Source organism: Strix uralensis, chromosome 2, assembly GCF_047716275.1.
Source record: "Strix uralensis isolate ZFMK-TIS-50842 chromosome 2, bStrUra1, whole genome shotgun sequence".
In the NCBI taxonomy this organism is placed as follows: domain Eukaryota; kingdom Metazoa; phylum Chordata; class Aves; order Strigiformes; family Strigidae; genus Strix; species Strix uralensis.
In genome coordinates this window covers 105176336-105320514 of record NC_133973.1, presented here as the reverse complement: position 1 = coordinate 105320514, position 144179 = coordinate 105176336, and the positions used below count along the sequence as shown (strand labels likewise).

Here is a 144179-nt window from a genome sequence, read left to right as displayed (position 1 = left end):
TTGCTGGTCATAATGCTCACCCTCAGCTAATTCATATCTTTTAATTGTCTTTTCAAATGTGCTACCAAAAATCAGGAGGAAAATGGAAAAGCACAGAATACGCAGATTGCAAGCTGAAATGAGATGCTCTAAAAGTTGAGTCTTTCCTTCTTTGAAATATAATAGCCAATATAAGTTAAAAAAAACCCAACAGTAACTTTTATTAGAAACACCATAATTTAAAAACTGTGAGCCTGAGATTTAATTTCATCCATAAACTGCAATGTAATACTTTATTGACCTCAAGTTGGTTTATACTGTATTTTTCTTCTACCTCTTAATGCTAAGAGGCACATCCTTGTAAGTCACTGGATTATTTGCTAATGCAACTCTTCCGTTGTATTTGAAGTGGGAAGAAAATCTATTTGTTGTGGGATTTTATTTTTCATAGTGTTTTTTCCATGGATGTTGCATCTTTGTGGGTACCCTTCATCTAATAACATTCACGATGGGGCTGGCTGCTTCCTTGATATTCACTTGAAGATGGGTAACAAAGTAGGAAAGAGTAAGAGAAAGACAATAGAAATACAAAAGTCTTGCATATATGTGACAGTTACTTGTCTAGCAGCAGTTTCTCTGAGATTTCACTCTCATTTTGATGTTTTGTGGCTCAATGGACACTTAAAATAATCATTGTTATTTTTTCCTTTTGCTTGTACAGCAGAAATGTACTGGCACTCTCACAGATTCAGTGGTTTCATTCACTTATAGTTTCAGAAGTGGAATTAACCAGAAAATATTTTTTAGGTTATTGTGCAGTGACCCAAATAGCACACACAGAAGGGATGCAAGTAAAACTAAATTATTTTCTATATTTATTTTGGCATCCAGAAAAATATACATCATCATCCTGTTACTATAAGTTGTCATTATGAAGAAATTGAGAGTTTCTTGATGGCATAATTGATAAATTCTTAAAAATAAGGACATTAAAACAGTGTGACAGTGTTAACAAATTGTAATGGATTGATTTTCAAGAAATATTCTGTCTATGTCAGGTATTACCATACATTCACATTATGGAAGACTTCCTAGACAATGAATAACTAATAATAGCCTATACACAAGGAATCACAATAAAAGCACTTGCATTTAGTTTCAAAATGCACTACAGAGATAAAATTAAACACGTGCTTCCCCTCCCTCAGCCAATCTCATTCTTCAATGGGGAGGCAGAAGCACATCTGTACATGACACAATAAAATACAGAAATTGAGACTATTGATGATAGAAAATTATTTTAGGGTAATTGCTGTTTGTATTTAGGCTGCTCCTTGAAGATGAACAAGTTGTTATTAGCCAAATGTTCAAAAGTGTGACAAGTAAATCTGCCTTCCTTGCGTGGCTCGAGAGATGAGTCTCAGAGAACATGAAGGGTTACTAGGAGGAAAGAGACATTTTAACATGAAACTTGCAGCAATGTGCTGTAGTCCTTAAACAAAAGAGACAACTTCCTTTGTGGCAGGGAAGGATTTCATGCAGGAGTTCTGAAATTTTAAGAGTGGGCAATTAGGGTTTAATTCACACAATGAAACAGCACAGCAGAAGGTGGGCTTTTCAGCAGAGCCCCATTTTCCACCAAGAGGGTTGGGGAGAACTTGGCTTGTCCAGTGAAGCCTCAGTACAAATGAAAATATAAGAAAATGTTTGATATTTTCCCCACCAACATTTGGGTGTTAGAGAGCACAGGGCAAAAAGCTGAAATGTCTTGTGAGCAGCTGCCCGTCGTTTGGGACCCTGCCAGACACAGAGTGGCAGGGAGATGGGCAGCTCCGACAAGCTCTTCATTAAGGGCCAGAAAACAGGCATGCCAGGTAGCAGGGCACCACTCCTTGGCAGGCTGGCGATTCGGACAACAGGAAGGATTATCAAGACCATACACTGTTTCTTCCTCCATTTAAACTCCTTTGAGCTCCTGTTAACGAGCAAAAGCAGCTCGTTTCCAGCTTCCAGAGTGCTCCTAGTGTCAGTCTCTGAAGCAATTTCTTTTGCAGAGGTCATGACTGAACCTCAGAGAGGTTAAGTGCCTTTCCCAGGACTGGAGGGCGACAGCAATCAGGGCTATGGGGAGCGATGACGAAGATAGGTCACACAGCAAAACAATTGCAAGTCAGGAAAGGAATCTGGGCCATGGGATGTTCAGACCCCCGCACAGCCAGACACACATTACCATGGTGGGAATTAGAAAGAGGACATTGTTTCTTCAAATGTCTTGGGCTTGAATGTTTATCAACATGGAGCCATCTTCAGATCTTTCAAAATACGGTCAACCCCAGGGCTTTCCTGGACATCAGGAGACTGCTTCGAAGGAGTTAATAAAAAGTGAAGACTAACAAGCCTTTGGTAGGCTTGAACACTTTATTTTAGCATCACAGGATAGATGTCTGCAAATCAAAATAATTTGAAAAAATCACGGATCCCACCTTTATTCGGAAAATAAAATCATGTAACAAAATAAAAATAACAGAAAATATCCACCAGAAAGACATCATTATCCAGACTCCTCTAGGAAAGTATGAAAAAAGGTGCGATCAAAGGTAGCTACACCAACTGCCTTAAACCATGTTTATACATCACATTTTCCATGTGTTCTGCTTTTAAAAGTAAATTAGGATTGGAAATTATTCAAAAACTTCTTCAAAATGAGCAAGAGCCCTCTGAACAGGGATGCAGCTTTAGGAATACCAACTCCAGGATGAGGAAATGCACAGAAAGAGGTTCAGATGTAGATGAAGAGTTGTTAAGGGAAGCTGTTGTAAAGCCCTTGCAAGTTAAAGATGTTAGGGAAGACATCCAGACATCTGGACACAGGGAGTTGCTTGTGTCACATGAGAACCTCAGCCATGAATAGAGGGAACCAGCAAGGGCAGACCAAGGAGAAGGACACTTATGCTGAATTTCTGACAAAGAGAAATGAAAAGAATCTCAGTGTAAAATCTCCTATTCCTTTTATATTACATTTTGGGTTCAAGAGAGAGACAGAGTATGCATTTGACTTAGTTTTTAGTACCGCTTTTCCTTTTTTTTTCTATCATGTCACAAAATGCTCTTATTTAATGAACTAAGCTAAGCCTGGGAAATGAGGGTCCTTACCCTCTGCATGGAGCCTAGTTGCATGGAAGGAATTAACCTTCCAGACAGCAGCTCCTTGAGATTAGGACTCACTGGAGTTTTCTAACTTGTACAGCTGTCACAGAGGTTCATCAGTGGCCTGATTTTACTAGAAGATTCAGGTGTGTTACTTTATCCACAGGGAGTGTGTAATTGCTTCTCTGCAGACCTTGTGCACACAGTTTGGATTTCTTTGCTGGGTAGGAGAAAGAGGAGGCAACAAAGGAAGATGTCTGCTTGCATTTTTGACCAGTGAAGTTCTCTTTGCGCCATTTGAAAAGGATGAAGGGAATGTGTTCCAGTGCAGAACAGATCATAAGGAATAGTAAGTGTGTTTGCACGCAAAATACACTTGAAATACAACATCCCACACCTATTGTTCAAAGAAGATATTACAAGTCCTGCCTCAGCTCACCTCCTGAGCACATGCTTTGCTTTGAGTCCCACCGAAATCAATGCCCCTTTGAAGTGTACTTTCCTACGTTTCCAAGAAGCACAAGGAAGATACTCAAAGGTTAGCCCTAGGGTAATGGAACTATAAGCTATAAATTTTTTAACTTTGATCTATGGTCTTTCCATCAGCAGCTGTATAGATGGGCAAGTTCCTTTTGATGCCTACAACCGTGTTGCAGCACACCAACATTTAGAAATTGCACCTCCTGATTTATTGCTCGAGTCAATTTCTCTTGTTTCAACACAAGGCATAAAGGAGCTTCTGCAGAGCTGGCGTGTTCAAGGACTGGTCTGGTCAAAGCACTTCTGCTGCTGTTGGTGTCAGTCCCTGTGTGGCACAGCAGTGATGGGCAGGGGTCTTCACCTGGGTGAAGACAGGATTACTCAGACTGCTGGAGTGTAGGTGTATAATGTCAAAAATCTTCAGGGAAAAGCAAACTGCAGCCTGGCTCCAGCACAGGGATGCCTCACCCTGCTGTGCCTTCAGCTTTATGGTCTGGCACCATGCACGAGCGAGTGGTCAGCGGGCTCCAGCATTTACCACTGACATCGCCCTGTCTGCCCACGGGGTCATGTAACATCAGGTCAAAATCACTCTGAGCATTTCCTTTCACGTTGCCCTGCAAAGCACATCCTTTGTTTTCTGTCACCCCCAGCTCTCTTCCAGAGCTCTGACTTTCTAGGTTTCTCATCTCCTTGAACATCTGCCTTTCAGCTGCTTTTTCCCTAGATGTATTATGTTTCATTTTCTGAGTGAATGTCACTTTGTTATTTTTGAGCTGGTATGTGCAGACTCTTTCTATCCCCACTGGTGTTTGCCACAGTATTGTCTGTGAATCTTAATAAACCAGAGTGCAGACTATCAAAGACAAGCACTTGGTTTTTTTAGGAACCTCTGAGCTAACAAAAGGGGAAGGCAGACACCCTGCCCGCAGCCCCGGAGGTGGGTTCAGACTCTGGTGGCGCAGAGAACATTTGAGATTATGCCTGATCTGAAAGGATAAAGTTTTCATCTGTTTGAAAAGAAAACAGCAGCAACAGTAACCCCACCCCCAATCCCAACATTTTGTATAAATGTATGGCAGTAAAGATGAAAAACAATATGGATGGAAGAGGAAAAAAAATCCCTTTTAAAAGTGCAGTTGGCATTTCAGAGGCTACTTTTGCTTTTAATTTGTGGGTTTTGGAAATGAATGCGTGTTAGCTGGAGTAACAAAAAATGAGTGGTGCTGAGTGGGCAAGATTGGTGGTGTGCAGAGGAGGTGAGTGAGGAACAAACACTGCCTGAAGGAGGTAGACACTCAGCCTGGCATTGCTCCGGGCACCCAGAGTTGACCTTTAAATGAGACATGAGCCCTGCGCTCTCCCTGAGGCCACCAGGATTCTTCTAGCATGTGTTGGGATTTGGGGGGATGCTTGGAGGTTCAGACTGCCCCTCAGTTACCTTGTCTGTCCATACTTCAGGGTGTTGAGCACTGAGACAGCCTGTTTCTGGTATTCTCTCCACATGGGAATCCTCTTTTCCCCTTGGAGAGGACTGTTTTACCCAATCCCATGTCAATGTGCAGCTGCATGTCCTGACTATCCCTTAGCCATTATAACAGTGAGTGAAGGGTAGTTTTTAAAACATCACTGGTGTATCTCTTTAAAAAATACTCCTCCTTCCCTTCTCTCCTCACCTTTGCCATCTATTTCTTTGCTGGCTTCAGGGTGAACGGTCAAGGGCAAACTTGATTTCACAGGCTTGGTATTACATATGGTAGGCTGGAGAGCAACAGCTTTCTGAAGCAAGTATAAATATAGAAGGTCTCATGGGAAAAGAAAGGAGAGTGCACATATAGCAAAAGGAAAGCTAGGATGAATGAAAAATAAAACAGGGTGATTTCCTTATGGCTGGTGAGTACTTGTTGGTTTAGGACAAAAGGTATTATTGTAAAATCCATTAGCTAGCATGTTCTAACTGCTACCTCTTAACATTCATATTAAAGAATATCTTTAATTTTAATATATTATCATATATTTAAAGGTACAGCTCAGACTGAAGTGAAGGCTAATGAGGAGCTAACTTTGCTCTAGTTGGCTAATCTGTGCTAAAATAGTTTTCCCTGTCTTGATTAAGGGCACAAGTCCATGACCACAAGCAGTTGTAGTAGCTGATCAAGTTGGCACTCATCAGCTGATCTGCAGTACTGGTTAGTGCCTACTCTTAGCTCATCAAGACATTCAACTCAGTAATTTCCCAAAGGGGACCCTCATGAAAAATCCAAGCCACACTTCATGTTAAGATGTATAAGACAAGTAGTTGCTGTGGCCCTAGTAGGCACTTCCAGCAGAAGATCTGCCTAATTTTTGTGCCACAAGTATGTCTCTTCATGCCATGAGGTCTGGCATCTGGATCACTCATCAGTCCTTTGATCCTTTAAGAATCACAGCATCTACGTGAGGCACTGCTGATAGGCAGTCTGAATAAAGCCCCTTTCTCTATCTAATCTGACCAGGCTGATGTAATGCACGATACGAGCCAGCATCTTCATGAGATAGGAATCTAGGAGCTGCTTATGTGGCTAAGCCTTATACCAGACACTGCCCTGTAATGTTGATTGGATGGGGGAATTAACTAGAGGAACAGTCAAGGCTCTTTGATTAAGGGATTGAATCAATTGTCATAAGATATGTTTGCAATAAAGATCTGTGGTTCCTGCTAGTAGGTCAGTATCAGTTGTGGCTAAGAAACTATCTTGCCATCTGTTCTTGGCAGGAATTGTACAATCCTTTCTTTCAAGTCGCAGATATTATTACACTTACTCAGCCTTTGTCAGCTCAGGACTTGACCATTATAATGCTCCCTGCAGGATGCTGCTTGCTGCGACCATCTGGAAAAAGAAGCTAGATCACTATACAGCTGCTTGCTTATTCAGTAGCATTTAATATCACAAATGTCTTACACATCTGCCTCAGCGGCTGTCCCAGCTATTCGTTTGTGGGTGTGGTAGGAGGTGTTGCTTTGAATGTGTACAATGCTGTGCATGCACACAGATCTATGCTAAAGGAACATTAGGCTGCAAAGTGAGGTACACCTGAGAAACATTGGTATGAAAGTGGACTGTGAAATTTCTAGTTTAGAGGCTTTGCAAGAAGCCTCTGGGCTTTGCTAACTGTATGATAAAAGAACATTCATACCTCTCATCTTAGGCTACATGGACACAACCTCTCCCTACCAACTGAATTTCTAATTTCTTCCTCTGAATTTCCCTCAAGCCAGATTGCTGTGATATCCTCCAGACACTGTGAATACACTGTCCTCCCACCAGCCACAAGCCCTTGCCTCTTTCCTTGCACAGACAGGATGGTGCCCACCAAGTGAGCAGCTGTTCAGTTCAGTGTTTTGTTTTTCATCATTATTCAAGGCACAGCCCAATGCACCATTGACCACACATTATCTAAGCCTTTCTTAGATGCAGATTTGTTCCTCTTCTTATGGTCCTTTCTGTGTTCATCACTCATCACTGCTACGGGGTTATTAATCAATTTATTCTCATAGCCTTGTTTGTGGGGGAGACGGTGGTTTTATCTTCAACTCGCCTGAACGTGGTTGCTAAATTCTCCTAGGGTCTCACCTGCTTTAAGGATCCTTCACCCTTTCACAAGCCCTCACATAACAAACACATGGTAGAGCCATCATCCCTGCAGGATGGGTCTGGCTCGGGGCCACAGGTCTTCTCTCACTGTCACCATGTCTTGCTGCTGGTGGCTGGGGTGGCTCTCAGTGCACGAATGGAGGATATGGCACCCGTCTCTCCTGGCCTTTCAACATTCTCCTGACTGGTGCCCAGGTTGCACAGGGAAGGAGGTGCCCACCTCAAAGGCAGAGGAAACAAGCACTGCCACAAAGATGAGAGGTCGTGGGGAAAGTATCTGAGGACCAGAAGCCTCACAAAGAGAGGGACTAAGACTATGACTGAGGTAAGGCCACTGGCTCTGTGGGCTGGGGTGCTGCTAAGACTGTAACAGGGACTGGGAGGAGAGGCCAGGTGAAGGATAAATAGCTCACAGGTTGGAAAACAGGAAAGGCTGGAAAGGTTAGGAGACCAGGTCAAGAAACCAGGGATGAGAAAAGAAACAGAGCAGAGACTGGGAGAGGCTGGAGCATGTTCTCCACCATGGTCTTGGACAAAACCCATCCCGGCACTCCTCTGTTGGCAAGAAACAGCCATGACTCACCCACAAACTGTGCTATCATCCTCATCTTCTTGCTGGTCCAAGGATTGGATGGCAACCTATCGCTGCTATCAATTTCTCCCTCAGATCAAGTGTCTGAGTCACTTCAAGTCTTGGATGATCAATCTACCACAGACCACATCTAACCTACTGGCTTTTCAAGGCAGATCTTACCTGTGGAGACAAGGTAGAAGCTAAAATTCAATTCACATCTTTGGAGCTACTGCCATACTAAGTGTCATATTTTCCTGGGTAGTGTTCATGTAAGTTGTAGCAGCAATGAATGTGTAGCTCTTCTGTACGCAGTTACAACTGCATGAGGAAATCACACAGTCTATTTGCACAGCCTGTTAGCTGCATAACTGGTCTTTTGTACACAAAATCTCTGATTCAGCAAGTTCCTTAATCATGTGTCCCACTTTAAGCATGTCTCTGAAAATCAGGCTTTATGTCACGTACTTCTGAAAAATCAATTTTTGTAGCAATTTGCAGCTTTTTCTGTCATTTTAGCTCTCTTGTTCGATTTGTCTGAAATTCTGTGCCTGAAGCAGAACATCAAGCAAACATAAAAGTCATATAAATGACTTATATTTGTCAAACAGTTATCTAAAGTGATGCTATCATCATTTTCCATTTTTCTGCATTATTACCCCACAAGAAAGGAACTACCACTGTAAAAAAAAAATCTGCTGCTAAAATGACCCATGGTTTTTTACCTCCTTTTGGTTAATGGGAATAAAACTAGACACCAGAAAAAGCCACATTTTATGGGATCTATCTACCTCTGTGTCTTCCCGTAAGCTACATAAACTGTATGGGCATACCATATAGCTTCACAAATTTGTTTGCACTTCTCAAACATGCTAAATTGTCGTGATCCCACACAGTCTATCATGCATTACATCTAATCACATAGTAAGAAATTTGCCCAACTAACAGTTTTATATCTAGTTCATGGGCACAGTACGAGGATAGTGATTCAATGCTGTCTACTGAGAAATGGGAAAAAATATCTGTATTATTAAAATCTAGCAGTCTTCCCATGCATTTAATGATAATATTTTTGACTGGAGTTATCTAAAATGCATCTTGCCCTCCTACTCCTTGTTATGTGCATGGCAGCCTTCATCACTGTCTTCCCCAGAGATGATTGATTGTACTTGGGTATCAGAGAGCACGTTCCCAGGTCTCAGGAGGTTTTTGAAGTCAGACAGTGTGTGGCTCCCCTGGTGACTCTCAGAGGATGTATATGCCAGTTGTGATGGAAAGAAATGATGACCTCTCCTTTTGTCTTCAGAAACTTTACAGATCTGTCCATAGAAAGCCAATTTGGGAATCAAATAACCTTTGTGTTTTCTAGGCTGCAGCCTGAATAGACAGAGAAGGAGGAAACCACTGTCAATAAATGCAAAGCTAAAAATAGGCAGACCAAAAGCCTCAGCAGCGCTCTGGAAAAATTCTGAAGGTGGAAGTAAGAGTTATTTATAAGGTTGGGAATTGAGAGGGGAGAAAGAGGTCAGTAGAAGACTATTTACATAGTTTGGGTTCCAGAAATTACTTTCCAGTGCACACAACATCATTAGGAAGTGTTTCTGTCCGAGTCCTGAGTCTTAGCTACTTTTTGTGCCCACACAATATGCTGTGCCATGCTAGGAAGCAGGTTTCTGGGCATTCCTGGGATGCAAGAGGGACAGGACTCAGGAGCCGCAACTCCACTTTTCAGAGTAGAGATTCTTACTTGCAGATACATGTTTTGTGAAAGCACTTTTCAGAGTCTGAGAGCAGGTTAAGCTGCCTCCATAGGCATGGTCCTAATTGGTAGGTAGGTAGGTAGATAGAATTATAGATAGATGCATACCTGGGGTGGAGTCATCTTCTCTAACCTGAACTGCAAAGAAGTGAGTTTTCTAAGTTAGTTAGCTAGGGTGTATCCAGACATCTCCACAATGGCAGGTGAACTGTGATGATTAGCATTGACTTAGGCCATTAACTTAAGCAAGCAGTGCAGTGTAATAGGAGCAGATAAGAGATGGAGAAACAGTGCTGAAAACTTGACGTTTGCACTATACACAATGGTCTCGCTCCAGTCTCATCCCATTAGCACACCGGAGGTGTCCCTAGGGCACATCTTTTTGTTTAGTTTCATCAGCAAGAGATCATCAGCTGGTGCCTCTGAGACCACTCTGAGATGTGAACCACAACATGGAAAGTGGGGATGCCTAGGGGATGCATGTCAGAAGCACTCACCCAGTGCAAACAAAAACTCTGTTGTAGACACATCCTTAGATTAATAATTTTTATACACCTAAAATAGCTACCATGATGCCTATCCCTCAGTCTGAGTAGTCCAGTGCAATGTGAGGTCTGAGACAAAACCAAGATTGATCTCATTTACGCTTCTAAAATTTCAAAAATGCATAGGTTTTCACCTCACATTTTCAAAGGAAATAAAGGGAAAGTTTATTTCACAAGAGGTCATGTATATTTTTTCTATCTTTACTTATAGGTAACTAAAATATTTGGCTATTTTGCTTGAGGCAGATAACCAGCATGAACAAATTCTGCATTATAACAACTGTTACAATTTTATTTAATGAGAAGTCTTGGGCAGATGGATCTTCCAGCCTAATGTAATGTAATAGAATATAAATGGCCAGTAAGCATATATTCAAATATCTCCTCTTGGGTGTATTTTAAATCGGCTATTTACATTAATTATAGGTTTAATTGCTAGTGAATTTCATGGAGAATTTAATCTAGTTTGCCATATATGAGAAAGGAGGACAACAGTTATGCAGGTGCAGTGCCCTGCCTGGTGATTTGAGTGGCCCTCCTTACCAGTGGAAGGACACCTCTGAGAAGTTGCCTGTGCAGAGGATCATCAGAAGGAAATGCTGGGACAACCAGCTTCTTGCCCAGCTGCTGGATGAAATCATCGGCAGCATCCCGTGGAGGAGCACTAACATTTCAGTGACCTGATTTACTGCTTGCCCTCACAAAATGCTTGCACTGGCACAAGTGCAGGACCGTGAATTGCAGTGTGGAGGTGGGAAGGAGCAGCCAGGACAGAAATCACTTAAATCAGCTTTGCTGCATGAGGAAATGAGTGAGATAAGGACTGATGAGGTGGGAATGTCTCTTGCTGAGGCTGGAGCTTGAAAAGCCCCAGTAGTCCTTCAGCAGCTAATTTAACAGTTGTCTTGCATATCAAAAGGACCCACTGACTTTTGGAGTGCACAGAATAAATAATTGATACCTCATGAAGGGAACTATCAGGTCTCAGCCGTGAAGCTGGTGAGAATTAGACTCGTTCATTGCAGGGGATGTTTGCAAGGCCAGCCCATATACAATACTGATGCTAAGTGATTTGGCTATGACATAATGCAGAAGTTAATGACATGTCAATATTTTGTTATACCATTCTACTCTCTGCTCTTCATTAAACCCTTTCAGTGTCTGAAAATTGTCATTTCTTCCCAGTCACCACTGCACCTGTTAGAGCCCTCTGTCCCTGACAGCCTGGTGACAAGGCTCGTTCGCTGAGAGGGTCTCCCAGTTTTCCTGCTGGAAAAAAGCAGCTCTCTGGAAAGTGTGCAGGCAAGTGGGACCCAGCAAAGGCCATTTCCACTGTGAAGCTTCTTGGATGTTACAGTGTTTGGAAGTGAAAAGACTGAGATTCTTTTTTTAAAATAAAGGCTAAGGCTTTTAAGGGGTAGGATCCTGCAAATGGCACCTCAGAAACAGGATGGGTTCAGTGGCACCAACTGGTTTGTAAGTAAGGTCACGTCTTTGGAGGGGCTGTACAGTCTTGGCTGTACAGCCATTGTGCAGGAAAGCCTATATCATAGAGGCTTCATTTGTGTTAGTCTGGGGACAAACGTTTCACCAAGAGAAAATCCCACTGTGGACTGTTTGGTCAGAGTCAGTGCCTTGCCGCCCGACTTAGAGCCTAGATGAGGTATGTGAAAATAATCTGTGAATCTAACACAAACTGCGGGGAACAGCTGTGAACCAGTAAGGTGTGAGTGAGGCTGGTGTACAAAATGGCTGCATATCTTGCTCCGAGTCTTCACTCCTGTGCTCTGGATCTATCTGCATGAACCTAAAATTTAGATGAGAGATTTTGCTGGACACCTGAGACAGCAGAAAAGTAGAGTCCAGTGGAAGTAAATCCACAGCCCCCTATCTTTATCAGCTACTTCTGTATCAGAAAAAGGAGACAAACCCAAGTTTTAATTGCTTGGGGACAGACTATTAGACTTGGGAACTCCTAAGTATCACAGGATTACTGCTGAGACCAAAACTTTTAGGGATACAGGGCCAAATTTCCCTCCATTACCAGGTCAGGGGGCTGAAAGCTCATAGCACCTCTTGCTCACATCTCAGCAGTGCAAGCCCAGCTATGGCCCCAGCCTGCAGCTGTTCCCAAAAAAAAACAGTCCAGGTCACAGGCTCCAGGTCACCAGCTCCACCTGGGACTGGCTGGAAACATGCCCCAAAGCCTGTCCCTGCATGCCATGCATGCCTCAAGCCCCCTGCAATCAACGGGAGAGGCAGCTGCAGGGGGAAATGAGGGTCAAGCCTGTCCCATTAACTGCTAATGAACAAGCTGGCAAGGGAGAGGGTTGTTTTTTGGCTTCCTCCTGAGAGGGAGCCTAACGTAACTAGATACGAAGACAAAGGTGACAAGGTCATTCCTGCTTTCGGCGGCCCCGGGTTGCAGCTCTTCTGCACTTGCCCAATGTCAATCAGGGATGGGGCAGGGAAAGGCCAGGTGCACTTGTTCATGCCATGCCCCGAAGACAGGCCATGCTGCACATCACCTTCAGTAACACTTGGGTAGTGTCTGAAGCTTCAGGAAGAGTTTGAAGAAGCTGATGTTTTGGAAATAGGGAGGGCTACTTAAAAATGGTACCATAGCTGGAACCTGGATGTGCTCCACAAGACTTAAACCTGTGGAAATTGCCACTTTGCAGTTTGAACCGCTTTCAAAATCCTGGAGCTAAGGTCATAGGTGGTGTTAGCGTTGATGTAGATTAGCTGATATTTCGCTGAGATAAACAAATGATTGGGAAATTGCCACCTTATTAATGAGCAAGACCATTTTACCCACGTTTCTGGGAACCTAAATATGGTCAGTGAATATATCCTCCCAAAACATGTCTGTATTGTTCCCTGTACAGGTGAAGAACTAAAAGAAAGGACACTGGGAGATAAAGTGACTTACCAAAAGTCATACAAAAGACCCACTGCCTTGCTTTTGGCATTCAAGCCAGTCAGGCATGTTGGGAGCAGTCTCACCCCACGTTCTTTCTGTCTTCTGAGATGAACATCCTCAAAAGGCTAAGGTCTCTGGAGGTGCTTGTCTCTCCTCTTTTATTGCAGAGGGAGCTTTATCTCCTGGGAGGAACTGGAGACAACTGAGCCTCTCCTGAGACACTGTCCAATACCCTTATAATGACATTAATCACCATTCCCAACTGTGCTATTCTGTCTTGGATCAGGATTTAGCTTGTGATGGAGGATGTTTGCATTTTGTAATCTGCCTCTGAATTCTAACAATAATCCACCAAAACCACTGTAATAGACTCTTCAAATTAAAATGCTGTTTAACAGGAAAATGAAGTTCTAGAAATGTATTGCAAAATTAGAATTACCCACAAAATAAAATAATTTTGACATGACATATCTGGCTGTAAATTTGCCTTGCAACAGAAATATTCATAATTACAGTAATTTGCAGCTCAGCCTCTTACTGTAGTTATATGATCCCGTAATTGCTGAGTTGTCTGCAAAGTGCTGGTTGTGCTAGCTAAACCAGTTTGCTGCTTTAAAGGAACAGACTGTGAGCCAGCTCCAGTGCATCCTGAAGCCATGGAAAACTTCCCAGAGACTGCAGTGAGCAGCAGGCTGGACCTGGAGCTGGAAGGGGGCCTCCTGCAGAACAGTGTTTCTGTAACATTTGTTCAGAAGTGTGGAATACTGTGAGGGAGACAGATATTGGTTAAAACTGTGTAAATCAGAGTCTACTATGAATCACTGCATCTTAACTGAGTAGTTCTGAGTTTATACCAATGCAAATGGAAAATACTCTGGTCAACATCATGGGTGAAACTCTGGCCTGTAGTTAGGATACAAAGGTGTTGATTTCCTCAAATTCAGAATTGAATGTTCACTTCCTTGGAGCCAGAATTAGAAGAGGTATAATTCAATAAATACTACTTCTAGCTTAAATGAACATACCCTCACAAAAACGTTGAATATTTGGGCTCTACTGCAACTAATGACCTTGAGAAGATAGACTGTTTCCGCTGATCACATACGAAATGGCACAACCCATGGAGGCATGTTCTTAATAACACCACTGAGCAAAGAACTCGCATAGGAAAGGAGAACCAGGTTCAGATCCTTGATCCCAGGACAGCATCTGCATTTAATGTTGGGTAAATCACAAAATGAGCCCTAAGATCCTCTGTTCCTAAACCCTGAGCCTTCAAAGCTGAGCCTCTACCTGTCCTATCATCTTTCTTGCTTCCATGAACCTGTATTGCAGAGTGATTTATATTCAGCAAGAACAGAGACTGCACCATCTATGGAGCTATGTTTGTCTCTGGTATGTGGACATTGTGGGTCTGAACTCCTCTAGGTTGAGGTGCAAAGAAGGTCCTCTTACAACCAAGCTGTCAGAGACAAGCTGTGCTGTATGGCCAGACAGTACATAATGCTGGTGGGACCATAAATAACAGATAGTTTGGGGTGTTTTTATAAAGAATGAAAACCAGGGGGTTTTTAAATAATGAATAATACTATTATTTAAGCTATTTTTTTTTCTGGTATGTAAAATAAATGTTACACACAATCTCATATTTTATGACATTAGATAGAAAAAGAGAAACTTGGAAAGATTGGGGTTTATATTTATGCCAACGTTACCCATGCTTGTTCAGTTATCTTTATTGAGTATAGTGTTTGAACGATAACTCCTCTATTATCTAATGCATGTTGGTAATGATCACCCACTTATGAAGTACTTATTGCAGCCAACAGCATAAGATTTCTTCAATAAAATTCTGTGACCAAGGTTGGCCAAGTACCAACCTAATTCAGCTAAGAGACTTATGCAGTAAGAACTTTCTGCTGTGCCTGGGGAAAAAGCAATAACAAGCTATTTTATCTAAGAGCTTAGGAGAGCAAAAAGGCCCAGTGTCATAACGCCTGTTAGCAGCCTGAATCCTGCTGCTGATGGGATGTCTACTTGGAAACGTCCCATCTGTCCAGGCTCATAAGTTACAGCATTTCATTATGTTCACTGTAACTTAATACCTCCTACAGTGAGCAGGCTCCTAACACATAAAAACGTAACCAGCTTGCATGGACTCATCGCTATGATGAATCCTGAGTAGTGTGCCACCGTATTTTATACTACAGGTTTTATGGCAGTTGGTTACAAATACTAGTATCATTAGAGAAATAAAATATGGCTATTCAGTTTGTGTAAATCCTTTCAAAATACTATTTCAGTATGCAACCTCTGGAAAAAGAGTTCAGATGCACATACTGCACATTTTCGCTTGCAGTGGGCCAAGCAGGGAAGCTGCCAGTCAGGCTTTGCCCAACAAGTTTTAGAAGTTTGTTCCTCCTTCTAACCTCATCCCACCAGGCTTTTCTCATCACTTGTGTTTAACTAGGTTTTCTGTCACCGTAGTTTGAACAATGCTGTACATCACTGACCTTCCCGTCCAGGAAAGAATACAACTTCAGAAGCCAACACAGCTGGACCTGGGGTTTGTGGTTGTTCATCCCCACTCTGCAATGCACCCTCTTCCTCCCTGCACCCTCTGCACCCAGAGCTGTTTGCCGTTCTCTCCCCTCATCCCTAGCAAGCCCTCACCTCAACCTCTCCAGCCCCAGGGGTCAGGTCTAGGATGCTGCAGGTGGGGAGGCCACTTTCCTTTTAAGAAACAGACCAGGGGGAAGGGATCTGCAAGCTCTCTTCAGCCTGCAACCCACCTTCAACCTGCAAGCCCACAGGCAAATGCCTGTGAATAAGCCCAATGTTTCTTCTGGAAGTAATGGATTGCAGTACAGGAATATGGGGACCTCGAGTGTTCCCGCAAAATGCACCAAGCAAAATCGCCCCTCCCTCCACCCTGCATACACACCATCCCAAACTAGGAGTTCAGGACAACTAAGTGATCAGAGCAGCGTGCAAGCTCATGGACCAGCAGCAAGAGATGCATCACTACCACCTCAACAGAGAGACCTTTTGGAGTTGGACTCGATTCAGCTCTGTCTTTATTCCCAATTTTTTTTTGTTTCAGGTAGGTCTTTGGGGTGGCAGGAATCCAAGTGCTTCTTACATCATGGTTCCTCCATCCTCTCCCTCATCTCTTTTTTATTTGGTAACACCCACCATGCTTGCACTTTTTAATTGCAAGTACCTTTCTCCCACCTGAAGAGCTGTCAGTACTGATACCTGGTGTCTAACACTGTGTTTCCTATACAGGGAGACATGGGTGCCTGCAGATATATGGAGCCAGAGCCCACAGACAGGCTCTGCAATGGGTCCCACGGTGACCTGCAGCATGTGATATCAAGGATTCGTCTTCTCAGCAGTTTTCTTGGCTATATTCCAAATCCTGGGTCAAGTTTATGCTTCTTCATGGACAACCAACAATCACTGCATTAAGTTATCATCTTGTATCATCTATTTTTTCTCCCTCTCTTTAAAAAAAAAAGGGGGAAGAAAAGAAAATCTACATGACAAGAGGGTTGTTACATCAATAAGAAAAGCAATAACAACATTGACTTTATGGAGTCTCCTGCCCTGGGCTGTATGTTTTGTAAAGCACTTTTTCAGTCAGTGCCAGGCTGGGATTACTAAATGTGATAACCAGATGCAGATAATCTGCATGTACAACAAGCTGAATAGCTGGACAGTGCAAATGGCATTGATTTTTGTCATACTTACTTAACAAAAGTTATTATTCTGACCTTAACGCTTCCTTAACTTTCAAAGCAGTGCGTAGTGTTTTAGCTCGATGGCTTCCTGGCCCCACACTGATCCTGTTCAGGACTTTTATCGTTGATTTCAACGGGAACAAGCTCAGACCAATGGTGTCAATAGCAATTGTACCATAAGGTTATTCTATTGAAAAAATGAGTTACCTTAACAGGTTACTTCTCACCACGAAGTACCACGGTACGTGTGATGGCACCAAATATTTGCCATGTGACATCATATGGCTTTGCATGTTTTCTCAGAGTTTTCACAGTTACTGTGGCAGTGAGTAGATGCACAGCTGGGCTCATTTTCAGGTGTTCGTTTCCTCTAGATTGAAGCCAAAGTCCAGATCTGTTGGCAGTGACTCTGTAAAATGTCAGTGGCCAAAGGTAAATTGAGTCATTCTTTTTAATGAAATATTCCTTAATTGCCTTTATTCCTTTGAATAGCACAGTAAATAGAATATACATTTCATAAAGAGATTATAGAAAAGGAGAGTTGCCAATACAATCATATAATCTTGCAAACCCTAAATCTGAAATCGCCTTCTGTTTGCTGTTTTACAGTGCATCTTTTCTTTGTGCCCTCTATAGCTGACAGAATAGTGTTTGTTTAAAAAAATATGTGACAGAAAATACCATGGGAAAAAATGTATTGTTAAATCTCAGCCAACCCGCAGGAAGGCTCAAGCCGGGACTGTCAACACATACAATCCCAATTCAATGTCTGCTCTTTGCAGCAAAAGAAGGCAGTGTGGAACTAAGCAGAAATTAATTAGAGGACTGAAAGAAAAGAAGAGAGCAAATTTTATTTCTTTCTAATCCCAGCCCAAACCCAGTTGGCAAATACCTGTCTACTGTACAGGGATATAGTTTCACTTTGTAGTCCCTACCTAGTGAAAGCTATAAACTAGTTTATGGTGAAATTATCATTTTTTTTTTAATCCCACACAAAACTCTTACTGATTTCAGCGGAGCTAGGCTTTCACTCAATAAGCTTATCTTGTGCTATTTCAGCACTTCAAGAAACTAATATTAGTATTTTTTTCCAAATCACGCATTTCTTGGTCTGTGTATTTCAAGTAACTCAGCATAAACACTGTGAACATACAGTGTGATGATATATATTTTTCAGAGCTGTGGAACGTCATTTTACTGCTTGCCCCTCACCAGAGACACACTACATAAATCAGGCAAAAGACTTCTGTGCACCTCTCCCAGCATAAAGCAAGACCAGCTCTCAAACTGACCTTTCTGCTAGGAGATTGCCTTGGGATTGCCGAACTGCTCAGGGCTTGAAGGCACCCACAGGCCCTGCCTGCAAATGCCTCTTTGTTTGGCTCAGTTCCACTAGAGAAAAAAAAATTGTGCCACACCCCATCAGATCCACTCAAATCCATTTCGGATGCTTTGGACACTCTCCAAATGAAAGCAGTTAGTTTTGCTATTGCTAAGCAAAGGTTTGCACCTTTGATTATGAGTTGGAAACATTGCTATGGAAGCAAAGTATTGAAAAAAACCACCCAGGAACTTAAACCATGTTTGACAGCTGCCTATGCCCAAGCTGTCACTTAAACTTTCTCTGAAGCATGACGTTAACCACAGGAGTCTAAGCCAGAACTGATGAGCAGCTGGTTTCTGCGGTGCTGTTCTGCTTGGTACCCCAATCTTCCCAGATTGCCATTGCACCCAACAGTATGAGGGTTTCACTGTGTGCCAATGAACCTTAGAGTTTATAGGATCCTTTCTTCTACTAAGCTACTAAGGAACCCTGCACTAATTTTGCAAGTCTTTACGTATGCTTTAAAAGTGGTCTGGACATGGCATGTACATGGTTAGTATGCAGAATGTAAGTGCCAGCCTTACTCTCCTGCTGCAGAATGAGCCTGCCCTTCCCAGATGGCATGACTTGCACAGAGAACTTCTGATAGCGTCATAGCAATGTACACATTGCTTATCACACAGAGAATTACATACAGAGACTTTTGACAGCCTCTGGATTTGTGGGAGGCTAGCGCTGGCTTTCCATATAGACATTACGATGTTACGGTAGGTGTGGGACTTGGCGTGTCACCTCCCCACCTACCTTACGTCAGTATTATAAAGTCATCATCACATACTCTATTGTATTAGTAATGGCTGTACAACCACCCTCCACAGCTGCTGCGGCGCAGGGTTGCAAGCTGGTCTGCAGCAGGACTAGGACAGCCTGGTTCCCTGCGGCTGTGTGTCTGTGAAATTTGGGAGAGCTATGACTATAGGGGTTTTATGCAGTATCTTTAGCTTCTCTCTCTTTCTCTTACACTCTTCTCTCCAGCCTCATGTCATATCAGAGGCGAAAGTTGCATTATAACCTTTCTCCTCTACTTGCACTATGCTTGTACTAACTAAAGGTGTTTGGGACCTCTGTCTTTTTGTCAAATATGCTAAAAATCACTTATTGTTCAGAAATATATAAAATTCCTGGGGTTTGGAGAAAGAGATGGGAAAAATATGCACTCACAGAAGTTTCGAATCTTCCGGAAACTAGGTTAAAAAAGTAATACATTAGATGTGGGGCTTTCACTTTCTACCATGCTGCTGAACAAAAGGAGTAAAATGGTCACAGCACTTTATTTATAGACACAGCACTAGGACAGTGCTGCTGGGCACCTTGCTGGCAGGGGCACTTCTGCTCTGTAGAAAAAGCCTTTCATCAGTAGGAAGCTGATCTTCATCGCTTCCCTACAGTAACATTTCCAGCTACCGGGCTCACTGGAAACAAGAGGCACAAGATTAAATGCTGTCTGTGGTACACTGCCACCAAAATTTGGGTAGAGTTATAGCCACCTTACTAACTCCCTGAAGGTATTCAAGTGCCTTTCTGAACGATGGGGTTTTGCACAAGACAGAATGGAGTACTGCTGGGATGTGATTTCTTTAGATCAGCCGAAGCAGAGGCTCTAAGATGTCTAGTAGTCACACAAAACTGAATATCCTGGGATTTGTTGCCCACACCCTTTGTTTATGCTGTCTTTTCTACTAACTTCTCAGGTGAGCAGGTAGTCTGCATATAGTCTGCTGCCTTTGAATAAGCGAAATTCCTTTCAGCAGAGAATAGGGACTGGTGTTGGTTGGGATTTTTTTGCTAAATATGCACTTTTTTTGTCCACCAGCAATTTAACAACTGATTATGTGGCTTTCTAACAAATCACTGGCTTAAAGAATATAGAAATAACAACAGAGCAGAGAGACTGTAAGTCCTCTAACTCTTGTGGAGATCTCTGCCGAAGTAGGTCAATGCATTTGCACATCAGTTTTAGCAGAACTGCTGGAAGATTCCTGAGAGAGGTAAAAATCTGAAATTGCTTTATTTGTTGCTGCCTTTGCAACCTGCTTAGACTTATTTAAAGAAGTGGTTAAAAATATACTGAATTATTATGGCAACTGAGACAATAGCAGTCATGTTGAGAAGAGAAGCAACATGTTCATATCATTATGCAAGGCTCTAAATGATTCCTTCAGCAGGCTGCAAACATTTCTGATTTAATACCAGACGTTTCTCATACTTACTATAATTTTTAGCGTTAAGAATTAACAAATTATGAGAACTTTCAGAAGCCCACAGCAACATTAATAATCTTAGAAAAAATTAGTTTACCTGGGATTTCCTCAAACAGCAGGAGAACAAATAGAAAATTTCTGGGAAATTCAGTGCAAGATGTGCCAATCCAAATCCTGGTCTGTAGCTAGGAGCCATAGCATTTTCCGCATCCTAAATATGCATATGACTGGATGTACAGGTTTGGATAAAATATTATTATACTTATACTAACATACCATGCATCTTTGGTGCCCTAATATCCTTCTCTCAAACCAGTACGCTTTCTACAAAGATTCCCAAATTTACTTCTCCTTTCCCAGTCTCCTGTAGCTAAATTTAATTCCTGTTTTTTCAGCTTTGCTAAACAGCTACAACTGACAGCCAATTATAATTTTTGATCTGTGTTTTCAGCCAAAGAGCTGGATTTAGGACTTTGGAATGTAAAAACTCAACCAGGGCATTTGTATCACATGCAATTGCAAGTCTTTCCTATAAATAGCTGGGGCAGGAGAGCACCTGTGCTTTTTCCTCCCAGCATTTTGATGGATAGCTTTGTTGGCATCTCTGCAATAGACACTACACTAAATTCAAAAAAGAGGCTGAGTCAGTCCTAAGTAATGGAAAGCATCCAAATTCTCCTTGGCTTTGATTCTAACAGAGAAAGACATCATTTTCTTGTCTCCTTCCAGATTAAACTCCATTCCATTTTCTGCTGCCCTCAATGCGCACTCCTGAAAATCCCACAGATGCATTAACATTCAGTCAATGAGATATTTCTAGCAGCTAGACTACTATAATGTTTAGGTTCTTCTGTAGTTGCAAGGCCTTGATTTTAGCCTGCCCTTACAATGCATAAATTGTCTTTAATTTTGACAGCCCTGAACAATACCATCTTGACAGGCTGTAATGTCTTCTACCCTTGCTAGCTGCACCGTCCTATCTTGAAGGCTGCCACTTTCATCTTCTGTTGTTTCCTGATAGAGAGAAGAAATTCATAATCACCACCCAGATCATGAAGAACCTGGATTTTCATGAGTCCTCATGGAAATTCATGAGGAATATTTTCCTTTTCAGCACATACTGTTTGGAAATTGCTCAGAATGTGGGTGAAAAACCAACGTTCACATGTTCTTTCTTCCCCTTGTGCAGGATAAATAAACCACCTCCAGCTGGTAGTGTATCAACAATTCCATGTTCAGGCATTGGGGAGCAGGATGAAGGGAGGGATAGTATATCAAGGGAAGCATGAGAAACAGGTTCAGACTGTGAACATAAACTATATCTACTGAAGAGACCAGATGTGAACCAGCTAACGTTGTTGACCTCTTAAACCCTCCTCTTGAAGATTTCATGCTACAAGCTATTTTCTTGCCACTTGCAACCTTCGATTCAGTTGCTTCAGACTCAGGAAGATTTGCTGCCCAAGTTTATAGTGGATCATATTTTCAAGGTTTTCTTCGCAACTTCAAAAGGCAGGAGGGTACTTCAGACTGGAAATGGACAGCAATAACAGCACAAGCTTTAGGCTGTGCAGAGTGCTGGGACTGTTTGGGTGCAGGCATTCTGACATACCGTGATATCCTTGACCTAACCCTGTATGAGCCACCCTGCATACGCTAACACATGCATTAGCTCAGAACAAGCTCACCAACCCAAGAATTTACCCCATCACTCAAGTGATCGCTGCAGTCTGTGTCGAGCTTCAGATTTCTACGCTGCTCAGAGTCCCCAGGCTGGTTTAATGGTAGCTCATGTACATCTGTGCACACCCACAGCCATAGATTGCTTGCTACACAATGTAGTCAAATGTGTCCAAAAAGCATGTGTTAGTTCTCAGTGGCCTTTCTTCTGCTTAAAATTCAATTCAACTGAAGTAATTCAAGGGGCCTGAGCAAACGTAAAGCTCCAAAGGGCTCAGGTTCCCTGAGAAATTACAGCTCATCTTACTTAAACCTCATCAAAACAGCCAAGATGATTGGTTACAGAGCACGCTCCACCAGATTTGACCAGTCTGTGTTTGTCCCACCATATTTCTAGCCTGATTTCCTTAGGAAAGGTTTGTGATTGCAGATATTATGCAAGCACATGCACATGCACAAATGTGTGTGTACATTTGCATGTGTTTGAATTCTCCTTCCCATCACTGTGTATCACCTACTAATAACTTTGAAGTTCTCTGTGACTTCCAGCCAAATCTGACAGTAGAGCAGAGATTTCTAACATGTTTTTTTCCTATGGGTCTGTATAAATAGGCAGTTAGTTAATGGATAAAAGCTCTATTAGTGTATCAGTAGTCCTGAGGAAAAGGTTTAACTTCTATTAGATACCAGAGACTATGTCTACACTCCTACATTAAATTTTCCAGGACCATTTTCTGCCATTAAGGGCAGCAGGCAGTGAATAGCCCAAGCCATGTACTACTAAATGCTCTTGCCCTCCAAAACAGGGTGGCCAAATGAAAACCACCTGCTGAAAACAGCCTTGGCCAAAGCTCGCTCCCAAACTGTGTTCAGGAGCCTTTTGGGAGACTGCTATGGGCACAGGCCAGCACCGTGCCAAGAACCATTTGGACAATTTGACAGTACCGAGGATCAAATTCTCTGCCACTGGCAGAGAAACTCCACAGGAGAGGGATTAGGAGTGCCCCATCCACAAGAAAAGCTTGGATCAAGATCCCTACCATATTAGACAATGGAGAATCCAAGTATGAAATGCAAACCCCCAGGAAATAGGCCTCATTAAATCTGTTGTTGACAGAACAACTTGTTTAGCTGATGGCACCTTATTCAGAATCCACTCCCACCAGCAACCCATTTCAGATATGATATAGCAACTCTCAGCCCTGGGTACCAGATGCATGAGTTGGTTTTTTTAGCATTCATTTAGCCGTTCATATTTTGTTCTGTAGTTTGTATTAGCTGCCACCATGATCAGTTTTTTGAGGCACTGTAATTATGTGCACCTTTATCACTTACGTGAATCAGATTACTTACCTTATTTGCTATTAGTGGTCATGACTGAGAATTCAGACCATGATCTCCAGAGCTAAAGCACAAAGACGTTAAAATCTTAGAGTATGAAGTATGTTAACCAGCAGCTGCAAAGTCTCACCTTCCACAGCACAAAGAGAGATAGAGGACAAATATTAAGTATCTGGATACCAGATATCTGGAGACCAGCCTCTTGCAAGAATAAACAGCTGAAAATTGTAGCAATGCTGAGAAGAAGATTAAGACTGAGGAGCTGGAAACTTGAATGCCCAGGAGGACCCTGAAAACTGCAAGCTGTGGGCTCCATCTCTTGGGTACCAAAGAACAAAGTCTAACATTCCTGCTGCAATATTATTAACATCTCCTGTTTATATCTCTGTGGCACCTAGTGACCCAAATCTAAGACTGAGCCACCCAACTGAAAAATGAATACACATGCACTGTGAGCCTATGACGTGCATACACTCTTTCCAAGAAGAGAAAGACTCCTGTGGAGGACACTTTTTTTTAATGCTTTCTTCTTCGTCATACACTTGTTCCATGAACAACAGCAATAACGAAACTCAGTTGCCTACAGACTTTTGTCCCCCATACAGAGCAGGCCTCCTTCCTTCCCACTTTATTGACGCTCTTCTCCTCTCCAGAGCATCCCCCCTCCTCAAGCTCTTTGCCCCTGGGGAGGGATGCACAGTGACTGGCCAGAGCCCACAGGCTGGACTGTGATGCGGAGGCCCCTGCCATTCCAAATGGCCATGGGGTCACCTGCTATCCCATGAGAGTGGTGCATTAGGACTTTGCCCTCTCCCATGCTGCAGAAATGCATTAACTTCAGGGCCAGCATACCTTTGTGATCTCTATCCCAGCCTGAAATCAACCAACAGGTTCAAAGTTATTAAAGAGAGGCTGACAGACAAGCAGACGGACAGCCAGGCAGAACAGTTGTGTAAGTTTTGTTTCCTTAGGAAAACAGGCTAAAAAAAGAAACAAAATGCAGTATTCACTCATCATTGTCTACAAAAACACTGAAATCAGCTATTTAACACTTTGTAACAAGCGTAATGGCTCAGCAGAGTTATTTATTCTGCTTGAAAAACCTGTTTCTAGGCCTCAGAGGATTAACTAAGAAGCAGAATAACCTCTCTGTGACCCTACCCAAGGAGAAGCTGGTCTAACTGGAAGTCTGAAAGCAGTCTTTTGAAAGTGGTGGCAGCTATGCATAGATGTGCTAGAGCTGATCTAAACTAAGGAGAAGTTTTATGAGAAAGAAAATAATCTAAGCATCAGAAAGGAGAAAGAGTTAAAGGAGAAGTGAAAAGTAGGATGGAAGAAAAATGAAGAAAAAACCCCAGAATCAGCACAGCAACGAATGCATTTCAGTGTGCTGAGGAACACGGTGTATATAATTTAAATGACAGGTTAAAGGTATGTTAGGAAGGTCGATAGAAGCTGAACAATGAAGAAGTTTGTAAAATACAGACTTGGTCCTCTTAAACACTTTTTAAATCAAGACGAAGTATCACTGCCTCCAAATGCAGCAGATGCAAGAGCCAAGAAGAGAAAGCAATGTCTGCAACATGAAGCCAGGGCTGAACTCACAAATCTGTTTTCATCTACCTGCCAGTTTGGTTTGGGAGGTCATGTTTATGTGGACCATAGTGAGATGTCCAGTTTTGTGAGAATGAAGACAAGAAACATGTGAAAGAGCTCTTGGCTGCCCAGACTAGGCCAAATCTGGCTCAGAGCACCCTCAGCTAATGGTATCTGACAGCAGGGGGATGCAGAAGTGTCAATTAGCGGACACTGAAAGCACCACCAAGCTTCAGTTAGGAAAAAAAAAAATTAAGATTACATATATAAGTAATACAATATGTATATATTCACATATAAAACCACTCATAAATATTTTATATATATGTATATGTTTATATACTTACATATATTTAGCTATATGAAGAATGTGATTTTATTTCCCAGCATAATGTTGAGGAATAAAATCACATTCTTTCCTGCACTAGATAATCACCTGTCACTTTAATCCTGGTATCAGGTAAGAGCCTTAAATTATAGATTATTGTCCTTTGCCAGATTGATAAAGGTATTGTATATATTAATGGTAGGAATAATTTTACACTTTATATGAGCCCTCTCTTGATCAGCATAGGATTACTCTCTACAGGCAATTCTTCAGTATTTTATCCTGGCTAAATTTGAGTGTCCCTGTAATTGATTTTCTATCACTTTCTCATGGACTGTATTTCTGTTAGTGTTCAATGTATCTTTAAAACTGTTTGTTCTGATGTTCAGTCTAAATATTTTTCTTCTTATGACATTGGCTCACATACCTCCCACCTTAATCTAGGTCCCTACTGAGAGACACGCACTAGACATCTAATTACCCTGGGCTCTCCTAGCAGTCAATGGAGAGAAATGAGCAGCTCCAGAGGATGCAGAGGTTGTAGATAAAGGTTCCTGTTCTCTACAAGAAATTTTACAGCAACACTTCTAATTCAGGTACCTCACTGAGGGTGAGCTGAATCTGGGTCTGAAATATCACAGCCCTCCTTTAAATAGTCAGAGATTATTATCTTGTGATTTAATGCCTCAACCTGCAGACACTTGCAAAACAAACACACATTATGACTGAAACTCCAGCTTTTTCCAACACCATTTTTGTTGCATTTCTCTGGACTATTTCCAGTTCTCCAATATACTTCTAGTACCACAGTGTCCTTAAATTATTACAATTCCTAGGGTATACCAGCAACATTTACAAATGTCACCAAACATTAAAAATGTTGTTTTGCATCCATTTTACATTCCAAAATCATATCTAATTTAGTCTTTACTAAGTGTGTGAACTAAGCAAATGTACTTTTTCTGGAAATATTAAGTCCATATGTTATTTCCTGGACCTGTCTGGTCTCCACACCATCTTTGTGTCTGTGAATTTCATTTGTATCCTATTAATGTCTTTCTCTGTGCATGAAGTAAAAAAGTACCATCTCCTGCAGCCCACACCAACAGGGAGTTGTTAGAAGTCCTCTCTTCAAGGATTCCCCTTTGCCCATCCTTGCTAGCTGATGAGAAGACACCTATCAATTTGAGAGCAAGTGCTCTGGATGTTTCTGAGCTAGATTTTGCATGCGTGTTGACCATGATTTGTCTCTTGCTTCCTACAGATGGTTTAAAAGAGACAACTGAGTCACTAGGGAGACACCGGACAAGGGGTGTTAGCTGCAGGAAGCAATCCCTTCGCTTACGGTGTCACTGAATTTTGTCTCACAGGACAGGCACACTGACATACTGCCCCTTATACAAGTAGGAGGGGCTACTTGATCAGCACAGTCTGAGGAGTGTTTTGACATAATTTCTGCCCTTCCTCATTTATTATCTAAGAGTTCACTCAGCAGTGAGATGTGGCAAGTAACCCCAATGGGTATTCGACTCTCATCAGTGCTTCCATGCTGAACTACGGCGAAAGATATTAAGACTGAACAGAAATATAGCAGTTTCTAATCAATAGAAACATGCTTTTTTATTTGGTGCTCTATTTAAAATAGGCAACAGTCTCTTACAACAGTTAAAATGCCTTAATGAGTGGTAAAACTGGAAATGAAGTAATGATGTGGCTTGATCATAAAGCAGTGAAATATTGCAGGGTTTGCTTTTAAGCTAAGACACAAAGCTCCTGTCAGACAAAAAGTTAGCGTCTTTCAAAAAATATTGGAGAATACCTGGTCTGGCAGCACATGGAGCAACTTTCTTCTTGATAAGGACTCAACACTGTTACCAACTAAAGGTCAACATAATCCTAAGGCTCCGTAAGACCACACCTTAGCACATACCTCATCTTTTTGCCTTCTGAGCCTACAAATATTTACACATTTAATGTTAAGTTTTTAGAGGTTTAGAGACCAAAAGTTACTAGTCAAAAGGACTGTTCACATGACTGCCTCTGACAATGTGTTTGAGCTGTCAGGACTTTGCTCATCTTTTGTTCTACTGAAATTGATAAAAGTAATTTTTTTCTGGTGCTTGAGTTGCAAATCCTAAACCTGTTTCCCACTGAATTTTGTCACAAGGACATTTATTTGACTTTTCAGGGTTTGTCAGTGTATATGTGCAGAAACAAAAGTGTCACATACAGTAATTTAAAATGCAGAGATTATCAAAGAGAAGATGCCTGAAAAATAATAAAGTAGGGAAACAAACCAAAGACCTCACAGAAGTGGAGGAATTACATTTACTGTTACTGTGAATAAATTTGTATGTCCTTTAGCAGAGAAATAATATACTACAGATGATTTTTATTATTTGAGTTATGGAAAACCGTACCAAGTGACTACTCATAACATTGTGTTTACTTCTGCTGTACTCATGACCGGTCTGTGCTTGCTTCAGTAAGCAGTTCAGTTATACTACGACTAATGCATATAAAAAACAAAGTTTAAGTTTGCTCAAGTACTGTCAAACAGAAAATTCTGGATTTGTGCAAACAAATATTTGCTTCCACAGAATATGTTTTAGATGGGAAGAAATACTGTTGACAAAGCTAAAAGGGAGATGAAAATTAGATACACAAGGTTCAGACAATTAAATGAGTTCAAGAAGGGTTCCTCTGTACTCTTCACAACTAGGACAGCCTATCTGATTCCAGTTACTATGTGATAATACAATGACAAAAATTGTGTGCTACACATTCTGCATTGATGAGCCTGGTGCTTCAGGGGAAAAAAAATGTATCCAAAAATCTATTTATTTATTCCTAGCCTGAGATTTTAAAGATTTGTGCCTCATCACAACAGACAGATGCACCCCTGATCATTCAAGAAAATCACACATACATTGCAGAACTTCTAGACATCACAGAAATCCCAGGGTAGTCAGGGGACACCAAGTTCGTTCTTAAACAAAGCATTTTCCAAAGTGCTTTCCTCTATCAGTGTTAGGATCAGTCAAAAGAAAACAATTGCACACAATCTTTGCGACTGAGAACTGCAAACTAAGAGCTCACATTTCCAATGCTATTAAATAGTCCTGTGCAAATGTTTATGATCATTCCTAAAAACTAAAACCAATCTAAAAACCTGGTTGACTGGCTACTTTGCTCATAGATTTTCCAGAGGTAAAACAGGGAGTGTCTATTTAACAACTGGACCATTTCTCAATGATTTGATCTATTTTATTTGATCTCCAGCTTAATTATATATACCACTTGGCTGACTAATCAAAGATCAAACAGTTAAGAATCTAAGACCTGTACTCTACAAACACTTAATTAAATGAATGATCTCAGACTAGAATGGAACTGCATCCATTACAGTTATAGGTTGAGATATCCAAGAAATACTTTCTAGAACTTGGCGCTTCTATAATATGCAGTTTCATCAGTTGACCACAAACACAAGTGGAAATGGAGAAGTAAAGGAGAGCAAGATGGTAACAGTGATAAAATCATGGTGGTCTTTTGGCTGGTAATGCATCAGTCACGGCCTGGTGGAGGATTTAGTTTTAACCCTCGCTCCTACAATACAGTGCACACAGTCTATATACCTATAGTCTATACAGTTTAAAGTGATGATAAAGCTTCTAGAAGTCTTTCATAAAATCTGAATTTGAATGCAATCCCCATAAAAAAAAAAAAGACCACCTACTTGGCCACATTCCCCAATTGCAGCTATAATGAATATTTTAAAACAACTTTTCCAGATGATCTAGAAAGATATGATTTTGAGTATATTGGCATTGGAGTAGACCTGACTAGTCTAAAGTAAGCTGATTTTTTTAAAGATTGATGGAATTGTCGATTTCTGCAAGCATTTATTTAATAAAAACTTGTGAGAAAACCTCCCTTTCCAAAAAGTTCAACATTATTTCATAAGAATTAAAATAAGGACTGAAAAATGTCTCAGTAGGCGTTTTGGAATCAGTCAGTAAACCCAATCAACCAATTAACCAGCCAACTAAAAACAAAACAAGAAAGGAAGATCAAGACTTGACTTGAACTTTCTAAGAAAATGCAGAAGCAGAACTACAACTTTTTCAGAGCTGAAAGGTGAGAATTTTCTTATGAGTACTTCTCTAAGGAAGAAAAAAATTGCATACACCTTTGCAAATTAACTTAGAGACTACAGTCAGCAATATTAATGAACACAGAAAAGCCTTCTGTCTAAACTAACAATAAATGCAGCTTCATATCATAAAAAATTCTTTTCATTAAAGTTTTTAAAAAATTATTTATGAAGCAGTCACATGGGAACACACATCAGACTGATTTGCCATGATTCTGACTGTCTTGAGTAAAAAACCCATAATATTCTGGTTTGCTGGCTTTATAATTACTCTGTACAAAGACATAAACTACTGCATATACTATGATGAACGCATACAGCTGTGTCACATAGTAAAGGAGCCAAAGAAAGAAAATATTAAAATACTGCTTCTGGAGAAGATCGATCCTTGGAGAATCTGTGGTGGCAACAAGAAGCCTTGTTGCCTGTCTGAAGAAATGTTACATATATGGGAGACAGATCTCTAAATATTTACACTGTGAAGATCTTGCTCTCTTGCACTAACCTGAATGTTAAGATTTTAAGGTTGAAATAAGAGTTCTTGCAGACATTCACTCTCCCTACCTGGCAGCAAGGCCTGCATCAAGTCCATTTGTACGTGCTCATACGGGAAGTATGTATGTAGGAGGTGCAATCCAAGGGGATTCCTTCTATACTGGCAACCCTCCAGCAGTCTTCAGTCTCCAGCTGAGCTAATGACAGGACTGTAGGATCATCTGCCCTGTAGTCATGAGCAGTGACCACGGTGAACAAGGTGCTGGATCCATCCAGTGATGACTCAAGCACCTCTGGTTCCAGCTAGTTGATTGAAACAGTTCATTAAAAAACAGCAGGTGAACTTGTTTGAAATAACTATTGGGTAATTCCAGTTACTGTCCATACATGAAGGTGGTCAATTGTGTTGCTGAATTTTGAAATACTTGGTGTTTTGTAAATGAGGTATATGATGAAATTTCTCCTCTCACTTTGAACGACAACTAAATAGCACAACTCATAACAATTAAATTATCAATTACAATGGTTTAACTTTCATTTCATAAACCTTAATGGATATGAAAAGTAATTAAAATCTTTGAGAAACCCATTTTCATGCTTAGACTAAGGCTTACAAAAAATGAAAGAAAGAGATGTGTAGGCATATACCTGATGAAAATGGATAAAAAAAGAAAAAAAAGGTGTAACATGAAAAAGCTCATATTTACGAACAGCACTAAAAAATTAATTTCAACCATGCCATTTCAGATGTTCTTTGTCTAGTCTAGGCCATCATTTGGATTGTTAACTGACTAGTGACAACATTATAATTTAACACTTATCTAAATTTCATTTTTTCTTCAGTTTCTCTTGTATAATAGAACTATATGGACCAAATTTAAAGAACTGTTTCACATGCTGTACTAAGAAGTTTATAACGCAAAAGACTACCAACTCTTCAAAATTAATAAAAGTTAGTGTGGGCAAAAGCAAACATTTAACCAATGACAAAACTACTGCTTTAATGCTTTTTCAGGCTTGTTGATATCTATTAGGTGCATACAAACTTTAGAGCTCAATCCTTTTTGAGTTACTTTTGCACATATTTTTAATGTTAGAAACAGATTCATCTGTATTCATAGCCTATGTACTTTAAAAGTAGTTGGACTTTATTCAAACATTCAAAAAATCATCTTTGAGCTGCGACTAATCATAGAAGGCTTAATTCCTCAAGGAAATCGTTCTGGGAAAGTTATAAGCAGACAGAACAGGAATTTATAATGGAGTTGGCTTGCAACCTCGGGCTCTCATCGCAAAAATGTTTACACATGTGAGTATCTCATTAAAGACAAATAGAAGGCCTCAGTGTTACATCAGGCATCAAGATGTAGCCAGATTGTGGGCACCTTTGTGATGCTTTCCTGAAATCTGTGAAGGTTACACAAAGGCTTCTTCCTGGCAGGAGCTCACGTTCAGGTAGTATGGTCTTCAAGCCTTTCTATGTGATTATCAGTTTTAAAACCCATTGTCTTTCTCTCAGAAAAAGCATAATGTTATTTAATTACGTGTCAATTGTTTCACAGTGTCTGTATACAGGCAGTGCCCTGGAGTCACAGAAGGAGCAAAGGGTTGCAAGTCTACCTTTCAGGTATCTGGAGACCTGAGCTGAATGGCTGCATTCCAGACATAAAAGGAATTATGCTGCAAAAGGCAGATTTTCTCAAAGCCACCCCTGTCCCCACACTGAGTGAGAGCTAGATAAGCTAGGTTAACAGGGAGACACAAAGATGGAAGGTTGAAATTCAGGCACAGGCAGCAAAAGCTCTCACTGTGTGTGTGACCTTGAATCCTCACCCTTTTCACAAAATGGAGCTTTTTTAGTACCTTGGTGATTAAATGCCACACACTGAACATTGGAGACTCAAATCTCCTCTCTGCCTGAAGGAACTAGCATTTACATCTCCCACAAGAACTCTCTAATGACTCAGCTATATGATATAATACCTTGGACTCTCACAACTTTTCTCCCATTAAAGCTCTGCTACTGTTCATAATGTGCTTAAACACTCACTGCAGCAAACACCAAGCCCTGTTTTTTCCCCCATGCTCTGTTGACTGCCCTAGCCTACGGACTTCACAGTCAGGTTACAGAATTAGCCTGAGCCAGTCAAGTCCTAGGAACATTTTATTATTCTATGCAAACTGGACCAATTTCAAAGCAGTGATTTGAGACACCTCTACCAGCTCATGGATGCCTGTGTCTGGAGACAACGATGTGGTGGCAGGAGGTGGGACCATGAGCAGCTTTCTGGGCACTGGTGCACACCCTACCACCACACTGCCGGAGAAATGGGGGAGAAGGTGCGAACCTGTCCCCCTCTCTGTAGGAAAGGAGGACGCCCAATTTATTGCACTCTGAAAGCGCTCCTGGAGAGGGTCCTGCTGAGGGAGGTGGAGCAATGGTGACGGCACAAATCTGTTGGGCTTGTGTGGCCATGAAGTACCCGCCTACCTGCTGGGCAGCTCTGTGCACGCTAACAGCCACAAGGACATGAAGGAAAATGTCCTGGTGGACACATATCCACTGAGAATCTTCAGAGAATAGATGGTTGTTGCTCCATGACAAGGAGAAGCTCAGTTTGGGACAGGGGAGAGCTGCAGCAGCCCCACCATGACGGGCGCATCGAGCTTTGCCGCCTGGCTTCCAGGAGGGCCACACGGCCTTTCTTCCCCGGTGGGATGCTGGCACTGAAACAGCGAGAGGAGGTTGGCAGATTTCACCTCAGTTCCGTTCAATAACTTAAAAACACCTTTGATCGGCATCAATTTTGGAGCAGCACTTCAGTGCATTCCTTCTCGAGCTCTCCTCAGAAGCTCCTTCACACACACATGTCGTTTGTGAATGCAGATCAACGATCCACCTGACCCGGCCGCCGTTCCCCCTCGACACCGGCGGGTCCCCCGCCCCGCCGCAGCCCCGACACCGTCTCGCCGGGCTCGCACCTCCCGCCCTGCCAACGGCGGGTGCCGCGGTGGCAGCTCCCGGGGCCTCCAGTCACCGCCCGGTGACACCGTCCGCTCGCCCCGGCCGGCTGAGCGGGGAGAGCGCCTGGGAGGGAGGGCGGCCATTTCGGGGCGTGAGGGGAGTCACCCGCCGCGACCCCCGCCCCGGGGTGAGGGGGGGGCTGAGGGGCGAGCCAACGGTGGCACAAAGGGGAAAGACGGCCCCGAGCGAGGCGCCTCCGCTTTGCCCGTGCGCGGGGGGAAGGAAGGGTCAGGAATATTCTGGACCGAGGGAGGGGGAAGGAAAAGGTGATGAACAACTTGAATAAATCTGCAACGGAGCTGAGGAGCGGGGGAGGGAGGCGGCGGCGGGTCATGTGAGGCACAGTCATGCTGCGGGCCCGAAGAAGAGGCAGAGAGGGGGCACCTGGGGGGACGAGGCGGCCGCGGAGGGGGGCGGCTGCCCACCCCCCCCGCCCGCGGCCCTGCCCTCGCCCGGCGCCCCCTCCCCACCCCGGAGCGCCGCCACGCGGGGACACCCCCCGCCCTTCCCCCTCCGCGGGCTCGGCGCCGCTCGGCAATTTCCGCCACGCGAGCCGAGCCTATTTCCGTCGGCCTCGGCCGCGGCCAGACGGGCTTTATGTCTGCCGGCGGCGCGCGCATGCGCGGCGGCCGCCATCTTACGTTGTCTCTCGCCTGCCCTCCCCTTTGGCGAGCTTTCCCCTCCCCCCTGCAGCCCCGCGCAGCGCCCTCCTCCAGCGCTCCGTGAGGAGACGGGGCCGGGAGGGGGAGAGACCTGCGGCGGCGGCGGGGAAGCCGGGAGAGACCCGGAGGGAAGAAAGGACGGGGTAGACGCGCACGCGGGAGGAGGACCGGTCCCAGGCGCGGTTCTGCGGAGGGAGAGCGGGTGCTGCCTGTTATAAAGGGGGAGGAGGCGGAGGGGGAAGGAAGAGCGTGCGGAGCGGAGCCTCCTCCAGAGACAGCCAGACACAGAGGGAGGAGAGAGAGGCTGCCTGGCTGGCTCCCCCTTCCTCCCTCCCTCCTTTTCATGGACTCTCTTGTCGGGCTGCTGCTGCTTTTCTTCCCTCCTTATTCCGTCTTTTTAATACCCAAAATGATTCAGCTCCATGGCTGCCACTGACGGGGATGTCCCTGCCCGGCTCAGCCTGCCGCTGCCGCCCTGCTGTGCGCCAGTCCTGTACGTATCTGCGCTCTCCTACTACTACTACTACAGCGGCGATGGCGAGGGGCGCCGTCCGCCTCGCCGGGCTACCCTGAGGGCCCGCCGGCTGCCCTCGCCCCGCCGAGGAGGCGGCGGCCCGGCGGCGGCGCCCGCCGTGGGGAGGGCGGTTCTGCCGGCTGCCGGCGAGCCGCGGCGCCCGGGCGAGCCGCGGGGAGGAAGGGGCTCGCCCCCGGGGCCGGCCGGCTACCGCGGGCATTTCCTCCGCCCGCTGCCCACCCCCCCGGGAGAGGCGCAGTCGGGGGGCGGGGAGGGAGAGGGAGGGCGGCCGAGGAGGGGGGTGGTGGTGGTGGAAATCAAGAAGGGGGGGGGGGAGAGGGAGAAAGAAAGTGAATGGCGGAGGATTGAAAGTGTCACATTCAGAGGCGCTAATCTAGAGGCGGCGGAGGACCGGTGCTCGCCCCCTCCCTGTCTCGGAGGGGAGGGGGAGGAGGAGGGGAGGGGAGGGGAGGGGGGTGGTGGTTAGCGGCGGTGCCGAGGCGCTCAGCCCGTGCTCTGCGGGAGCCGGGGGGGTTGTGCGTGGTGTCTCTGCCCTGCCGTGAGCGCAAAGCTAACTGTGTGTGTGTGTGTCTGTCTCTCTCCATACCGGGGGATTGCACTCTTAAAATACACCCGATACAATGCACCAGCCTGACTCAGCCGCAGACATTAGTGCTAGGAAGATGGCGCACCCGGCAATGTTTCCTAGAAGGGGCAGCAGCAGTAGCAGCGGCAGCAGCTGCGTTACTGCTCCCACTGCACCAGGTACCGGCGTTGGGAGCGCTGCCCTCTCCGCCGAGGATTATCAGCCGCCTTTGCTGGTCCAGCCGCCGCCTCCATCTCCTGCAGCATCTTCATCAGCGGGTCCACAGCCGACACCCCCTCCTCCACAAAGCCTGAACCTCCTCTCGCAGTCTCAGCTCCAGCCACAGCCTCTTGCACAGACTGGAGCTCAAATGAAGAAGAAAAGTGGCTTCCAAATTACCAGTGTGACCCCTGCTCAGATATCAGCTAGTATGAGCTCTAACAACAGCATAGCTGAGGATACAGAAAGCTACGATGACCTGGATGAGTCCCACACGGAAGACCTGTCGTCTTCAGAAATCTTGGATGTATCTTTATCCAGGGCCACCGACTTGGGAGAACCTGAGAGGAGCTCCTCTGAAGAGACTTTAAATAACTTCCAAGAGGCAGAGACTCCTGGGGCTGTTTCTCCAAACCAACCTCATCTTCCCCAGCAGCATGCTCCTCTGCCTCATCACCCACAGCAGAGTGTTGTGATCAATGGAAGTGTTCACCCCCATCATGTTCATCACCACCACCATCTTCACCACCATCATCACGGACACCATCATCCATCGCATCCTGGGGTGGGCAGTGCCCCAATTTCTGGAGGACCACCGCCCAGTCCATCATTTAGAAAACTATCAACAACTGGAAGCTCTGACAATGTTATATCAACTGCACCAGTTTCTGCTGCATCATCCACTGGTTCCCCAGCATCTGTTGTGTCTAATATCCGCACTACAAGTACTCCTGGCAATTTAGGTGTAAGTCCTGCTACTGGAACTAGTACCTTAAATAATATGGGTGGTGGTAGTTCTAGTGTGGCAAGCAACGTGCTTGGTACTATAAATTTAAGCAACATCACGAGTACTGGTAATGTAAATGCTTTGTCTGGAACTAGCAGCAATGTTAATGTGAATATCTTGAGTGGTGTTGGCAATGGTACGAGTGCTTCCTCTAGTGTCATTAACAATGTTACTAATCCAACTGCAGGAATGGCAGTGGGATCAAGCCAGCAGCAGCCTGCATCTGGCACGTCAAGGTTTAGGGTTGTAAAATTAGATTCTAGTTCTGAACCTTTCAAAAAAGGTAGATGGACATGCACTGAATTCTATGATAAAGAAAACACTGTTGCAGTTTCAGAAGGAGTAGCAGTAAACAAAGCAGTAGAGACGATAAAACAAAGCCCGCTTGAAGTGACTTCTGAAAGGGAGAGCACCAGTGGGAGTTCTGTTAGCAGCAATGTAAGCACACTGAGTCACTATACAGAAAGTGTGGGAAGTGGAGAAATGGGAGCACCTACTGTGGTACAGCAGCAAGCGTTTCAAGGTGTGGGTCCGCAGCAGATGGATTTTAGCAGTGCTGCTCCTCCGGCAATTCCAGCGTCTAGTATACCACAGAGTGTTTCTCAATCACAGCTTGCACAAGTCCAGCTGCATTCTCAAGAAGTAAACTATCCACAGCAGAAGCCAGGGGTCCAACCTCCTGCACAGGCCAGTCTAACCACTGTTACTGGGGTTCAGCCAGCCTCAGTTAATATACTAGGTGTATCCCCATCTCTGGGCCACCAGCAACCTGCCATTCAAAGTATGGCTCAACAGCAGCTGCCGTATTCTCAGCCAGCGCAGCCTGTGCAGACTTTGCCAGTTGTACAGCAGCAGCAGTTGCAGTATGGACAACAGCAACAACAGCAGCAACAGACAGTTCCTACGCAGATGGCCGCAGGTCACGTTAAGCCGGTGAACCAAAACTCAGTTACGGGGGCTATGCCAGACTACATTCAACATCAGCAGATCCTTCAGACTCCAGCCCCTGCCATGCAGCCTAGTTCTACAGGAGTAGGAGCAGGGCAGCCGGTTCCCGTTGCCCAGGCACAGGGCTTGCAGCCTTCAGTACAAGCACACCCAGCCGCTGCCCCCGCTCCGCCTGTTGCACATGCTCCAGCAGCGATACCAGGTGTAGGTACCAGTGGTCAAATGCTGAATGTTGGGCAGCAGGGAAGCGTAGCCACTGTGGTGCAACCACCATCTGCTGCAAACCAAATTCCACCTCCAGTTATGCCGTCAACGGCTGCTCCTCCATCTTCACAAGTAGTGCAGCCTGTGCAGACAGGAATAATGCAGCAGGGATTACAGGCTAGCGCTTCAGGCCTTCCTCAGCAAATGGTCATTGCTCAGCAAAACACCTTGTTACCTGTACAGCCGCAGGCACAAGGAGTGGAATCTGTAGTCCAAGGGATGACTGGCCAGCAGCTGCCTGCAGTTAGCCCTATACCTTCTGCTAGTGCTGTTCCTCCACCAAGTCAAGCTGGTTCAGCTGTGCCTCCTGGCATACCTTCTGCTTCTATAGGTTTGGGACAGCCACAGAATATAGCACAAGCTTCGGCTGTGCAGAACGGGAATCTGGCTCAAAGTGTTAGTCAGCCTCCCTTGATATCAACAAGTATAGGTATGCCAGTGGCGCAGAGTGTGCCACAGCAGATACCGCTAAGCTCTACCCAGTTCCCTGCACAATCACTAGCTCAGTCAATTGTAAGCCAAACTGAAGATGGCAGACGCCCTACAGAACCTTCCTTAGTGGGTTTACCTCAAGCTGCCAGTGGCGAGAGTGGTGTTGGAGCATCAGCTGTTTCAGATGGCGGTAGCAGCAACATGCCATCCTCTGCTTCCCTCTTTCCGCTGAAGGTGCTGCCATTGACGACGCCTCTCGTAGATGGTGAGGATGAGAGGTAAGACTGCCTGTAACTTCATCAAAAGATACTGTCTGATAGTTTGATTTGCACTAACTTGTAAGTTGTCTTACAGCCATTCTGTGAAATGGTGTAATGTTTTTGTCTAATTAGAAATATCGTTTCTTAAGTCCTAGTGCATGTAGGTATTATATTAAAATACTTGTTTCTTTTTCTTGAGGGGGTGGGTTGTATTGATTATGCTCTGAAACTGCTGCGTGGGTAAATTGTGTTTAACAATCTGTGACAGTGTGTATGTTCCCATTGTATAGAGGAAGACAAAGGAATACTGTGGAATGTGGGTATGGTAGTGGTGATTGTAGTTTAGATTATTTATTATACTGAAATAATTAATATTTATTCTTAGGTAGATTTTTTTTTTCCACAAGCCTAGACTTCATCCTGCCTCAGCTTCTCTTTTTCAAGTATTGACTTTACTCAGGTTGAACCAGTTGTGAGTCTGTGGTGTATGTAGAAGCCTTCTCTTTGACAGCCAAGAGACGCTTTAGGCAAATGAGTATGGTGGGAAAAGAGAGGTTCAGCAACACCATTGTGGCTCTTTAAATTGAACTTGGGGCGCTTTTGGTCTTGGTGGTTTTGCTTCAAAGCATTAATCCATTGTGAGAGCCGCTCAGGCCTGCAGAGGGGTGGTGAGCCTTTGATTCTGGTGCACTGATTCTGTGCAGTCAGAGTAAGAAACTGCACATGTTCTCCCACCTTTACCTTTTCAAATAAATGACCACTGACTGGTCTTAATAGTGTGTGCGTGTGAATATTCTAATTTCTTTGACAGTGTCTGCAGAGAAGCTGTGTCAGTTGTGAAAGGCCCTTGCGTGGGCAGGCTGAAGTAATCTGAACAGCAGTTTTAAAGTGCAATTGTTTGATATTAATTATGGGTGGAAATTCCTCACTGTATTGAGGACCTTTTGTGATGTGCATTTACAAATGGACAGGGAGACTGGTGGTTCTCCCAAAGAATAACTTGTCTAAGAAGAAGCTACATTAATGGGAGAAGTAACATTAAGATAAATAACCTGCCTTGAGAATGTGGGAGCAGACAGAAAAGGACACTAGAAAAGAAAAAGACTCAAGTGAAGAGACAAAATAAAGCGCTAAACACTTACAAGGTGGGAAAAACGTCATGGCAATGGGAGGTGAAGTACTTCTTAAATATCTTTTTGGTGCCATAACAAATCAGGAGTAGTATCAGTGCCAAACTTTAATAAAAAAAAAAAAATTAATAAAATGGGTTGCTGGGAGAGGCTAGATTCTTTTCTTAATATTGAAAATACTAACTCTATCAGCAGTCTCTGATTATGTTCATCGTGAGGTGTTGACTGCCTTAGTGGCTTTCATCATGTCTTTCTAAGATGCCAGAGAGCTATAATGAGTAGCAGCTTGTCTTCCAGGAGTGCTGGAAGACAAGTTCCAACACTGTTTCATTCTGATTATGTTTTTTAGTCAATAAGTATGTGAAGGTGGTAGAAGACAGATTGAGGTGTTAAAGCTCACAGTGTCACCATTTATGCTACTAGCAGTCAATTTTCTCAAATGTTCTTTGGTTATCATTCCTTCAATCTTTCTAAACCAGGATACCAATATACTAATCCTTCTCTTCATGGGTCCCATTTGTGTTTGGTGCTATGGTGGTTTTGGTTCTTTACCCAACAAAAAAAGCCCCCTAAGCTTTCAGGGGATCCTACCTGAGTAAGAGAATTACAAATTCAGTGATACTCAGTGTTTTGGAAAATGACATCTAGCATGTGACTGTACCCTGATTTTAAGAGCATATGTTAGCTGTTTGTCATGATTGGTAGTCTTTCCAGAGTGTTTAAATCCCTCAGGGTAACAATAGCCAGAAATACCTTCTTCCTCTCATATTTGGCTAGCCAAAGATCATATCCTTTCTTCTCCCATGCACGTTGCGTCTTTGTTCAATCTGTCATCTCCAGGTAGACTACACTTTTGTTTAGCTGCAGTTGGAAAATCATTTAGATTCTTTACGCAGAGCAGGATATGACTCTATTAAATGGAGACCAAAAATAATTGTGTTTTTTTGCAAGACAGTAGTGGTCAGGTCTCTTTTGTGTATAATTAGATAATTTAGAGCAGCACTTCTCCCTGTATATCTGTCTGTAACATTAAGAATTTAGTGAGATTGCTTGTTTCCACTTTCAGAGGATCTCAGGGCAAGGCACTATTTGTCATCTTGACTGGAATTTGGTCGGGAGCTTAGACTTCATCACAGGTAGTGCAAGATAGGCTGTTATTCTGCTCGGCTCCTCACTTCTCTGGCCGTAGGATGTCTCCAGCTAGCGCTCTCTTGAGAGGTTTTTGTATGTATGTTGGATTATTCCCTCTTCTACAGGAGATAAAGGGTAAACTTTTAAGCAGCGGATATGCTGTAAATATATGTGTATAAAATCCCCATTTCTCTGTTTCATGTGCGCACACACTTATATCACTGAAGATTTGTATCAATACATTTCAAGTGATTCTAAACCTGGCAAGGGAAAAGGTAGGAGAAAGAAGTAAGTGATGACATAATTGGGCCAGTGAAGAAGCTGTAAAATTCCATTTGGTGTGCCTTTGAAAAAACATCTGACCCATGTAATACCTCGTTTAGATTAACTCCCAGCTTTCCTTAAACCTGTATATAATTGCATTTAAAGATGTGCCAGTATCTTTAAGTCTTTAGCCCTGTTTAGTTTTTAGAGCACCATTTGCAGCTCTTTCTATACCTGTTATCAGGGCATGGCCTTTTAAATATAGACTGTGGAGTGCTTCGCTTTGAAAACTGTAATCTTTGTTTCCCCAGTATGAATAATTTTTTTTAAAAAATCTTCACTATGACTGGAAATAAGAGATACTAAAAATGAACTACTTGACAGAATGCTGTATGGAAAATTATTTGCAAACTTTATTAAAGAGAGGGTACAAATAATACTGTTACAGTTTCTGTATTTAACAAAAGCATCACACCAACAAAAACCAAAAAAATCCCACCACCCCTAGTTCTTTGACTTGTCTCTCTTCAGCCTGTTGGATATGCCATAGATGTTTCTATGTCACCTCTTCTAATATTTCAGTCTACATAAATGCAGGTCAGTTTTTTTGGATGTTAAGTATTTTTTTTCTTATCTTGAATCATGATATGGACTCGTTTTAGTGCATGATTCTCATAGTTCTTGGATTTGGAGCAGTTACCTTGATTTATTCAGTTCAGTTATTAAATCCTGTCAGTTTCAGACATAGTTTTTTGGCTTAGTATTTCATCTCTAGAACTGTAGAAGAGGATTTCTTTTATGTTTTTGAAACTTAAGTATGGAAAAATACACATTTACATTGCAGTGAATTCTTTTGTATATTTATACTTAGTGTTGCAAAATCAGTTTTACATCTTCCTAGACAATGCTTTTTTATGCTATGTATGCCCGCAGTGAGATTTTGTGTACAGTCTTGTATAATTCTTAAATTATCTGTAAAATGAAAACTTAAAAAAAAATCAATGTATTTTACAGTATTTATAAAGGCTGCTGTAAGTGAATTTAAAAACAACTTAATCTGAAACATTGTTTACCATTACTCAAAAGCAGATTTTGTGAATGAAGGATAAGAGAACTAATAACTGTCTCCCTGTCCTTGACAGCATTTCCTGTAGAGTTGCTTTCATTCTTTAGTCTGATGCAAGTTGTTTTCACCTGTTTGTGTATTTCATCCAACAGTGAAGCAAAAGAGAAAGGAGGAAAATGTGATAAACACATAAAATTGACATAGAGATTTGAAGTATTCTTTATTATCTGACAATCTATCATAATTTTCTTTTTGAAGATAAATTTTTATTAAAAGATCCCTTTACAGCTGGACAGAGGGAAAAAAAAAGTGGAGGAAATGTTTTCTGTATAGGATGTATGTTTTGGCTAGTTATTAAGTCTGTGAAGAAACTGGAAGATTAAAGCTGAACGTGGGAATTGAAAGACTTGTGAACAGCCTTTGAGAATCTCCAGTAGTAGTAACTAGTACTAGCTTGTAAAGTAAGAGTACAGTCAGTAAATTGGATGAATTTTCATCATGTATGCAAGTATGTAGTAGGAAGGTTGATCAGGTACAAATGAGATTTTTAGAGATGTAATTGAATACTTGTTGAAGATGTTAGTAAGCAGTAGTGAATGAACATACTGAAGTAGAACTGGAAGTTTCAGTTAAACATTATTTTTGATGTGGTAACTATTTTGCATACTTATTTTTATTTTGTAAGCTGTTTTAGAGTTTATGTGGGCTTTTTTTATTTGATGTGAGTTACTTCTGTGAATTTGATGAAAAAGGGAGAAGTTACTTTTAGAAGATACTTCACAACAAAGGATTTATTGTGGTTTAGCATAGATGTATGGTGGTATATTTTTTTAGTTGCATCCTAGGGGCAGTGTTATTTTCTGTTTTTCAGTTTTTAAACTTGCTTCAGAGTCTTGCCACCAATTTGAAAATAACTTGCATAACTTGAGTTCTAGGAGATTGGCTTTTAAAAAAGTCTCTTCATATTTTCAATTTGGCTATTTATGGAACTTGAAAAAATAGTTACCCTCAGTAATGGCAGGTCACATGAGGAAAAAGAGCACTTTGGCAAAGAAAATGTGGCTGCTGTTGTGTCATGCTGACCAGTCCAGCTTCTCATTTCATCTGATGAAATAAAATACCTACTGTTGGCTGAATTGACTTTGTTAGCTCACTAAGAACAAAGAAGAATTTAGGGTCTGTACTTTGTATGTCTGCTGGCCAGCTGTAGGTGGCAATACCTGTTTGGATGGACCTTTTTCTGGTGTTTTATAGATGCATTTTCTGCATGCCATGATATGCTTTGAACTAAGGATTGCTACAGTGCTTGGTATTGCATTGTCTTTAAAGACAGGAAGAACCAACAGATTTCAGGGCGTTGTAAAAGCAGTAATTTAGCACTTAAGATAAGGCGGATTGTTGGAGATGCTGAGAAATGTATCTCCAACTGATAACGAACATTTCGAACATTTCGTAGCACTACAGTTTTGGCTGATCTTTGGAAATTGTCAGTGTTTAAGGAGACTAAATTGTCTATGTATGTGTATGTAAAACCAAACAAACAGAAGGTTTTAAAATACTTAATGCTGAAAAGCAATCTTTGTTACTGTCTCAGGATTTGTGTTCTTTGTTACAGGCTAATCTGGAAATTAGAATTACCCATTTGTCTGTCTGTGTATTGGTAGTGAAGTGTTTCAGCCTTTACAAGTTACTGTGATCTAGATAATGCCACAATAGAGTAATGACTCTAACAGTCAGTGGTAAGCTAGCAAAGTTAGGAGGATGGTAGGGGAAAATAATTAACCCCCTCCACAACAAACCACTCCACAACAACAACAAAAAACAAACCCAAAAAAATGTGAATGTATCTTTATTAAGTGTAAGTAAAAAGACATATGGATAGCACACCTGTGCTACAAAAAAACCCCTGTAATGATGCTGCTCACTTTACAGAAGGTAATAAAATAAATAAGCCTTTTCAGACGTGTTTAACAGCTTAGGAGGTAGATCAAGTTGTAAACAGTAGTGTTGCTAGTACAGTTTTTTAGAAGAAGAAACTACGCACACTTGAATATGTGTAATAATACCGAATGTAGTCTTGGTATGGCCTTCTGGGGGATAATTTGTGATCTGGGTTTGCAGGTTGGTGTAGGTGAAACATAACAGAAAAGAAGAGTGTGTCTTTGTTCTCATTGATTTAATGCACTGGTTCTTTTCTTGATTAATTAATGAAACTAAAATGTGCTGTGTGTTATATGTGTTATACTTTAACAAATGACCGAAAACTTCTAAAAAGTGGACCTATGCCTTTCATTTACTACATTTAGGCCACCAAAGGCAATGCTATTAAGCAAAAGCATGCTTTAACAGCATACTAAGCAGGGACTAAGGGTAAGATTATTCAGTAAACTATTTCATGGTAATGATCACCGTAAATAAGGAACTAGTTTATTCTCAATGTGATTGTACAAGAAACCATAGCCCAAAGCTAAGATGGAAAGAGCTCTTGAGTGACTGGAGATACCACTTTATTTTAACCTGTTTTAAAGCATTCACAGAGTTATGAATTGCATGATGGAAGTGCAGCATAATTATGGTATCAAATTGGAGCACCTGATCATCCTTCTGGTTTTAATGTCTTGTGACACTTTAACTCTTGGTCTGCCTTTGGAATTTGTGAACAAAGATAGTAATTGTGCTACAGTCAGTTGCATTGTAGAATCCCTTACCAGCTCATTTTGTGCAAGCCTCCAAACACTTACTGCACGTTATCAGCGTTTGAAGCAGGATTTGGTTTGTGGTTGCAGTTACATGCAAAAGTCTCCATCTTCCACTGAAGCTGGATAGACTTTCCTGAGAGACATTTAGAGGTTATGAATATTTGGCAGGTGGGGATTGTAATGCTCGCATACATGCAAATGCTAGAGTATTGCCTGTGATAGTAGGTATTTTATCACTGTTGGTTACCTTATGGGCTAAAAGACTTTCTAGTACCTACTAAATGAGGACTTCTGTCTTTAGTGCTGTGCAGAGTTATAGTTCAAATAGAACATTATGTTTTAATAACTGTACATGTTCAACTTGATGAAATTTTTTACAGTTGCGAAGTAAAATCTTGGACACTCGTTTTGATAGAGTAGAAAAGACACAGTAAACTTGTTCACCGTTTTTCTTTGAGCAAGCAGTTAATTTGGTATTACATTAGCATTATTTTTTGTACATCAGAAATGACTCGTGAATTTTTTTCTACTCCACAGTCTTAACTTAAACTTGTGGGTCTTGACTTCATCTAAGTTGCTTTAACCGTTTTTAATTCAGTTAGTAATTTTCCAGAATTTTGCTAATCTTTTTATCATATTTAAAATCAGAGAAAGTGTACATTAAGCCTAACATTACTACTGTAAGTTTAAAATAATGCTACATGAATTATTCAAAAACATTTAAACTGGGCTGTATAAACATAGGAATCTGTTTCTGTCAAAGCGTTGCTCCGTATGTGCTTCATATTTGAATTCAAGCTTTCACCGCTGTGCTAGGTGTGAAAAATTCATGTCTGTATTTGCACACTTACGCCAATGTGTCATGTGTTTTTTAAATGTTTTTTGTTCATTCAGGTGTTTATTATACTGCTTGCGAGGTGCTTAGTGTTGGTGGAGCTTCATATATTGAGTACCTTTGACAATTAGGATGTATATTTAAGTATTGTAGGCATTTAGGCTTGAAGTTCTTGTCCCAGTTTCCATTTCTTCTTGCAGTGCAGTGCAGACTGGTCCAGAACAGTGAAAGTAACTTTTCTTTGTTCAACGGAGAATGGCTACCTAAACTACTCTTTATCATTAGCCTTCCTTGCTGAGGGTTGTAGGTATCGTACCTTCAAAATTCTCTAAATTAGAAGAACAGAATAGGAAGTAAAGGGTTTGAGGTTTTGTTTATCATTAAGGATTAGAAATTTAACATATTTTTGAAGCTGACTGTAATCCTTGAAGAGCAATAAATGCAGGTACCACTGATGTTTGTTTTTTCTCAAGGAAACTTTCAGAAAATGGTGCTTCATATTTATTTTAATAAAACTTAAGGGGTACCTTGATCATCTGTTTATATACTTTTGAATAACCCATTCTTTTGAGTATAGTGGATGAATACAGTTTTATAAATCGCTAAAACAGGCAGCAGAAGATCTTAAGTTTAGACTTAACAGAAAGATACGGATGGACCTGCATTAACCCCTGTTAAAAAAAATGTAGACAGTATTTCTAGTAAGGTATAGATTTGATAGCAACTGGAAGGTGGTTGTAGAGTGTTTTATAACCTGCTGCTGAAGTGTGCTAAACTGCTTGGCCAGACAAATTGTTTGAGCTTGTGTGAGACTTAAGTACTTGTCCAACCTTCTGTTTGTATGTCTGGTGTTTGGGGTTTTTTTGTTTTAATTAGCATGGATATCCAGCAGAAACTTTTCAGGGCTCTGATTTCTTCATGTGTAATCAAGATTTGAACATCTCCAGCAGTTGTTTAAGCAACAGTATCAAAGTACTGTGCTAAGTATTAGGGACAGTACTGAAAGCTGCTGAAAATGTGGATACGTATTCCAACAATAGTCTTAGTGTCTTAAGGCATTAATAATAGTTTTTTTTTTTACTACTATACTGCAGTGTAGCTCTTGAAGATGGGTTATTCAGATAAGGTAACTTCAGTACACAGTGCTATTAGTGTATGCTTATTTCTGTATCCTCAGTGTTACACTTGGTTCATTCCTGTAAGATCAGAAGGTGCAAATCAAATGTAAGTTACACCTTTTTTTTTTTGCATTGTTGATCTTTTATTTGTAATCCATTGTCTCAGTAAGAGAGTCCTAGTTATTGGTAACCAAGTGTTAATCTTCTTCAGTGCTTACATATCTAGTCAGCAGTCCTTTTAATTGCATAAAGTGTTAAGTTTCTGAAATTATTATCTGTTGCGAGTTGTTTGTGCTTGGTTTAGAAGTGGTATTTTCCTTTAAATCGTTGTAAACAAATGTATGGTATAGAAGTAACTTTGTATGTTTTTCCAGGAACTTTGAACTCTCTATGCAATGTAGAGGGATAAAATCCCTGTCAAGATGAGAGTAAACTTAAATGCCTTTTAAGCTTCCTCTGACCTTCACTTCACCCAACTCTGTCACGGTTGTGTGATGAGAGAAATGATGAGTGGCAGTCATAACTTACATATAAGAAACTGTAGAAATCAAAGAATTCAAAACATAGCTATACTAAAAATGTGTTTCTATATATTTAGTGCTGTTATAGCTAGTAAGGAAGACTGTGATTAAAAATTAACCCAATAACTCATGTATGATTACTTCGACTTTTGTTGTGACTGCAGTTTTGAATTATTTCCCTTTTTAAAGAAGAGCAAGCAAACATTTCTCAGGTGGAATCTGAATAGTGAGTGACTTGTTTGGCATATATTACTACTGAGTTGGGATAAGCATAGTCAAAAAAATAATTTATGTAGATTTCCTGGAAGATTATTTTCAGTTTGGTAATTTTACTGGATGTATGTATATGTGTTAAAGTATCATAATGTGTTTTTGTACCATGTGAAAAGATTCTGTATTTCTCTGAGGAAGTCTGTAGACTGTAAACAGAATTTTAATTCTTTCAGGTTGAGCCTGACAGAAGGGGAATGCTTTCGTTTCCTCTGGGATTTTGTGAGGGTTCATGCAGCAATGCTTGCCCTATAGAAAGGCATGTAAGGGGAAGCAGAACAACTCAGAATGTTTCATGATTGTCGTGTGTGTGGAAACTTGTGCGTGGTATTAATAGTCATTGTCCCTTGATGTCACTTGCAGTACAGGATTCTCAAACTCTGAGCATCTTTGAAAGCTGTCAAGGAAGGATTTTGTTGTAATAATTAGTTTATATTCAGCATTACGGTTTGTTTATGTTATAAGCTGATTAGTGAAAATCTTGACCTGGCTTCAGCTTGAAATGTCTACTGAACATGTTGATTTTTTTTTTGGAAATTCTTTGGTCTAAAATTCTGAATGCTGCATATCTGTATACATGTATATGAGAACATACAAAGCTTAATTCTTTTTTAAAAGAAAGAAACAACCCTAAACAAACCTGCAAGTGAGAAAAGGAGCAATTGCTGCTCTTACAGTTTCATTTCTTGCATTCTTACAAAATAAGACCAAGTGAAAATAAAATAAAAAGAACCATGAGTTAATGACTACCTATTTTAAGTACTTGTTAAATAATTTACTGTAGCACTGAAATGAATTCAAAGTATAAATGTACCTCTTTAATCTGTTGAATGAGGTTATGTTAAGAATGGATCAGCATATTGCACTGCCAAGTGTTTCTTTAGCAGGCCTAATATCCTAAATTGGGTGAAATGGCAAATTACGCATAAATGCTTAGGGATTGGTGCAGGATGTGCATGTGCCTCCATGTTCTTCTTTTTCTTTCCAAGTTTGAGAGACTCTTTCCAATTCTATAATTGCTTGTGAGAGAGGCGTTCCCGAGCACGTATTTGATTGGAGAGAGAGGAGGGAGGAAAGACGGTGCGAAATGTTTATGATGGTGGTTTTAGTTTTCTTCCTTCTTTTTCTGGTGGGGAAAGGGATTTTAATTTTTGAAATGGTATTGGGCATGCGTGTGTTAGAGCCAAGTATGTGCAGTTGTGAGTTGGGGCACCGCTTTGCTGGCTGGTTTAACAGAAAGAGCAGAGATGATGATCCTAAAGAACTTGCTGTCTGAAGTCCGTATTATTTCTGAATTGATTTTAAGACAGGATGCTTTAAAGCAGGCAGCTCTTAAATGTTTTTAGTGGTTTATTTAAAAATAGAGCAGCAAAGCAAGATAGTAATTTCTGTATTCCTGTAGAGATGTACCCTGTTAATAACAAAGTACAGCATCACTGGAATACTGCTGCATTGAAAATTGAGTCACCATTTTGTCATGAAAGCATGGTTTAGCCTGTTTTGTAAGGTTTCACTGACTCTGCTGTTAGGATTCTTAGTGCTGCTTGCTTATGTGAGAGCATGGTGAAGTAATTGAGCAATCTTTTTATTTCATAAACATGTAAGTGGAAGATAATGATTTGCATGAAGATATTTTCAGCTTCTAGAGAGTACTGTGATCTGTGGAAGGGGAAAAACAAATATTAACACATTATAGCAGACAGTTGTGGCTAGCAGTAGTTATCTTCACTTTTTGCATTTGCCAGACAATCAAAATCCTATCTCTGGGAATCTTTAATGTGTATATTTAGTGTCCAGATATTTAGCATGTGCTTTTTTGGTGCCTGTGAAGTTACTTCCAGGAGAAAACACTTTTATCCAGTATCACAAACAGTCCTCCAAAAAATTCTGTAGAGGATATTGAAATTGTGTGAAGTGTTCATAGGTATTTACAAATAGAGGATGGTCTTGATATTAACTGACCTAAAAAGTGTTCAAACAAGCCATGCAACCCTCCCTCTTAATTTGTTTTTTTTTAATTGGAGAGATGTTTAAGGAAGCTTGCTTTTTTAAAAAGTTTTATTTTCAAAGAATTCCTTCTACTCCAACCTCCAAACATGATAGTCTAAACCATTCTTAATGTTTCAGGAACATGACTATTTTTAAATATCTAAAATGTTTTATTAATTTTTGTGTTGCAAGAACAAAACAAACAAATCCAAAACATTGGGATCTCTTTTTTTGTTAAATGATGGAGTTTTCATGTTATGTTAGATGGAACATTAAGTCAGATCAATGTAAGATCCATGCAGTTATCCAAAATCCCAAACACCCTTCCTTTCTTTCTTTCTTTGTTTCTTTGGCTTTTAAAAATCCTGTAATTCGGTGAATTTACAGGTAGTCTTTGGAATTACTTTACCAAAGTTGCTGTCAGATAGCTCTGGAACAGAAGTACTTTATAATAGGCACTAGTGTCTGTGATTTAAGAGGAAAGTTGGTATTGTCTGGCTTAAATCTATAGCCTTTGTGTATGCAGACAAACCTTCTCAAGACTGTGAGGTCTGTGTTCAGAAATGTTCAAGTGTAAATTTTAGTTTTCTCCAAGTGTAGTATGTATATGTAGAACTTCTGTAAACTGTATGATAGAACTTCTTAAACAATGTCTCTTCTAAAAAATTCAACTTTCTTGGACACCATTCTTAAAAATGTAACTATAATATGAAAGATCATATAATATAAAACTATGATCTTCTGTAGCATTTTATATACTGAATATATATACTCTACCCTAAGGTATACATTTCTAATGAAGTTATTAAAATAATTTGTCCCTGTGCAAAATGCTTTGACCATGATGGGTGAACACTAGCCATTTTAATTTTTGCTTGTCAGTTGCATGTTTTCAGCCACTGATTTATGTTGTCTGCTTCTAAGGAAGAGGTAAAATTTAAAAACAAAGACCTTTCAGAAAGCAGGAGGTTGCTGGAAAGATCAGCATTTTGCTTCAGAAATAAGAGTTAAAAGAAGTGACTACCAGTAGTAGTCTCATCTGCCTCCAGTGACCACAAAAGAAATGTACTAAACATAATTGCTGGGAAAAGTAGTCTTTTTTTCTTTATGAAAGAAGATCCATCCATGTCTGAATACTGTTTAATTATAGTGTCTGTCAGTGAATGTGACTAGTTTCTGTGAGATTATCCTTAAGTGGTAAACAAAAGTTGTTTGTAATCTTGAACTGGTAAGAAATGGTTTCAAATGCAGTATCTGAAATACTTGCAATTTTTTCTGAAGTTAGCAGTTTTTCTCTAAGTATATGGATGTTAGTGGGTTGAATGAAGATTACACAGACATAAACCATGAAAAATTAAGACTCTTTTCAGTTCTGACTTTTCTGAAAACTAAAACTAAATAAAAATTGTTTCAAATGTGCCAGTGAACACCTAAAATGCCAGGATGGCTGCTGTTGACTTGAGAGCTTAATCTTCTTGAAGGACATACTTGTGTTAATTCATCTAATCAATTAATTGATAACAATAATAGAAGAAGGAGCTGCTGAAGAAGGAATCTGACTAGAACCCTGTGGAGAACTTGCAAATCCTGAATTGAGGTTTGCATTTTGGAACAGTTTGCAATGGAGATTCTAAACCTTTAGCCTTCTACAAGAAATGTACCTAGAAATAATATGTGCTTCTCTTACCTTCAATGTAACTCCTTCGGAAGGGATGAAAGAGTTCCTTTCTACTCCCTCTTGATGGCTTATGGCCACAGGCCCACTGCCATAGGAAGAAGTGACTAGTTGAGAAGCTTTTTGGCCAGCTGGAGTGGGTTTTGTAGAGCCTGGCTAGTATGACCAAGAGTTGTGGGGGTGCCATATATCCTTGGAAGTGACTGTTTTAATTGATGCTTAACTGTAGAGAAGCAATTGGTTGATGTTAATTGTAGATTTACCAGGTTAGCACGTTTTATGTGCATGCCAGTTGCATTTTAAGATTTCCTAGTGTATTTGCTTTTCTTGACGTGAACTGTTTGTATTGTAGCTTCGCTGTATTGCTCTGTTTACTACCTGAGTACAGGCTTCAAGACTTTGTTCTGCTCCTTTCCTGATAATGTTGGCAAAATGCAACACTTGCAGAGCTAGCTTATGCTGCTTGAACTAAGGCATCCTGTTTCTAAGCCTGGAATGGTGTCTTACAGTTCTGCTTCAGCAGTGTGTCCTGTGCTTTTTCCATTTGTCCTGTTTGATTCAGCATCTGCTGTTCTTTGCTTGAGAACTCTTGATGAATGGTAAATTGGTTCAGGAAAATGAGGCTGTCTGTTGGTGAGTCTTGACAGGAGAAGCAATGAAAGGGTGTAAGGAGAAGGATGGTACCAGTGATTTAACTAAACTTTGCACGCTGCTAATTCCTCTTGTCAGACTATGGGAGGACCTCAGTTTGTGTTGTTCTCCCTTCTTTGTTTTCCTAGAGTCACTCTTACTTAACCAGAAGCCCTTTGTATTGTTGTTCTAGGGTAGGTTTGCTTGCTCCTAATGTTTAGTGCCAGCAGGAAATGGAGCCGGTGTTAGGGGCAGTGGCTTTCCTTTTTGTACATGCTCCAAGTACAATGGAGTGTCTTTTATCTGGTCACTTTTGCGTTCCTAAGGATTTTTCACTCTTACCCACTATTACTGTGGTGAATTAATAGTTTTAAGAGAGTTCTGAATCTGTTGCCAAGTGTGCCAAAATGGTCATTTGATTTTGGTGTGGACAGGTATGAAGTCCAGAATGCCCATCTTATAAATTGAGTACTTTAACTTGAGCCTTTGAAAACAAAAAGCTAATGGGTTAAGGCTTGCTGTGTTGCTGGAGCCTGTCCTACAACATCTCAATTCAGTTGTGGTGTTGTATTTTTTTAAAATGACTAAATATGATCTACGGAAATTAGAAGGAATTCAAAATGAACTGACAAAGTAAGACGTAAACTAGGAAACAAATCTCTAAAGTTGAATGGTAAACCTACATCAGACTTCTGATTGTGACAATGACTCATAAGGAGCCTAAAGCTATGATAACATACCTACTTTTTTTGTACCTCAAATTATGAGAACTAGTTTAGAACAAGATCTGGACCTTACGTGCCCTCAAATTGGGAACAAGAGGACGTGGGTAAAATTGCTTTGGCTATTTTTAAGAAAGGTTTTGTCTATGGGTGTCATTGCCACAAGATTCTGTGAAGGACTAGAAATTAGCAGCACTTAAAGGAAAAAATATGCATACGTGTGTATGTATGCTTATGTAGGAAACAATACAGAATTATAATAGTACATGGAAAATTAAATGGCGTTTGGCTTCAGCTTCTAGGACTACTTCTAGCTAATGCAGGGGAAGCAAAAGTATGTCTGAGAGAGATCTGCTGTAGCTGCTACTTTCACATTCTTCAGTGACTTCTGGCGTACATGGTGCTGGCAACTGTTAAAGACAGGATACTGCTCCATACCTTCTTCTTCCAAACTAGAAATAAACTAAAACTTAAAATTCTTTTTACTTACACTTTATTGAAAATAGTAGTGAAGTATAAGGGCAAGAGCGAGACCTGAGTCAGGTGGAGAACAGAGGTACAGAAGGTGGCCATACATAGCCTTGATTGTTGTTTATAGAAATGTGAATGATTACATTTGATCCCATGGCTGTTAAAAGCTAGCTGGGATGCAATGACTTCATGGAGTAGCAAAAGTTTAGAGGTTGTTGCACCTTTAAAGTAGGGAAAGGTGTAACAACTGCCCTACTTGTATCAAAGCATAGGTCAGAAATGAAGATGTCATACAAGCAGAAGCAAGATATTTATGGTTTCATTAACAACAAAAACTCTTATTCACAATCGTTATTTTTCAGGAAGCTGTTCTCGTGCTTGAAAAGTGTAATGGTCAGCAAAGCAATGGCTTAAAATAGCATTTTGGATGCTATAGCACTGGCATTAGAGCCCCATTGGCAAACATCCAGGGGGCCTGTAAAAGAAGAAAAATGCTTTAAATGTTAAAACAGCTTCAGAAGGCAGATTCTGATGTTTAAATTTTCTAAAATTTTAAAATGATGTGCCTATTTAACAAAATATTTAAGAGCAAGCTTAAAATCCTGTAAAGACACACTAGATAGCAACAATTCTTATTGGCAACAAAATAATTAAATGTATTATAGGAATGCACATAGCTAGCTGTGAAGAATTACCAAAGTTGTACAGAGTAAAGTGGTAGCTGCACCAGTGAGGTAAAAAGAAATAAATTTCAGCAGTTGGATTTTTCTGTTCTCCCTGCTTGCGTACTTCTCAAATGCTTGGTTGTATGTCAGGATACACTTGAAGGCCTTTCTAGGCTAGTAGTTCTTTATAAACATATAAATATGGTTAGTGGTTATGTGATGGAATTGAAGTATGTTGTTTGTCCTTTCGCAGGACACTGCAGGTACCAAGAGGAGGGACGGCCTTCAACAGCCTCCTTCCCTGCTCCTATCAGCATCATCTTTGGTAGTTACATCCTGCCTCAGAGGAGGAAAGATGCCTTCTGTTGTGATAACCCCTCTTAGAGTGTCTGTGGGTAACTCCATTAGCTGTTGCTGATGAATAAATAGACAAGTAGCAAGCATTTAAAACTACCAGGATCTCAATTCTACTGTTGCCTGCAAAGGACTCTGAATAAAAGGTGTGAAATGCTTCCAGTGATTCCCTGTCCAATTCTGTCAGGTGAATGCTGTTACCAAAGTTGGTCTGAACTGTCCTCAAAGTAAAAATGTAGAACAGGACAGTTCAGCTTGATTTATGCCTTTGGGGTCACATTTGCAGCCAGGGCACTGATAGTCATTTTAAAGAGTGTTACAAGGACAGATCTGGCATAATTTTTTCACAACACTCCCTCTTCACAATGCTGCTTTTTCAAAGGCTTTAAGTAACATTGAGGAGGAATTTGTCTTCATGTTACTAGTAAGTTCTGGAGCACCTTTTTCAGGACTTCAGGATTTTTTAGAGTTGCTGGTGTATTGGAAGCTCTGCAGATCAGCAAGCATGTCAGAGGTCACTAAACCCTAAAGGAGACAAGTAATCTGCTTAGGCTTGTTTTCTGACTTTATTTAGAACTTCTAGTTTTTAATGTCTTGAGAACAGCTTTCTTTTCATTGTGTTGTATTGCTGTTTTAATTCAGCAGTAGAATACTTACACAGAGTAAAGTGTGTAGATCTTGTCTGATCTGTGGAAATGAATGTTTTGCTTAATGAGTCTGTGCTTGGACAAGACCTGAATATGATCCCCAAAAGAGTACCATTGTAGGTAAGACTTAAGTTAAAACCGGGGTTAAGACAAGCCTCAGATGCCGTAGCTGCCTCTTTCTCTCTTTATCATGTGGCTGTTGGCTAAATAATAGTATTGTATTTGATCTACAGCACCTTCTTTCAGGAATCCTACTTCAGAAGCTGGAGGAGTCTGCAGACTTTTCAGGGGTTGTACTTGGTGTTTGGAGAGGATGTTTGATTAGTTTTTAAAGGGGAGTGTGATGTAGCTTATACACAAATAATGCAGTTATATTGCAAGTTAGCTGTAAAATGAGTAATAAATTTAGAAATACAGAAACCCTGTTGATCTTGTTTTAAACATAAACAGTTTGGGAAAACTTACTTTTAAAAAATTAATTGCAGTTACTAAAGCCAATAAATTCCATTAACATTTTCTAGATATGAAATATAAGCTATCTCAGATGTTCCTTGCTTGCTGCAACATCAGGTAGTACTGTAGGGAATTACTACGTTTGGCTTAAAATACAAAATGCAAAACGCAAGGTAATATATTCCAAGTCATTGCATGGCATATAACTAATGTATGAGACGAGTTACCAAATGTGGTTTTGCTTAGTGTTAGTGTGAATTTCTATACTGAATGCATTTTTTGTCTATAACCTGTTTTATTATAGAATCATTGTAGAATGGTTTGGGTTGGAAGGGACCTTAAAGATCATCTAGTTCCAATCCCCCTGCCATGGGCAGGGACACCTTCCACTAGATCTATTCGCTTGATCAAAGCCCCATCCAGTGTAATAAGTTCATCTAGACTATCTTTCTATTGCCATAATGAAGCATCTTGAATATGAGATTAGAAAGTGCTGTATAACACTAACTAAAATAGGATTAACCAAGTGTTCTGTTTACACTTTGACTACTGTCCAGAAAATTTATTCCTCATGCTGGATAGTTTGTGTTTGAAATTTACATCATATTATTGTTTAGATGATACTGTAAAATGCTGTCTTTATGGGAATGCTAAGGTGACGAATTAATTGTTCAGTTAGTTTTGAGTATTTTAAACTTCTCAGGAAAGGGGTACAGAGTTGTTGGAAGTGGAAGAAAATACCCATAAAGAAATAACAACCATAGTTTTTACTATGTTAGTGCCTACCACATGCCACATCTTGCTCATGTCTATTGGAAGAGGGACAAACATGAGCATCTTACATTCTTAGAAGATGTGTGCTGAAGACTGGGGAGGGGGATGCAACCACACGTATAAACTACTTGTGTAGCTTTACTCTTAATAAAGTGTACCTGAACCTCTCTAACATAACTTTGTTGATACCTCTGTAAAGCGTTCTAGGAGAAAGGGGTCTGAAGTTGGTGACTATTGATCTGTGATTTTTGGACTTGATATGTATCATGAAAAAGACATCAATGCAGAACAGCGGGGCCTTTGAAGATGAGAAGTAGAAGCTTGACTGCAGGGGAGAACTATTCTCGTGAAGGTGGTTAAGTAGCCAAAATACAGGACAAAGAAGGGTTGCTGATAATCAACACTAAAGGGAATATGTTCTCACGGAAGGAATCTGGTGGGGAATGTTTATAAACACTTGTGGGTAAGGAGGGGCAGGTAGGAAGATAAAGCCAAGTCCATTGACTGTAAATATATCCTCTTCCTCCAGATAGTACTCTGTAATAGTGTGTTGTTTTAACCCTTAATTTTAAGCTGCCATACTTGGTATGTTTAGGTATATCTAATTAGACTGGCTAGCCCCTTTTTCAAAAGGTTTTTCCACATGTAATTGACTAGGGCATTTTTGCTCATCTTAAAAGCATTAATCTTTATCTTCCATATTTATGGTACTGTGGAAACAGTTTTTAAGATGTGCACGTAAGAATTGTATGTGTATGTGTTGCTTGTGATGAACATTTCAACAGTATAAAGGGCTAAACTGTTCTGATCTAGCCAAGTAATTCTGTAGGACACTGACTGCTGGGTTGAATAAGTTTATAAATCTAATTAGTCTTAATAACTTGGTGCCAGTGATTTTAATAGGTGCCTTTTGCAAAATCATCTATTATGCAATCAGTTACAATTTCAGCAGAAGTGTTTGAAGTATGCAATATTGGTTAATAGGCTGTGGGGATGGATGGAATGTTATTTCTGCTGGATGAGGATTTAAGGTAAGGTGCTCCTGATACACTTCTTCATTCTAAGTAATTAAAAAGAAGGGTAAGCATTGACTGTTTTGCCTTTGAAAAGAATTGTCACTGCTGTTTGCATTTTGGAAACGATTATGCTGTTGTAATTAGGGGTTTGAGACTAATGGAAAAAAATGATGAAAGTGATTGCTGAGTTTCTAGTATTGCTGAATATTTAAATACTTTGGTTTGGTTAATTGATGTGGCTTAAATTTAAACTGTATACCAAAATGGTACTGAAATTCTTTTAAGTAAAAAAAAAAGAAATCATATAAGTAGAGTGAGGATGAAGACAAAGCTCAGAGGAAAAAATAAGGCAGAACAGCTCAGTGCATAATTCGTATTGTGTAAATTGCTTTGAAATCAATGACTCCTGTTGTCAGTGCCCTTAAAAAATGCAAAAGGGAATAGAAGCACTTGCATGTTATGTAGATCTCTACTGAAGAACTTGTTACTCTTGTTAGTATGTGATTTACTTTAAAATATAAACTGCTAAAATTCAGAAGCTTTAGGAGATACCAGATGGAAAAGAATTTCAGTGATTGTATTTACTAATAAATGTATTATTGATTGGAATGAGACTGAAACGCAAATACTTTTCCATTATTTGAAATTCATATGGAAAATATGAGCTGTTCTAAGGACTGTGGGACCTGATTCAGACATATCTGTAATGCTGTTTTTCTATTATGGTTTGGGTGATCTGATCCACGTTATTTAAGCTTTTCATTTGCCACACAAAAGAACCTCACATGTGTTCCAGCACCAAAACAAGCTGTTAAATTCTCTTGTTTGTACTAATAGTTTTTATCCTCTAAAAGTTAATATAATCAGTTGAAATAATTAACTGTGTAATAGAAAGCCTACTTAATAATTAAAAAAAAAAAATCCTGATACCTGAGGTTTAATGCATGGAAGTCCCAGGTGTGAAGGAAGATGGACAAACAAATCTTTTCCTTAACTTCTTAATTGATGCTTGATCATTCTTGCAGTCCTGCATAGATCTAGGAAAAGGATTCTTAAGGTATTTTAACTTTTATGATGCAGTAGTTATTTCTGTGCTGTGTCTAGGCAGGATTAATTTCAAAGCCTTTGACAAATGCTTATTATTTCTAGATATTTGGAACTCATTTTTCCTGGAGGAAAGAGGGTGATGTAGCCAGGGAAGAATTTTCTATTGGAATTTACTCATAGCTGTCTAAAAATTCATTGATATTTTGTACTGCAACTTCTAATTTACGATTTGGGTTTTTTTTGTCTGAATGGCTCTCTAAGGGAACATTAGCAAGAGAGGGGAAGTGTGAATTGCCGTGATCTGAGACACAGTTGATTATATTAGTTCTCTGAACTTCTCATCTATCTCTTGCACCAATAATCCCCCAAAATAGGAATCTGGATACCTTCCACTTGAGGATTTTGATTTTTCACAACTTTGACGTTTGAGTAGTTTCTGAAACTTTTTATATCTGTGAGTTTTTTAATAATGTAGCTCTAGCTGAAAACATACATGTACTTAGAGTTTTTATTGAAGCCAGTGGGATTATTCATGAATCATGTTCCATCTACTGTGTTTGCAGCATAGTGGTTTTTATCATTAATGTGTATGTTTGTTTATAAAAACTAGAACAGACATCATAGCTTTAAAAATCTCCACAGCTTTGATGTTTAAAACCATGTTTTATAATATATAATATAGAAATCTAATAACAAATGCCTATAATAATTTCAAAGTCAATTGCCCAGTTTAAATGAATCACTGTCTTTAAAGGGTCCCAAGTGACTGTGTTTACTTGACAACTAGGGAGAAGCAATTTAGTCTCCTTAATTCTGCTTATGGATTTGAGTTAATACAACTCAACACTTAAAACCCCAACCAACCCCCCCCCCCCCAAAAATAAGAAAACCCAACCAAAAAACCCCATGCTAATATTCATTCTTCAAGAGGGGTTACATTATTTGCTTTCTTGCTCTTTTGGTTTATTTAGTAGTCTTGTCATGCACTCTTTTCAAACGAAGTGTGTCCCAAAGCATCCTGATGAAAATCTCTTGGAAGTCAATAAAAAATAGTGTCCCTGAATATTACTTGTTATCTTTGCTCTTTTTGGAACTGACTCTTTGAAGCTTCTGTTTCTGTTCACACTTTATTTTTTCATGTCTTTTGGTGTTTCCTGGGTTAAGTCATACAGACAGATAAAATGAAATTCACACATTTTCTGTAGCTGTCTCTTGGCTCTTCAAAACAAGTAGTTATAAATTAAAAAATACAGTTACTGCACAGATTCAGGACTGTATCAGTTGGAGAAGAATCTACCATCTTTGCTAAATGTTTTACACTTGAAACTAAAGATGCAAGCTTTCTATGTGATGTCCTAGTTTTGCTGTATATAGATTTAGTTATGTATCAGTAATAGACTGTTCCTGTCAGTGAAGGTGTGGTATATTGCCTGGAAGAGGTTCTTGACAAATAGAGAAAGGTTTTCCCTAAATTGGGAAATACCAAATCGTGACATGTGTAAACAAGAAAGTTTACTGATTTGAATGGAGTTAAATCCGGTTGACGGCCGGTCACGAGTGGTGTCCCCCAGGGCTCGGTTTTGGGGCCACTCCTGTTTAACATCTTTATGGATGACCTAGACGAGGGGATCGAGTGCACCCTCAGTAAGTTTGCAGGTAACACCAAGTTGGGTGGGAGTGTTGATCTGCTCGAGGGTAGGGAGGTTCTGCAGAGAGACCTGGACAGGCTGGAGCGATGGGCCGAGGCCAACTGTAGGAGTTTCAATAAGGCCAAATGCCGGGTGCTGCACTTGGGCCACAACAACCCCCAGCAGAGCTACAGGCTTGGGGAGGAGTGGCTGGAGAGCTGCCAGTCAGAGAGGGACCTGGGGGTGTTGATTGACAGCCGGCTGAACAGGAGCCAGCAGTGTGCCCAGGTGGCCAAGAAGGCCAAAGGCATCCTGGCTTGTATCAGAAATAGCGTGGCCAGCAGGGACAGGGAATTGATCTTACCCCTTGTACTCGGCACTGGTGAGGCTGCACCTTGATTACTGTGTTAAGTTTTGGGCCCCTCACTACAAAAAGGACATTGAATTACTCGAGCGTGTCCAGAGAAGGGCAACGAAGCTGGTGAAGGGTCTGGAGCACATATCGTACGAGGAGCGACTGAGGGAACTGGGGTTGTTTAGTCTGGAGAAGAGGAGGCTGAGGGGAGACCTTATTGCCCTCTACAGCTACCTGAAAGGAGGTTGCAGAGAGCTGGGGATGAGCCTCTTTAACCAAGTAATAAGTGATAGGACAAGAGGTAATGGCCTCAAGTTGCACCAGGGAAGGTTTAGACTGGATATTAGGAAGTATTTCTTTACAGAACGGGTTGTTAGGCGTTGGAATGGGCTGCCCAGGGAGGTGGTGGAGTCCCCATCCCTGGAGATGTTTAAGAGTCGGGTCGACTTAGCACTGAGGGATATGGTGTAGTTGGGAACTGTTAATGTTGGGTTGATGGTTGGACTGGATGGTCTTCAAGGTCTTTTCCAACCTAGACAATTCTGTGATTCTGTGATAACATATGTATCATTCTGACACCTCATTAAATGTAGTTACTTAATGGGTTTGTGGCACATTGTGCTTCACTGTATGCATGATAGTTCCTGTAAATAAAAAGCCTGCTTTTGCAAAAATTAATATCCAGGTCTCTTAATGCTGTTTCTGTTTCCCATAACAAAGTACGAGTACAATTGCTACCCACCTGTCAAAAAATGGGCAGGAAGAGGGGAAGGTGGTCTATTAGTTGTTAGCCCTGCTTGCTTCTGAGTCTTAGAAGTTGGTATGCTGTAATATCTCACAGCTAACTATTGCTTTTGTAGTTTGCTACTCCTTTCTGCTAGTTGACCTTGCTTTGAGCAGCGGGGTTGGACTAGGTGGTCTCCAGAGATCCCTTCCAACCTCAACTAGTCAGTGATCCTGTGAGAAATTCAATACACTTCTATAAATTGTCCTTTTAAATTATTACATATGCAGCAAGGAAGCATGATTACTTGCTTGGTGACCCTATTTTTTTTTTTTAAAGAAAGGAACATAAGAATTGGGACCTATGATGGTAAAACAGGAACTGAAGGCGGTGCTTCACTATAACAGAGATAACGTTCTTCCTCCGTCACAGAACTGAAACCAAAAACCTTAAATATCTTAGGCTGATGTGTAGACTGCAAGCCTGACTTGTATTAGTCCTTTTAAGCATACGGTTAATTCTTGGTTCTCTAGAACACCTTTAACTTACTCCTAACACATAACCTGAATTTTATTTAGACTTTTTTCCCCCCCTAGAAAAATTTTTCAAGAACCTTTATGTAGATACTGCTGTAAATTCCAATGGCTGGCTTGTTTCAAACAGCTTGTTTTCTTCCTAAGGTCTCTTTACCCTTCTCAGTTTACTATCTATCCTTGCCTTCTTCCCTGACCTGTTAGTTTGCTTTATTTGAAGGCTTCAGATGGGATGTTGTGGAAAGTGGAAAGGAAAGGAGGTGTGGTGAATTCACTGTAGTATTTTATCTTTAAGCCTACAGTCCTGGTACTGCTTATTGTCCATATTTAGTTTATTCTAATACATTATATGGTCAGTTTGACTTAAAAGTAGCAAGTTTTACCAAGCTATAGAATTTGTATACAGTTTCATATCTTAAGTGTTACTATGGTAAATATTTATTTTTAATGAATTGAATTTAATACACTGTAGTTGGAGAGAGAGAACATCTAGCTTTCTGTAAAGTAAAATTTCTGGAAGGACCATAAGGAAACTTACTGTTTCTTCTGCTATCTGTAACTAATGCTTGGCTGTTTCACTCTTTGTTGCCTTATAGCCATATCATGTCCCCTTTCCTGGCTCCTTCAGTCTTGGAATCCACAGTGCACTCAGCAAAGCTGCCTTGAGTTCAACCCTTTGGGATTGAGGGATTTTTGATTTTATTACACCTTTTTTGGGACACCCCCTAAGGAAAGAAAAAGTCTTGGTTTTGTTCATGTGTTCTGAATTCCTTTTCACTGATGCTTGTAGAAGCTTGAAGTAAAGGACCCTGAAGTTCTCAGGAGAACCTGCTGACCTGCCATGGTCTGTTTGCCAACTCTTCCACTTTTCATGGTACACTGTTACCCCGTTGCTTTGGGCAGCAGCCTATAAGCTTCTGGACAGCTGTCAACCTGTGCAGGCTCTGAAACTCCTTCCAGAGGAAGCAGCTGCTAGGTAGGTGTAGATCATCACACAAGTGGAGAGGCATGTCCATTGCACTTGCTGTATGCATCTTCGGTAAGTCTCAAGGGATCACTAGGCCTAACGAGGTACTTTAGACCGATTCTAGCATTGGAAAGCTTCTGTTCATCACTTTCCTCATTTTTGTCTTGTGAACTAGAATGTGGCATAAGTGCATGATGGAGTGAAAATAACATGCTCAGACTTTCGTTATGCTAGTAATTCAGAACTTGTTAGGGTTTTTTGTGGTTTTACTTTGGCTGGTGAGCAGACCAGAGTGGGTATATTGGAGCCAACAAAATGGAATATGCTTCTGAATCCTTGTTTGGGTTTATTCAAAGTATTTTTTTCCTGTTGGTTTAATTGCTAAATGGCTTTGGTAGATAACTCAAGGCAAAACAAAGGTGGAGGAATTGGCAACTGTTTGTCCCTCTTCAAACACCCTGTCTTGAGCTTGATGATTATCTTTTCATGAATGGCTGTGAAACTTTTTGAAAAAGCTAGGATGTTAACTATTAAAAGAAAGAGGAGAGAGTAGCTCTCTTCAGTTTGTCTTCCCCTTGCCAGGTCCTGTGTTTTGGGGTCTGATCATATCAGCATGGCAACAGGGGTTTCACAAATGATAAACTCAGTTTCTGGTGATGTATATTTAAGATATATTAGGTGTGGCTGAGAAATTGCCAGTATTTCAAATATTATCCTGAATGTACCTTCATGACAATCAAAGCAAGTTTTTTATGTTGAATTCTTTCTAAGAAAGTATGCACTACCTTTTGTGAACGTTTCGTAAATGTGGTTTTGCATCTATGGAAATATTTTGAACTTTGTTTTGTGTTAGGTAAACCAAAAATAAGGTAATATATAGTGAAGGGCATTTGTTCTTCCCCAACCCCAGAGGCTTGGGAAGAAACGTTTTTTTCCAGTATAGTTCTCTTGTACTTTTGACTCATCAGTTGCATTCCATTTTATTGCAGCTTCACGTTCTAATAAAACCTTTTTGGTTTTAGTTGATTATTTCATGCTGTCTCTTGGATGGTATTTATTCTAGCACAGGCTAGTCTCACTTCATGTTCTAAAATGTGCTTGTATTGGTGGTCTCAAAGGAAGAATGCTTCTGAAACTGAGCCAAGGATACTTCAAACTGGGCACTCAAAACCATTTGCAGTTGGAGAACACTTTCAAAACATTCATCTCTGCTTTGGTTGGTTAAAGGGAAAGGGATTTCTAAAATGTTGGGTACTTAGAAACTGGGAACTTAGCGTTCCTTTCCCCAATACAGGCAATTAAAAGAAGTGTGGGGAAGAACAATTATATCTATTGCAAAATACTCTTGACAGGGCCTAATTTCTTCTAAATGCTTGATTGCCACCTCTGGTAAGTGCGAATGTGTGCACCGATCATCCAAGAAAAGCGCATGTTCAAATCTCAAGTTAAAATTGCATTAAAATTTCAAGCTGTAAATTCAAATGATAAAGCTCTTTGAAATATGGCACCAATAAGAATGTGTGCTGGTTCTAAGTTTTGAAGACTGAAAGTTGTCTTTTTGAGAATCTGACCACTTTGATTGTTTAAACCTTGATAACCTGATTTTTCAAAATTTCCACAGTAAATGGTCATGCTTTTTATTTGTTTAGTGCATGCCTTTCTGTTAGAAAAGCTTTGCTTTCAGGGTATAGTACCTGTGATGCATTTTAACTTTTTTTCAGTGATGCTAAACATTTTGATACTGTCATTCATAAGCCTAAAGTAGTAAAATTGGAGTAATAACAAAAAATGTTTTGCCAGCTTTGCATATTATTTAGAAGGATAAATTTTAATATTAGTAGCTCTCTTGTCAAGCATAGCAATCACTGCTTCTAATAAATGTTCCCACTGGTAGACGTTGCATGATATTAGAAAGTCTCTTAATTATTTTGGCAAATAAGGTGGTGTTGAACAAACTGCGTTTGAACAGTGTTTAAAAACAAAACAAAAACCATACAGGCTTGCATCAGATCGTGAAAGAGAAGCTGAATTATACTTAAAAATAGATGACTGATGCAATAGTCAGGCTAATGTTGAAGCCTAAGTATTATACCCATAACATTGGCTCTAGTCCTGCCACTGGCTTTGTATATGAAGCGAGTTAATGCTGCAGGTGCGTTCAGGTCAGTGGAGTTCACTCAAGTCAGTGGTTCTGCTACAGGGGGAGCGTAGGATATAGGAAGCAATCTTAAAAGATTTGACTTTCAAGACTGTCCTGTCGTGCTTCTCCCCCCGTGTTTTTGTTTATTATTTGAGAACCAAACCAAAAGTTCCATAAGTACTGCAAGTTTAAAATAAATAAATAAATGGGGGGCTGTGTGTAGGGCTTCTAGGGATTTCTGTAAGTCTCCTTGACTGTGGCACTGCAGTTATCCTTTTCTATTGCCATGTTGCTCTTCCCTTTCCCCCCAGTAACTTGCTTTTGTATCTCTTTCTTTTGACTTCCCTGCTGTAGCTTCCCTTTTGCTTTGTGTCTTTTGGCTTGCTGGCTGCCTGAAAAAAAACAGGCTGGGCTGCTGCTCTCAGCTTGGGATGTGCTACCTGGATAGCTGGTCATTGTCCATCAGAATGAGTAGTGTTGGAGGTGCCTCTTGGCACCCCTCGCCTTGGACTTGTGGAGGTGGAAATATGGCTGTGCTTATCTACTCCATTGCTTTCATGACACTCTCCTGAGGTGTCAAACTGGATTTAAATTGAACGGTGGCTTCAGAAATTGTTTTGTAGGGAACACGCAGCAGAAATACTTAGTTTGTCATGTTCTCTTGGGTTTTATTTGTTTTGAAGACCCAGTCAAAATTGAGCTAGAACTATGGGTAGTGGGCTCTCATCTTGTCAAGTCTAGTTTGTCATTGGAAACCATTTAAGTGTAATAACTAGAAATGTGTAAGTTTATGGAGTTTTAAAGTATGTATGTGAACTACAGAAGTTTCTAGTAACTTTCAGTCATTTACTACAATATGAATAATTCTAATAAAATATAGAGACGTTTATTGTTATGATAGGTGTGAGCCCTCTTTTCCTATAACTTGTAGTTTTTTTGTGTTTAATGTTAGCTGCAATTCTGAAATAGATGGTTAAGCTTGTGTGAATTTGGCTTCCTTGTAGTAACTGGTTCCTCCTATTGAATTGTGTACTTTATGACTAGGCCATGTGGAAATGAATTTTTGTCTTTGTCCATAGTGTCATGTTTTTACCTCAGATCAACTTTGTTTACACTATATATTCATGATCCAAATGAACATGTATTAGTAGTTTTAGATTTGCCTTATGATAGATGGAAAACAGGATAGTCAGATGATATTGACTTCTCTGATTGCTAGCTGCTAAGTAGATCTAATTCTTTTACATTAATATTTAGGACACTGCTCAGAATAACCATTTGCTCTGATTTAAGTGATGAAGAGGAGGGAAGGAATATGTGTTGTGTTAATGCATAATGGGGAATGGGTGGAGAAAGAAGACATGAAGTGGTTGTCTGTAGTGAGAAGAATGTTAAGATTTATATTTTGTCTCTTCACTTTTCTTTTAAAATACTTAGACTTTCTCAATAATGTCTTTTACCACTGTTCGTTAAACTGCAGTCAAAGACACATCATATGTTTGTATACTTTTTTAGTCTATACATAGTATTATTTTGCTACAGTTAGAGCTCTAGATACTGTGGAACTCAAAAATCTGTATAGTCCAGTTAATGATTCAGTTCCTTAAAGGCCACTGGCCATGGTTAAATTATTGGCTCTCTGAGAATGGCCTGCCATTGTACATGCTGCTAACACGTGTTCAAGTGATTCCACTGGAGTTGTGGACTATACCCTTCCCCATGTCCTCCTCCCCCCACAGTGCGCTCTGCCCCCACTTGGGAGGTGGGACGGATCTTCCATCTCCATTGTAGAATGCAGAATATATGTTTCATTGCATGTTTTTGTAAAGAACTGCAGTAAGTATGAAAACAAATTATTACTTGATGGTGGTAATGAGACTATTGATATTTTTAGAGCTTTTGGTTTTTCTACTGCACCCCTTTTTTCTGTTTACATATTTTAAATGTACAAGAGAAAAAAATAATGAAAACACTGAGTCGTAGTATCACAATGCATTGCTGGGAAATCAAACTTTTGATTAGCATAGGCTTGAATATGCCATATTTCTGAAACCTATGTTCAGTTAGTATGAAAAAAAAAAAAGGTTTAATGCTGTATTGCAGTGTGTATTTAGCACTCACCCAAATACTTCCTATAGCTTCTCTCCAACAAAATTGTGAAGTTGTCTATACAAGTACTATTATAAAGCATTTTATTAGGTACCGTGATTCTTCTGTCATGCAGGCTACTTAAATACATATGCATGCTTTATTTTATAAAACAGAATGAAAGAACTTGACTGATAAATGGCAATTCTATGATGACTTGAAAAAAGGACATTAAAAAATTGCCTGGGCTAGGAATAGCAGACTGTTACAGTAAGTTACATCTTGAAGTATGAAGTTGGCAGTTCTGTTTGAAGAATCTTTCTTTTGTATTGAAGCCTACAATAAAAATAGTTAAGAAATAACAGAATAGGACATTACTTGATGTTCACTTGTAAAATTGTATACCTGAAGCAATACTCAATGCTTGTCCAGCAAAAAAAAAAAGAGGAGGAGAAGCAGTTACACAATATTAAACTCTGGTCTAGCTTGCAAAATGCTTATGGAGATCTCAGTTATGCAGATATTAAACCATGAATTAAGAATAATTTAAAACTTGGGGAAATAACTATCTGAAAGAGTAACTACACTTAAAAAATACAGACTCATTCTCAGTTGAATTCTACATAATGTAATGCTTAACTCTGCAGCCTCTAGAGAATGGATTTTGAACACATGCCAACGATGAAGGACTTTCAGGCATCTGTGTTGCAGTTTTCTTTACGTTGGCTATGTCAAGCTTTGTTACACGCACTACGCTTCCTTTTTGTATGTTTTGGTAAACTAGAAGATGGAAGTTTGACTTAATTTAAGAGCATCTAAGATAGTTTTCTGATACAAACATTTCTGCATGTAGAAGTAATGGCAGCATGGAATGCTTGTGAGTTTTTTTAGCTTTTTTTTTGATAGCTAGAAAGCCATTAAATAGAAAATACAGTAGTTTGCATATAATGAACAGCTAAAACACAAGAACTTTAATGCTGATGTCTCTCAGTCCTGCTGCAAACTAATTTTAGAATCTTGCCTTAAAAAGAAAATGTGATGGAAGGAAAGGAGCCTTACTGGTCTTTTATAGGAGACATGATCTTAGGAACTTACAGGCAGAAGCATTTTATTAAATATAACAACTGTTTTGAGGAAACACTGGCCTTCGCATTTTTGTACAGAAATTGGAGATCAGGCAACTAATCTCATGCTAAGAGTCATGGCAAGAATATCCCTGGTGTATGTTGTTGTCAGACTTGCTTCAAAATAAACTATGTGTTTTGTAGATATTAATCATATACAGAAGTGTTCAGTAATGATTCAAATGATATTTTTTTTCCAAGAGGGTTCATAGTTTCTTTTCTGAGTGCGTGGGAAGCTCTATTTTATCTGCCCTGGATTGTGTTTATTTTTGTCAATGAAGTCTTGACTCAAATGAAGGAAAGAGGGTCCTGTGAGATTCAGTGTATGGTTAAACAGTCTCCAACCCAGATCAGTCAGTGGGGTAAGTTTCTGTTTCGGTATGGATGTTTGATGTTTGTCTTTTTCCCTGTTATGAATAATTGTGAAAGTGGTAAGCCTAGGCTAGAAACCTTTGTTTCCGTATATTTTTCTAATGTATGACTTGTTACTGTTTTTTTTCCTTCTTGCACACAACCTAAACCAAGTGCTAATATTTCAACAGATACAGAATGACAGTCAAACACTGCACACTGGTATGCCTGTGAAGAGGCACTGCCAAAGTTAATTGTGTCTAGTGCAAAAGCTTGGAGTTCTGGCTGATCAAAGCAGGTAGGTGTGAAGGTGCTTGCATGGAGAGAAGATACAGGGACAACTCAATGCAAACAGTTTTACATAAGCAGAGCCAAATGATACATTTCAAATGGCCTTTACCTCAGCTGACTTAGGAACACTTTCATTATAAAACTTGTGGTGGTCTTATTCCAAGTCGTATTTGAGAAAATGACACAATTTTAATTTGATATTAAAATACGGGTGAATTTGAGGCACTGGTCCAATAAGCAAAGTTGTCAGCAAATATTCAGAAAACATTTAATTAGCTAATTAAAGACAGCATGTTTTGTGTGGTGGTAGCAGTACAAGATAATCTAGAATGCATTTTTCATGTGCTGTTAACATCTACTAGGTAAAAATAAAAATTGCAATTCCAATCTAAACCATAACTGACTGCACATGACACTTAAACTTGAATCTTGAACCTAACAGACTATATGTTGCAAAGGTACATCATGGTGTGCTTGCACATGGTTTGTAAGTCATGACTCTACATTGGTTTCTGTCTCAACTGTCACCAGCTCATGTTAGACAAAAATAAGCCTTAGTTACCTCACACACTATTTAGTGCTGGAGAACTAACAGAGTTTACAGTAGCATTTGACATCAGTTTGTGTCTCAGCAGAAACAGTTAGTAGAAAACTCAGTCCAGTTTTAGCTGTAGAGTTCTTAATGCTACTGAAAACGAGGAGAGGATCAAGCTTGCTGGTCAGATTGCACGCTAAATTTGTAAGCTCTAGAGTCAGGAAGTTCTTCTAACAAAAGATGGAGAAATTGGTATTTGATATGAAAAGAAACATAGTAAGTGCTCAATTCTGAAATGCATGTTTTGAGTAGTTTCCAAAGTAGAACTTCTTAAAAATGATGACTTCAAAAAAGCAACTTGTTTAGCTTGTATTTTCCAGTGCATCCATGTTGCCCCTTTACTAACATTAATCTATTGAATATCTGTATTTGAGTAAATACTGCATGAAAGGGGCATTTTTGTTATATTTGAGTTCTCTGCAGATCCCAGACACCAGAGGAATGTCATGAAGGAGGTGATCAAGGGTCAAAACCTGCAGAGAAAAGCCTTGATCTATTCTCACACGAAAATTCAGTTTGGACACTGCTGACAGCCCCCCTGCCCCCAACCCAACAAAACCAAACCAAAACATAACCCAAATTAGTCATCTGGTCCAGTGTGGCTGTTGAATGGTACTGGAATCACTCCTCTTAACATTGCATATGTGTAGCATTTTAGCTTCCAGGTTCTGCAGATAGACTGGCTGAAAGACCCTGACCAGAGAACTGTAGGAATTACGTGAAGATTGAGAACTCAGTAAGAAATGTGCTTTAAAAAAAAAAATTGTGTAAGAAATTTGTATAAGGTAATTGCATGTAAATGGAATCACATTATAAATCAAGCCATGTATTAAAGAGCTAAAAAGGAAAGTACAAAGACACTGTTAATATTAAGAAAGTATAGATTTTATGTAATTTCTTCAAGTAAGTTTGAGGTATAATTACTGTAACCTTTGTTGCTATAGCTGGCTTTCTTAAGGAGGAAAAAAACTGAACAACCTGGCATCATATGATGTCTTAAAAAGACTGATTTTTTTTTTAATATCAGCTCATGCATTCTGCCCAGAAGCATAGAATTTCCCTGAAGCTGAATGAAGGTCTGTCTTTATGACGGAAATGTATATTAGTGCCAGTAAAGTCTGTTAATCTCATTTGAAACATGGTTTATTTAGGCCAGAAAAAGGTTTGCTCTTGACTGTACTTGGCATACAAAGTTGACAAGAAACAAAAAAACATGTTAGTAAAGATGTTTAAAACCAATGTAAACAGTTTTTAAAATGAAAAATAATTCTAACATTAAGAGATACCCGTTTCTTTAATTTTATAGAATTGATGCATCTATTAATTGGAATTACTTTTACAAGGCAGTATTTTCTATAATCAGCCAATCATTCAATTTTATACCCCTAGTGTTTTCCTGCTGTTATAAATGTGCCAAGAAATACTAGCTGTGTTTCTCCCATGTGTGTTGCTGTGACAGCTATATACAATTCTAGAATTCTCTGTCATGCTGAGTTCAGAAAAGCCATAGCTTTTTACCACTCCTAAACTGGCAGTAAGAAAGGTCTTTCAGGGATTGGTACCTATGCCAGTATCGAGTAGGTATTGTCTGACGCCTTGTCTGATAACCTAGACAACACTGTGACCCTCTCTGGTTTTTAGTAGGCCTTTGAAGTTGAGCACAAAACATTTTTGGAAAGAGGACAAATGCTTTAGAACAAATTCTGAAATTCAGAAAGTCAATCCCTACTATTATATTTGTCTGCAAGTTTGTTTTTTAATGATCATAGAATCACAGAATGGTTTGGGTTGGAAGTGACCTTAGAGATCATCTAGTTCCAACCCCCCTGCCATGGGCAGGGACACCTTCCACTAGACCAGGTTGCTCAAAGTCCCGACCAACCTGGCCTTGAACACTGCCAGGGAGGGAACATCCACAACCTCACTGGGCAACCTGTTCCAGTGCTTTGCCACCCTCACAGTAAAGAATGCCTTCCTTAAATCTAATCTAAAGCTACCCTCTTTCAGTTTAAAAACGTTACCCCTCATCCTATCACTATACTCCCTGATAAAGAGTCCCTCCCCGTCTTCCCTGTAGTACTTCCCTTTAAGTTCTGGAAGGCCACTATGAGGTCTCCCCAGAGCCTTCTCTTCTCCATGCTGAACCCTCCTAACTCCCTCTGCCAGGCTTCATAGGAGAGGTGCTCCAGCCCTCTCATCATCTTTGTGGCCCTTCTCTGGACTTGTTAACACTAGCTGATAACATTATCTTGATAAGGTATGATAACATAATGATGGGTTGCATGACACTTATTCTTTTAAAATCAACACTTTAATCAATGGTTTTGCTGCCTTTTCTCCATCTTGGGACTTGACAACGTTATCTGGTGTAGCTGATGTAATGCTTAATGACTTATTCCCTTCTGTCAAGTCTCCTCCTTCCCTTCCCCCAAAAATAACCAAAACCAGTGAGTTTGGGGAAACTAGTATTTTTTTCATAGTGTTAGTAGCTTGGAATTTAAACAGTCAGCCTTACATCACTCCTGTTGGTACTTTAATGTGCATGTCATGTTGGTGCTAGTTTCCAGGAGAAAGATGCTTTACTAAAATTTGTTGTTCTTGTAATGTTTATTTTGAATAACAGTTCAACTGGATGCTGGTGCATAGATCCTGCAGTGGGTTTGCAGCCTGCACGTATTTCTAGAGGTATGGCTAATGGCAGCAGGGCAGAAACTACTTAACCTAGAACAAATTTAATTTTAAGAACTGCAAATACTCCATGTGGCTAGTTGCACTTTAAATCTAAAATGGTTGCATGATGCTTTAAAATTTCAGTTTGAGAGTTGAGAAATAGTTGTTATAGCTGCAGGTAACTTGAATCAGGTGTGGCAGTTTGCATTTTGTTTCCATGTTCTTTTACTTGAATCCTGCAATTGTTGGAGCTGAGTATTAGAAATAAAAAAAGTATTGTTGCTTATATTCTATACTACTTACCAAATACATAGATTTAGTTTTTTGCTTATTTTGCAGATGGTATTCTGTAGAATTTACTCACAATTGTTTAAACTTTTCTTTACTGGCTATTGAGCTTTTCATCACTGATGCAGAAAAATGGGGATCACTCTCTTCACTGGCTCTTGAATTAGTGAGTGGTAGTGAAACCTGCTATGTAGAGAAGGAAGATGGAAGAAAACGCTAATGGATTTTTCGTCCCAGAATATCTATCAACAGTCAGGTCACTATGGAAAGACGTTGCAGAGATTCCTTTCTTTGCCCAAAGGAGATGAGAACATTGATTATAGGATTCTTTACAGTCTTCTGTGTGCTCACAAATGGAACTACCAGTGCCTTTCCTGAATTCATCTATATCTGAAGATCGTCAATATATGTTGTTCTTGTCATCACAGCCATAATTTCTTTCTGCTCCAACTAGAAGGATCCCATCACAGCCTGCACTTGAGGTAAATCAGCAAACTACAGTACAGTGACTGAGAAGAGCTGTTGCATATTCAGCTCCTTAAGCTGTTTTAACATCCCATCTTGGTAGTGTGAATCACTTCTGATGATTGGCGTGAGGCAGCAAAAAGACCTCTTCCAAAATTCCCATAAGAGGGATTCAGGTACTTTGGGTGATCTGTTGTAGACCTCTTTTCCATTCTTTTAAATCTTTAGAAGAGCAAAGATTAGCATTTCTCATCTCAAAATGCAGAAACATGCAGTTGTTTCAGCCTGACATACATATCTCTATATAGGAATCAATCAGGCTTGTATTTTTGGTAGCTAGAATACAAAAATTACCAACCTTATTTAGTCTAGAGTTCAAGACTAGTTTGTTCAAGGGAAGAAAGATGTATGAAAGGATAAAAATTAGAAGTAAAGGGTTCTCCCTTTCTTGGAAAAGGAGATGTAATGTGACCTTGATGTAAGGAAAGGAATTTAAAAACAAGTTATACCTAACAGCATGTTTCAGATTGATCTTCCAGAAACTGTTTTGTTGTTCACCTGTTTACATGAGGAAAACACCAATGGACAAAGTCCTCATAAATGCTTTTTTTTTTTGCTTAAATTTTTACATTGGATCTTTGTTTCTTCTACGGAGCTGCTGCATGGAGTAAGACCAAGTAATCCTTTCTTCTATACCCCTGAAACTTCAGTAGGTGATTTCATACTATGCGGTGTATTGAAGGTGATCTGAAGTGTGTTTCCAGTGAATAGGATCTTTCCCTGTTGATGAGAGAGGATTTCCTGAAGACAGCCTTACCTTGATATTACAGAGGCCCTAGGCAAATTCCTGTTTGAAAGGAGCCTGCGATAAGCTGGGTCATGTGGCTTCATCTGGGTTGATTTGCTTTGATACCTTTTATTTGAACTGAGAAAGAATATTGACTTCAGAAGTGTTAGTAGTGTTTGTAGGCTTCAACGCATCGCCTGAAATTAAACCTATAACATTGTATATGGCGTTGTAGTTATGAATTGTAAGTATCAAGTATTAGCAACGTGGACAGTTCCTGAGATTGAAGGTGTTGCAAGTTATCTGGTAAAAAAGAATCTTTATTCACAAAGGAGTCTTAAGAAGAAATGTGCTTTTAATTATACTGTCCTTCTGTGATAGTTTCTTAGCCAGCAAGTACAGAACAGTAAAAAATTGCATTGAACATGTTCTGTTTATTACATTTTCTCTTATTCTATTTTTATCTTGTATCCTCTACCTTACAGGAAGAGGAGAGTATAAATGTCATCATCCTGGAGACATCTGTTGGCCAAGTACATTTGTGTGTGGTGGTCACTTACTCTTTCCAAACAGAAAGACCTTCTTTCACAAAAACATGCATGTGGGATGAAAAGACAACCTGACTCTCTAATCTTTGAAAGTTGATCTGAAGTAATCAAAAAGGCAATGTTTTGTCAAATTGAAAGGTATAGGAACACATCTTGGTCTCAGGTTGTTGAGAATTCATGAAATTCCACTAAAAGATAATTAATGTTGTTTCTATGAAGTAGTCTTGTTATTCAGAGCAAAATGTCTTACCTTGGATTGAGATACCATCACCATGTTCAGTGTCCTCAGAGGAACCAAGAAGCAGAGTATCTTTTTGCATGGCCAAGCAGTTTCTCTGGAAGAAAGTTGCTGATTTTTCTGTTTTAATTACTGTAGGATATCAGGTTCTGTCCTTGATGGCTTTATCGGTCACCTGTTTAAAAAAAAGGACATTTTTGTCTGCTACTCTTAAGTGCAAAAATTAAGATGCCTTTTAAAAACTATGTTATTATTGTGGTTTTAACGACAAAACCTAGTTTTTTTCTCAACTTCTCCTTGCAGTATTTGGAGCACAATGAAAGAAAATTTCTTTGAGGAGGGGGAAGCATATAATTGGAGGACACATGAGATACCTAGCCGTATAAAGCTGTTTTGTTTAAGTGTGTCTCTAAATGAGAGGATGAAGAAACACCACCGAAATTGCTCCAAAGTGAATTAAGTGAAATTGCATCAAACATAATGAGTAACATACTTTTTTGGTTAACTATTGGATCATACTCTACCTGGCATCTTGAGAGCAATGAAGAGCACCGTGGGTAAAATGGTAGTGCCTCATTTGAGGCACACACCTTAATGGCTACCCTACATGCAAATACCAGACACTGTGTGTGAAAGGTTTTGCAATGGGTAAAATGGGTAAACCAATAAACGCATACATGAGCGGCTATGCATATAATTGTGTTTTAAGTCCAGTGACTTCTAGTTCTGTTTTGTTGCATGTTGGATCCGTGCTACTGTTAAAACTTCACAGGAGTCTTAATAGCTTTCAGAATTTGTGAAGAAGAAAATTTCAGGGTTCTCGTGCTTTACATTTTATTGTTCAAGTAACGACAACTCCTAGGACATCTAGGTTTTCAGGAAAAAAGAGGAATGTTCTAGAAATCCAGAAACCTGACCCAGGAGCTTGGGTAGATTCTTAGCTTCCACAGCAATCATAATGTGCCTAGGTTAAGTCAGAGGTTGTCACAAGAGCATTAAACTGCTGTCAGTGATCGATCTGATTTTGCAAAGAGTAGAAGACTTGAGATTGGAGTAAGGCCTTTACAGAGGAGTTGGGGCTGGGGTTAGGAAGTCATTGGTGAGGGAAGTATTCAGGTAAGTATGTTCGTTGTTTCTTAAAGAGATTATGGGGAGACGTTCACTTCGTTGCAACAGATGCCATTTTTAATTCACTTGAGAGAAAGTGAACAGAGGAGAGATTCGGATTTTTTTCCAAGAAATGAGCACTTAAATTCCCTCCCCTCCCATCTACTTTTTAACAAACTGAGAGAACTTTCTGGACAAAACATCTTATAATTGATCTCATCTATTGGTAGATGCCTTAAAAGTCTTGAAAGTTCACAGCTCAACACTTTGGTGTTTTGGGGATTTTTTTGGCATCAGAGCATGAAAAAACTGCATGTCTAGTACTCATCTCTTGTCATCCTCCCCTATTGCAGTGACTATGTGTATGTCTCTGTGTGGCAGAAAATGAGGGAATGCAGATCATTATTCAAGAAGTTACCAACTAGCACTTTTCCTTCCCCTCCAGTCTTTCTGCCTCCCTATCCTGGAAGTATGGAGTCCCTGCCTCAGCCTACGGCTTCATTCTTTTTCCAGCTGCCCACAAAAGTAAAGAACCAGTGTGAGAGTTTGAAGAAAGAATCCGCTCAGAGGACTGAGTCTCAAGCAAAAGCTCCAGGTTGCAGACTCAGAAAGAAACTTCCTTTGGGGAAGGATCTGCTTCCAGGATTTGCTCGTCTCTTTTTCCTTGGGCAAACAGAGTTCTTGAAGCAAACAACAGGGTTGCAGGTAGGTAGGGCCCCTTTGAACTGCCATCCACTCAGCTGTGAAGGATGGACTTTATGCTGTTTCTTTATGCTTTTTTTTGTTGATGTTGTCTTCCACTTCTCTAGGCTGAGAGAGAGAAAGAGTGTGAGCAGTTTAAAGAAAAAAATGTGGGGGAGAGAGAGAGGAGAAAAAAATATCCCGGGCACTTGGAAAGAATGTTTTTTATGCCTCTGTGTAAGCTTCCTGTCCATGGGTCATATTTGTACTTCAGTTCTTTGAAGCACTAATGACATTCTTTGTCTGACCCTTTTCTAGACAGGAAACTAATTCCAGAGCAGAAACTGGTGACTGGGGCCAAGATAAGGCCAGTGATTGTATATGGCCCATAGCCACACAATTTTCATCTCCTCTCTGTCTCTTTACACTAGTGCTAGGTTTGAATGCACAGTAAGGTAGAGGCCACCAAATGGGTTTGAAATCCAACTTGATTCCCAGCACTGATAAAGTTCCCCAGTTCTAAATGTGTAAATACATTCTTCCTTCAGAGGAGCCTGTGGCTGCTGAGTTTAAGTCCTGTTTCTTTGTCCATGTGAAGGAAATAAGAGTGGAACATCCTGATTAAGGGGATGTGCTGCTAACCCACATGATCGGCAGTCCCTCAGGCCCAGAGAAGGGGAATCGGTAGAATCAGCTCAGGTAAATTCTGCCTTTCTCGCTTCACGCTGTGCAGAGCAACAGCTTCTTCCTTGCAAACATCAGTACCCCACAGTCAGACCTTTCTTTCTCCAGCTATGTCATTGCTGGCACAGGAATTTTATTCTAAATTTCCTTTTGATTTTTAGCAAAAGGAATCACTTGAAAACTGGCAATGAAATTCTAAGGAGATTTTACCAGTTCCTCTTTCATGCTGAGTTGAAGTCATTTGGAACTATGTTACGTGCATTATTGCTTTGGTGCATCTTGTGACTCTTCTCTCCCTCTTCATTCCCTCCAAATTGCTTCAGGACACCTTCTAACCTTTATACTGCATCACAAGCCTTCAGCAGAAGATCTTGAGAGCCATTTATGTTGCTGGAAGATGACTGGGTTTGGATCTTGGCCTTCCTTAAGCAGGATCTCCTGACAAAAATGGGATTGGGAAAGAAATGACTCCTTTTTCCATCACACAGAGCCACCCTAGAAATGGAGGCCTAGGCAGAAAATTACTTCTAATGCATCATTCTTTAGGAAAATTGTTTGGCCTCCCATGGTCCTTTTGTTACAATGTCATAAAGATGTCATTTTGATAAAACCTAAACCTGGCATCTTCCTATCTGAAGATCAAGTCAATAAACCAAGTTTAAGAGTTTACAGGTCTAATAATGTGATCGGATCTTGCTGTCCCCTGCATAGGAGATGCCATGTGAATCTGTGAAACAGGGTTCTGTGGTGGTTCAGACTGTTAATATTTGTAAAGCCTTTTCTACTTAGTCCATTTAAATGATTAGAAATAATAAAGCTTCTTGTGAAAATGGTATTTAATTAGGCTCCTACCTCTCCAAGTTTACTTAAAAATAAATTTGAGCCAAAAATGTCACAATGGCAATATGGGAAGTACTGCATCTTCTGAGGTTTCCTGTGGTTTTGTGTCGAGAAAAGATACGTTGGAAGTGTTGAGAGCTATGAAAGTGGGAAAACATAGATGTTTCTCTAAGAGTGAAAAGTTATTTGTTAGAAAGCAGAAAGATTTTAATTGTTTTTCCCCTAAGGGATTCTATAGTCAAATTTAATTAAATGTCTTAAAAGATCTCAAATAAAAACCTTATGTTTGGCAGTAGGGAACAACACACGCACACATGCCCATGTACTTTTATTCTTTTTCACTATAGGAAATTAGTTCTGAAGAACAGGACTTAATGTTCAGATTAGGAAAGGGGAAAGCTTTGTTCTGAAGCTGAGTGTGTGAGAAGGGGTGGCAGGAGGGTGAACTGGACCCTCTGGCAGTACGTAAAGAGCACTTTTATTTTCCTGTTTTCTGCTTCTGGCAGTTGGAGTAAACTAGTCAGATGCTTGTGTTTGAATCCAATTAATTTCTTAAATCAGTTACCACAAAACATTGTTTTTTAACTAATGCCTAGATCTTTCATTAAATTCACCAGCATATATAAATTGTTGAACAGTCTTAATGTAGCCCTGAGGCTACTGCTTCATGGCCGTTGTGACTTCTTACTATGCTGGAATGCATTGCAGTCTTAGTACATTCTAAAAATAATTGTTCAGATGGTGCTGTTTAAGTACATACTTATGTAGTGAGCCATTTTCAGTGGACCTTCTGAAATTTGGCTCTCTGTTGGATGGCTTTTAATACCCTTTTTTTGCTGTGCATATCAAACTTCATCTTGATGCTTCTGTGGTTATCGAGTAAAATGCTAAATTTATAACCTGGTATTTTAGAAAACTGATAGTCAGATGCATATGTTAAACTATGCAACCACCATAACACTTGTGAACTTTGAAGTTTAAAGAGAAATCAGTTTAATGTATCAAATTCAATACGTTTTCTTTTTAACATACAGAAATACCTATGTGATGACCTTAAAATTGAGTAGCTGTTATAGGTATAGACATCAATTGTGTGCTGAACAGGAGTGTTCTTGAGGTTATAAGATGAAGATCTGTGAGTCTCGGAAATAAATACTAACATCTGAGATTCATGCTAGCAGTGCTTTTTGTTGAAAATACCTGTTTTTCTAACTTCTAATCTATTTTGGGTTTGATATCTTTTGTGCCTTCCTTAATAGGTATACTTGCCTCAGCCACAGTTTTTGGTCATTTTGTTCTGTAGTATAAGGTGATTTTAAGACTATCAAATACTTATGCACACTGAATACTTACAGTAGAATAGTAAGGGCACTGAGAACTGTTTCTAACATTGTCTCAGTTGCTGAAATTACTTTACTCCCTCCCATGGTCACAATTGGGAAAAAAACCCAAACCAAAAAACCTGTGGTTGTTCTAGAGTCAATATTTTGATACTTCTTGTCTCTCAGCATTGTGTTAGCATATTACTATCATGCTCTGAGTTTTGGAGGTGCAATCCTGGGTTCTTAATATATCTTCAGAGCAATAACTCCTGCCTTTGTGTTATTAAATAATAAAGATGTCCAAAACAATTTTCTTCTTGTTTATATTGTACTTAACATAATTGTATGAGTATTGAATGACTCTTCTGACTCCAGAATGCCAGGAGACATGGAAAAACACCAATTTCAGACGTTTTTAATCCCCAGTACTAACAGAATTTCACAAAATTTCAGAATAGACTTGTAGTGTTCCTATTTCTCCTCTTTATATTCCCTTTAAGATTCCTTGAGCATTTGAGCTACCTGAACTCACTTCATGTAATCCTTCACATCTTCTTGACCAGATGCCAGCAGGTCCTAATTGTTTCATAGCCAGTCAGTAATATCCTGGCTATTGACAGCTCCTTTTTTCCTGTCCCAGAAGAGCTATCTTTAACTTGAAAGATTTGCTTTCTTCTTTCCACCTTCTATCCACCCTCTCTGGCTTATGTTGCAACTCTGTCTCTGTTATGGGATGCTTTGAATGAGGAAGTATTCTGTAAAGATCAGGAAATGTGGGGGAAAATCTTGCTAATGTTGCTACTTCAGCCAGACCTGAACCTGTCATTTGTGTGAAAGATGCTTTGTCAGTTTAGCGTAGTTCAAGGAAGGGAGATGTATCAAAAAATGTTCCTTTTGTAAACCAGAAAATTATGTTCACTTTATAAATGAGAAAATGCGAAAAAAGAGTATAGGTTCTGGTGTGTTTATATTCCCTTGCTTTAAGTGAGGGAGATGGGTAACAAAACAGCAGTTTTCTATGAACTTCTGAAAGCCAGACTGGTTCCATCAGCAGTGGTGTGCTGTAAGTTGGATTTAATTTCTCCAGTCCTGTTTGCAGATCATGGGGATTTGAGCAGGTAGCAGTGACAAAAATCCTTTTTCAACTCTTCTTTTATTGAGGAATGTAGATTGATACCTTGGTTTTCCAGACCTCTGTTATTGGTCCCTGAAAGAATGTGATTTAGATGTTAGTTTAGAAAAGTGATACTAATTGAAAACTGGAAAAAAGCATTCTCTGAAAGCAATGGTAACAAACGGTTGAACCCTTCCAGTTTTGTTTCTTGCATGGAGTTTATGAAGATTGGCGGCTGCACAGCTCCTAAGCCAGGTCCATAAGTTGATATCAGCAACATGAGGTGAGTTGGTGGGTTGTTTCAGGAGTTGCTGGGTTTTGCCACTTAAGCTGGATTGTCTAAATGGCATGGAAGGCATGATGAATGAACTATTTAAACAATGGTTTTGAAGACCATATTAAGTTTGTGTTTCTTTTATTGATGACAGTGATGCTTCCCTGATCACTTGCTAATTTTTTTTGAAGAATATAAAACTACTCTTCTGATAAACTGTCCTATATTACTTCATTTCCTTGATCCACATGGGTGGCTTTCCTTTTTCTCTCTCCCTGGTGAAAACTGATGTTTCTTGCTTTTTCTATGTACTGATCAAGTGGAGGTCAGGAAAATGTGTGAGTTTTAGATTTCTTCACTTACTGTTCTGTAACAGAAGTCTGTCTTGTGCAAATGGGTATCACTTTTATGGGGGCAAAATAATTTTATTTATTCTCATGGATGATTGTAAGAGATTGCACAGAGGCACACAGCTTGGGGTGGTTTTCGTGTTAGTAACTAGTTCAACAATTTCAACCTTACCAGTATCTGACCCACTCTTGCCAAATTCAGGTAGATATCATCTGTAATTCTGAAGTAAATAGCATTTGAACAAATATTGAAACTTTTATGATTATAAATACATTTACTGTGATCATAATTGACTTTTGAAGGTTAAAATGTGTTTTAGATAGATTTCCCCAAATCTTAGCTTTCTATTGACTTGAACTGAGGCTTATTCATAGGATCAAGTTACCTCATTTAGAACCCACATCAAAATCACAGTAGTATTAATGCAGAAAGATTGCCATCAAATGCTGCTCAGAAAAGGCACTCTTTAGAAATAAATATCACTTGAAGTAATCTTTAGAAATATTGGCAAGGCATATAGGGAAATTAACTGTTTTTCTCTGGTTTTAGCTTTTCTGGTGAAAAATGAAAAGACTTGTCGAATGACGCTGTAGAGAAGCTGTAGGTTAAATGGTAGATCAGCATATTTTCGTAGTTTTAATACTAGTAAAAATGATGGAATTTTCTGCAGCTTATGCACTTTTTTTCTCTATGTTACCTTGATTAAAATTGGTTTAACTGCCTAGACAGCATGAGCTTGCAAACTTTTTGCTTCTTACTGGTATGAAACCTTTGTTAAAAACACAAGGTGAAATACACTGTTCTGTACTATCTGTATGGGACTACAGGAAGAACAGAAAGACTGTTTGGACATGTCATTTTGCAGAAATTACTGACCAATGACAGATTCTTACCTATTTTTCCAAAGCTTGGTTCCCTATGGCTAGGGGAAGGCGTAAGGAATCTATCAGGAAATCTCAGCTTCTTAAGGTAGAAGTTTAATTCTGTTCTCATTCATTATGTTGTCCCACAGTTGTATATCGTGGCATTTACTGGTGAGGGAGGGTATTATGGAAGGCTAGAAAATACTGTTTAATGTGGAGTATAAGTGAAATAACATGTGATTGTGAAACATGAATCTCTGAGAAACAGTGGAAATTACCTCAAACACACATAAGCCATGACTTGGGGAAAGCATCCTTATATGTTCAAGTGTTTCAGGAGAATTTTCACACACCTGCTGCTGGCATGTGTTTAGAACTTTTAAGAATAGTAAAATTTGAAATGCTTTCTAAAATGTCTTCCTGATCTCTGGTAGTACTTTGCATTTGATGAGAAAGTATGAAAAATTAATTTGCAAAATCTTTGTGTGTAAATGATGGAGGGATGAAATCAGACTGAAGCACGTAAGAGCAAATGAAGAACAGCTGACTTCAGCACAGTTGCTGTGTACAGATGGGATGTTCCCTGGGTGACTTCAGGACTGCAGAGAAGTTGAGTCAGATACTTGGAACAGCACAGGAATTGGAATAACAAGCAGTCAGCTAATGTAGAAACTCTCCCTTAACAGGCGGTAGTCTTGACAGAAAATGACTTGCATGAGCTAACCTTCCCCCCCCCCCCCCCCCCCCTAAGCAATGACACTAGTAAAGTCTGACTCCTATAGATTTGTAGCTTGTGTGGTTAGGTTCTCTGGTTTCTAGTATAAGCTCTGATTTGAAGCTTTATTATGCCTTGGCACTGGTTATGTTTATCACCTCGTGTCTAAAACAGCTGAGTTAATGCTGCAGCTTTTTTTAAGGGGAAAGTAGGGCTTCTGGACTTGTCCATTTATTTTTATGTAACTCTTCAAGAGCTTGTATATCTTTGGAAGCTGTAACTCTCTGTTGGAACTGGTTGAAATTAGAAATAGGTTAAAAATTGGTAGAAACATGAGAATAGGGACAGTCACAGAAAGAACTTACATTAGTTCCTTTCCTAATAAACTAAGAGTAGTTTAATCTAAAAATTAGAACGTGTTATAACAAACTTCCTAGCTTTTCATGTGTTAATCTCTTCTCAGTTTTACCTCTATAGTATCCTAGAACACAGCTAATATTTTTCATACATTGCTTAATTGATCTCTGAACTTTTTAAAACAGTATTTACAAAGCACCTGATGAAATTATTTTCTCTGAGTATTTTAGGGAACAGTAATGCTTTCTTCTGTTATGTATTATGCTGAGAATGTTCAAAGAAGTAATTTCTGTATTGACATTCTTGTTCTCTTTATACTTGTACAGGTGATAGCTTTTAAGTATCTGTTCCCTTGTATTAATGCTAAATTTCATAGAAGTTTTTTTAGCTATTCTTCCCTGCACTTGCATCTGCTTTGGAGACTTCTCCCATCTACACTAGTGAGGTTTCTGTAATACTTTTTAACTAGCTCAGAACTGTTTTAATAAAGCGGTTTTGCAAATGAGAAAGATGAACTATGTTTCAGAGAATGTTTAAGAAAAATCAGGGAAACTTGTCCCTGTCTCAGTCCTCACATTGTTTTCAAAAAATACATATTACTTGGAAGACTAGTATCTCCAGGGCTAGTAGTCAAACCAGTGCTTCCAGTGTGGCAGTACTTCAGCTGCAGGGCGTTTTGCTTGTCTCTCCAGGTAATCTTAATACTCAAATTCCTGCTTGTAGTTGAATTTAAGTTACTGTTTCAGATTGATTTTTCTGCCTCCTTCAATGATTTTTTTTTTAAAATTGTAATCTTGATGGCAATATAATGATGATACAAAGAGATATGCACCTTGCCTATTCCTTAATACTTAGCAAGGTAAACATTTTTCTGAGGGCTTTAATGCCATGTATGAATGGATGAGATAAATCTAGGATCTTCACTTGCCTTTACACTTAGGCAGTGAGTGTTGTATATTGCCACATTTTGTCACTCTGAACTACCATCTGTTTCGTGCCCCTCTTGGAGTGCCTACTGTTTCAAAATCCAGCTTGGTCTATGATGCAGTGTACTTTATAAAGACTTTCTGCATTTATGTGAATACTGAAGTATATGCAAGATGTTATGACTTGACTAACTGTTCATATTTGTTTCTTTTCAGAGTGCAGAATTATAGATTGGAGATGGTTGAGAACCATTTTGTGTCAGGCCTTAGTTCTGTGAATAGTCTTACTAGCTTGATTGCCATGTGATATTCAGTTATTCTCAGGACACTGCTTGGAAAATTTATGTGGACTGCACTGGAGTAAATCACATAGTCACTGGCTTTCTGCAAGGCAGGTGTTCTTGTTGCCTGGAAGGAACTTTTTTCTGCTCCAGCTAAAAGTAAATACAATAAAACTGCCAGAGTCCCATATTTCTTTCCCCTTTAATTGCTCCTGTGTTTCCTCCTTAATTTCTGGCACAATGAAGAGATTTTATTTACTTAGCAAACTCCCCCCCACCCACTGGAGAATCCTTGCAGGTTAGATAAACCTGGAAGATTCATTGCTTTCAATATGATCCATAACCTAATCTATGAAATACACTAGTCTTGATACTTTAAAAAAAAAAAAAAAAGCCTTGTCCAGTATCAAAATACAGGAATCTACCTTTTAACCTAGAATCCTAGTGACAGTAATGTGCTGTGAATGGTGTTTCCACATCCCCCCTCAAATCTAAACTTCAGTTTAGTCTGTATAAAATAATTCAGCATGTAATTTTTTTCCCCTTTTTTCCCCTCAATGCCAGGAAGGAGACTTTGCTTATTAAATGAGACATGTGGATGGAATTTCAGTTCAAACATTAATTAATATGGTTTATAAGGCAAGGGTTTTTATCTACACCCTCAAGGAACTTGAATTTCCTCATTTACACCCAAAGTTAAGAATTGTTCCCTCAAAATTCTGACTTAAGCATAGGCTGTCACAGAAGTGTTTCATTAAGACAAATACCACTAAGGTGGAGTTTTGAGACCTATAGTATGAAGTACAACAATATAATATATTAAGTATAATAATATACATTAAACAATATAATTATATTAAATAGTATTAAATATATTAAAATATATGTTTCTTTTTAACATGACACAGAACCAATTATCTTCAAAGACTGGGGATTCTATGCTGTTTTTTCTTCCCCACTGCTTGAGGTTTGTTAAAAAGGATAATTCATACCTGTGAGTGGTGTGAGGCTTCTAGTTCGATTCTACTTTTAGTAAGTCCTCTGCCCTTGTTGTCTAGTTCCTGTCTTATTTAGCACACAGACCTTATTTTTTTGACTGGGTTTGTAGTAGTGTCTTCCTCCTGTAAAGGTAGTAGATTTTTTTTTTAGGTAAGCATTTAAAGGTTTATTTTTTTTTTCTTCTACTGTGCTGTTAGTGACAGCTTCAGGTGTGAGTTTGTGTTAACCTTTTGCTAAATTAAAGCATTCTTACAGGTAAGGGAACTAAATGCATATTTTTAGTGGTTTATATAAAATTTTATGCTCTTGTAGAAGAAATCAAAATAGTGTCTTTTCAACCTATGAGTGTTATCTGTGTGGGGGTGTGCATATATATACACAAATAGGTATATATATCAGATTACAAAGGGATCTGTAGTTGAATTACATTATTGTGTATCTTTTTACAGTGAAGACTTTTGGAGATGGTACTGTATATTGTGTGACATTTATATTGCAGGGTGAAAGAAAAGTGGTAAATTAAGTTCTGATGTCTTAAAGCTATTTAAAGAGCTGTTTCATAGCACTAGATGCTCATACTGACCTTTAAAATGAAAGCTGAAACTAAAATAAGCTCAAACTAAAGCAACTAACATGATTGCCTGCAGAAAGCAGACTAAGAGAATGAGTTCCAAGAGGAATCCAGGGGAAACTACTCCTCTGGTTATAAGGAGGTTGAGTTAAGGATGCAGATAACTATTTTTAAAGTGAGGACAGCCAGTGAGAGAGGATATTGTTTTCTACAGCTTCAAAACCCTTAATCTGGGTATCTTAAGTCCTCAATAAGTTAAAAGCATGAATTTCAATCAACTCCTGCAGCCTGTAAGAGCATGTTGGAGAATCAGGTATATTTTTCTGTGCAAGTGAGATTATATGTCTGTATCTGTCTATATAAATAGATCTATAGATATGTCTATGTATATCTATAGGTATAGTGCATTGGTGCAGGATATCACTTTTGTAAACAGCTTTGGGGACTCAGAACTTTAGTTTCTTCCTTTTGACTTGAAAGTCCATCAAACCCAGCATCTAATCATTAAATAGATAAGGGCTTTAAAAAAACTTTTCCCTAGCCTTTCAAAACAGTATTATTATACTACATTTATCTAGTTACTGAGGATTCTGCACTAATGTGTATTTGAATGCTTTTGTCCCCACAGAGTGGTGATCAGACACTGCAATGGTGGTGCTTCTCTGTCACCAGATAGGGCTGTAGAAGCTTTTTTTTGCCATCTGTTAGTCCTGCGTGCTGCTTTTTTGACTTGACCTGAATGCTCTTGGCCTGTAAGGGCAGTGAGGTTTAAATGCTGAGCAGAGACTGATTAACAAGGCATTAAGTCAGTTAATTCTTTCATTTTTAAATAAAGTATTAACACGGTTTTGGTGGTCACTGATTTGCATTTTAAGTAAAAGATATGGCTTATGTAACCAGTATGGATTTTCAAACCATTTGTGGTGTTTGGTTTTAGTTCTCGATCTTAAATTGTGAAGTTTAAAGAAATAAGTTGCTGAATCTGCCTGCTCATGGTAGTTATTGCAGCGATGTACAGATGTTACTAACTTGTTTAAAGATGAAGGTTGTAAATGAATGACAAGTGTGCAAGCCTGGTTCATAACAAGTATTTGTAAATGTGTTTTTTTTAGAAGGGATTTCCTTGTGTGACAAAACACCACCAGATTTACTTATCAAGTAGTGGCTTTGGCCCTCTTACGGCTTAGTACCTGCGTGCTAGCTCAGTGAAACTTGGAATATAGTGGGCTAGGGCTTGAGGAAGGTGGGAATCATGTCTTCTAGAAATGGTGATGAAATACCATGACCTGCCACAATTTTTCAGTACTTTCTAAACTTCAGATATGGTAGACTTGAGTATTTCTCAGTCACAACCATAGCAGTATATAAGACCAAGATCAAAGGTCCCGTTGGAGGGGAAAAAAGTTATTTAAATCCTTTTGCTTACTTTTGTGTTGTATTTACAAGAGCATCAACTCAAGATTTCTATTTTGGGGATATGCTTTTGAGTCCTGAGGCCGTATATACAAACTTTTCATAAAAAGATCCTTTATTCAAGAACTCAAGAGGAGTCATTAATAACACTTCAATTTCTTATTTGGGAGGAAGGTGTAAGAACTCTGTATGGCATTAACAGAGGACCTGTTGCTGCAGTGCAGCCTCCCTGAGAGGTGGCTACTGAATTTTCACGGAGATGTTGTGGTCCTTACAGATAGGCATGTACTATCTAACACTGTTACCAACTTATGGTATCTTACCTTTTAAGGATCTTTGTCTCAATTTATGCTCTGTGAGCTTATGTGCCCTTGAAGGACACGTCAGTATTTCTGGTAGACTTAGTTGCCTGTGGTATTTGTCTTGCAAATTATGGGGTACCTTCTGACTCTAAACACATGCTTATTTGACATCACTGCTGCTTGGAAGGATGGCAGTGCATAGGGCAGTGCTTTTGCCCCAAATGCTGTGTTAAGAATCCTGCTAGTGCTGTTCTAACATCTCACCTGGAAATCTGGGGGCATATTAACAGCTTTTGGGTTATATTAAACCTGTTTGTTACAGCATGTCAGAATAGGTGGTGTAGTTTGCGGCACGTGTAGGAAGAAGCGAGATACATGCTTTCAGGAGAGGCCATTCCTGGGAACTCTTAACAATTGTGTAGTACAGTAAACACAAGTACTCCAGGTTTATCTTGGCACCCCCTCCAGCTGTGTATCTTTTGCGTGAAAAGCCGTTATCTGTGTTCCTGGACGCCAGAATAGGATAGAGAAGTTTATTGCTTGCAGATGGTGCTTCCCCGTGTAGAAATATGTGCTTTTCTGCTTGTACAGATACATCTTACACAGCTTGGTTGTAACTTTTTAATTGTGCTAACACAAATCTAAGGCCGGAGTTCCTGTTTTCTACTAATCCTTTTTCTAGAGTTTATTTTGATGTTATGTAGACCAAATAAAAGCTGCTCTTGGCAGATTAGTTGCTACAAGAAGGGAACAACAATTTACTGAAGTAATTTGCTGAAGTCTTGTTGTCTGCCTTTTAAAATAGGACTGAAAGTGTAAGTGAGAATAGGAAATGGTCTTTGAGTCATAAAGCCTTAATTTTCCTTCTGTCATACATATACTTTGAAATAAGTACTGCACTCGTGATTTTACATGGAAGGAGGATCTGCTCAAAGAATAGTTAAAATAATGCTGATATAAGTGTAACAGATACTTGGTGATGTTAAGTTAGTAATAGAAACCTGAGTGCTGACAAAGTAACAGTTTGACTAGGGGTTTTTAAATTCATGTTTCTCTGATCAGCAACATGGAAATTGATGAAATTCACCTAATTCTTTCTGTAATATTTCTTTCTGAGAATTGTAGGCCATGTGTAACTGTTACATGTATCTAAAGATACCTTCTTGGAAGACCTCTTTTCATGCCTTTATGTTATCACTGTGATATCCAAGTTTTACCGTAATTGATGTGCCAGGACCTAGTGTTAAAATTGGTCCAGCTTGTTATTTTGGTAATAGAATTAAACCAGTACAAATTTGACACCATTACATTCTAATACTAAAATTATCCCAGTATATCAGTACGTGAGTAGTTCTTCATTGACACTTATGGTGTGTGCTCTGTTTCCTTTTCGTCTCCTTTATGTTGAAAAATGTGTTTTTATGATATGATTTAAAAAAAAAAAAACCCTATGTCTTGATCTGAGTAAGCATATGTAATCTATTTAAAAGGATCTGTGTTGTACCACTTCTTTCTGTATTCCCTGACTCTCCCTGGAAAAATTGAGATATGTAGTCCCCAGAATGCCTTACATTTTACTATGGAGACAGTTGATGTGTTGTTCGTTATCCCCAGAGACTTCAGGCTGTATGATGCCAGGTACTGTCATTATATAAATATTAAATGCCTACTGTTTCATAAAACTGTTTAACCCAAGGAAGTGAATATTTCAATTAATTCTTCTACTGGGAACATGTTTTTACTAATGTAGTGCATGTTAAGTGAACATTGTAGGGCTGGAGAGGTAGGGAGTTGTGTCCTTTCTCCTCAGCCTTACTCTGTCTACTTCTAATTCTTGCTGTTAGGCATATGCTTTATGGAGGTCTTGGAAGTTTTCTTCCTTTTTAAAAGGGCAGCAATATTCTTCTGTTTTGGCTAACCACTTCCACTTGGTGGGTATGACATTCTTCTTGCCGCTTCTTCCTCCCTCTACCTCAGCTGTTGTAATGTTGACTTTACATGCAAACTGAAGCTTCCTCTCTCATGTTCAATACAGAAAAGATATTCTCTGCCCTAGAAACTTCACAAACTATGCGAACAGGTCAGTGTTTGTGCAAAAGCAGCTTAAATCTGTTGTATGTCCTCTTGTGCGTGATTCTTTGCACTTATGTCCTTGTTGAGCTGTAGGCTACGAACAGTGATGCTACAGCTTCCCTAATAGTAATACAGGTGAGAAATCTATGATGATGAGGGAAGGATCAAACCAAAAAATAACGCGATTTATGTTGGGAATGTCTGGTATAACCTAAGCATATGGCTGAGTGGGTGGCCATAGACTTTCTGAAGCTCCATGCTTAGAAAACCTGCCTAACTAATATTTGGGTTAATCTCTAGCTAGTAGAGCATTCAATTCCAGACACTTGGTAATCAGAATTTTTGTAGTCTCACCCACCACTCCAAATTCCTATCATTCATCTGTCTATTTTAAACGTGTCTCTTGTGGAGTAGTTCTAAAATTACTTACTGTTTTGACCTGACAGTAACAGGAATATGTGAGCTCCTCCTGCTGCTGTTCAGCCGGTGTATGGCTGCTTACACCATTCAACAGAGATGATGCTTCTGCATAGAAGAATGCGACATTTAAAATTACATGCTGGCTCTTAGTGTATATTTGACCTTTCCATAGCAGTGACCAACACGGTTTCAGTTCATCATTGCAGTGTTGAGAGCACAACTTCTTTTGTTACGTTGTATTTTCAGAGCCCCTCACTGAAATTCAGCCATTACAATCTTGCTCTCTGTATAAACCCTGCAAGATCCTGCCTTCCTTGCCCTTAGTGGCAATGCCCAGCCATGCATGTTCAATCAGTTTGTCTGGCCAAGCTCATTGTTCTCTCAGAATATGAATTTCTGTAGAATCGTTTCCACGAGGAAATGCACCATTTAACAGTGAAACTTGGGGAGGGTGCGTTAGAGTATAATTCAGTAATAGTAGCTGTTTTGCCAGATTGTAAATATGTCATAAGGATACAATAATTTGGAAACACTGAGGTTTTAATTCAAATAAATATAAACCTCTGCTTTTAAGAGAAAATAGAAATGAAGAGGCATCTGAAAGAGCTAGCACACCACATATTAGTAGAGAAGGACACAATTTGGGTTACTAGAGAAGGTAGTATGTGGGAGGCAGTGGAAGAGGGCAGCTTTTCAATTGTAATGTAAAAAACACAGCCCTAGTTCCTCTTTGTCTGTTCCTCTTCCATTTTCTAATTCTTCTTCTTCTGTGCATGAACAGATTTGCATCTTTGCAGCAGCTGTAACATCTAGTAAGGTACTTCACAGATTCCAGATCATGTCTTTAGTTTTGCTTCCTCTACCTTGCAGAGAAACTTCAGCTTTCCTGTCATCTCCCATACAACCCAAACCTCCTATATTTTTTTTTATCTCTTTACAGTTCCAATCTTTGAAATACTAGTGGTGATTGAGTTTTTTGTCGTCCCATGATTTGGATAATTTATCAAAAGTTTAAAAGAATCTGTTCAGTGTTAGGTGTGTAATTCTGTGAATTGTGAACTGAAAGAGTTCAAAATCGTTTGTTTGCTGATAGACAGTTCTATGCAAATACTGTATGGTCGATAGTCCAGTTGCTTAGCAATAACATTAACAGTCATGAGTGTTTATAAAGCAAATATAATATGATATGGTCAACAAGGTATGTGGTGCTTTTTGTATTACTTAAGTGTCCTGATAACTGTTGGAAAACGTTTATTAGGATTACACATGACCAAGCACCGAACACTTAAGAGCAACAACTTGAGTAAGTAAATTTGATAAATAAAGTGCTTGTGTTTTTTAATCTAAAACCCCACAACTTAAAACAAGTGTTGAACGTGATGATTTTCCAAGCACGTTAGCTTTGAACTTTGATGTTATTTTCATGGCTTTGATAATTATTCTTAGAATGGCTTTGGATGTTCAGTCTGGAAATACTAAGGGTGGTAGGTTACGTGATTAAAAGCCTTGTCTCTGTGTGCACAGCAAAACCCTGAGGCACTGCAGCAGGCAGGGGAACCCTGGTAACCTCATCAGAGAAACGAGCCCCCTGACCTAGCTTCTGCCAGGGCTGTCACTGGAGATCATCAGTCCCCAGGACCTGGGTGACAGACACTTGAGTAAACAGAGAGGCTTTGGGAGGTCAGCTTGCGGACTGGGAAGGGGGGTAGAGTCACTGTGGGACTTATTATGGGACACAGGGAAGAGTATTTTGTGATTGTACACAACTCAGCGCAGGATGCTTAGAGGAGGGACCAAGGTTGTGGAAAGGAGGGATCCAGCGTGATTTTGCGGTAAACAAACACCAGAGGGGCAAATGGATAAAGTGGGCTGGTTCTGTGTAAGCAGGTGGCTGGACAGTATGTTTGGCCTTTGTTTGGCCATGTCCCATCCTCATCAGCACAGTCTAGCCTGTCTCCTCAGTATATTTCCAATTGTTTTCTTGGGTAAGGAACTCCCTACTGTGTGTGCCTATGGGGGTGTCTTGGTGTCAGCAGCTAAATTCAGACCACTCATGACAAGGGCCCATATGGCTGGGTCAAGGGTACATGTGTCAGTGTGTGATTGCTAGGGTCTGTGAAGCGGAACTAGCCAGGGAGTAGGAAAAGAGACTTGGGACTGGCTGTGAAGTCCTAGCAAAACATACGCATCTGCAGGAGACAGCTGGAGGAGTTGGCTACTGGAGGAAGGGGGAGCCCAGGCCAACTGCTGAGGAGACTCTGGGGTCTGGTTGAGACCCCAGTCTGTGTGTGAGTATCTTTGCATGAAATAACCAGAGGCAAGGCGCTCTGGGGACCAACTGCTGGGTAGACTGAAAGTCCAAGGCTGGATCCTAAAGGGATTTGTAGTGAGTGTGTCTACATGTTTGTGAGGGACTCCGAGTACCAGCAACTGGAGTGGGGCCACAGGAGCTTGTGCCACATGCTGGCAGCTGGGGAGAGTGAGGGCCTGGGAACTGCTTGGGGACAGACTGAGGGTGAGCCCAAGGCCAGTTACAGGGGTATCCATATTATCTGTGTGTGTGTGCGTGCACACATATATACATATTCTCCTAATGGACTTTCGCCCTGATCAGAGAGGAGTAGGAAGAGGCTGTTGGTGCTGCTTCTGTTGACCTAAGTGCTGAGTTTGCACTGCCCTGTGTGGCCAGCCGTGAATGTATGTGCTATGCATGTGTTTTTGTGTGTGCACCTATGGGGAATGTGTACTCAGCCTTGCTACTGGGCTGGACCTTGGGGCAGGGAGTTGAGGCTGCATTGCTTCTGTTGGGCTGCTGGATTTGGCAGCTACGAATGTGGGTCTGTGGGTCTGAAAAGATTGCTCTTTGAAAAATCTCTCCTTACTAAAGCTCAAACTGAACATCTGATATCATTTACTTCAGGAGATATTGACTCTGGTTTTCAAATGTACTGTGCTGATGAAGAGCATAAGAAACTCAGTAATATAACAGAATAATGGAAAATCATTTTAATATAAAGATATACAGATGCTGTGGCCTACAGAAAGTCAGAAGTCTGAGATTACACCATTTATAACTTTGAACATATATAATTTGAAGATAAGATTTGGTTTAAAATACAATTCTAAGTGGGCATATGGTGTTTGACACCATTGTTCCCCTGTTAGACCTCTAAGTGGATTTTCGGACTGTTAATGAAATCTTTTTCGTAGCATATTCTCATTTGTACTTCATTTTTAGACTACTTAGGCAAAATTCAGGGTCCTAGATCTGACCTTGAAGTCTTCTCCCGGCATGCATCCCATAAGAAAATTCTAGACAAGTAGCATGTAAGTGTGTCTATTTCCTTGGATAGTCCTCTATTTTGATTTAGTGGACATTGCAAATCATATTAAACCTGTAATATGTTTCTCCATAATGACATAAACTTCATTGGAATAAAAGCCATCATTCATAAAACCTTCTAGATACTTAAACTGTTCTTTAGTAATATTGTCTAATCTCATGTAAATTGACAGCATTTAAAAATTATTTTGCTTTGGTGAATTCTCTCAGCCACCTATCTGGCTGGAGAAAATAACCACCAGACCAAAACAACCCAGGAAGAGTGGAAAGCTACTTGCAAGTAAGCATGTGAATAAATGTTTGATGCTGTTGTGCTCTATAGAGCCTCAGATATTTTACTGCAAGGCTCTTTCAAGATGTCACAGGCACTGTGTAAATAGGTTGCTATTAAGCCATAGTAAGCCATATTCTTGTACCCAGTACCGATACACTTGTCAACTTTTTTAAAATGTATTTTTAAAATATGGTCAGACCTCTGGAGAAGTTCACATTAGACACTCAGCATAATTCTAAGGCCTCATCTATTTTAAAGCAACTGATGTAGGGGAAAAATGAGGAATGGTTTGCTTCATGCGTATGTACTGCTAAAAAATCTGAATGGCTTGTGCTATTTGAGGAATGGTATGCAGCCTAGTAGCTGAAGACTGATGTAACACACTAGAAAAGAGAGTTAAAGGTATCTGATACCTTAATGTGCAATGTGGAATAAATAAGTCAATGCAATATATAAAAGCTAAGGGGTTTACTGAATCTGGAAAGAATTTATTTCAGTTAAAATCTGTAGGGTAGAATGCCTCCCTCCATGAAGATTGAAGAAAGGGTCCTCCTGCTGAATTTAAGATAAAAAAAATTAGATTGAGTTTTTGAAACTAGAAGTGCCTCATCTTTAATAAAAGAAAAAAAACCCATTAATTTCAGCAGAGGAGTCTTTTGGAAAGAATGTGTTATGCAAACCAAGTTTCCAAGGAGTCTGTAGACAAAACAGACTTTAAGACTTGATATGCAAAATGATTTGTGTTCTAGTGCAATTATTGAGGTGTGTATGTATTATCAGTAAACTAGTGTAAAAGTTTATATGAATTTTTGAAAAAATATGTTTGTGAGTGTTTAGGAAGATTGATGGTCAGCCTTGTGTGACACCAGTGTATTGGAAACAAGATTTTACAGGTCATCTGAACCACAAAGTTCTGGATCTGGCCTTTGAATATGGGTGAGGTCTTTGAGAGCTGTGGGAAGGTCTGAATTCTGGACAATAATGTCCTGATAAAGTAATTTGGGTGCCTGATTTTTGGTTTTTGCTTGTTTGCTGAGGATCTTAGTGGGCACGTGTCCTTTCACTATGGATACATGTCACTTTTAATTTTTTCTAGTGTTTCCTGGCTTGCTTAGCAGGTGACTTGCTGAGATGACTCCTGCTCATTGTTGGCAATTGAACACTGCGGCTCCATTATAGGATTAAGTCTTTGATTCAGCAGTCATTAGCTTCATCCTCTTTGACCACTGAGTACTGAAATAAATGTTTTCCATTTTATATTGTTAGCTTCTACAAGATACAACTTGACTTCTAAAGCATGTTAGTATTTAATCATAATAAAAAAGGGTAGGTCACTTACCTAAATACTTAGATAAGGACTTTTTTTGTCTGTGTAGTGTCTGCTTACTGATTACTCACTTTAAAATGCAAAACATTAGAGTATGGGAACAATTGTCTGCAATGATTCTGGATTCAGTTTCATGATAATATTTTCCCTTTTACTTGTTAACGTACTTGCATGCCTATTCCTGCCTTCACTGATTGTATAAAAGCTATTGGTCCTTTCCTATTCTTGCTTGCCAAAAAGTCTTAAGCTAAATTAGTTGATGAAAATGTCTCTATTCTGCTGATGCTGAGTCAGAGGTGTTTATTTAAAGATGATGAATTTAGTAATCATCAAACCATGTTTAAATCATCAGGAATGCTAATTATAGATAGGCTAACCTATATTTCTGAAATACTTAATGACTTGAGGCCCGAATCCTTTTTGCCTAAGTTAATAAATGCATTGGTTTCAGTTGGAAATGGGTGACGCTATAATTCACAAAAGACAAAAGTGGTAATTAGACAAAAACACGAAACTTGTATCCCATGGGATGGGGGAGAGAAGCTGAATGAGATTCTCACTCTTTTCTTTATTCTTTAGGGTAGGAAAGGAATAAAAATCTTTGAGATTCTTTATGCTGTATATATAATTTTGACTATTTTGTTGATGATGCTTTCCTATGTTTTGGTCTATATTGAATATTTATAGCTCTGCCTTTCCGACTCTGCTAACTTTTCCTTAATTCTCATGTTTTCTGTTGGCATGTTATTAGCTAGTATTTGAGGTTCGTACTGTTGATTATGGGTAGTGTGTTTGAGAGTCAGTCTGAGGAAGAAAACAAGTCTTCCATTTATCTTAACAATTTATTCAGCACTTTATTTCCAGTAAGTATTTATAGCTGGAGTAACTTCCCACTGAAAGCTCATTCTGAGATGCAGCTATTTTAGAGAAGAATGAAGAATCTTCTGTGTGCAGACAGGGAGACAGTTATTGGGGTAAAGATTGAGTCTAAACTGTGGTCATTTAATTTTTGTCCATTACATGTGATGAGGAAATACCCAGATTGTTGTGTCTGCTCTTTATTAATCTGGAAGTTTGGTTTTCTTAATGATTGTGAAATGTAATGACGGTGTAATGGTGTTGTATGTGAAGCAGTGCTATTTTATTGAAAACAGAACCATCTCGTATTTTCAGAGACCAAAATGCCGTTGTTTTTTGTTTTCACTTTTAAAATGAATGGAAACCTGAGTACTTCCTAGCAAAAATCTATGAAAAAAGTGAAGAAAACGAAAAAAAATTAATGTCTAACTAATTTAGGTGAAGAATCTGTCCTATTGTGCGTGATCTGCTTTCAGAAACTGATCACCAATTCTAGGGAAAAGTCCTGTTTAATTACAGTCAGTTGAAAAGGGATTCAGTACAGCTTTCTAATATGGAAGCATTTGAACTTAGTAGACAATTACGTTATGCTAACTGGTCATAAAATTAATGCAGAGTTCAATTAAAATTAAGGCAGGTTCAACTACTCTTAAGTTACTTTAGTGTGCCTGTATTCAGGGTGTTCAGGGATGTTGTTACATCAAATTTTAAATAGAAATAATGATTCTGATAGGCTTTACTGGTACAAACAAGGCCTTAAGTATATTTTATTTTTGAAAGTGGAATGTAAAATTAACAAAATATGTGTTTCACTGTAGACAAAATTAAGTATTTTTATGGCCTGAGGGAATTCTATTTCTGCCATGACTTTATTTTCCCAGTAACTATAGGATTACAGTGGCTTCAGGAGAAATGGTGTAGATGGTATGCGAGATCAAATAATGCTAAATTTGTAAAATCGATATTTCCCACGGGTGTTATGGGACATTCTATGCTGTTAATGAAGATAGATTCAATATGGTGCTCTTGCTGATGAAAGGCAGACTTGTTTGCCATAGACAATGTTACATGCGTTGCTATGCCTCTCCTTTGCTTGCTAACCTACCCCTCCAAGTTTAGTTTTAATATGGATGCATATAAAGGAAGATTGTCTTAAGATGCTTCAAACTTCTGAGAGCTTTGGAAAAGAAATGATTGTAAATGCTGGCTCCGCTGAAAAGAACGGGTTTATCAGAGGGTTTTTTTAAACCCTCCCCAAGATTTAAGGATCAAATATACACGCATTTTCTGATACTGAGTGTGAGCCTTCTCTATTTAATGTTGGGAAAAAAAAATAGGATTTTTATCTTGATGATGGGAAAAACTCAACTCCCAGCACCTATTATCTAGTTCTCTTCAGTGAGTTCCTGTTGTGTCAAATTACCCATGGGGTTTTTTTTGCTGTGACCTGAATCACTCAAAACTGTGACAGCAGGGGATTGTCACCTCATTAAACTTTTGTATGGCTTTGGAGCCGGGACAGTCAGCATTTGAGAACAAATGAGTCTGAGCATCAGAAGAATGTTTTGTGCCTGTGTAGAGTCCCAGTTCATAACTGCCAAGTTTAGGCAACTGCTTATCTTTGGGCTATTCTTAACCTCAGCAAACATGTATTGCAAACATTTCTAGCATGTCTCTAACCTTGCTGTTAGAGCTCAGTCTGCAGTACAACTTTTACCATAAAGAAAAGGAAAATTCTGTCATAACTTTGTGACCATCAAATTATCGAAACAGTAGAAACGTCAATCTTTAACTTGTAGAAGCTATAGAAAGACATTAGGTTAAGCATGTGGTTATAGTGTTGACAGTGCAGGCAAGAGTGCTTGGGGTTCAGAAAGTGACTGGCTCTTAATAGACTTCAAAAATACTTAAAATTGTAGTTGTGTAACGCAGACATATTAAGAATAATGTTAGATGGGATGATACAAGGTTCAGATATGTCTCCAGTTCATTTATATAGTCTTTCACCTACCCTGCTTTCTTCTGTGTTTCTTCTCTGAACTATAGACATCAGCAACATTCATTTCTGCATCTCTTAATGTCAATGTTTCTGTTCTCCTTTTCTGCTTTATTTTGCCTTTTGAGTTCCAGAAGTGACTGTAGAGAGCAGTACCCACTGAGTTATTAATCAAATAGATATATTTGCACTTTAACAAACTGTTAATGGTAGTTTAATTCAGGCAGCATTCATCTAAACGTTTGGACTGAAACGTGGTTCAGAGTGATACGTTATGAAGGAAATAGTCCCAAGACACACAGGTGTTGAACTTTATAACTGGTCATTTGAGTGTTACAGAACAGCACCAAAGTGCAGAGCTATGTGAGATTTATATTCATAGGCAGGTTTTTAACATAGTTAAGACCAAAGTATTCTAAATTTTTTGCCTGCCTTTTTTTAATATTACCTATAGCTTCCTGTTAAACAGACTTGGCATTTTTAAAATGGGATTCTAATTAGTCTTAAGTCTCCAGTCTTCAGAGCATTAACACTTTGGATCAGTCTCTTGGGTTGTTTTTTAGATAGGATCTCTCTTGTCAGTTTGGATATAGCCTGCTTTCAATGCTGTCTGCACCCCAGATCATGACATCATACCTAATTACAACATAATTGTTTGACTGTTGTTTTTAAATACTTAATTGGATCTTATTAGCATGATTTGGTAGTACAGTTACACTGTCTTGAGTTCTTGAGGTTTCTGGGTGCTTTAGAGCTAGAACCTAGTCATGTTTGCATTTGGAAGGCAAGCGAGCAAGGTTTCATCTGGGACAGTACTATAAAACCAGTTGCCTTCTGTGTGACTGATGTATTTGGTCTTCTTTTCACTGTCACTTTTCACTTTGATATTACCCCTACTGCAGTTCAAATTTAATTTAGGCATTTCTGAAAAGGTTTCATGTACTGAGTTTCTTGCTCTCCTCTACTGCTGCCTTGTTTACTCTTACCAGTGGAAGACTGAAGGAATGTGACTTTCATCCTTAAAAACATCCAGGAGGGAGAAGAGTTATTTATACTTCTTATTTTTAGGCTAGTGTGATCTCTTAGCTTAAACTTTTGCAAGAAAATGTGTGTATATGGCATACTAAAGGCTACTACTATTTGAGGGCTGAGATTCTGGTTTGGCCTCCAACCAGGAGTGCAGAAGCCAAATAGGTGATTTTTTAAAATATAGCTTAAGGTATGTTCTGAGGAGATGCCTGCTGTACTTTTTGTAACTGTACTTTTGATGAGCCATACAGTTTTTCCTGGTTCTCATATCCTAGAGCTCTAATATTTTGGGAATTGATTGCTAGTTGTTCTGATGCTCTGTTCTTTTCCTTTCTGCTGTTTCAGAAAATAAATTGTGCTGTTTTAGTTGGGGGGGGAGGGGATCACAAACACGTGGCCTTTGCTGATTGAGTTGCAAGGTCTGTGTGAAGTCTGCACCATTTTTGTTTACTGCTATTCAGCATTCCTAAGGTGGAGTCTTTCAGGTGGCACCTTCCAGCTTGTGGTGGTCTGTCACGGTAGTAGTGCTCATGAACTTTGAGCTCTATTCTTGTTCAATTGCTTCAGAAGGCAACCTGATGTACTTTTGAAGCTAGCCCTCATTTGAGCAGGAGGTTGGTCTAGATGAAAGCCAAAGAACCCTTTCAATCTAATTTTTTCTATTATTCTGTGGTTGGTAGCACCTGTATTATACTTCCCTAAGTGGTTTTGAAGGCTTCCATTTTAGCTACTTCTCTTGATTGCTTTTTTCTTTTTATTGGACCTGCCGTGTTATTACTTGTTCCCATATGTTGAAGGTATAAACTTCAATTATCTAACTTGTAGAACCTATAGCAAAAGACATTTGGTCAATTAAGAATACTTGCCCTTCAGTATTCTTCTTCCTGTGTATCCTGGTCAAGATCCATTTTCAGTTTTCTCATAATTTCATGCAAAGCAGACAGTAGAAAACTTGGCTGCTTAAGAAAGAAACCAGGAAAACTAAGGCGATTCACTGAAATAATTGAATAAAACTTTGCTTTGATAATTAAAAGTATAAATACAGTTTTGATCAGATAACTCATGGAGTCTACGTGCAGTATTGAAACTACAGTAGTAGACAAAACTCTTAGCTTGGCACAGTAACAAAAGATTCAGACTCGTGTCAAATCCTGTTACGACAGTTGATTCATTACTAAATTTGGAAGGGTAGACTGCATAAAATGCCTGTTTTTCATTGAGTTCACAGTCTTGCAGGCACATCTTTTTCTGCAAAACACTGTGTTCCAGTGCATGTGTAGGTAAGTCAGCAAGGGGAAGGTGAGGTGGAGGAGTGCAAAAAAAGTCAAGGCTTAATCCCTTTTTATGTGATTACCTCTGCCATGTCTTCAGTTGCTCAGATTTTGGAGCATATGGATCTTCAGAAGTGAGTTGGAGTGAGTGATTGAGGTGATCCCAGTTCTTTTTTTATGCTGTCTTGCCTTACGAGCTTTCATGCTGCTGGGCTAAGTAAACTAACAATAGTTTCCATTAATGCTTGACCTGGCAATGTGTATGTTCTGCCTTTTCAGAGGGATGGCCAATGTTACTAACAAAACAGTGCTGACATCACTTTTATACTAGTGATGCTTTTGGCAGTTGAAGAACGAGTCTTTGCCATGTTGGCTGATGCTCTGTTAAAACAAACAAACAGAAAAAACAAGGAAGAAAAAAAAAAAACCCCAAACAAAACCCAATACCTTCAAGTGTTTGGGTTTTCATAAAAAGGAAAAACACTGAATTGTATATATATATTCACCAACACTGAAAATGATTGCCTGGTGGAGTACTTAATATTTTTTTAAGCTGTCCATTTTTCATAAAGAAACATTTTCAAAAAAATCATAAAATCTGATTTTAGAAGTACGTTTCAGCAGTAAACAGTCTTGGAAAGTAAGACTGTAAAATCCTTGTTCTGACATACCAACCTCACTTATGTTCCTGTGTACAGATGACACACTTGTGTATATTTTCTTAAGCTAGGTTCAGCAAGGACTTGTTTCTTCCTCGTAGTATTCCTGGGAATAATGGCAGGATTTGAGTGCACAGCATTTTGCTGCTTTAGTGTTTGCTCAAAGGTAACTGCCAGTGAGCAAAGTTGGACTGGGTTGGGGGGGGAGAGTGCAATGACCCTTTGGCATCTTTGTCCAAAACAACTCTTCGGATTATTTTTTTTTCCTGTCATGTGCTTTGAGGCTGGCACAAAGGATAAGGGTAATTTCTCAATAAAGCTGCAATGCTGTGGGCATGTGTTTGTTGTGGGTAAGCTAATGACCTCCTAGCAATGGAAAGTAGTAAATTTAGGGGAGTTTTCAGGAAGACACCGGAGGGAATCTAGTAATCCAATTAATGTGAAGTTTACTTTAATCTGAGAAGTGACATTGGCTTTACAGTGGGGAAAGGAGGAGGATTTAAAAATGTATTGTCAATTCAGTGTTTTGAAAGAAAAAAAAAGTCTCTTATACATGGAGCCTCCATAAGTTGGAATGCTCTTTTTTCCTTTTTCATCGAGTGTGGATGTTCTGGTGTGACACCAGTAACTTGCTGTCCTGGTCTGTGGCTTTGTTGCTGATGACTGAGGGGAGGGGGGGCACTGGTTTAGCCTGACTTGAGATGGCAAGTGCGGTGTACTGTGGCCTGTCTGCCGTGGCGTTTCAGAGGTTAACTCTCCAAGAAAAACATGGTGTGCTCTGAGCATGATTCAGATCGATGTCTCTTTCTGCCCCCATTCACAACCAGGCTCCAGCAATCAAAGCTGTGCTGGCTTCCTGTACATGGAACACAGGGGAAACTTATCTGGCTTCTCCTGTGCGCACATAGCCTTAAATATTTACTCAGAGGGAAAACCAACATGGGTTTTGGCCCTGAGCTCTTTTTAGACTTGAAAGCATAGTGAGTAACTCTGGGTGCCCTAGGGAAGGGGCCGGTTGGCTGGTGGGATTGGTACTTCATCCTGAAGGCACCCCCTTTCTTGGGGCAGCCGATGAGAGGAGATGCTGATGGGAACTTGCCCAGGGTGAAGATATACTTTTTCAGGTTTCTTCTAGGACTCTGGGCCTGCGAGCTTCCCCTCAGCACATCCTTCATGCAATGACTCTGTAGTAAAAGAAAATTACTAGTGGAGGATATAAAAGCAGGTGGGAGGTGCGTGGCCCAGGCCTGTTGGGATGCACAGCGGCTGGGGACAGATGTGCCCAGCAGGTCCCAGTTTCCCATCTCCAGGCTGTGCTCCACCGTCATCTGAGAACCTGCTTTTTGCTCAAATTCGGGTTTTGTCTGCAGAGTGCGTTGCTGGGTCGGATGCTGTTATTTATATACCCAGCCTCTGTGTATGAAATCTTCTGTTTCTGTACTCTTAGCCATTATCTGTGTAAATGCAGGCAAAACTGGCCTGTTGTGTCTCGGTTTTCAGACTGTTTTCAGCGAGATAAAACATTTTTCTGGAGGAAGGAAGGAGAGCTTGAACTGCTGCGTCCCACTTTGGGTATCTCACGGTCATTTTTTTTTTCTATCAAGTTTTGAGTGGCGGTGCGAGCGGCCTCAAGGTGCCCGCAGAGGGGGTCTCCGCGGGGGGTGGGGGGTGTGGTGTGGGGGTGCGGCGGGGACACCGGGCCCCGCCGCCGCGGGGTTGGGGGGAGCGGCCGCTGCGCGAGCGGAGCCGCCGCGGCGGCCGGGCCCGCAGCGCCCCCTAGCGGCCTCGGCGGGACCGCGGGCGGGGCCGCCGCCGCCCTGCCCGCGGCCCGGCGGGCGCTCCTAGCAGCTCCGTGCCTCCGCGACGGTTTTGTCCCCTTTCCCCCGCCTCCTCCCCCCCCCCCCCCCCCCCAATCCGTCGCAGTGCAGAGAATGGGTGGGGGGCGGCCCCCCCACCCCCACGGTACGGAGGAGGGAGGCGGCGGTTGTGGCGATGGGCAGCGGCGGCTCCCGCTGGCAGCGGCCACCAGGTGGCGGGGTTGAGTTACTGCTGCCGCCCGCCTTGCTCGGGAGCTCGGAAGGGATGGGCTTAAAAACGGGTTTAGCAGTGAAGGCACGTTTTAGCCTTAAACTTCGCTTCTCTAAACTTTATCGAGTTAACGCGAACGGGATAAATAACCCTGCTTGACAGCAGCAATGCTCCTGTGGAAGTAGCATCCTCAGGAATCGTGGGAAACGGTCCATAACTTGAGGTTTTTCTTGGCAGAAGCTTAATCTCGGGAGTGCAGCTGCAACCAAATGCAGTATCGGAGGAAAGGCTTTGTCAAGGAGAAGAAGGTCAAGTCCTTGCTTCCTTGAAAAACAGTGATGAAGTTCAATATTAACTGCATAGTGAACAAAGTGGGCGGAATATGGGGAATTTGCACAGTTTGGGGTCCTTATTTTCCCCATGAGATGTTAATGTTCTGAACTATTAATTTGGGTTTTATTCTTAAGTAGCTTGTTTCACTAGAAACAGGATTCAGTCTGGATACCATTTGATAGCTGGGAAAAAACAGAACAGCTTTGGTCAAGAATAACTTGAGTTTGCACGTACTGGTAGTCAGAAACACAGCTGTACCCGCATCTGACCAAGCTAACAGCAGTTAGGTTTAGTGGGTAGTGGGTTGGAGGAAGGAGCAGTGACGCTCTGCTATGATCTACAAGGACGCAGACTGCTGACATATGACAGTTGTGAAATGATACTAAGTTAGGCAGAGCTTTCCACTGACCTTATATATGGACTTCTGTGAGGGGGTTGATGGAGGTTATGGTTGCTTTTTCCAACACCGTATCTGGCTAGTTTACATTTACATATGATGGTGATTGTTTCACCTTTTAATAGATTGATTCTGCAGAGTCCTGGTTTGGGGTTGCTTATTTAAATTCAAATTTCATTTTTATTCAGCTTTTAACTCAGAAGATGTTTAGAGCTAGACTTCTGGGGAGAAGTCATCATTAGGGGCTTCTGCAAGCCACCTGTGTGTCTTACGAGGGGAATGACTGCCTCTCCAAGCCCACAGACCCCAACAGGAGGGAAGCATCAAAGAAAGGAAAGGCAGAAAAAGCTTGAAAGCTGCCAGGGTTGGGGTTATGTTCAGCTGAGGCTGTGGTGTCAGTGATGTCGTATATTGGAACAGAGTTTGCTCAGGTATGGGCCTCTCAAGGCATCCTTTGTTATTGTTATGGTTGAATAACTCCCAAATTGTATGATCATAGAATCATTAATTATAGAATCCCACGATGCCTGGAAGAAAAACACTGAGTTGTCTATACCTGTACTTACACTTTATATCTTTCTTGTTCAAATTCACGGTTGTAAACAAGGAGGATTTTCTGCCTTAATGCGACTGTAAAAGTTAATTCCACATATAAAGAGCCCTCTGGGGGCAGGGTTGGTGTGGGTAATGTTGAGCCTTCCTGCAGTGAGGCTGAGGACTTTCTGGTTACACAAGCATTGTGCAGTTCTGATTTCTATTTTTGTGTGCAGTGTGCTGTATAGGAAGTTTAAAAATATGCATGACCTGTTTGGTTTTCCTCAAACATTATGTATATGGTCAAAGGATAGTTTGGCTTTTTTTAAAAAGCTGCATTGCTATTTTAGCTGCCTATTTCTAGTGCTGATATTGGTTGCAGCTTCATCTTGCTATAAAATTAAGCTGGCGCAGAAGTAAAGAACAAGAAGAACAGGAAAAAGTTGGGTTTATGCATTTAGAGGAGTGTTTATAGCAAAAATGGATAATTCTGTCTTTTATGGTTGTTGTATGGAAATATATGAGTTTTATAGGCAGCTGAGCTATTATACAAATAGGGGCCTTGAAGAAGAAAAAAGCAGCCATCAAACTGGTGAATGAAGGGAGTCTCAAGTCAGCATGAGTAACCACTTGCTTTAAAAACCAAAATGTGCTATGTGGAATACCTTTTAATTCTAGTAAAAAAAATTTTATGCATTTTCTCTTATGCATTTCAGCAATTTGAGAGTGAAAACTAATTTTCTCTTAATTCAGGTTGACAGGAAAATAGTTGAGACAAATGTTAAAACAGAAGTAAGACTGTAATGTTCCAATTTCTTCAGATACCTTTTGCTGTGTAATTGAACAAAGATTCAGGTCTTTAAAAATCATAATTCAGCTATTCTTGAGAGCAATCGGGGTTGCTAGATTTTGAGCACTTTTTTGGAGCTGTTGAGCTGAATGTGAAAATGTCTGAACCTAAAATGGTTTTGCATTAGTCTATACAGATAACGTATAATAATTTTTTTCTTGGTTACTTTTTTCCTCCTGTTACCTTTGGCTTTCTTAAAGGTGCCAGATTGATCTTTTTGATGTGTGCTCTGTATCTCTGCTTTCCTTACAGTGTGATGTGCTAGAAGAAACAACTTTTCTCCATTCTCTAGAGAGACAGCTGTAGCTCAGATGAATTATGCATGCTTGATATCCGTTGCCTTCACTTTCTACCTATCTTCTTATGCTTCCAACTTATGCTTGGAACTTGATTGCCAATTGTGTCTTCTGGCTGGGGAGGAGGAGAACATCTGGAAGGTTTACTATGTGCGAGTTTACTAAACCAATGGAAAAAGTACCAGAAAGGAGCAAAGAATATGGGGGAGGTGGGAAAGGAGAAGTGGATGGGCTCAGAAGCCAGGAGAATGAAGCACAGAAACAGAAAAGGTGCTACTAAGCTACTCCACAGTAAGGACCTCAGCTTGAGTAACCTTGTGAAGTCAGTGTCATTAGGTGCTGTGCCTAATGGCTTGTAAGTTACCAGAATTCTCTTAGTCCAGTGAATTGATTATTTTTTTTTTGTGTGTGTGTGGTTTGTTTTATGAGCTTCCCTTTTAGAGTTTGGCTTATGCTGGCCACTGGAAAAACTGCTGTATAAGAGGATGAAATATTTAAAAAGACTAACCTTAGTGCAGGAGATTCATTGTGTTGTGCTGCTTCTGTGATTAGTGAAGTGAAAGGTAGGGACAGTTGGGCCTTATGCTGGGTGCTACCTTCTAGACATCTAACCTTGCCTATGCTAAAGTGAGCTTTGGGAAACACCTCTTGATAGACAATATGTGAATTACTTTCAGTAAGATAGCAAGCAAACTTTTTTCTTTTTAACTGTGTGCTTATCTTGAAGGTTTCCTTCAAACGGACAAGACAGTGTCACAGTTGACAAATCCATGATTTAACCATATTTTTTTGAATAAAATAGTTGGATAATGCCATAGCTGTGTCAATACCTCTTTGCTCCTAGGCAAATGATTCAGTTGCTTCTCAAGTAGCCTTGAAGTAACACATTTAATGTTAATTGTACTTGCTGGTGTGTATCTCTTAATATGCTAGCTTTGATTATAATTTAGTTTCTTTCTTTTTTTCTGCTGTCCTTTCTGCCTGCCTGCTTATCTTCTTTGGAATGTGGTTCTTCAACTGTTCTGATAAACTTCTGACACAGGTAAATATCAGTCTGTATCTGTATTTACTGAGCATGCCCTCTGCTTGGCAGTTTGCAATGAATCTTTAATCAGACATGCCATACGCTTAGCTGTAGACTGGGAAAGGGAAATCCTACTGCCATGATGGTACCATTAGAAAAGATGATTAGCCAGGAAAATGACCTGAATATTTTCTTCCTTATCTGCTTTTCCTATTCCTTCCCCGCCTTTAACAACAACAACACAAAACATCCAGATAGATAATAACAACAAAAATTCACCTTGGCTTTTTGGTGTTAGCACTTTGTTTTCTGGAACACCGTATGCTGACAGTGGAGTGTGCATGTGTGTAGGGAAGGGGAAGGGAGCATGGAGTGAAAAATACTTACGTATTCTTCCCCCTCTGCCAGTCACTCAATTCTGCCTTCACTTTTATATTGTTCACATGGTGTAGCAGGTAATAATTTTTGGTTTTTGATCAGATCCAATGCAAAGGAGAAGGCAAGAACATGTGGGCAGGATGAAGTAGGAGAACCTTTCATGGCAATTAGTTGGAGCCCATTGTGAAATACAATAGTGGAATACGTGTAATGGAGCGAGAGGAAAAGAATGTTATTTAACTTGTCTTGTTAGCTGCGTTTGTGCCTTTTATTAAAACATGGCAAGTTCAGCCTTTGTCAATGGAAAGCCTGTTGCCATGAATGCCTGAGGAGATTACTTACATCTTTGGACTTAGATCAGTATGTATGTACCAGTAGGAATCACTGCAAATGTTTAATGGGATATTGAGCTGTTCACTGAAGGAGAAAGTAATAAACTTTGATATTTTTTTTTTCCAGGCACCTCAGAAACAAGAACTCTCAGTTCTTATAACTTGGTAAATTGATATTCAGAAGCCAAAAGTACAGAGGCTTTTTGGAAGACACTTAGAACCTGTCATCCTTACTGCTTTTGGTGCAATTTTTAGGGAATAATCTGAAGTGTTAGCCATTAACTACAGCTGAAATGTAGTAGGTCAAGAAACTAGCTTTGTGTTGTCCATCTGTCCTCCCCACTCAAATGCCTGCTCACTCTCTTCGTCCCTGTGCTCTGAAGAGGAGTGAAAATTGCGCTGTATTGTTTGGAGCTCACGGAGTGCTCCTCACTTAAAAAAATCCTCATGCTTGCATTGACCAAATCAGTTGTAATTGTGGAAAGGTGGGTGTAGGCTGGCTTTTTGCTTTTAATCGCTGCACTGTTTAACCCACCTCTACTGAAAGACAGTGGCCATAGTGGTTAAACCAAGGGCTGTGCTGAGCTGCAGTGCTCCTGGCAGGAGAATTTGCATGGTGGAGAGACTTTTGTGCGTGGCTACAAAATGCAGGGCAGCAGAGTTTGGAGCTGTACCAGTCGTTTTGGAATGAGCTACCCCTAGCTTTGCCACCTTAGCCCTTTCCAGTGGGATAAGCTGAGCTATGTAAAGATCTTGGCTAAGATAACTGTTTTACTTCTGGTTCCTTAGGTTAAAGTATTTCCCTAGTACATTGTATTTGGAGCATGAACTTGAGGAAGGAGTCATCACAGGCTGGATGCTTTTGCTCACATACGTGGAGAAGAGATTGAGAGTCTGAAACTTCTGATTTTTTTTCTTTTTCCTCTTTTCCAAAAGCTGTCATCGTAAGACAGTGATGTCATGGCATTGGGTTATGAATTGAAGTGCTGGTCTGCCAAGGGAAATTGCAGGGCTTTGGTGGCTACTTGCTGTAGATTTAGTTTCTTAATCCTTCCCTTCCTATATTTCTTTTTCCAGAAAAATCTGGCATTTCCAGAAATGCTCTTTTTGTTTTTCAGATGCTGTATTAAATGTACCAAAAAACCCCCCAACGTTTGCTGTTACCTTTCTTTTGGATATTTTTAGCCCATTTATCATCTTCATGCCTTCATGTGGTCCCTGACCCTTCTGTCTTCAAATGCCTTGCTCTCTTTGCTATTTTCTGACTACTTTTTCTCCCTGTTCCCTCCCTGCCTCCACTTGCCTTTTTATTTCTATTCTTCTCATTGTTATATCTTTCTTTAGTTCACTGACTTGTTTTTTCTAGTTTCCAAATCTGTAGATGGTTTTCCTATGATTCTGTTATTTAATTTAATGATAAATACCTTTCTCAGTCTCATTAATAATAGTGTATGTAAAAATAATCTCTCCTCCTCTGAGATGCAGTAACACTCTTCCAGGTCTCTATTTTGGTCTCCCAAATAACCTCCATAGCTTTTACTTACCTGATTAAAGCAATTAATTTCAAGAAAATGACTGATAATTACTGGTTATGGAACTGAAGTGTCAATTTCTGGTTTAAAAGAGGGGCATTTCAGCACATCTGCAATGTTGTCACATTCTGTGGTCCTTACTGATAAGGGAAGAAACAAAAATATAGTCAGAAGGTCTCTGAAGAAAATGCTTTGTCAGAAGCAACTAATTTCAGAATTGCTTGCTGCTGTTACATAGTCAGATAAGAAAATTGAAAGTTGTGACTTTCAGTCTTTTCTGAAATAAACATTGCGGAACACAATCAATTTAGAATACCAAAATAGATACAGCGTAAGAGCTGTGTAAAAGTTAAATATTCACAGTAAAAATAATGAAGTATAGGATTAGTGATGTCTTCCAGTGCCTGCTAAAGGAACCTACTGCTTGAACTAATGTGGCTTAATCATTCATGGTGGGTTACTGATGGGATTTCATTACAGGGGAAAAAAACTTGTTGTATCAGTGGCTGAGAAGGGCAAGGTATTTAGTTTGCTACCTGCAGTGTTATTTTGTTGCTGCTGTTTGATTGTCAAACTTTTTCAAGCACTGCTGTATGTTCACAGAAATCAGCATGTTTGAGTAGGTTTCACAGCACCATAGAAGTTATTTGTAGGAGAACAGATTACGTACAGAATACTTGTCAAACACTGAAGTTTCAGTTTCAGCAGCAAGTTACACCCTTCTTCGTTCAGCAGGTGTAGTGGCTGTGAGTGCTGCTGGTGAGATGTCCTGCTGCAATGCTTCCAGTCCTGGTGGTCCGGGAGCCTGATGCTGGGGCCTGGTGGAGTGGCCTTTCCACTGGTAGCAATGGGTTCTTGGAGGGATTTATTCTGATTTAAACATCAGAGAATCACTTTTTTGCAAGATCTTGCCTTGCAGAGTATCTGGCCTAATTGGACAAGAGAATCAGGATGGCAAAGTGTTGCTCCCTCCATAGGAAAATGCTGGATGTGGCAGAGAAACCCAGTCTCTCTGGTCTCCGGAGCTTGCTTTTGAGCATTGAAGGTTATGTTACAACTGCTGTGCTCATGATACCAAAAGAGATTGGTTACTCCTGTATGAATTTGTGCTTATGTAGTCTCAGACGTGATACAGCATCATTCTACTACCTGCCTCCTTTTTGAAACAGGTTGACTTCTTAAAAATAAGATGCTAGCCTCACAGAGCCCAGAGGTTTTTTGGACCTGAACTGCCACTTGAGTGCAGGCTGCTCTCTGGAATCTGAAAGAAATGAAAAATTTGGGGGAAGAGAGCTATAGAGTTAAAAACTCCTCCTATCTTGATAATGGTTAAACTACGTTATTGTAATTTAATTTACTCCTTTAATGTGGATGTCACCAAATGCCCAAGGAATGTCAGCTGTAATTTAGTCTCATAAAGTTCCTGTATTACTGAGGAGTTTCTGGTATCTGAGAATAGCTGTAGCTGGTTCCTGTTAGCCCACACCTAGTGATGTGTCTCAGTTTGGAGGTTTGGGAAGGATGCAGATTTAGTTTGGAATTGTCCTATGAAGGTTTTTCCAGTAGGGATGCCTTCTTAATAGGAAGGCTTGAGAGCCCTGCTTCATGTTGCATTTGTCTGTTGAAATTAATTTACCCTTAACTGTGAGGCTCCATTTCGTGGACTAGCAACTTCATAGTTCTCTAAAGTTTTCTCTTGCATGCATAGGATAAAAAAACCCCAACAACACAACCAAATGCATGTGCATGTGTGTTGGGGGTTCCTTCCCCTCCAGTCTAGCTGAATGTCCATAAATCCTTCTTTATTAATTTTGTATTCAGCTGATGTAACATGCAAAATAAATTGACAATCCCTTGCAGCAGAAAATGCTGAGCTGCTGTTATTGTGCTGTGTCAGTCCATGTTAATCAGGCTTCTAGTTAATCAGAGATTCTGCTGGTTTGGATTTCACAGGTGCTACAGCGAAGGAGAGGAGCATTTGCTTTAGGCTAGGATAACATAGCATAACTCAGGGTAAAGAGATGCCTTACCTATAGAAGTAGATATACTAGGCTTGTCTCCTGTAGCCTTAATCTGATTTTACTGATTTCCACAATACAAAAAGTAGTAACCAGTAAATATTCTAATTGGTAATACGTATTCAGTACCAACGCTCATAATTACTTCTTCCCCCCAAGATATTTTACTCAATTGTTTTTAACATGTTTCTTTGTCCTGATACTAATATAGTTCCACAGCTTGAATACACTTTGAGGACATTTGTTCTTTTGTATGATTAAATGCTAGAAGTTCAGTGACTTCCAGTTAGTGGAATGTAAAGAACTCGTAGATGGCTTCGTGTGGTTCTTGGGGAAGACGTGACTCCCTGTAGCTGCTCCTTCATGCTTGTGGCTTCCAGGTGTTCCTAACGTGTGTTCTTAAATCAGATTGCCTCTAGAGATTCAAATTCCTATCTCTTCAGCAGCCAGGGTGGTTTATGCTTCATATTTGGTAGTTTGAAAACTCTCTCTTCCCTGAGTAATCACCTCAGAATTAACCAACCTGAGTTTTACAAAGTCTCAGAACTACATGAGAGTAATTTATTTAAAAGAAAACAACTGGACCAGTTCTTGGAAGAAAATTCTCTTGTGTTATTAAACACTAAGTTATTTCTTCTTGTGCAGGAACTCCTCAAGCTGCTGGTTGCTGACGGGTAGGAGGATACTGTAGGAAAGTTGCCTTTATCTGCCTGCCTTTTTGGGTTCTTCCCCAGGCCTCTGCCTCTGGCAATACCTAGAGGTGGCTCCTGGGCTAGATGGATGTTTCAGACCCAGTAAGATCTTTCCTATATGTGTCTCTTGATCTCTCACACAGGGAGGATTAGCAGTATGTGTACTGGTACCTAGATAAAAGTTAAGTATAAAACAGGATAATTTTGTGCAATTGTAATGCTTATCTTTGTGTAACTGAAAGCCTTGCCTTATGTATCCCTTAGTGATGACTATGAAGGATGTAAGAATATTCCTCAGATGTTCAATTAGGATGTTAATAGCTAAAGACACCTTTTTTTTTTGAGTTGCTTAATGATAGATTGAAATAAATCTATCTTTTCTAACTGCACTTCATTATATCTGTTCAGAATATAAGGATAGCAAAGGTACAGCAGTGGTTTCTGCTGCTAGCATTTGGGAATGAAATACTTCCCAACTTGGCATCCATGCACTTGCCTTTCACTTCAGTGCTTTGATTTTCATTATGGTGCAGATGTCTTTGTACAGTGCTTTGTGCTTTTTACCTTTTCTCATTGACAGTTTCATTTCCTTTGATAATCCAGCATGCATTGCTTCACTGATGAGTTCTAATGAATATTTTCTGAAGTCACGTTTTTTGTGTGCTGCTGTCACTGACTAGCAGCCTTGCAAAACACTTTCTGTCAAAGTACTCCATAAAAATTGATTTAGGATGGGAGGGAGGGGGGAACAAAGCATTTTAAAAATAGAGTTATGATGCAAATTATATCTGGGACATCTCCTGTAACAATAAGCACTGCAACTTATATAAATATATGTTTGCTCTTTTTGAACCCCTAAGCTAGTAGTCTTGGAGACTGTACTGTAATCACAAGAGAAACTTTGGAAATCCCGAGTACTGGTGGCTTGTATCAAATCTCGGATCACTATTTTAGTAATTTTTTTAACCCTTAAATATTGATTGCATGTTTGTACCTTTAAAGCATCCAGAAGAGCTTGAATGTTTGTCTGGTGTATTTTCTGCTTTGTCAAGCACTTGTATGCACATCAGAATTTTAAATTTATTCTTAATTTGTTGCATCACATCAAAATTGACATTGTTAACGTAGGGCTTTTTATGTCTTTAGTCTAAAGGTTGGCTTGTGCTTTATTTTCTGCTTTTTCCTATGGTAAAGTCTGGATTATTCAAGCTGTGTCTGAAGTCCTCTATAGTACACAGAAAATGAACCTGCTAAATGTTTACTCCATGAAGGTATGGCAGCTAATTCAGTGATGTGTGACTTGCTCAGGAATTTGTGCTCAAGTGTTGCACTTCATTCAGACTGACATAAACAGTAAATTCTGTTGGCTGAATGCCAGGTTCATTTACTTACCAGGTTAAATCTAAACTTGGGCCGATGTATTTTTTTTTAAAGCAAAACTGCCAAGGAGTACTGCAAGTTAAATATCTTGAAATACGCTCCCTCCCCCCCTTTGGGCATAAGAACTATGGGGGCTGGGGTGGAACCTGGGTACCCTGATGTTATCATGCATGAAATCTTGTTGTTTTTTGTTTCATTAAATGCTAAAACTTACCCATATCTGACATCCTAGTGTACCCACAGTGATAATTCATCTGTGTGCAATCTGTCACTTTATATAACAGCCAGAATGGTTCAGGACAAAGGAAGGAAAGCATAGCTTGGTGCTGAATTCTTGAATGTGACAGGAGAAGAAAGATCCTTGTACTTCAGGCATTTTTCAGTTGCAGCTAGCGGCTATTTTTCAAAGCAGTAAAAATGTACCATCGCTTAGTTAATTCAGTTGACTTACAATTTCTTTGTGGTTTCTATTACCTGTAAGTTGTTGACCTACACATAACTGAGCAATACTTTTAATTACTTGAATGCACTGTAACCAGAATTGTCAAATTTATGGGAATGTTTATGAGAAATCATGTAGTTACTGGAATACCTGCCTCTGAAGCGGTTATGTTTTAACGTTTAATTTGGTTTCAAACTGGTAATTGACAAAGTAGATCCTTTGCTGTTTTTCATGAAGGAACTGGTAAGACTTCTCTGGGGCACAAAACCCCCAAATAAAAAGGTGATGAGTTGGAATTAGGTGCTTTTAGATCAGTGGTATAGAAACCATTTTACTTGGCATAACTGGAGAATTAGCATCAAATGAAGTCTGTGAGTGTTGCCTTACTGTAAAGCCATCACTAGAATTGGGGCTGAAACGTGGGGAAAGGTGATTAGTGTTACCAGAGATGGAGCTACCTGTGGCTTCTCTTTGTGGGCCTGGCAGCATACTTGCTTCTCTGCAGAATGAAGCAGCTGAATATATTCAGTAGTCCTGCATCATACGTGCGTGTGTGTGTATATATATATATATATTTAATTTTCAAACTGACTCTGTCACGACTTCTTTTAATAAGCAGAACAAATTGCAAGGATTTTAGTGTAAGCTCATGAGGAGGATGCTGGAAAGATAACTTTTTACAGTATCTTTTTATTTGTGTGTGGGCATGAGTTGATGGTACAGTTGGTTATTTATCTTTCATAAATTATATTTAGTGCTGAGATTTGTGTCTACTAAAAAATTGATTTTTTTTTTCCAATGTAATCTTAACATTTAACGATCCTTCTGGCTATAAAGGAAACCCATATTTGAGTCAGAGCAGTCTTGGAGGCGAGCAGTGTATTGGTCAGACATGCACAACTTGATTGGACCTTGGTTTTAACTGTCTTGGCATGGCCCCTAGCATGATGGAGCTTCTGTTCAGAGGGCATCTGGGAATAGGAAAGGAGGAAGTAAAGACTGTCCATGAGAAAGGTTAATGTCACTGCTTTCATACCTTTCCTACTCGAACATACTTAAGTGTCTATTCATTGTTTTAGGCATCCTGGAAGACACCTGTGACTGGTGCACGTACTGTATACACAACAGTTCTGGAGAAAGATTGTCTTCCTAGCTGATGTCAAATGTGCACTTTACAGAGGAGAATACAGGCAACAGAGATGGCAAGGAGGTTGTTAAAGAGCATTAAGGGAAAGGCAGCTTAAAATCCAAAGCCATCAGCTATGTTGGTGCAGTTCTGTGAGATACAGACTCAGCTGTGCCTGACTGCCACAGGTCAGCTGTGCAGTTTATAGAAGGGAGGTTGTAGGATATGTGATATATAAGATAATGTAACCAGTAGGATTCATTAGGGATTATTATTGTATTAAGTCTCTTGACTATGAAAAGATATGTAAGGATGCCACTCAAAGTATAATTTCTGTCTTGGTCCAGCTTTCTGGAATTGATTTTGAGCATTTCTCTAGTCAGCTTGATGCTTCTGCTCTTTAAAATAAGCAAGACTCCCTGCTGCAATTAAGTATTTCATCTTGAGTATTGAAGTTATTCAGTAATACTGAGTCAGACTTTCTCATCTTAATAGCTGACTGCTAAAATTGTTGATCCCTTTGTTCCTAGCTTATTGTTCTTTGAAAGCCTGTTGAAAGTCCGCTTTCTTACACTAGTCATCCCCCCCTCTTTTATATGTGGTTGTGCCATGTTAGTCTCCACTTGAAGCTTTCAAGAGTAGCTCTGCTTTCAGAGCAAGCATCCTCTCATAGGGCTGTTATACCCATCTGCCTCTCTTCCAAGGATCAAGACCCTGGAGTACAACTGCTTTGCCATCTGAGTGGTCCCACCTCCATGGCTTTTTGGTGAGAGTGAGAGGAGAATGCTCAAATGAGCCATGACTGTTGCCCATTTCCATGCTGTGCTGAGGGGGATGGACTTGATGTAATGAGAGAAACCTTTATTGTAAAGTGTGACTTGTCTGCTTCCATCTCCCTGCTGTGTTTTAAAAGGAACATGATGCTCTGTCACTACAAGCCAAGCATACCAGGCTCTGAGAAGACCACTTAGAAATATTCTTCACTGCTTCACAGTTAGTATCTCTGCTCAGTTTAAAGTATCTGAATTCCCTTTTGGCTCCGGGAATGGGGAACTAATCCCACTGTACCACTCACCCCCAGGAAAAAAAGCGTTGTTTTTGTTTGCTTCTTTTTTGCCTCCTAACTGAAACTCTCCCTTTGTGTGATGTTAGACTTGTTGATTCTAATAAATAGGGTTGGCTTTATTCCTCCCTCCCCCAAGCCAGACTTTTCTTTTTATCATGTAATACCTGCTTCTCAGTCACCTCTTCAGTGCCTTGGCAAGGTACAACAGAAATGCAGCTAAATAGTAGATAGCCATGCTTTGAGCCAACTTGTTTGGCCCTTCTGGTTTTTTTCCTGTATAATCTTACAGTGCAAATCTGCTTGAGGAAACACATCTGACATTACTTTAGCAGTCATCAGTAAGCCCAAGTAACATTTGCGAGGTTTGATTTCTGTTTTTGTCTCTGCGTTTTTGTGGTCTTGGTCTGATGGAATAGTGCAGTATCAATGACCATGCTCTCTTGTGTGGTGGGGGTTCCTGCACACATGCTGTAAGTAGCCAGCTATTTCCATGGTGAGGAGTTATCTGTGGCTATCCAGCTTCTGTGTAGACTAGGAAGGTGGATCTTGTTCGCTTCTCCACAATGTACTGTGGGCAGTCAGCTTTTGTTCGCACTGAAAAGCACTCTTCATGATAGACGAAGGAATATGTTTACATTGAAGCAATGTTAGTGGTACCTGTGCAAGTAGGCTCATAGTTAAATGGTGTAGATATACTACAGTGCAACAAAAATTCCTTAGTGATTGGTGTTTCTATGAGGAAGAATATGCAATATTTGATTGAATTTTGGCTTGATACATGATGGGTTTTTAACTGGTCTGCAGAGGACTCTAACCAAATGCATGTCTGTAACTCTTGTCACGGGTTCTTGTTATAATAGCAGTTGGGTAGGATTTGCCTGTGTAAAATATTTTTCAGCAAACCGGGTACTGTTGGTTCTGTGTCTAATTACGGTTGCCATTAAGCAGTGAAACTTTGTTTTGTGAAACAGTACAGCTCAGCTGCCTTTCTCTCAGCAGAATTAGCTACCTGTGGTGATCAACATGTGCTTTACAAATAGTGGGAGCAGGCTGAATCAGCTTGAGAGTTGGTGAATTTGGCATTGCTGAAAGAAGATGCATTTGTTTGAGATTTGAAAACCTAATCGTGAAGATTTTAATCTCTCTTGATGCTTTATGTAACAGAACACCATGTGATCACAGAATCTGTAGTGTCGTCACTGTTCGCCCTTCTTGTTTTTGTTGATCATGACCAACCACTATTAAACTCTGCAAACTTTGAATAGAAGCAAGTGGATAATCTTTAACGGGCGAGGCTTTGTGATTCTTGAAAGTGCTGCAGAGTTCAGGACCCGTGGTTAATAATGGAATGCTAATGCTAATCTTACGGCTGCCAAGGACTGAGAGGTATTTCTTCTGACCCTCCATCTGGGGGAAACTAACCAGCAGGTACTAAATAGATACATCAATGAAAGTGACACTTCTCCAGAAACAAGGCTCTGACCAAGTAACCATGAAAGTATTATTCTTGGAACTGGAACAGCATCTAAAGAGGTATTTATGAAGTTTTAATTTTTAGATGCTTGATTTACTTCTCTTCCTCTCTCTTCTTTTTTAATGGTTTCTTCAACTATTTTGTTTGAGCAAGTACTTAAAAATGCTTCTCCTAAACCAAGGTGCTTGGCACTGGTTAAAACTATTTCAAGCTAGGAGTATCATTACTGGTTGAAAGTACTGTGTGTCACAGAGTGGTTTGCTTATTCACTGCAAATCTATATGCTTTAAAAATCTTCCCTGCAATATTTAAAATAGTTCATATTATAAAATGTTTGTCATTACAGTACTTTTCTTTCATCTTTTAAAAAAAATGTTACTCCAATTATTCTAGATCTTAAGTGATGTAATGCTAAACCAAAACCGAGAATTTTAACATGATTTGAAACATTATTGAACAAGTTTGTATTCATTCAAATATTTTTCATGCATAATATATATACTATCTTCTGTCTTGTTACATGTTCAAAGAAAAGTTTAGTTGCTCTTGTTAAATACTTGGAAAGGCATTGAAATACAGCTTAGTCTTCTGCAAGTTACATTTATTAACCTCGTTTTCCATATAAACAGTGAGATATGAAGTGCATGGTTTTGATCTAGTTTGTTTCTACTGTTTAAAAGGAATACTAAGTAACTTAGTGAATGGGAATAATTACTGACTTAAATATATGACAGTGGGGGGAAGAATGCCCTGACTCTTCATATTGCAGTTATTGTTCTGTGTGCAGAAGGCCAATAACCTTCTGTGGGAGGGAGAGCAGAATGTGTTCTTCATAACTTCTGGTCTCTGAACTGGTGTTTTTGTTATGCCACACCCTTAAAATCCAACACCCTTGCTCTTATATAAATTTTGAGAAATACTGAATAATACGTTTCCCTTCATATTCTTGTCATGTTATGTTTGTGGTAATGTCTGTGGAGAATAGCTTTCCTCTGTGAATGGTGCCTCTTTAAAGAATATAATTTATACATTGGAAAACTTTTTTTAAACCTCACTTTTAATTTCTTCAGTGATCAACAGTTTCTGAAAACATTCTTGAACTTTCAAATGAATGTTGAAAATTATACTAAATTAATTCATCTGACTACCTAAGGAACCAGTGTAATAGAAATCTTTTATAATAGTACTTGAAGTATAATGACAACAGGTATGTTATGCTTGAGCAGTGCGAGTATACAACAATTACCTGTGTCATTACATATTACTGAACAAGAAAGGTAGCATTGAGAAGATTGTTTCCTACCATGAACCAATCTATTCCACAAAATGTATAACGAAAAAAAGTGTGGTGAAGTAGATGTGTGATTTTTCTTTAACCTTTCTTCGTTATTAAGAGGTTTTGCTATAACTGATTTTTAGTGATAAACATAGCAGCATGATGTAGTACCTCTAAGCATAAACCAAAATCTGTATCTGTTAACTTATACAGAAAATCTGGATGATTTCTCCTGTATTCTTATTCAGCAAGCTACTTCCTGTTTATTTCTCATTTACTTTTGTTTTCTCTAGGTTCTCTTGCAGAGATGCTGGTTTTGCTCTAGTTGTTTTTCTGTGAATTAAGGCTGGCTGACTGTCATGTCACCATAAATTGCAAATGAAGGAGAAACTTTAATCTCTCTTGCAGCTGTGCTTGGTTAATGTTGCATATGGTTATATTTTTTTTCCAAAACTGACCGTACTGAATGTGTGGGCCAAATTCAAAGAAGCATTTGGCTTTCTCTGCGTTAGACACAGAATCTCTTCTGAAAGAAAGCGAAGTTGTGTGTGGCTTTCTGGAGGAAAGAGGAGCAATTCCCATGCTAAGGCATCTCATTTAAAACTTTCAGGATACTGACACAGGCAATGGATCTTTTACCACTTGCAGTCCTTGGTCAAGGGCAGTTCACAGCATGCTGAGAATGGCTTTTACTCTTAAGAAAATGAAATACTTTATGCTTTTTCATTTTAAGTTTGGCTGCCAGAATGAAGTCCAAGATGTAGAGCTCAGGCACTGGAGCTCCACCAAGGTGCTTTTGAAAAGTGATCCCTAATGTCTTTGTGCTACTGGGGAGCCATCTAGCACTAGGCGTCTGGAAATGGTGATTATACAGGTGTGCAGGAGCTCCTACTTCTCTTGTAGTGCAGGCAGGTGGCTGGGTCTGCTTGAGATCCAGTGTTTATCAGCACCTCTCCATACTCATACTGGACAAAGGGTGTTGCGGCATCCTCCATATTTCTTTTTGAAACTTGGTTGGAAATGCAGAAGATGGGAGCTTGGGGGATAAAGTAGTCAGAAGATGCTTCAGCCTCTGGTTATGGTATCAGCTGGAAGAAGGGAGTGCTGGGTACATGTGCTAACTCTTGGGATGGGTAAGGTAGGCTGTAGTTGGTTAAAATACATGAACAATACTGAAGGCAGAGACAAAAACTTCTGTGTCTTGCGCCTCGTGACCTAAATTATATTTAGGTCATTTCTATCTGAACTTCAGTAACTTCAGTTTGTTTAAAGCATACATTAGTGAAGGGCATCTAGTCTCTATCTGATATCAAGGGATAGAAAACCCACTATAGTTATGAGCTAGTCCTTCTTGCTGTTTTTAAGGCAGCCTTTAATTCATCATTAAGTATTAAATAGATGCACTCTGATATGCAAAAATAAAAATCTGATAGCCCCGGAAATCTAATATTTTCTCTATTTAAAGGTAATTGTTCACTCTAGTTAAATCAGGTCTCAGTCCTTCCAAGGATCCTTTCAAGTACCCTTGACATCTTTCAGTCTATCAGTATAAGTAAATTCCCCCAACACCAGTCTCTGAATTGCCTCAATCGTTCTTTTCTACCTGTTTCAGTTTGTCAGCAGCATGTTTTAAAATGCTGAGTTCTTCAGAAATGGGGCTGAAAAACAGGTTTGGGCAAACTAATTCAAGGCAGGAGCCTATATCAGTTGCAGCAGTGCTACCCTGTGACTCAAAACATTCACTTACAAATATTTTTGTTTATAGCTGTCATGATTGCTTGTACTTGAACTGCTGATTGATGTTATTGTCTACCTAGCCAGGGCCTCTAGCAATTAGTCGTGGCCGGGAAGAGTCAGTGAGGAATTCCCCTGTTCTGTACCTTGTGTGGGAGCAGGCAATGCCTCCGGTGGATTTTGGAAGAGATGACTTGTCCTCTGGGCTTGGTGGGACACTGCAGCAGTGGTTCCCTGGCTCCACCACTGAAGCTGGAAGAGGGCCTTTAAACCCTGTGTCGCAGCAGGGGCTTTCTCTCCTTTGTATAACTTGACAGCAGCGTGGCAGCTCACCATGTTGATGCTGTAGAAGAGTGGCCGCTGGGCTTCTGCGCTAACACCCCGTGTGAGAATGAGGAAACGTACCTGGGAGCTGTTTTGGACTCCCATGCGTTACTAAGTGGGTTACTCATCTCAGACTTCTGATACTGGTGTTAGCTGGGTTTTGTTTTTGTAGGGTCTTTGTTTTGTTTTGAGGTTTTTTAAGCCGCAGAGGTTTAAGGTGTCATCCTAATGACAGTGGTTTCTGGAGTGTGAGGTAATTGTTTTCAAGAAGTGTTAGGTGCCTTACACAGTGCATATATATGAGCTCAGGCCTTGTTTTGTACAAAAGACTATTGGAACAGCTAATGAAACGTATTTTAGGTGGACATCCACCAGAAAACAAGCATCAGCAATATTAAGGAGTTGACAGGACTGCTTCATAAACAGGATGCCACTCATAAATTTAACCAACTTGCATAAAGATGATTACCCAGATATTGAATAGGTCTGAAATAATATACTGGAGAAGAGAAGGCTCTGGGGAGACCTTATAGCAGCCTTCCAGTACTTAAAGGGGGCCTCCAGGAAAGATGGGGAGGGACTGTTTAACAGGGAGTGTAGTGATAGGACAAGGGGTAATGGTTTTAAACTGAAAGAGGGTAGATTTAGATTAGATATAAGGAAGAAATTCTTTCCTGTGAGGGTGGTGAGACACTGGCACAGGTTGCCCAGAGAAGCTGTGGCTGCCCCCTCCCTGGCAGTGTTCAAGGCCAGGTTGGTCTGGGCTTTGAGCAGCCTGGTCTAGTGGAAGGTGTCCCTGCCCATGGCAGGGGGGTTGGAACTAGATGATCTTTAGGGTCCCTTCCAACCCAAACTGTTCTATGATTCTATGAAAATACACTGAGCCGCCACATCTGTGTTCTGACTGTTCTCTTTGGTTTTTGCAGTGTGGCAGGATTAGAGGAACGAAGTAGTGTGCTAAAGTAATATATCTCTAGAGTCATAAGGCACAGTCAGGTCAGATTAAATTATCAATTTATTTGTCTTTAGATAATTTTTAAGTCATTTTTAAGCACACCTCATTTCATAGTCTTATGTACTTTCCCAGGTATCTTGCATTCTTATTTCAAACCAGTATTGCTTTACAATTTCTTCCTTCAGCGAGGAAAGCTTAAATGTTTTTTACGTGGAGATACTTACTCTGTTGGGATTTCTGTGATTGTGAGTCAGCAGGATTTGTGTCTCTTAAATCGCTGAAGCTATGTCTGGATTAAGAAGCCTGGGAGTACTTTCCCACTCCAGGGTCTAGCTATTCTTGGTTCTCAACGCTGTACTGCGTTGAAGCAGAGGCATACATCAGATTCCTCTCATATCCTTGTTTCCACAGGAAGCGGGGGGGGGGGGGGGGGGGGGGGGGGGGGGGGGCGGGTTGGAAAGCACAGGCTGGGCAGGAAATCGTCCAGCAAATGCCTGATTTAGTGGTTGATAAAGGGGAGCAAGACTTCTGGATACTGCACTGTGCAGTAAATCTGGTAAATCAGGTCACATTCTTACATTTTTCTGGAAATCCCCCTTACACTTCCTGAATGGGTTGGAGATAAATGGAGTTTGATTTATACAAATGAAAGCTTCTGTTCAGGTATAAAAATACCTTCAAATACATTAGAGTGAATTCACCTTTTAAAAGTGCACTTCTGCATGGATGGAACAACAGGTCTTGAATTTTCTCTAAATTTTTTAGGAAGTCACCAAAAGATGATAAACTGAAGTAGAGTGTTTTGACCATTCAGAAATTAGGAAATATGGTACTACAGTTTTGTGTAATGTACACACATTAGAGCCAGGGGAGTTAATCTGAAAGCTGTTCACCTACTTGTTAATTGATATTGCTAATAGATTTGAAGCCATTTGCCAGTGATTGCAGAGACACTGAAATTTTAAGAGTGTAAATGGACAACTGGATAGAGATCTGTTGTCTTGGCGTATTTGCCGAAGAAGAAAAGTGGCATTGAACTCTCACCTTACTGTCTTTTTTGTCAGCTGTGATGTAGGGGGTTTACTATTATTTAACAGAATGGCATTAAAATGGTTCTGCACAACAGGGTGGTAATGAGTGATCTGCCACGTCAAAAGCTGAGCAGTGGCGGACCTTCATCCTTGTTCATGGCAGATTGGATTCCATGTCCCAGGTCCTCCATTCCCACACTGCAGTCTTAACCTTACATTTTGTTTCCGTACTTTTCTCCTTTGATCATCATTGACTGTTTTTAGTAATTTCCATAGAAGCTGGAGTAGGGAACTTCCTTCCAAACTTCCTGAAGACCATAGGACAGTGCTGCTTAGTTGCAGGGGTCTTGGCTTTGTTCCTAGCAACTTGGAGTTGGCTTCTAGAGTGATATACTTCTGTGGGAAATACAGGCTTAATTTCAAGTGTTGAATCAAAGTGGCCATCAAAGGGAAAATGATACTCACTGAGAAGTGTAGGCCAGCTGTTATGCCATATAAATAATTTCTTAATAAGCGTGACTAAATTACTAGCTGATCCAAGATTTTCAATATAGTGTCAAGAGGAACAATTAGAAAAGGGGGAGGAGGTGGGAAAAGAGAAAGGGAGGAATTAAGTGGTTAACCCACAAAAAAACCCCCAGCAAAAACCATAAGTGGTGTAGGTTTTACAGGGGGCAGGGGAAATGGAGGGACTTAAGGTCCTCCATCCCCCCCTTCCACAATTAGCACCAGTCAGTAGGATGTCGTACTCCCACTTCATGTGACTTGGTGTGACTTTTCCATAGCCTTGAGGAAACAGAAGATATTAAGAGCTTAAAAAATAATAAAAGATGACCCTTCTCAGTTACAGGTTAAATTCATTGGTTTTTAATATGAGGACTAATCCCACTGTGTGTTATCGAGGTAGGGTGGGGTGGGTGGGTGTCAGCCACTGTCCTGGATTCCCTCCTGGGCCCTCTGGGTCAGAGATGCTGTTTAATGTAGAGAACTTCAGCTTTCCAAATGCTCATCCTGTCACTGTGCCAAACCACTTCCTATATTTGCTGTGTTTCTTTTGTTACGTTAGGTGTAACTTGAAATGCTGCAGCGACTCTCTTTCCTCCCCTCTTCATTTAACTTTGGAATACATGGTTGAAAAATCTGTTATTGTAGAGTTAGAACAAGTGGGATTAAATGCTAGGGTAAGTAGTTTTTACTCCGAGGTGGTGTTCTTGGCTTTGAGAAAAGAATCACACATGAAAGCTATGCATAAGACCAGAGAATTGAATGTTCTTTTTATGAGTTAAATCTAAAATTATTTAAACCAAATGTCACAGAAAGGAAACATGAATTTCAGCTCCATGCTTCCGGTAGTGAAACTTGTAACATTTTATCACTTCTCTACATATGCTGCTTTATGGCACTAAACGGTTTTTCTCCCCTTCCATCCTGGGGACAGTGACAGCATGCAGAGTGATGCTGTGTGCAGCTTTCTGGAGGAAAGAAAATCAATTGCTGGCTCAGATGTCTCACTTAAAACTTTCAGGATGCGAACACACTTGGTGGATCTTTTCCCACTTGCAGTCCTTGGTCAAGGGCAGTTTGAGATACTGAGGGGAACTTTCACTTTTAATGAAGTTACATATTTTACACTTGCTCATTTTAAATTTGGATACGAAATTAGGAAAGCCTGTGGTTCCCAAACTGGATGTTACTGCAAATGTGTAACTCTTTAAATTTAGATGGTATAGCATCTGGATGCAGTTTCAGGTTTTGAGTTATGATAGACCTCACTTGACTGTGTGAGGAGACCTTGAAACTCAAGGGATGTGCACAGAACAGGGTCCTTTGTCCCAACCTCATTGCTAGATGGTCATCTATGGATGATCTCAGGAAGGAGGATGCCACACACATCCCTCTCCAAGCACCAAAATTGCTTTAAGATGGCTCATATTTCCTTGCAGAGTGCTCTCTGACCAGTGAAGAGTGGATTATTTCTGTGTTTGTCTATATCCAGGTACTCAATACAGACCTTATGTTTTGTCAAGATTAAAATTGGTAGAATCATTATAACTCTTGTTAAAAACAACTGGGGTTGATTTAGCAATTAGTTGACTGTAAAAAAGAAAGAGTATCCACAGAGGAGCCAGTGAGAACTGCTCCTTGTTTGTCTTTTGATCTTACATGGTTATCTTCTTGCTTTTAAATGCAGCCTTCTGTCTCCTGTGCAGAGCACACAGCATGATACTTCTGTGTATGCGTTGCGATTAGAGATACTGTCAGGTTATTTCCAGAACCCCAGTAGGGTGTATGTATTCTTTCCACGAATATTTATTTAGTTATGCTTGCACATCTGGCAAAAAAAAATAATTTACAAATATAGCACTTCATTTCACCGTCATCTTGCATAGTTTTCCCTCTATCTGTTTTTCATGGAACTAAAAACCAATTCCTACCAAACCAAATTATAGATGCAAATAACTTCACTGTGGGGGAGGAAAAGCACACATTTAGGAAAACTGATAGAGTAATATCTAGTAGCAAGAGGCTCTTCAATTTAGCAGAGGTACATAAATTGAGATCTGCAGAATTCGAACTAGAAATAAAATACATGTTAGCCTTTGAAGCTGAGCAGTAAGTTCTCGGTGTTTTGTTAAATCAAGATCCTAGCTACAAGTTTGGGGCTGGAAAAGGAAGTTAGCTGAGATTGTGATCTTTATTTAGACTATCTGAATTTTTTTTTTCCTTTGGTCCTTAGTCTGTTAAAAAAAGTATGATACACTGTGGGGAAAAAAAATTAATTGGGCAGCTTCTCCAGCCTATCTTGTACCTTTACTGAGATGAAGAAAAAAATCATGGCCTATTGAAATACATAATCCTTTAGTCCTTGTTGTCAACTGCAGCCAGATTTACCTCTTTAGGTTATTAGCTTGGAGCAATTTTGCATAAATTTTGATACTGCGGGGGTTGCTGTCAATACACAAATAGTCTTGAATTTATGAATTCTAAAGAGGAATCGTACTTTGCCATTTATTGACCATTTTTAGATGCCAAGTGAAATGTAAAGTCAGATGTCATGTAGAATCTAATTACTGTAGTATTCAGTAATTAACATATTTTTTTAACCTCTTCAGTACTTTTATTTTGTAGTTGAAAACTGTAACTGAAGCTCACAGGATCTGTGCCTGCCTGTAGTGTAAGATGAAAGTGTGCTGTGACAGAAATTGCTGTTTGCTAATACGGTTTCTGGTGTGGTCTCTTTGCAACAGTCAAAAGACGAAATTTATTTTAAGTTCAGGAGATGCTTGTCTAGGTAGGGCTTTTAATGTTGGCATCTAAAGGAAGCATACGTTGACAAGGTACTTGGAAAGACAGATTATTTTTTTTCAGTGAAAGAATCTCTTAACATACTCAGAATTATGCCAAACCAGACTTGCATAGAGATAAAATGATTCTGTGCTACAGTTTACCTCATCATGTGCTTAAGATGAAAAGCTCTTTTTTTCCAAGTACTTGATTAAATTGAGACAAGAGGAAATTATTTAGTGGGAGAAGCAGTGTTTAAGAACTGAAACACTACAAAAGGTGAAGCTACTAAAATGTCCTTGACTACCTGTATGTTTCAATTTAAGCAGATAATTTATTTGAAGATCAAAGATGCTGATGAGCTACTTGTTTAGCCGTTATCTTGTATTGTGTGGTTTCTCAGTAATCCATCTCGAGTCTTTTCCTATTACGTTATGCAGTTTGTGAACACCTGGGGTGCTCCACAGATGTCCTCCTCGGTGTGAGGGGACTTTCAACAAATGTCCCTCGTCGCCTATCCAGGGCTAACAGGGGTGTGAATTGGTGCATCCCAGTGCACACCCAGAGTGGCTTTACAGAAATGAGTTCTGCAGCCCTTCTCACCTCTGCTCCCAGGAATGTAAAACTGTAAGCCTTTTCAGGAGTCCAATACCGTGTAGTGTCTGTTAATGAGGTGTTAAAAGAGATAGTTGGGAGGTTTTGAGTAACACCTTAGTCATTTTGACTCCCTTCTAGTGCTGTAAAGGAGAGTGAGTGAGTCAAATGAACCTAATCTGAATGAAGTGCATGTTGAATGTCACGGTGGAGGCAGGAGGGAAAACAAAGCAATGAGCAAGCAAGAGGAAAGGGAATTTGGAGGATAATTTTCCTTAGAACTTCTGTAGTTTGTTTTATTTTATAAATTATACATTTTAAAAAAGCAACAGCAAAACCATAACCTTTAAATATGGAGCTCAAGTCTCTGTTCTTGTTGGGCAGATGAGGGGGTGTTGAGGTGAGAACATCAGATTAGTGGTGCTGTCCCCTCTGCCCCCGGCCATTTTGGGGATGAAAGTAGTACATGTCATCTTTTTTATTTCCTAGATTATCTGAGAGCTCAGAGCTTTTTTAGCCATAAAGGGACACTTATGGTTTGCTTTTTTACAGGGTGGGCAAAGCAGAACATGCATATTAATATGCAGTCCTACTTACGCAGCTGACAGCTTTCTGTTGAATCACAACTCAGCTTGTAGGCATCTAAAAATAAATGAAGGAATTTGCTAAAAGCCCACTGAAGTTAATGGAAGATGGTTGCTGAGTTTAGTGAGAATTGGGTTTAGGATCATATCTGTATCTCTTCTTCATGATGATAATATAAAGAGGGCAATGTTATTGTTAATTCAGTCTGAGAATTTTTCTGTCGTAAGTGGAATGATGGCATTTAATAATTATGGCAGTAGCAACAATTGTCTTGGAATGCATCCATGACTTTATTTTTACATGTACAAATGAAAATACATACAAATGTCTGCTGTCTATCCTGCAACAGCAAAGCAGGAATTTCAAGGTTATGTCTGTTCAGGCATGTGAGTTTGCTATCTTCAAGCGAGTTATTTTGTAAGGACCTAATTAGCGAGGTAGTTCCATGTTTTTACACCTACTCTGCCCCTTTTCTGATTAAGGGCTTCAGGGGACAGATTGCCCCTGAGTTTGTGTCCAGCTGCAATTTAGTTAAGTCTAACATCCTGAGTAACTGCCATGGCAAGGAGTCATTTGAGACATTACTGATTTTCAAGCCCAACCCTTCATAAAACATTAATTTAGCTGAAGTCTAGGACAGGAGTTGATACAGATTCCGGTACAGATGATGTGCTTTTGGAGCTGTTTATTAAATGGCTCACTTGATCCCTGAATACAATGAGTACCATCGTGTGTAGCAAGTAATCCCCGCAAAGAAAGCGGTTAGGTGAAGTGTACGTACAACGTATGGCTACTGGTGTTTGTCAGGAGGAGGGAAGCTGGAGCCTGATGCGTTTGTTTTAATGTGTTGCTTCTAATTTACTTGCTATTAAATTTGCAAGTCAATACAGGCAAGGGTTTTTTTAAAAAAACTTCATTTAATTTTCAGCCTGTTAAGCACTGTGCTGTACAGCTTCCCCAGATACCTGAAGGGCGAGATGAGAACTGTGCCCTTGTGGGATGTGCATCGTCTGTGGTACTGGGAAAGCGGCTGTGAGGAACTCTTACTCTTAAATGTGACCTCTCTCGTGAATAGGATTAGTTTGTACTACTCTGCTGGCGTTATTGAATGAAGGAATAGTAGACTAGGACAACATAAGTAAACTAAGAAGGATGATGCAGATACGCAAATGCTAAATTTAGCTTTAAGATGATTATTCTGTGCCTCCTGGCTTTCCTGCTTCTCTGGGAGCAACACCTGTGACGGTTGTTGACTTTATTTTTGTGCCTTTAAGTCGTGTAATGCCTGATGAAAGCGCAGGTCTAGAAAATAGTGTCTTTGGAGGTCAGCTGTTTCTTGTGGCGGTATTTTGTGGTGGTCTCTTTCAGCCTTGAGTCTCCTAAACTTACTGGTAGAAAGGATCTTGGACTGGCTGTGACTGACACATGAGAGCTCACCGTTTGTTCAGCAATATACCACAGTTAGGTGGGAGAAGAATTTTTTCCTAAATTATTAATGAACGTGCTGCAACTTTTAAGACCGTAAGTGCTGTATGGGTACAATCTGGAAATGAGTGAATAGGCGTTTTCCCTGTTACTGTAGCAGGGTATGAGCTGGCTTGCTAGAAATCTGCAGGTTTGCGCTGTGTGTGTATTTTGCGGATGATCTGATAGCTGAATATTATTTTTTTAATAAACGGTTTTACGGGCTAACAAGGCCTGCGTCAGGGATAAAGAGGGATGGGTGCTGCTGGAGCAGATCCGTAGGCGCCCGAAAGGGTTTTATCTGCCGCGTGCATCGGTGTCCGTGTCTCCCGCTTTTACCGCCTGGCCCCGGCGGAGCGGGCAGGGCTGTCTGTGCGGGTTCCGTCCGCCGGGCCCGGGGCGGAGGTGCGGATCTCGCCGCGGGTGGGGGTGCGGGGGGGGGGGGCCGGCTCGGCCGTGGGAGCCGCCCGCCGAGGGCCGCTCCGCCGCCTGCCAAGAGGTGGCGCTGTCTGCGCGGCGACGGGCGGCCCTCGGCGGGGCGGCCGCGCTCCCGCCGGGCCGCGCTGGGCCGGGCCCCGCCGCTCCCCCGCTCCGGCCACGAGTATTTCGTATTAGTAGTATTATTAGTTTTAAATTCTCTTTCCGTTCTTGCGGGTGGAAAACGGTACGGTGAGCCGCGCTGCGGCGCGTGCGGGGCCGTCCCGCGTGGGCGCTGCAGGGCGGGCAGGGCGCTGCCGGCCCGGGGGGGGTGGGGGGGCTGCGCGGCGGGGGGGGGGGGGGGGGGGCGAGCGCTCCTAATGAGATGCGGAGGGAGCCGGGGGGCGGGGCCCGGTCGTCGGCGCAGCCAATGGGCGTCGGCGCCGCCGCATAAATTATGGGGGGGGCCGGGATGGCCAGGTTTTGTGCGGCGCGGCGGAGCGCTGACCTCGGAGCTGGCCGAGCGCAGCCCCGCGCCCCGCAGGGTCCCGCCGCCCGGCCCCGCCGCCGCCGCCGCCGCCCGGCGGAGCTGCCCTGCCCTGCCCTGCCCTGCCGCCCGGCGCTCGCACACGCGCCCGCGTCCGGAGAGAGGGAGACCTGATTTCTCCGGGGAGCGTTTCTGGCCGCGATTGCATGAATGCCCAATGTTGTAGACCAGTGGCAATGGATCTAGGAGTTTATCAACTAAGACACTTCTCAATTTCTTTCTTATCATCCTTGCTGGGCACCGACAACTCCTCCCTGAGGCTCGACAGTAGGTAAATAAGTGTTGTGTCCGAGGGGCTCTGCCGGCGCGGCGGTAGTGGGGCAGGTGAACGCCGGGCTGGCTCCTTTGTCCGGGGGAGCCGCAGCGGCGGCACCGGGCGCCCGCCTCGCTTCGCCTCGCCTCACCTCACCTCCCCGGAGGGGGCTGCCCGCCGCGGCGCGGAGCGCTTCTGCCGCAGCCGGCAATGAAGCTCCGTCTTTGTGGTCTGCTGGGGGGGCGAGATGTCGGGATATTTGATCCGGTTGCGGGCGGGGGGCTCGGGGCGGCTTCACAGGTTGCTTTGCTGCATTGGAGCATCCCGGTGAGGCGGCGGCGGCAGGGCAGCGGGAGGATGACTTTCGCAGCCAACTGGCTACCGATGCCCGCGTCTCTTAAATAATTCAGCCGCTGCTAATGTTGTATGTCTTTTTTTTTTCTCTTTCTTTCTCTTGCAGCTCCTCTGGTGCAAGCGTGGTAGCTATCGACAACAAAATCGAGCAAGCGATGGTACGTACCGATTGGAGCATAAAACCTTGTTCATGTTTAAAGCAGTAAACAATATGGGGATGCGGCGGGCGATGGTTAACCCGTGCGCGGACGCGTTTTCATAGCGGGGCCGGGGAGGGGGGGGAGGGCGCACGGGTTTGGTTTTGGGGGCATTTTTTTGGTGGTGGTTGTCGTTTTATTGATCAAAGGCTTCCTGCGGGGAGGAATGCGCACGTTTCGCTATCGATGCCGGGGAGGGAGTGACGGCATCGCTTTTGGCTCCTGCCTCCCCAAACGATTGATCCCGGCTCCGTGCGGCGGGGGAGGGGCGCTGCTGGGGCAGAAAGCGGCATTTGTTTGAGGGGTTCCCCTCCCCCCCCAAAAGGGGGGTGTTTTGGGGTGAGTGTGGTTTCTTTTTTTTTTTTTTTACTCTCCTCCTAGCGCAACCTGCGCCGGGCCACCCCTGCCACACGGGCTCATCCCCCGCGGGCTGCACCCGGGGCATCCTCCGTCGCCGTGCCCTTCTCCCGGCGGCCGGCGTGGGTGTCGCGGTGCCCGGAGCCGGCGGCTCCCCCTCGGGGACTCCGCGGCCGCCGGTCCGGCCCCCGCCCTGCCCCCGGCGCGGTCCCGCCGCGCTGCGCCTGGGGCCCGGCCGCCCTTTGTTACTGGAGCGGTGCCTGGAGCCGTTCTCACGGGAGCCTCTGCCGACTGTTGCTAGGCAAACTCCGAGCCTTTAACTCCCGGCTATAAATAACTCGGACGCTCATTGGCCGGGGCGCGCTCTGACGTCACCCGCGGCCGCGCACGGCCGGCGGGAGGGAGGGAAATGCGGCAACCTGCGCCCAGAACTGGCTGCAGCCGGTGCGCGGGGGGCGGGGCCCGGCGCGGGGGCGGGGCCCGGCGCGGGGGGCGGGGCCCGCTGCCTGCCCCGGGGCTGCACGTGCGCGGCGGCGCCGGAGGCAGCGGGCTGTGGCACCCCCGTCCCCGACCCCGACCCCCCGCGGGGGTGGCCGAATCCCGGCACGGCCTGCCCGCTGCGAGGGAGAGCTTTGCCCGGCCCGACTCCCTCTGCCGAAGGGCTGCTGGCCCCGCAGGCACAAGCAGGGGACTGGTGGCCCTCCCTGGGGTGCTCCTCTGCACCCCAGCAGAGCTGGGCTCCCACCGGCCCTCTGCAAAGGTCGATCTGCTGCATCTCCAGCTGAGCTGGGTGGGAGCCCGCGCCTGGCACTGGGCTGCTTTCCTAACGCACATGCTCTTTTCTGCATTTCAGGATCTGGTAAAGAGTCACTTGATGTATGCGGTAAGGGAGGAAGTGGAGGTCCTCAAAGAGCAAATCAAAGAGCTGATAGAGAAGAACTCCCAGCTGGAGCAAGAAAACACTCTGCTAAAAACACTCGCCAGCCCAGAGCAGCTTGCCCAGTTCCAAGCACAGCTGCAGACTGGATCCCCGCCTTCCTCTTCCCAGTCACAAGGGACAACACAGCAGCCTGCTCAGCCGGCATCACAGGGGTCAGGGCCTTCAGCGTAGTTCAAGATGTCATTGCCATCGTGATTGCTGGCCTCTGGACTACCCAGAGCAAGAAGGACTAGCGGGAATCCGCCACAGCCACCCTTCATCCATTTCAATGCACATTGCAACCCAGACTGAGGACTCCATGCCCTGCACACATCAGGAGAGGCTTCTCCCCCCCTGTATTACGCACTCATCTGTCTCTCTCTTCCCTCCCTTCCCCCTTTGGCTTGAAGGAGTCTTTGTTCTTAGGTTGATTGAATAAAATAAACTTCTTCCAGAGAATTAGCACAAGTACACTGGGGACTTGAGCAGCTTCTGCAAATGCCTGAGAAACGAAGCTGCATGCCTGAATTTTTTTGGTTTGTTTTTAAATCTTCCACTCATCCAGTGATATAACTGATACAAGTGCTTTTCGAGATTGGAAATATGAAGAAATAGACTGGAGTAAAAAGTGATGGCTCAATCCCCCATAGTACACTGGGGTTCCAAAGCGAGGACTGGTGCATAGGATCTGAGGAAGAGGGAGAAAGGTAAATTCAGTGTTTAACACTTAATTGTCACCTGAAACCTTAAGTGCAAATATTTGCACCGTTTTCTGAAGCAGTGGACAGGTGCATAAATCTGTATTATATATAGAAAGCAGGTAGGTGACATACAGTTGGGTCATAGGATAATTACAATGAAGGTTATTTGCCTACTGTATATTTGTGTATTTAGTGTAATTACTTTGTAAAATAGAAAACTGTAACTATTTAGGTTGTACAGATTGAAGTTTAGTTGTTTCATTGGCTGATCTGAAGAAGTTTGGAAAGTCTTTTTTTTTTTTTTTTAATGCTACATAAATAAGAATGCACCTACGCAACTGTTCAGAATTTGGCAGATTTATGCTGTTTGTGTAACTTCTGAAGTTCCCTGGCTGCTGATTATCTTGAAGTAAATCTTTGTTCATTGTAGTTTGGTTAAAGACAGGAAAAACCACTCCAGAAATTATCAAACCCTGCTAGCAAAGAATTTAAAAAAAAAAAAAAAAAAAATTGGATTTCCCAGTATGGATTTTTTGCATATGATCTGTATAGTAGTATGCATATGTTTTTGTGCATGTTCTCCTAAACAGTTGTAACACGTCAATGTATTTAACTGTTGCACTTGTCAACTTTCAATAAAGCATACAATGTTGATAAATCACTGTTTGTATATTGTACTAATGTTAACTGCAGTCACTTCCAACATGTTGCAGTGCAGTTCTACATGAGCAGTGAGGTCAGGAAGCATAAGTCTGGGTGCGAGATCCTGCCTGTCAGCTTCAGAGCTTTAGTTTCAGCTAAAAATGCAGCTCCTGCTTTCCACAGTTTCTTAAAAACACAGTGAGCATGGAGTCAAAGGAGCGGGGAATTGGGGGCCTGACTAAGCAAAGCTCCTTGTTTTGGTCCAATCCTGTTCAGTCAGGACTGTTGGGTGCCTTCTATACATTGAATGTAGTGGATAAGCAGGAGCACAGACATCTGTATGATCAGCCGTGAACGTGTAAATCTCGTGCAACAGTTGTTCCTTAGCAGCACCCTTGCCTGGGCACAGGTCACCCCATGCTGGCAGCAGCTCCGACACCCTTAATTCAGGGTGACAACGGCAGTGAGCATTACAGCTTCCCCAGCAAGTCAGCCATAACACCGCCTTCTCTCAAAAACTAGTGATGAGACCAGGCTGAAATCTCAATGTCCAAGAACTCACTTTCACGCCCATAGCTCTTATCTTGATTATTTCATATTGTGAATTGAAACTCTGTGAACTTGGCACGTAGCATTAATTCTGCCTCCTGAAGTTGTTGAGAAGAATTTCTACTTCTGTGTGAAGATAAAAATTCAGTCTGAAGAAAAATATCTTTCCTCTTTAGTAATGATGATTACAACTAAATCTCAACCTACAAATTTCTAGGTGAATGACTAGATATGGTGCGATTGATAGCCTGCAACCAAGGGAGTGAAGGAATTTGCAGTTTTACAGTGGATTGTGTTTGCTGGTGGCGAGGATGTGAATCTTGGATAGTTAAGAGTATTCACAGTTAATGAGATAAAATGGTCAGTACTTCAAGTAGTAGGACACTAGTTTGACCTTGAAAGCCTTGTCCTAAAATTTGAATACAAGAAATTAATTTGACTTAAAATGTAAGGGTTAGTTACAAAGTTTTTTATAAGGTCTTATATGACTGCTCACTCCATATAAAGAAAATCAGGAGATACTATTGTGGAACTTCATATTGTTGAGAGTAGTCAGGTGTAGCAGAGGAAACGAGAAGGCTGAGGGTTCAAAGGCAGGACAAATCACCTTTCTGTGTGATTTAGAGCTAAATTGTTGCTTTTGGGTACTCATGCAGCAGTTCAGGCACTGCTTAGCTGTATCGCAGCACAAGTAGTTGCATTACCTTTATTGGGATTAGTATATCAAAGTGCATGCATGAGTGTGTCTTTGTGGGAGTGTGAACTTTAATTCGTAGTTTGTGTTCTTGAGATTTCAGTATATAATTTAAGAGTGCTCTTAATGAGGAAACGCCAGAGAGAAACGGGAGATGCTTTTTTTCATGGATTAAGCTAAAATTAGAAATTGATGATAGCCTTTGTGGCAGAACAGCACTTGAATTATTTCGATCCAACAAAAGGAATGCTAATTTTGGTGCTTTTTAAATGGCTTAATTGTCTCCAGTTGCCTTTATATTCTGAATGTCTCTTTAGTACTTCCAGGCCATAACACTGACTATATAAAAAAGTCAATCTTAACATGCAGATCGGCTTTTTCACCCGCTTCACTTAAGAAAATTTGCAAAGAATTATTTTTTGTTTAAAAAAAGAAATTGACCTCTGGGTTTATTTCTTTTATTTTGTTTGAAGAACAGCCTGAGCATACTATAAATCCCAAGGTTATTTTTTTAACTGTTCTGTAATACAGTATCTGGAAGTCTGAACGTTTTTGGTTAGGTAATACATTAGTAATTTTAGCACACCGTGCTTCAATGTTGGCAAATCTTGATCATTTACACTTAAGTACTGAATAGTTTTAAAACTATGGAGCCAGTTTTTCAAGCTGTTTATTGATTGCTAAAGTTAGGCAGAGAAATGTTTTGTTGATGAGATGATTTTAGCAATAGCTCTGTCAAAACTGCAGCCTTTCTTCATGAAATGGATTCAAATGGACTAAAATTGCACTTGAGACCCAAACAAAGAGTAGATGTTTCAGTCAGCTGTGTTGTAATACTTCTGGAATGAATTGTTTTGATTTCTGCTTTTGTTTGAGAACAAATAATTTTTCAGAGTGCTTTAAATCAAATGTTATCAATAGACAAGAGTGTCATCTTTTTCCACCAGGATTTTTCTTTGTACAAACTCTGAGAATCTAAGGTTTCCATTCACAGTGAGAATCAAATGAAATGTAATGTCTTCTATATGTCAGCCTCTTTATTCTCTGCATATCTCCAATTCGGTAACTCTTCAGGCTATATTCAAGCTGTTTGTCATTTAACTTCTTGTTGACAATTAGCTGCACACTTGCTTTATTTTTAATAGCAATCTGATAAACTGATCTAAGCAAATTATCGTGGAGACCAAGTTGCTATCTTTTTCCACTTAAACCAATAATTTTTGGCAAATAATTCTAAGGCAAGTCAAGATTGTCCAAATTGTGGGGGCTCTGTAAATACTTGGGGAAGAGCAATATGCTTAAATAACATGCCTGAAAACTGTCCCGAGAGCACCCAGACAAAACCTCCCAGCAGCAGTAGAGTAAATGCAGCGCCTTAGAGATGCCTCTCCCTAATTCTTACGGAATAAATCAATGCCTGGGAGGCAGCTTCCCATCTTTCAACTGGAGAAAGAACCCAGCGAGGCTATTTGGGAATTACCACTCTTGATGTCTGTAGCTACAGTGAATGTATTTATCTCAATACAAAGGATTTTAATTATTATTTATTCCTTGTAGGGTGAAATAGCAGTACTCAAGCTCGCTGACTGAAGGCATACTTGTTTAGCTTAATGTATGCCATTTGCAAAACCTCTCGTTAAGCATCTTGAGTACTTCAGTAACAGTTCATGTCTTACAGACGTTGCATTATTTCTTGCTTTTCTCTTCTCTCTTTGGAATTATGCATTTTAACTTTCTGGATAGTTTCGAACTTGAAACAAGTTACAAATCCAAGGCTTTGCCTAAGCTGGAAGTTAGCCCAATTCCAACCATGGTCCGTGTAACTTCAGATGTATGAAACTAATGGGAGGACAGTTGTTGGAGGGAGCTCCTGGGAAGTCTGGAATGAGCTTAGGCATTTGAAATGCTTGTTTGAGGATACTCACACCTGCCACTGGCCCGATCCTTTTCCTGCAATGAGTAAGCAGACTTTTCTGACTGCATTTAGTATGTGCTGAGCTAGGCCAACAAACAGTGTATTTGAAAATCGCATGGCAAGGAGTTTCCAGCAGACACCAGCAACTGCCCTCCTGAATCAGGGTCCGATTTCCAACAGGAGCGAAGCCAAGCTCAACAATGAAGTTAAAAGCCAAACCATGAATAAACTAACTTCCTTACATTGTAAATACGTTGGAAAAGGGCAGCAGTTCAAAAGGAAAAATGAGCAAAACTGTGACAACTTTCCTTGAAACTGTCGCAGGTGGTAGTTGTTCATTGAGGTGTCCCCAGGAGAATTGTGCTGTGCCAAGAAGCAAGAGAGTTTGGGTAGGATATGGCCAAGAGGCCCCCAAAATGTAGCACAACAGGAATTTGGGTACAATGTAATGGCCAGCTGAGGAAAGGGAAAACAGTTCTCAAAAACCTTGTTCCTGAGCTAAGCCAGGTTCTTAGATCATCTTGAAGCTTAATTTCATCTCTTCAGCTGCACTGGGTGGGGGTGGTTTTTCAGTGATGTTTATGTGGTAATACATATTGGATGTGGTTCAAGTCGTCATGAGAAAGTGGCTACAGGCAAAAAAAAAAAAGTCATAACACTCCCAATTTACAGCCTTCTAGTTTGGGTGGACTGAAAGCTGTGTTAAAGTTCTCCCTCTTTGGAGCTCTAAAGGCACTGTAAAATGGCGAGGTATTGAGATCTGGCAAGTGCAAGCTCAGGGTGAATCCACCTGAATCTTGGAAGTAACAAAAGGGCAGCAAATAAAATTTGTCAGCCTTTAAAAAACAAAGTCAAGAAAAACAAATCCCTATGGCCTTCAGAAAGGAAAGTAGATCTGTTGTTCATCAGGGAGTATGGGAAGGGAGGGAGATGAGCTTATTTGTGGATTATTTAAATTACTGTCAGCTGCTTTCCAGTCCAACATACATTTAGGAGCTGTAAACTGGGTATCTGTGCTGAGCTCTCAGATCTCCCCCAAAAATCTTGTTCAAAATATCTGCCTGCATTATGCTGCCTGTGGAGGCTGCAGTAAATGGTCATTCTTCCTTCCATTAGTTTTATTACTGAGAACCAGCCTGTTCTGCCTCTCTGCTGCTGCTTTAATCAAAGCTTTGCTACCAGATAGCCATCAGAAAAGACATCTGCAATTCAATTAGATATGTGCTTAAACTCACGATCTCTGTGAAACCGGCCGCTGCCAGAACAGAGTGCCCTCCACACTGTGGGCTCGCTGGGGCTGCAGCCTGCAAGGCTCTGTTCCAGCACTTCAGCCTCCTGCCACTGGCTTGTCCTCCCTCCTGCCCTGCTGGCCTTACTTACAGATGTTTGAAATGAGGACCCATTCCTCACAGGAGGCTGAGTTAAAAGGCCAGAGGTAGAGGTTTATTTCTTCTTCCTTGCAAAGCAGGGGAGAAGCTAGGAACTTGGCATCACACAGGAGCCACAAAATCTGCTTTATAAGATATCGAAAGTAGTTGCAGCAGAGTACTGTCTTTCTGCCTTGGGAGGCAGGATGAAGAAGCTCCAAAGGTGCTCCAAGGGTAAATTATTGCACCGTTTGCATGGGCATGAAAGCACGATGAATTGATGGGAATGTCCGTACCAAAAAAAGTTGGGCTTCTTTATTTTCACCAATTCACTTCAGTCTCCAGTGCTGTAAGTGCATATCCCTTGGTACCAACTGCTCCAGGGCCACTATTCTTGAATGCAGGAACACTATAAGGTGACCGAAGTGAGGTCCAAACACACCTGGGCAGGCCAGACCGCTGAGCCTCTGTAAGGAAACAGCTCTTTGGAAATATTCCCATGACCCTAGAGGTATATATGACCTCTGAGTGATGTCAGGCTCGTCTCTGACCACAACCTTGTTTAAGAATGCTCCAGAAGGATGTTATGAAGTGATGTAGTGGTCTTGCTTAAAGCATTTCTAAGGACTGATTATAAAGCCTCGCAAAATCACAAGTGAAAGCAGTCAGAAGGGTTTGTTTGGGCTTCTTTGTAGAAAAGACAAAACCCCAAACCCGAAGAGAAGTGAAAAGCAAAGGTGAGCGCGGGGAGTGGATGTGGCTTGCAGCTCACTGCAAGCTTTCCTGCCTTCAGGGAGCAGCCGCCTCCAGTTGATAGAGAAACAGGTTTAATGCTTACCTGGGATGGGAGAAAAAGAAACGGGGATCAAGACAGTGCAGCTGAGTATAGCCCCAACGGGTCGGGGTGCTGTACCTGTCTATACCCCCTGGGTGTAGGATTTAGCAAAATCTTGGTAAGTACCCTGCAGCTGTGGGCTTTCTCCATCTGCCGTTCACAATGGATCCACCCCAACAGTGACAATGAAAGTACTTCAGGTCTGTCAGGGGGAGGTGAGAAGAGAAGAGGATGGAAGTGTAAGTACTCCTAGGTGGTGCAGGAAAAAGCCCGTCACCCCATCTCCATCAGCTTTAACATTAAATCAAGTGAGCAGTGGTGGTGGATCAAGTTCAGTCATGCTCTTAATGAACAGCAGCTCCCCATTTAATGGGTTCGCGTAGAGGATCTGAGCCAGGACAGCCTGTTTGCTCAGAAGGCAATTAGTCCTATTTACTACTTAAGTGCCATAAATGCACTCGGGCTTTCTAAGGAACAGCAGTAGCTGTATTGCCAGGGCATGTGGAGAAAACTGAAGCAGCTCCAAATGATGATATGACACAAATAATTCAGGCCTGGGGGTGCTCAGGTAGATCTAGGATAGAGTGAGATGATGGGAGAGGCCATATTCTGATGTGACCTGTTGGATGCCAATACCGGTGTTGGAAATGTCAGAGCTAGGCAGTGATTTTACTCCAGCTCTGGGTTGCTTTGGTGACCTTGGTAGCCAGCGAGGTCTGGGAGCAGATACCAGGGCCAAGCTGCCGTGATGAACCATGTAAAGCAGGGGAAATTTGAAAAGCCTTGAAGAGAAAGCCCCCTTTTTTTTTTTTTCCTCTCTCACAATACTGATGTTCTTAATATATTTTTAATAAATGAAGTGAAATCTTAGAGGGGAAGGGAAGTCTAGCATGGGCCCCTATCTGTTCTAAAGGGTTGCCAGTGAGGAGGTTTGGGGCTATTTTTCTATTGGAGCATCCTCAACACCTCCAGTACTTAAACCTGCTCCTGGACACTCTGAGTTTTGGCAGAGTAGATGTATGTGCCCAAACTCCCCAGGCCATTCACGCTGAGCCCATTGGTTCAGGAGGTGGAGAGCCTGTAAGACCAGGTGACATCAGATGGGGGCTTTCAGCTGGCCGTTGCCCACCCACCCTTTGCCTGAGGAGCTGTGGTGCTCCTTGTGAGGGTTAATGCCCCCAGCAAGTACTGAGGCACATAGGGCAAGGAGAGGGCTGCACCTTTGCACCCTGTAGCCCAGGGGAAAACACTCTGGTTTTCCACAGCGCTCCTATTTCATTTCAGGGTGGCTGCTCGCAGTCAGCCCAGAGGTAAAGTCAACCTGCACCACTATTCTTTGCATTTCACCATGCTGCTTCAGTGGCAAACACCCATTTCATTAAAAAAATTTCCTTTTGGGATGTGAAATTACAGGTATCATTTATTAGTAATTTAGAGAGGAAAAAACTCTCCTATATACAGTCTGTTGTTTACAGGAAGGTTAGAACCTTTGCCTTTTTGCAAAATAAATTTGAAGTGGGCATTTAAATTACTCAAGAAGAATGAGCAATGCAAAAGAACCTGAACCCAACTAATGTAAACAAAAAGCACCTTGCAGAAGGCGAGGGCAATTCTGCACATGGTGATTTTTTGGTGGTTTTGGTCACAAAAATCTTACTCCGGTCCATCCTAGGAGGAAGAAGGAGTCCTTCCAGCACAGCCTGGCAGTTCATCACCGTTCCAGCTCCCGCCCAACCAAGTGCATGCTGCAGCACCCAGGACATTAGTAGAAAACACAGCGCTTAGTGAAGTGCCTGGCATAGAACTACTGCACCCAGATACTGGAACACTGCCTGCCAACTCATCCCTTAAAAGCCGTTGCTAAAGTACTGCCTGAAAAGATGTGGTCATGTTCTTAAAGGTGGGGGTTTCTGTTAGAGATCAAGCCCATTGCTGGGGTCCTGGGAACTCCTAGTGTGAGTGTGATTGTATTTTAGCAGTGGCTATTCCTGCTAATCTATCCAGGGTAAGTACTGTGATACTGATGTTGCTACGCTTAAAGTGATGCTTTCTGCTCAGTGTAAGTTGAGAAACTCGGTGTGTTACCCATCCATAACGGCCTTGCCTGGGCTATTGGTGAGGACTGGCCCAGCCTGCCTAGCCCAGCACCTCTGACTGGCCATGGCCAGCAGCAGACACACAAAGGCAGGTGTGGAGCTGTACTTGTCCCCATGCATCTTCTCACCTTCCAGCAGCCAACAACTTAGGGACTTCCCAAACAGGAGACTGCAGCTGGATGCCCACGTTTTAGAGTTGCCTTTGGATGTGTCCTCCAGGCATGTGTTTAAATTCATTTCCATCCTTTTACTCACTCTGCAAAAGCAGTTGTTTTCCAGTTGTCCCTTTCCAGCCTGTCTCCCCAGGCTCCCTAATGCTTCTACTTGCCACCCAGTGTAGCAACATGCCTGGAGCCCATCACTGGCCCCAGTCTGTGCTGTTAGCCCATGGACATCACTTCAGATGCGGAGTTTTCCACTCCGGATGTGTTGCCTGTGAGCTCTTCTGCAAGTCCCTTGAAGTTTCAGGTAGGCTCGCACGGCTAACATGGTGTCCTCTGCAGACTTTGTCTCCTCACCTTCACCACCCTCGTCTGCCTACTTGGATACTTAAAAGAAGTAATTCTCCGCTTTCAGAAAAGGAGAGGACTTTGGGTATTGGCATCCCTTATTAGCATTGATTTTATTTGCTTTTTATTAGAGATTACATTGTTAAATGGCTCACTTCTGGTTTTGTGCAAAGTTTTGCTTTCTCCTTCTCTGACAAGGATGTCATCCTGTTGGGGCTGAGGCCAACCCAGCTAACGGCAGGTTTAAATGAAAGCATGTCCACCCTTTTGAGATGTTGCATATGAAAACTCACAGACATCAATTTCTTTTTCTTTTTAAAGAGTGAAAAGAAAAGCAACTTTACTTTTGGTCTAAATTTTCACAAAACTTCATTTCTAGCTATACTTAACTGCAAAGTTTGCCAGTGAGGCTACTTGGCAACGTCAGTACAGACATATATATATCAGCTATGGTCTGTGTTAGAAGCAAACCGAGGATACACTTTCAGTATTGCTAATTTCTGATGACCTTATCATGATGCCAGATAGATTTGATATTCCCATTAAAATCTGAGCTCCTGCAATCATGTTGCTCCTGTGAGACTCGTAGCTTCTATTAAGAATGTGTCAGCTTCTAACCTTCAGGTTCTGAGGAAAAGAGCTGAAAATATCAATGAGCTGCAATACACAGAGCTAGAAATCAGAAAAGAAATAAGAGAAAAAAAAAATCCCAAATTATTTCTTAACATTAAAGGACATGTTTGGGCCTGACTTAGGACGTTTTCGGATGCTTTGACAGCTCTGAAATTGTGTTGGAACAACCTTGTTCCTGTGCTCTGACAGTATCACAAGTTGCCTTTGGTGTTACGGTGCCCTGATGCTGCAACAAATTAATTAAGGGTTTGGGGTTAAATAGAAATTCAGGAACAATCTTCCCAGTTCACAAAGTGGAGCTGATTTTTTTTTTCTTGATGTGTGACAGTTTCGTGATAGTTAAGCATATGTTGGATCTTTAATCTTAAATACCTTTTATGGATTTCTCTATCAAGGAGCATATACCCATAGTTTTTTGTCTGGTGACTCATGTGCAAATAATCAAGCTGAAATACTAATTGCTTTTGGAGAGGGAATAAATGGTGACATTGTTCTGGATCATCAAAAACAATTCAATCTGTTCCTTAAGGCAGGAATAAAGGTTGCAACCTTGTTTACAAAAATGGAGAAGGCGAATGGCCGCTCCCTTTTAGCTGTGCAAACAGGTGAGGAGAAGCAGCATTCAAATTGGGGTTGCACAAGGCTGCAGCTCTACTGAGCCTCTCAAAATCAGAGTTTGCTCCAGAAGTAATGGCGTTCATTTGTTCACCCCAAAAGACTCTCTGGAGTGCTTTTATTACAGTATCTACACCCTGGGCACTGTGCAGCACCAACTGCTCTGTAGTAGAGAGCTTCCCTGGAGAAGAGGCTCTCGCAGACAGTGCCCAGGCAGCCAGGGCTAGTGTCCTTCAGTGCCTGGTGGGACAGCCACCCTACAGCCCTGGGCATTTTCTCACAGTGGCCCCAACAGCGAGGGCAGGTCCCAGGAATGGGAACCCTCTGCCAACAAGTTTCTTAAAGCTAGGTTGCATTTTGCAATGAAGGGTCGAGAGGAAGCACTGACTTTTTTGTTCTCCGGAAACCACTGGCTAAATCAACCAGACTGAAAAATAGCAAAGGGCTATTTCCAACAAAAATAACCAGCTGCAGTAACGATCCCATCTCCAGTCCCCTTTGTGCACTATCGCCTTTGCAGAACTACAGCAGGAACATAGAAAAGGAAAAGAGAGATAATCTCTTAAAAAATAGAAGTTAGACCCTTTTCTCTCCCACCCCCTATGAAACTGTATCTGTCTATCGCGAGCCTGTTAAGAGATTTAGTTTATCTTGCCTGTCCTAAAATGTGTGGACAGGGAGGTTTCCAAGGGGGCAATTTCTTTGACAGCTGTATTCTACTGTCAGCCAAACGATTAAGCAAAACACTGCAGCCCTATAATTACATGTAAGGCGTTTCTCACGTACCACGTAAGTCTGGCAACTGTTAACAAAGGTCTGGATGCGTATGGGACCACTCCATCTGGAAGATGGTTGTGTAGGCAGCCTGTTTCTTTGACCCATGCAAATAGAGAGACAGAACATACAGTACGTTGCCGCTCTGGCAGATGCATCCTGACAAGGTTAAACCAAAGGGCTTTGCTGGAGCGGGTAAATATGAAGGGTTTCCTGCACTGTTTACTTAATGGGGGGCAAGGCACTTCAAAGAGGGGAGCAGGATAATAGATCAGTCCTTCTGGAGATGTCTTTAGTGCTGGGAGAGGCATGAACATCTTACAAAAATGTGTTTAAATGACACATTTGGGACCTGGGCTACTAGTGTATAGTGCACCTCAGCGTGGTACCCTGGCAATCTTCAAATTCTTCCTGCTGGCAAAGGATGGGGTATTTGCTGCCTGCTGTACAGTCAGTACCGACACGGTGGTAGCTGCCAAGCACAGGCAAGTGAGCTGTCAAACGCTGTGATTGAAGGCTATGCTGCACTTCTCCAAGGATTTCTGCTGTGGCCCAAGATCTCTGTTTATCCTGGTGTGCATCACTCCTACCCACTTTGCTAGCCCAAATCAAAGTCCTTCTTCACTGAGACAAGCGGGCATGGCTCATGGGAGCCTCCTGCAACAGGACAGGTTCACGGTGCCACGTGGTGTTCGTCTGCTCCTGGGCACCAGGTGGTCCTTATGCTGGGTCAGAGGGGAGATTTTTGTTGATGTTTCTGACTTGTTGGCAAACTACTGTTGTATTTAGGCCACAGCTCCATAACATTTTCATTTGGGAAGAGATGGGCTCTTTGGGAGTTGTGGTTGTCACTTCCCAGGGGTTTGCTGCTCTTGGTGAGGAAGGAAGCCCTTGGGCATGCTGGGCCCTGTGGTCGCCTGGGTCATCAAGCGTGGAGGAATGGCACAAGCTAATTGCTAACTCCATGAAGTACTAAAGCGTCGCAGGTGGTAGAAAAGGCTTTGATTTTTGCCTGGAGAGGGTGAGAGAGGGGAAGAGGTGCTAACAGAAAAAACAGTAATAATAAACAAACAACCTGTGGAAAGCAGGTCTGCTTCTCATAGGGGAGAAAACCCTGAATTCTCAGCTTTCCAGGATAAACCAACTTTGCCTTGTGCTGACGCACCCTGAATACAGTCTTTCAGGAAGAAAAGCATGAAAGCTGTGAATTTTGGGGGAGCCCCAGGGAATGAAACACCTGACTTTAATTCCTGTTGGTTGGTTTGCAATGCCCAATGCACCCCTCTAGCTTCCCAGGCTCTGGATTTCCGACCTTTTCTCTCAATAATGTTTTCTTGCACATTAAAATACTTACCGCTGGGTTGAAATGACAAATGTACACAATCCTACGGCTTTTGTTTCTAAACAACCTGCGTTTAAAAGGGGAGAAGATGAGCTAAGGCTCAGTTGTTTCTTGAGCAGCCTTTGCTCCATGGATGCTGGAAAGTTATTCTCAGGACAGTGACACCCACTGACCCAGAGCATCAGGGGAGGAAGGCAGACCTAAAAGTGAAGTGGCCCACGCTTGGTGTCTGTTTGTACTATGCATACTGACACAAAACCCCGGTGTGCGGTGGCCTGGGCTGCGCTTGGATGTGCTCCGCGTGTTGACGCTACACCAGCATGTGGCTTTATTGCTACAAACAACTCCTCGTGCCGAAACACCCGCAGACCGGCGCTGCCTGGGGTTTCCTTCTGACCTTGGGTGATGTGATACAAGTCCTTCAACCCCAGGCTGGTTCAAATGCATGTTTTGAAATGAAGTTATCTGGGAAGCCAAGGACTTTCTCTTGGAAAGGTTGGGTGCTGTGCCTCCAGTGGTACATGCCTAGCATGGGAGATAATGATCTGCACCACCACCAACACAGCAAATAGCATTGCTGCAGTGGGCTGCGGGTAAGGATACAAGACCAGGTTCAGGCAAACCTGAGGCCTGTTGTCTCCTGAGCTGGGATTTAACCCACATAATTGTAGAAATGTCGTAACATGGATGTAGAATGGCTGAACCTTTAAGGGACCTGTGGAGGTCATCTGATCCAACTCCTCACTCAAAGCAGGGTTAAGTTTGGCATAAGAGCAGGTCACATAGGGCCGTGTCCTGCTGGGTTTTGGAAACCTCCAAGGACTAAAATCCCACAGTCCCTCTGGGCAACCTCTGCCAGTTTTTGCGATGTTTTATTCCGTAATATCCAACTAGACTTTTCTTTGATGCAATTTTTGTCTGGTTTCTACAACAGAGTCATCCTTGATTCCTTTATAATCATTGGGAGAACCAAATTTTTGGCCTCTGAAGTTTCTCACCTCTTTTAGGGTGAGATAAATTGCAAGTTTCAAATGAGGAGTGTCCATCTTTCCCTGCTGATGAGACAGGCTCCCCTTGTGCATGCTGCTGCCATTCTGCTACCAGTATTCTGGGCTGTGGATACCCCCTCCAGCTGTCGTGCCCATTGCAGACAACTAACCATTTCTTGCTGTGGTTGTCCATGTGGAAAGTTAGAATAGCTTTTCTCAACAAAGCAGGAGTAGACCCACTTTTAGGGGGAGGAAGAAGGGCTGGTTGCCTTCACCTGCTTCACATGCAGCTCCCATGTTCAGGGGCTTCACATGCATGCCCAGCCCCTCTTTTGTGCCTGGGCACTTGGCGTAGATGACTATGGAAGAGCCCTTCTTCTCTTCAGCATGCAAATTAAGACAGAAATGACAATGTGCATGTTGTTTTTTAGTGTTTTTTTTTTTTTTTCCCCCCACCTGTAGTGCAGTATTTGTGTTATTGGAAAGCTGGGGGATCTCTGTGGAGGCATCCTGCAACCCAGGATAAAAGGCAAACATGTGTACAGGGGGCTGGGGGGAGTGGTGAGGAGCGGTGCATTTGAGAAACATGGATGAAATAATCCTCAAGCAATTAATTTATTTAGGAATGACAAAAAAGCCAGCAGGTGATTCTTTTGTTCTCTGACAGGGACAATAATCTTTTGAATATAAAAAAGGCTTTCAAGAAAAGCTTTTTAAGTCAACTCCATCAGAATTTTTTCAATGGAGTGTTTCTGACAGAAGATACTGATTTGTTGAAATGAAAAGGATTACAAAAAAAGTCAAAAAACACTACAAAAAGGTCACAGCTCTGCAGAGGAAAAATATAAAAGGAATGCTTTCAATTCATAAATTGTTCATTTTTTAAAAAATCCGGAATTTCACACTGATATATTTAATGTTATATGTTCTGTAGGGATTTTTTAACATTACGTCTGACATGTCGTGAAATCATCACGGCGCATAATAACATCTTATCATTTCTAGCTCAGAGTGTTGCCTGTTTGTTGTAGTGAAACAGTTTGGCACCTGATCAAAGTGTCTCCTGCCTGTCTTGTAAAAAAAATAATGTCAAACTTCCATTACAACACAGACAGGAGACACTTTGATCTAGAAAAGAAAATATGTTAGTGTTTACTAAGTGGCAGATGGTTTTAATAGTTTTAAAATGAAACAGAATAAAAAAATAGTAAGATATTCTTATACAATATGCAGCACTAATGAAATGCCATGAAATGATAAGAAAAAAGAAACAACACAGAGAAAAAGTGAAGCCAAAGTAGGAAAGAACATTCCTAGAGAATGACTTGCTTTTGGGGAGGGTGTC

At 40.9% G+C, this 144179-nt stretch overlaps 1 protein-coding gene across 18 annotated transcripts; it reads left to right on the top strand.

Annotated features, from left to right (window-relative positions):
* Positions 1 to 33660: 33660 nt before the first annotated feature.
* On the top strand, positions 33661 to 130532 carry TSC22D1 (TSC22 domain family member 1). 18 transcript variants are annotated; one of them, XR_012627643.1, is made up of 7 exons: positions 33661 to 34143; positions 34815 to 37678; positions 67239 to 67345; positions 70557 to 70618; positions 70943 to 71373; positions 74550 to 74741; positions 75725 to 77872. XR_012627643.1 is itself a non-coding variant. In XM_074859619.1 (4 exons), exons 2-4 carry the CDS (start codon positions 34848 to 34850, stop codon positions 129363 to 129365), a joined length of 3141 nt encoding a protein of 1046 aa, XP_074715720.1. In that variant the 5' UTR covers positions 33671 to 34143; positions 34815 to 34847; the 3' UTR covers positions 129366 to 130532. The 18 variants fall into 18 exon arrangements, 6 of the variants coding, with proteins under 6 accessions (XP_074715720.1, XP_074715719.1, XP_074715722.1 ...); XR_012627642.1 differs by having other exon boundaries at positions 70557 to 71373; XR_012627646.1 differs by lacking the exon at positions 75725 to 77872 and having other exon boundaries at positions 70557 to 71373; positions 74482 to 74554.
* Positions 130533 to 144179: the final 13647 nt, after the last annotated feature.

Excerpts from the sequence above, each read along its gene's own strand:
- TSC22D1 (XM_074859618.1), top strand. The coding sequence starts at position 34,806 with ATGCACCAGCCTGACTCAGCCGCAGACATTAGTGCTAGGAAGATGGCG. Across the intron at positions 37,679-127,806 it reads GTAGATGGTGAGGATGAGAG|CTCCTCTGGTGCAAGCGTGG; the intron begins GTAAGACTGCCT and ends TTTCTCTTGCAG. Across the intron at positions 127,859-129,107 it reads ACAAAATCGAGCAAGCGATG|GATCTGGTAAAGAGTCACTT; the intron begins GTACGTACCGAT and ends TCTGCATTTCAG.